Genomic DNA, 118,264 nt, shown 5'->3' on the forward strand with positions numbered 1-118,264 from the left:
TCGGAATAGAGATATAAGATCCTTCCTGGAGAAAACGACGTTGTATCAAAACCTCACTTGCCCAAGTAGCACAGTGCAACGGTAATATTGAAATTAAATTGCAATTTGGTTTTAATACAGTTGTAGTTTTTTAACCGTTAAATTGTAATAATTTTACATCATTTAGTCGATTTATGCTGATTTTAAAAAGTCGCCAAAATGAGCTCCATGTGTCAGAAAGGTAGGCAATATACAATGCAATGAAAAATTGCAACTTAACTTATTTCGATTTTATTGCAATGAATGGGGGCCTCTTCAAATAGGAGCTAGGCAACATACACAACACTCGGTTGAATTGAATCAGTGAGAACGAAAACACACAGACTCGAAAAAATGAAAATAATCAAGACACACACAAAACTGCACATTAGGTGAGGAAGTTAGTATAAGAAAAAGATTTTTGGTGCCTAAAAGCAAGTACTTAAGGAAACTTTAAACGTCCAAGTTAATTGGAACAAATACGGTAACTTCACTGACCTTAATAGTCTGTCTTTAGTGAAAAGTGAGCATTTTCGAGGTACCGAGTCGGTGTGTTTTCGTTCTCACTGATTCAATTGCTGTAATTGCTACTTATTGCAATCTATGCTACATAGGTGCAAGTAAAAGAGTTTTGAATACAACGTTCATGCATTACACTGTTTTCTTTCATGTAATTTTTTTTTTAATGTCTTCTTCTCCATGTTGTGCATGAGTTAGTTTTCGTAAGTTTAGGTATTTGTGAGTGCGATGCAAAATTTTTTCCTCTTTGCAAAGAACGGTCACAATTGGATAACATCTTGAAATAAGGAGCTACTATTCCCGGCTCACTTTAGAAAGAACTTATACTCAATTTGCTTCCTTGAGCAAATGGGTGTTTTTATGGAAGAGCCTGAAATACTGGTACTTTCTTGAAAAATGTTGTCCAATTATTATACGACTAGGTCTGAGTCTGAAAAAATTGTCACATGTTCTACGTGAATGTTTGCTGTATCAGAAAAAGTTTGTCGCCTTTTCAAAAGCTTAGGTACACTGAAAACGAATCACACAACGGGAGGCTCATAAATCAACCCCTGAACGAGATATCAGCAAGTATTTTCAACTTGATCAAATGAAGGTAAGTGTGCACAAAAGACGTCATTAGGGCGGTTTCACGATAACTGGAATAGTTCTGTCGCCGTAACAGACAACACATTTTTCGGTCATATTTTTAGTAGAAATGATAATCACTCAAATTTTTTTCGCATTGATTTTCAAAGGGTTACGTATTATATAGCTTTCTGATGATTTATTGCTCTACTTCTCAATCGATATTATGTAAATTCCGAAAATGTGATGTTCGTTACACGGTAAAAAGTCAGCGTAAAAGACAGCACATTTTCGGCCGTTTATAAATTGAAATTGAAAATTAGAACAATAAATCTTTGTAAAGTGTTACAACACGTAACCCTGTGTAAATTAATGCAAAAAAATTCGAGCGATTATCATTATTACTAAAAATATGACCACAAAATGTGTTGTCTGTTACAGCGACAAAACTATTCCAGTTGACGTGAAATCACCCATTAGTATTCCTGCCATCAAAGAAATCTTGCTTGAGAACAGTTGAATTTTATTTGAAGTGGATTTCGAGACTTCCCTTGCGAAATTCCATTGCCGAATCCTGGACTCTGAGAACACTGTTATTCCTCCATTTAAGTGCATGTTAAAAATCGATTCTTGGTAAGGCAGCTTACTTCACCTTAAATCGATATTTTTCACGGACTTAAATGGAGAAAAATCAGTGCTGCTGACTGACAAAATCACCATTATGTGATTCATATTCCTCATGAAGTTTTTGAGAAAAATGAATGCTGCGTGGTACTCAGTAGAGTGGCGTGCTTTGCGATATATCGATATTTTCCCATCAAAAGCTACGGTAAAGAATCGATTGTTAGGGTGTCCGTTGCAAACACTTGGTTTATCGATCCTTCTCTATAGGTTTAAAAGGCCGATCAATCAATGTATTGCAAAGTACGCCACGGCCACACCACTGGTGATACTTTAATTCATACCTTGACTAGAAGCTCATCCAGAAAAACTAAACTGAGCCATTAATTTAATAAAAAAAATTGATTCAAGTTTTTAGCATTCCGCTTTGTGCAGTATTGAAAAGCTAGTGTGAGATAGATTTGGCTGTAAAAAACTAAAAAATCATATGGAAATAAAAACTACTTTATTCCAAAAGGGTTCAATAATTTAACAATTTTCTTGTAAAGTGATAATAAGGACAATTTCATACGGTGCGGTTCCAAATGCAAGAGGGAACCTCTAGGACTTGTGTCCTTTTTTAAATAGTCCAACCATATTATGGTTAAGAATTCTGATTGAGAGATTCAAGAAAAAATGGTAGCAACTTCAATTATCTTTAAACGGGCAAGAAGTGGATGAAAAGTACAATTACACAACTCGATATACAAGGTGATCCATAAATTCCGCATTGTTTTCAATCCATTAAAAATATCGATTTAAGGTGAGGCAAGCTACCTCATTGTCGATTGTTTACATAGATTGTTCGGATTGTTTTGCACACGTTTAAATGAAGGAAAAATAGTGTTGCCAGCTTTCAAAAATCGCCACTGAGCAATTGGCATCACCCCAGTAATTTTTCAAACAAATTGATATAGTCTTGAAATTACGCCAGTGCTCCTCAGTCAACAGAAGCTCCAAACTTTGAAGGGGATCACCCCATAAAGGGGCAAAAGCCCTTGGGTTCCGAGAGTGACGCGGGACTTTTTAATGGATCACCCTGTATATTCGCCGAGCTTGTGGCTTCGGCTCGTAAACAGAGCAAACGAAGTAATTCCATAAATTAAATAAATGAAACATTATCTAAACACAAATCATTTTAAAATTATAAAACATCATATGAAATGTGCATCAAAGGCACGATCGAAAGTGGCTAGAAGAGAACTGAATTTGGAAAAAAATTGAGCGTGTTGTTTATAAAAATCAAATTGACTTAATTTTGTTGTCGTCTTAATAGAGAGATAAATTGTAATGTTCCACTTATACTCAAGGCTGTGAGGTACAAAAAACAAGAAAGATGAGTAAAAGTAACTCTGGTTAAAATTACTGGCTATATTTTCATTCATTTTTTTAATTTTTTATTTTTTTCTTGAACCATTCTGCAATTCTTTAAAACTAATTTTAATAACATTCTTCAATTCTCTCTAAAAACTTTTAATCACATCCATTAATTTTTTTAATAAGATTTATGAGCTTTCTTAGATCAACTCAAGTATCTAAAAATTACATTTTTTTTTTTACTCAGCTTCATTAGTCAGAACAGCGTTTTCTGTATCCAGATTTCTTGGTTTAATGAGGTGGCGATGATAAAATAGAATACTTTCAGTCATATTAAAAACAAACAACAATAATAAATACATAAAATGATAAATACACCCTTTATCTTGAAAAGAGAGCAGGACATATTTATGTGAATTTCATTTGATGCAACATTGATAAACAAAAAAAGTAGTTCCTCAGTAGCGATGTAGGTATCCACTCATCTTTTACTCGAAAATCGAAAATAAGGATCGATCATCAGGGTGTCCACAATGAATGCCTTCATGATCAATTCTTTACTACATATTCAATTGCGGGAATACATCGATCACTCACACTTTGCCATTGTGGTTCCTTTTAACATAGTTACTTTCTTCAGTTCCCAAGGACATCAACTCGTCTTAATTTTATGATAAACCGGCAATATTTCTCGCTTATTCATAGAAGCACCTATCTAAATAGGGAAACCAGTGAAAAATGTTGATTTTAGAATGGGCCAGAAAAATTGATTCCTCGGTGCAAAATGCGGTTCAAATTTAATTATACACTCATTGGGTGAAAATATTAAAAAACATGTGTTTTCATGACAGCGATTCACAGACGACCACCATAATCCTTATGATACAAGATTAGTCTGTGCTAAACAAGGAAATATAAAGATGTAATTACCAAAATATAGTTAAAGTAATACAGAAATACAAAACAGGTAAAACAAAAAGGTCTGATTTCTAAGCCGAAAATGTACATGATTTTCCAAGATGATGCTTAGTGGACAGTTTCCATAAAACATTGAAAATACGTTCAGAGTACATTTGACATGATAAAAAATGGTGAAATCTTAAACCATCTTGAAAGACATTGTGAGTTTAACACTTAAGTACCACTTCAAGAATTAGAGGAGAAACGTGCCAGAGAGATCCTATGGCACTCATGCAGTCATGCCATACGTTTATTAAAAGAAACTGTTCAATCAAACATGTTTATGCTAAAAGGAACTATGTTGCGGGCAAACCCTATGCATGTAGTACCATTTAACATAAATACATCCAACGAAGAGGTAGGCATATGACTTATTAGGAAGGAGTAGTCTTTTGATAAAGAAAAAGAAAAAAAAAGAGTACCGACTGGGTGAATTTCAAGGGTCCAATTGAACGTACGTATGTTGGATGCTGACCCAAGATTTGAAACTAATTTTGAGGGTAACAGTAACAAAATAACAAATAAAAATTGAAAAAAATTGACTTTGATTTCTACCCAAAACTAATCAAACGGCATGTTTCATGATAACTGAATGGTATTGGTGCATTCTAGCAGTAAACAAGTCGACCCCAAATTTCAATGCATTCTGCAAATGAATTCCTACAGTTTTGCGACCAAAAAGTAAGTCTGAGAAATAATTGCGATCAAAGCAGCTTCAGAGTCAGAGAAGCTCTTCTCTACCAACATTCTGTTGGGTCTATGCAAACTCTGGAAAAGAAGGAAAAGGGTGTCTACTGGGGTCCTTCGAAGGATTTGGAGTACTTCTCAGGGACTTTTTCCGAACCATTGAGAAAAATTGAGTATCGCCTTTGATTTTGGAAGTAAGTATACTTTTTTGATATCCCAAATGGGTACGAAGATACATTGAAAAACAGCAGAAAAACGCTATTTTTCGCGTTTAATGAGATTCTCCCTGCTCTAGCGGCGGTTTTCTCGGGCCCACAATAAAACTTTGCGAGTCAGTACCAAAGGAAATTTTATCAGCTTAAGTTTTGGAAATGCCTATTTTTGCAACATCTTGCGCTGGAACGGAGGTATTGAGAAAAAACCGCGGAGAAGCGGGATTTTTTTCGATTATCCGTAGTTAGCATGAGGAAAATTTTTCGGGAAACCAAAAAATCGGATTCAGCAACCAAAATTGCATAAAAATTCGTCATAACCTGATTGAGCCTAAAACTTTTTTTCAAAAATTCTACATTGACCGGATCAAGTGTACTGGAGTTCTGTCTCTGTACTGCTCGGGCGGACAGTGGTCTGTATAAGTATATTATTCATTGGTCTATTCACAAAAAAATTCCTGGTGTCATGTCAAGCGATTCAAACTGAACTCCATTCGAATGCTCCATGCAGATTTTTTTTGTATTGTTTTGAGTGGATTTATACATGTATCACTATATTATTTTCTATATAAGAGATTGCCGTCGTGATTGACGGAATTAATTGCTTTTCTCTAAGGAGCCATTAGAAATATCTATCTACTACCAAGATTGTAATGATCAAATTAGCTGTTTACAGAAGCTTACCTCACAGATTGATGTCTGTCTGTCTGAACTTTAGAATCTACAGTCAGGCCTCACACCTCCATCTTCTATTTCATTGCAATTGTCGTTAGCATTTTGACTGTTTCTATTTTCTATGTAAATGCTAATTGACCGAATTTTTTTTACAAAATATGAATCTCCCCTAAGGGAAGAAGCACCCTCCGCCCGCTTAAACAAAGGCTCTGTTATTCGGGAAGCACTGGGCTACCCGCAGGCGGATGGAACCCTTCACTTTGAAAACTTTCTCACAGAAGCGTCTATAGAAAACATTTTCCAAAAAACAACTCGTAAAGTATGGGGCGTATTTTATGACCTAGGAACAGAGGTTTCTGGATTTATTCGAATTATTTTCGTATTTAAGTTAATTAAACTGGTCTTAGACACAATTATTTTTCGGATATTACTTCATTCAGTGTTTGGTTTTTCATGGAAATTCTTTGCAGCCTTATTTACATCCCTAGCAAATTATCTCAGTTATTCTCACCATGTAAACAAAAATGAGCAAACATATATCCGTAACCCAGAAGACCCCCTCCCTCTTGCAACCCCATCTGTGCCATCCTTAAAAGATTCGCTCCCATCATACGTTTCCCGCTAAAACTAGCTGCTCACCAACCATTCGCGCGACTTATCCCTGTTATTTTTTCTGTACAGCATCCATTCGGCATTCACCAAGCAAATCAACACAGAGAAAGAAATCATTTTCCATGAGTTCCTGATGCGTTGGGCAACTAACGACGGCATAGTATCCGCCTTTTACCTATTTGGGCCTGAGAACTTACTGACACAGCTCCGAGAGGAGCTGTTTCATATGTTTGACTCTGAGTGTACCCTCCTTTGTCTAATGATAGACCATCAGCCAACAATCTTCGCGAAATGAAGAAGCTCGAAAGGGATTCCTGGTGGTAGCACGCCGACTGGCAGGCTTCAATAGTTTTACCCAATGCATTGGATCAGAGGGCGATGTTTGTGCAGGAGACTAACGAAAAGGCTTTCGAGGAGATTTGCAAAATCCCAGGTGCTCAGAAAAACTCTCAAAAGGCCAAAAACTAGAGGTATTTCTGAAATCATTGTTGGTAACTCCTATGAGTCGTATTTTTAAAACAGAAAGTTGGCTAGAATCTGAGTGACGCCATTACGATCCAAAGAACTTCTTCGTTCAAGTAAATATTGAATCTTTTTTATTAAGAATAAATGGAATGAGTGTTAAAGAATTATTTCAATTTCAAGTAGATATTTCATTTAAAAATTTATTTTATGATTCATATTCCATTAGAATAAATCATAATAATACCAGAATGTTTTCAGTAGATTTTACATTAGCAGACGATCCATCCTTGGAAATGATCCAATTAAACTAAGCACCGTTAAATGAGATTAGATTTTATGTTAACTTTTAGTCGCTAAAAAAGCCCGCAAAGTCCCCCCCCCCTTTGTCACTCCAAATTTTCATGTTACTATCCTTTTTTTCCAGCATGGCAACATACCATTCACTCATGGACCAATACCCCATCGTCCGTAATTTAACGATGTCGTTCGCACGAACACTCATTTTTTTTTTTCAAATATTTCTCCGCGGGTGTCTTCCAGGTTTTGTTTTTTCTTCTTTCAGCGTGCATATTCTGGCGACATGCATCCTTTTTTAACTACTTCGCCTCGCCCTTCTTAAAAAAAGTCCATTCACGCCCATTCTATTTGAGAAAATTCCTGAGCTTCAGTCTTGTTGCGACTCCCGATGTGTCTTTAATTGTATAATTATCGAATAAACCCTGTCAAGTTTATTCTTTGTCGATCATTGTGTCCGACTCTACCTGTGGTGGACTCCATCTACCTTAAGTTCTATACTTCTTATTTACTTAATTGTTCATATATCACTGTATTTTATTCTATTTCATCATCTTTTAATCTATTTATTTTATTATTTATTACAAATATTCGTCTTGGGAGCAACCATGACATGTATTTCTTGTGTCGATTAAATCTAGACCATATATATTATGTGACAAAGTGTCCATATGATATCTTCAAATAAAATTTGCACAAAAACTTTAAAAAAACACCTCTCTAAAAAATGCGTATACCGTGTTGCTCTTGGTCACTTAGACTTACAACTGCTTGACTTTTTTTCCAGCATGGCAACATACCATTCACTCAGGACTCACTAGGACCATGTGGTATTTTGCGTTATGCTTCCCGGTTGTCGCCGGACTCACAGCATTCGATTGTGCACGACCTGGGGAGGTTCATACTTTCTCCTACGAACCATTGGGAGACTGTGATCTTCCTACCAATGACTCCTGGACTGCTACACCCTGGACTGGGACAGTATTACAATTCCCCGAATTTGTGGACCGTCCCCATAGAACCTGCAGGCTAGAGCTGAGACAGTACACTATGTACTGCACTTACTCAAATAATCCCACACAGCTTGAGGTACTAACCGATGACTTCACACCCGTCACTTATCAATTAACGGAGCGAGAGTGTCTAGATGCATGGCAGTATAGTAAGACAAAGCTGCAAGGAGCTGAAGTCTCGGTTACAGCACCTGGGGTGACCAAGATATTGATCGGGCCGAACTTAGACGATGCTGGCTTTTGCACAAGTTCAAGGTCGACTAGTAAAATTCTGAAAGGAGTTTTGGAACTCGAAATGTCAGCTGTCCGTGAATTTGCGATCACTCACATGGGAGAGGGTCACCGAACGCTAGATGGCTCCACTTTAAATTGGAGCCCTACAGGACTCTCCAGCCATACCCTAGACGGCATCATCGTGCTGACCAATAATCCGCCCAAAACAGAATGCAATTGGAAAGTCGTACAGCCAGGAGAGGGAACCATTGTTATTGCGTCAACTCATAAACGGGACCTGGTTATTCAGAGGAAAACAGCTGCATTTACGTTGCTTGATCCCATCACTTTGTGCGGATTGGAAGTGCATCCAACGACAGACCCCTTGGTGTTTGTTAGTAATACTTCCGGGCTTGCTATTCCTAAGATAGATCACCAATTTCAAGGATCCTTGAACACACTGCTACGAGCCGGATTGGCCGGCCAAGAGTTCTTGACGAAGCTGGCCTTGGGGTCAACCACTCAGACAATTTTGAGAAATCAATGTTTATTAGAACAGATGGTCCGAACCTCAATAGTGCAAGCGGCCAGAAAACATCCCGAATTAGCAGCACTCACTATCACTGGCTCTCCTGGATGGATCTTATACCCCGCTGGACACGGTGTCCGTCTAAAAGCATGCTCAGAGTTCCCAGTGGCGATAATTGAACAACCAACATGTCACGCAGATATTCCCGTTCAATTGGAGAATACAACCCAAATTATGTATATGGACGCCTTGAATAGAACCCTATTGCCATCTAGTTACGAAATCTCCTGCGCAGATCCAACATTGCCCATAGTCAAAATACGCTCTACACTGTGTACCATTTACCATAAATACATCCAACGAAGAGGACCTGGGGAGGTTCATACTTTCTCCTACGAACCATTGGGAGACTGTGATCTTCCTACCAATGACTCCTGGACTGCTACACCCTGGACTGGGACAGTATTACAATTCCCCGAATTCCGTTATTTCTTATGGAGTTCATATACTTCGTCGTTCCCTTCACACAAGGGCGCCTCTGGACCACCTCATGAGCTCTAGGAAGAATGGTTTCCTATTTGAATTATGGCTCTTGTGGGGGTCGAGACGCGCCCTTGTGTGGGTGGAGCAACGGAATTCTACCGGATAAAATGTAATTGAAATTATTCAGATTTGGAATTGGACTTTTCGTGTAAAAATTTGTGTTAAAGTTTGCTTCAACGACGTGGCGAGAGGCCCTCCATTGCAGTGTAGCTCTTTCACTTAAAAGTGATTACTGATCGACTTATCTGGACGAAAGAATGAAATTTGTCAAACTCTGCGGGAAGTGACTGTCAGTTTGCTGTTAAGAAATTACGTTTTGCGAGCAATTATTCATCACTGCAACAGGGGGCCCGCGCCGTGAAGGAAAACAGAGTCTCAAACATCGGTGGAGAATCACGAGTGTGAGAGTTTTGCTGATGTAGCTATTCGTGTTCGTATCGATCGTCGGACCATGCTTCGTTTCTAGTCTCTCACCGTTTTTCTCGGACTCCGTATCGGACCCATGCAAGATGGACCCAAGCAGGAAGTGCGTCATCTGTCCCAGCTGCAGGCATCTCGTTGTTGTTGCTCCCAGTGGAGCGGAGCCTATTGGCTATCACCTCCTGGTCCCACTGCGGAAACCGACCACTGCATGGCCTCCGGCACCATCCAATCCAGCCGTCCAGGCCAGGCCAGGGGGGTCCAGCGCGAATCCGCCGCCCCCCTTTGTCGCTTCCGCCTCTAGCCGGGACCCCCGGGTTTTGGCCCGTGCCCACGGAACGTTCCAGCCGCCGTTTCGGCCCACCAGACGCGGGCTGTCACGAGGCTGCCCACCTGCTTTTGCGTGGGAGCCCTGATCTTCGACTCGGATCTTCGCCTCTGATCTGATTTCGATCTTTCGACTTATAACGTGCTCCTGTTTATATTTTTCGTTTTATTTTCTTTCTCTTTTATGTAGTCTAATTAAAGTGCGGTTCATCTGTTTATCCCGAGTGTTTATTTTTATTTGCTAATAACTATTTGCTACTTGTTTATGCATATTTTAGTTTCAAAAAGGAAGGATACTAGAATAGGATACTGAAGGATACTACTGATGCCTAAATGATACAATTATTGATTAATTACAAAATAAGGGGAGGAAAGAATGAAGGAGATATTTTTCCCTCAAATCGTAAGAAGGTTTTTTTTTTACGTTCTGTTTATAATTTGAAAGATCAACCTTGAGCCTATTTCGTATGGAACATAGTAGCTTTTATGCAAAATCAGTGTTGGAGTTTTTCTCAGTGACACGGCGCGCAGTGGTTCGAATCAACGGGGGAGATCGGACACAACTTGGCACTTCTAAACATTTTTGGCTTCATAATCGGAAAAGTTACTTACAGCGGAGTTATAGCGGAGTATTCCATGTCCAAAGGCTCTGTTATTCGGGAAGCACTGGGCTACCCGCAGGCGGATGGAACCCTTCACTTTGAAAACTTTCTCACAGAAGCGTCTATAGAAAACATTTTCCAAAAAACAACTCGTAAAGTATGGGGCGTATTTTATGACCTAGGAACAGAGGTTTCTGGATTTATTCGAATTATTTTCGTATTTAAGTTAATTAAACTGGTCTTAGACACAATTATTTTTCGGATATTACTTCATTCAGTGTTTGGTTTTTCATGGAAATTCTTTGCAGCCTTATTTACATCCCTAGCAAATTACCTCATTCACTCTCACCATGTAAACAAACATGAGCAAACATATAGTCGTAACCCGGAAGAGCCTTTCCCTCTTGCAACCCCGTCTATGCCTTCCTTGAAAGATTCGCTCCCATCATACGTTTCCCACTAAAACTAGTTCATCACCACCCATTAGCGCAACTTATCCCCATTATTTTTCTTTATAGTGCCATGCAAATCAACACTGTGAACCAGATAATATTCCATGAATTCCTCACTAGATGGGCCACTAACGACAGGATTGTATCCCACTTTTACCTGTTCGGACCACAAAACTTATTAACACAGCTCCGAGAGGAGCTGTTCCACATGTTCGACTCCGAATGTAGGCTGCTGTGCCTAGTAGTAAACCATGAGCAGACTTATATACGAATACTTCGCAACAATGCTAAAATGTTTTCAGTTGACTTTACTGTTACAGACGATCCATCCCTAGAGATGATCCAACTGTATTAATAAGTACTCTTAGATTTTAGAAAATAAATTTTATGTTACCTTTTAGTTGATAGAAAAGCCTGCAACCCCCCCCCCCCCTCTTGTCACTCCAAAATTTCAATTACCTAAATTTTTTTCCAGCATGGCAACGTACGAGTCACTTATGGACCAATACCCCTTCGTCCGAGCCTTACTGAGGAAATGTGATGATGAAACAAGAATAAATCTAGGTTATGCATATGCATTGCCGTTAGATGTGACCAAATTCTATTTTAAAACTCTATATTTTTCCATTATCCCACAGTCCTTCTTAAAAGACTACAATGACGAATTGCCATGGGACATCCTGTCCATTAGATACATATAAATTCTCCTTTAATCAACTGAAGTGTTTTGGTCACAAAATCAATTGTTGTCTGTACAGTAGAACAGATTTCCTGACGGAGCATGGAATTGAGATTTTTCATGAAAGTCTCTGTTGGTATTACGTCAGTGCCAGCAGATTCTTAACGCCCGATTCTATTTCTAAATTTGCCTGGCTTTGCAAACCAGACCGGCTACATCCTCAGGTTAAAAAGTAATTGAATTCACGGCATTTTTATGCCATGGATAGATATAACGCCTATGGCCCACCAGTTAGACACTGAGAAACAGTCATACGCCCACCCCACATTGCCAATGCAATCCGCATTTACCCTACACTGCTAATAAGCAGGAACTTTTAAAGCACCTCTACTAATGCTACACAGCGTCCTATTATCTAACTTCTAGTGCTCTCCATTCATTAAACGTTTTGCAAGGGATGTGCTGTACGTCAAGTCTCTCGTCCTCTCGGCACTAGAGTCAGGGCAAACCCCTGGTGCTTAAACATAGACTTCAGATGCGTTAATTAGCTATTACTGCTCTGGCTATATGTCCAAAAATCGCTTTCACCTTTGCTTATGGGATGGGAGGATGGGAGAGGAGCCACAGATGTCATGCTCATATTTTACACTTTTTTTTAATTGTATAATTATCGAATAAAGCCTGTCAAGTTTATTCTATGTCGATCATTGTGTCCAACTCTACCTCTGGTGGACTCCATCTAGGTTAAGTTCTATCCTTCTTATTTACTTAATTGTTAATATATCACTGTATTTTATTCTATTTCATCATATTTCAATCTATTTATTTTATTATTTATTACAAATATTCGTCTTGGCAGCAACCATGACACGTATTTTTTGTGTCGATTAAATCTAGACCATATACATTATGTGACAAAGTCTCCATATGATATCTTCAAATAAAATTTACACAAATAACTTTAAAAAAACACCTCTCTAAAAAATGCTTATACCGTGTTGCTCTTGGTCACTTAGACTTACAACTGCTGGAGTCTGAACCGCAAGATTTGAGATTTAATGAACACGTGCAGCCCGACCAACCACAGATCTCACCCAAGATGACAGCTGCCGTCCGAACATGTACACACAATCTATTAGGGGTTAGCGAAACAATCAACCAATTTGGTCAACTTATACACGCTGGTAAACAGTTTCGTACCATCGTAAACGCACCACTACCAAGTGACGTCGTTCGTCAAGCAAAACAACTCCGATTGAGGGACTTTGTTCCTGACCCTTTTAAGGTTACTCTTGTTAACCTTCCGGCTACCGTTGAGTACTTATCCAACGAAACAACATCCGACGCTGTGCGTGGGCATTTCATTAGGAATAATCCTCTGATACCGGGTGTTGAATTTGTTCATGGTGTTCTTCGGAACCCTGACAACATAATAAAAGAGAGCTACGTCTATACAGACATGCTAAACGACATCAGCAAGTTTAAGCGGTTTTCTGCTTGCCTGAAGGACGAGGCAAGATTCGCCACTGTTAAGCTAGACGGGATTGGAAGCCCTGCCGCCCTTATGACTGCGTATAATTTAGATTTACGCATTAATGGTACTGATATTGAATGTCCCTCTGATGACGACTTTTACACATCCGAACATCTTGTACACGGCTTTGTCGTTTTGGGCATCATCGGACTATGCGGTGAGACAAATTCATCCAGCTATGTTGGCCCTCAAGCCCCAGAAGCGTGTTATTCGAGTTATAACGCGTCATGGTACACTGTGCATGGTGCACAGGCTGAATTGATCCAATTGATCCATTTCAATCCCGCATAAATTTCAATCCATTAAAAATATTGATTTAAGGTGAGGCAAGCTGCCTCATTGTCGATTGTTTACATAGATTGTTTCGATTGTTTTGCACACAAGTTTTGTTTTGCAGGGAAAAATAGTGTTGCTAGCTTCCAAGAATTGCCACTGAGCAATTGGCATCACCCCAGTAATTTTTTAAACAAATTGATATAGTCTTGAAATTACGCCAGTGCTCCTCAGTCAACAGAAGCTCCAAACTTTGAAGGGGATCACCCCATAGAGGGGCAAAAGCCCTTGGGTCCCAAGAGTGATGCAGGACTTTTTAATGGATCACCCTGTATATTTGCCGAGCTTGTATCCAAACATATGCCAGGGAAAGGCCACTCTTAGGCATACTAATATTCAACGCTTAATACCACTTGGACACACCGCGGTCCAACTTCAATTATTTTTTGGCAAGGAAAGTAGAGATAGCCTTAAAGTGGATTCATCGTTGGAAAAGTCATATCCGAGTTCGAGAAACATTGAGAAATATACCATCATTCGCCCTAACGCGTTGCCTTAGCCTAATTCAATGACGTATAAACACTAAGTATGTAAAGCCATTTTTTTTCTTCAAAGGTTTCTCAAATTTTTTACTTGGCATTTGACGAACATCAAATGAAAATGATGAGTTTAAATCCAGAAAGTGACAGTATTAAAAACAAAGATTTAAATACCCAAAATTTTTCCATTTAAGGAAAAGTGTGGCTGTAATTGGGGCTGTAGAATTGGACACATACCAAAAGATGGCAGACAAGAGAAAATATGAAGCTAAAGTTATTAGCCCGAAAGCACATACTATGGTCTGCCTCTTTGAATTGTTCAGAGAAAGGATAAAAGAACTAAGGGTAGGTCCAGACGTTTTTATTGTTGGTAAGAACAAAGAGACTAACCAGATCCGACAGAGGAATCACACGACTCTCGGAGTTCCATCAAATCTGCGACACTTTCTTACAGGCTTAGGATGGGATGTCCAAGTAAGAGGCACTCTCTCAAAGTACAGTTTCACACTTTGCCGAACAGCGATACTCACAAGTAACTCCAAACATAAATTTTCAGAAAAGATTTGGGTGAAGAACCCACCAGGCGCAACTGGGAACGCAACAAACCATGAAGTATCTGACAGTGTGAGAGCATTATGTTTTAAACTTTTATGTCTCCTTTACAAAGATAAGGGATATTAGGTACCACAGTCCTTCAACACCTCTAATCACACCCAATAAAATGATAAATGCTGATGAAATATGGCTGATGACTGGACGATATACAAAGATGATGAGGACGATCCACAGTCAAATGCACGACATCCCTATTGTCCAGATGTGCATTTGAAAACAGCAATACAAATTCACGCAAGAAGATTGCTAATAGATCAAGTGATAGACCCTGATTCTGTTTCTAATATGGTTGCTAGGGTAAGTGCAGTCAATTTAAAAGAGAATTGGACAGTGTTTATCCATTCCAATAGCTGGTCTATCAGTTCTGAATGGATGTACTTCTCAATCCCATGAAGATTAATAAGAGAGACGTTAACCAGTTTCATAAAAAGTTTGATCTAAACTTCAATTTGGCCCATTCTTTTACAAGGAACGAAATGAAAATGCTACTAAAAGACTTTTCATCTTCAATTAAGAAGAATATCATGAAAAAAGACACACTTCAGAAACGACCACTTAGTATTTAGAAATGGCATAATACTAAACATTTGTGGGAGTCTATACGGTATACCATGAAAGACCGACAGATTGCAAACGACCACACTTGTGATTATTTGATGAGTATGTAACTGATATGAAATTTATAGTAAAGTCGAAATATTGCATCATCATTTACCAGAATACATGTTGGATACTAGATTACATGCAAATTGTGGCAATAACTGATACTATAAACTCCCGGTATCTTCCTCTACTGTCCTGCCATCTTGCTCTCGTAGACCAATTCCTTGGTCAGCTTTCATTTTTCTTTGTTAACTTTTAATTCAGACACAAACTCTACGCCCAAATTGTAATTAGTCCATACATAAGTACTTTTAAGGGAGGTGTAATGTGCAACGCACGGTTCCCCCTTCTGTGAAAATGTATATTTTTTACAATAAAGTAGTTCAAATAAAAAAAAGGGGGAAAAAAGAAACGACTTGGGTGGCAGCAGAATGAGGCTTTGGATTTGTACCAAATATTAAGAAGATCATTGTGACAAATCATGCCAAAGATGCCAAAAGTATGCTAAAGATATCAAAATTGTAATCTCTTCTACATATACTATTCAGAATGGATTTCCCAATCCATGGACACGGAAACAGAACAATCTGTGATCTCAATTATATTTTTACCATGTAGGTCACAAATAACGCATGACACACTTCAGATTACCCATGGGACTTTAAGTCTTTCACTGAGACATTTAATATAACATTCCAAAGTTTTGCCTAAAACAGCTTGAATCGCAATACTTCTCAGACTTGAAGCAGACTGAAAAATGAAAACCAAACGCACGGCAGATACTTTGAAAAATCTCTGAAACGGCAAACTTTTCAGTATTCCCCTCCTTAGAACTAAAACTGATTCATAAATTAAACTTAACGATTTAAAAATTGGTTAAGATTCTTGTATGAGATTACTTCGCAGTGAGAACTTTTCAGTTCCCACAAAATAACAAAAAATAAAATAAAATAAAAATTAGTACATAAAAAATAAAGAAATATGAATGGAATGATCCGTAAAAATATGACTAAGTGGAAAGACTTTGAAAGTATCAACGCAGCAGAAAAATTTGACACCATAAAGTTTTTTGATTTGGATGGTTTCGTCTAGGATGACCACAAAAATATGGAAAACAAACGGATTTTCATTTTTCACCACCGATTGTTGGAAAATTTTCAACATTTGGTGAGGACTAAGGCTGAGGTAGGGAATCTCATGAATAGTATGGTGACAGATTATTTAATCACACCAAAATACCTACGAGAAGAAATCTTGATGAAGGAAAAATTTGCTGGAACAGTATACCTTGATGATATAGGTTTATTTTATACCTCATCAGCCGCCCTACTCATTCAGTCAAACCCAACAGGTAGACTGCTTGCAGGTACACTGCATACTAAGCTGTACCTAACCCATCTCCTGGACCAGGATGTAAAGAAGAAGCAGGAAAAATTATTACCTACTGTCATGTAATGTATGAAAAAAAAAATTGGCAATGTCCGACCACAATGAGTTTTTCCTCGAAGAAGATGCAAACAATTGCCTGATTACTTCTTAACGATTCAAGAGTCCTTAATCGTGGCCATCCTGTTTTCATCATTACACTGTTAAGTAAAAATCTTCCACTGGGTCACTGAAAATTTGCCCCTTAAACGAGGAAGTATGGAATTTACCTCCAAGAACGCCAAATGTTACAATAACGACGATTCAATGACACAAAGATTGAAAATAAATACCTTAAATAGGTTGATACAATTGGAGATATAGAAGAGTAGAAAAAAAACAAATCACAAGCAAAATTTCCTAGCTGTTTGCTGAAACGCTGAGGAGTTTCAAGCAAGCGGAGATTACATCACAGTCACGTTTTTTGTGCTTCTCGATGCACGAGACCGGCTTCGGGTCCAGGTCCGAGACGCCAACGTTGAACACGTGCGGCTCGTTGTCGAGATCCCGCAGCAGATGACAACTCGGAATTCTTTCCCTATAAGAAAAAAAAAAAATATCTTAGAGACATAGACATTAACATGGATACATAAAAGCATTAAAACAGAAGATGTTTGCCTGCATCAAGGTTGCCAGGTAATGCCATTGAAAAAAAGGGATATTTTACATGTGTTTCACCTCTTAAGACCCAGAGATTTCACAATTTTCATAATCCTTCAGTCTTGAGCCAATTTCAACTTCACTTCCCGCATTTTTACTTTCCACACTGTCAAAAATTGCAACAAAATTAATCTCCCTTTTGCAGCGTAAATTAGAACATAAGAGCTTGCATTTAAATTATTCAATGGTGTCAGTGCAGCACTCTGGCAACTCAAATTAGAGCTTGAAATGGAACGTCGTTTTGTCACTGGGTCTCTAGCACTAATGAAATGAATGGCTAGACTTCTTGTATTGAGGACTTAAGAGGTTAGTCGTCGTCATGGGCTCCTATCTTCACAATATATATAAAATTTACTGATGCTGAGGTACACTTTACTCCGGTTCTACTGAATGGGTTTTCAAAACTGTTTTACTGTTTGATTTCTAAGACTTTCCTCTGAATTTAGATGCAAGAATTTTTCGAAGATTCACAAAATGGAAATTGAGGCACTGGATGCAAAAAGGGCACTTCTTGATTGCAAAGTTTCAGAATCTCTGTTGCTAATTAATCCCTCGGAGAAGAATTTAATGGGTGATTTTGCCAGAATTCTTTCCACAGAAAATTGTAGCTTCATAGGAATATTCAGTGAAATTCAGTGAAATGGATCCGCATTCACTTCCCTTACAATGAATGAAATATTAGAGGAGACTCTGAAACACTGCAACCGAGAGGTGCCCTTTTCGCAGTGCCTCAATTCCAGCGAAAGATCTAATTGAAAAAAACCTTTTGTCTGTAATTTGAGGGAAAGGTTCAGAGAGAAAAAAAGAAAGTTTTAGAAAAACCATCCGGTAGATCCTAAGCAAAGTGTACCTAGAGATCAAAAAAAGTTGGTTTTAGAAAAACCTACTTAGAGGTTTGGACACATATAAAAAAATTGCATTATCAAGATGCTGGATTTCATTACTCCAAGCCTTACAAAACTTTGAATAACGGATGACAAAATAATAAGATCTTAAAGCTCACGGTCCTTGTTTACAGATGAGGATATGTAGAATTCGATCAGGCAATAAATAGAAAACAAAGTTTTACCAAAAATTTGAGATTTTTCAGCACTATCTCGTAACAATGTACATTGGTATTTTTGAAAAAAGGCATATGAATGGCTAAAGTGCAAAACCACTTATCTCTATTGCAGTGTTTTAAAATATCTGTTCCTACTTTGAGCGTTCACCATGTTAGTAGTGTACACTCTTTCCTGTCGTTTTGCATCGGGTATGTTACTAATGTATCCATTGGTAAAGGCCCGCACTGCTCCATGGGAATCAGCGCCATTTTTCGTGACAGGAAGCAATACCTATTTCCTCAATTTTTTTAAGTACCATATCTACCTTTTTTTCTCCTATTTTGTCCACTTTATGTAATGCCTGTAGGCTTGTCTTTGAGAAATTAATATTTTTACGTTTTAAAACTCTGCAACGTACATTTATTTAATGACTCTTTCAAGGATCGTTCAAATTTTTAGTCGTCAGAGATCTAAAAAAATTGTTGGGTACAGAGTACCCCTTCACTAATGACCCTTATATTTTACTTTATGAAGACAAGTCATTTCTTATATAGATGTATGTTTCCAAGGTTACCCTCCACGTATAGTTCAACAGCGTCTTGCAGCGCTCTCTTCCGTCCGCGCAAAACCACTTTTACATATTGACGAGGTGCTACGGTGAACGCTCTCCAACGTTGTAACGTTGGAACTGTCATCTTATTTTATTTTGTCAAGGAGAAACAAGCCAACTTTATAACTTGAAATTTGGATAGAATATTCTGCTAACGAGGAAGAAATATCAAGAAAGTTTTCAAGAATTAAACTGACTAGTTTATCAAGGAAATGATAAAGTATGACAGGATGTCTGAAACGTCGCAATCGGATCACCATCAATATAGATGACCAAAGTGCGAGACCTGTTGTAAGACTGTTACAAAAAAGCAAATACAAGCGTTACAAAATCTGTTCTTTGTTGTTTTGTTTACTGACAGAATGGAATTTGCATGCCAGGCATCTTAATTTTTCAGCATAATATTTGGATGAATTTTTGGAGTATTCATAAATAATTGAAGTTTCATTCAAGATTTTAGCCAAATTAGACAAAGAAGCTAGGTGCTTGAAATATTCTTGGAGTATTACCCTATTCAGAAGAATCATTCACTCAATTTTGAGCTTTTGAGGACCAAGATCTGTCGACAATTACTATTTTGAGAAATTTAATTCATTCAAAAGTTTTGTTGTTATTTATTGCGTTTTCTTAAAGCACATTTCAGTATGTTTTATCGATTTCTTTAAAGATTTAAGAACATAATTTTCGAGTAGAAAATAGAGTTCAGAAAAGCTTAAGAAGATTCAAGTCCTTTGAAACAACTGAACAAACCATGAGAACGATACTTACTTCGACGGTTCGTGCAATCTTTGGAAAGAGATCAGGATTGAGCAGTCCTTGGCAGTTGTAGCAAGTAGATACCGCTGGACTGGATTAAACGAGAAACTTTTCGAACTGCTCCGAGATTCTGTTGGGGCAGGAATTGATCGAACGTATGCGTAATCGTCCGATTCATTTTCATAACTCCGCCTGGAAAATGAACACATTAGGTTACAGAAATTTAAAATGAAACGAATGTTGATATGTACAAAAATACACTGAGGCATTTTTTGGAAGATTATTTTACGTATAAATTTGTTTTATTTTTCATTAGGAAGCGGACGAGCCCATTACCTGCACTAACAAAAATAGTACAAGCTTTGGCAATTAGCAAACAAAAACAGATATAAAGTTGAAGTAAATGTTCTAATTTTCTTCCTTAATTCTGTTTCAATTTTTCTATTCTGAGCAAATTTAGGGCCTCTCAATTTTTGAAACCAACCTTTCCAAATGATGAAACTGTGGAACAGAAAAAGTTTAATTTTAGGCTATGGTATGATGTGTAATATTAGAAATAATTAAATCTAGGGTGTCTCCTAGGGCATGATCATCTAAAATCTTTGCTTTTTCATCACCTTTACATCTCTTTTTCCATGCTTTTCATAACAACCCTCTCCTCAAGAGTTTCCTGAAATCATTGCTTTCTCATTGTCTTTTCCTCACTTTTTCCTTACCTGAACCGCATTTTGAACACTGACAAGGACATATTTGTGCAGAATATTAAGAAATGCGGTTTTGGAGGGTGGAATGAAGGCAATATGAAGGAATAATTCAAAATTCGCAAAATCTAACTGAGATTTTGCAGGAATATCATATCATATGTCAAGTATAAAAATTGCATACCTCCAAAACTCTTCCTTCAAGTTTATCTCGAAAGTCCAAAAGTGCCTTGACATAAGAAACCCGTGCGTTTTCCGTACTTCTATACTGATCTTTCAAAATTCGTACTTTTTCTGTGTTTCCGTACTTTTTCCTTCCAATAGACACCCTGATTATCCATAACTGAGAAAAAAGACAGAACTTCTTTCTCGAGATTCACACATGATGTCCAGAATTCTCGATCATGCTCATTCCCTGATTTTACCCTGATTTTCAGGAGCTCATTCTCTGATGAGACACTTACATTTTTCCCCACTTCCCCAGAATTTTCTTAAGAAAAACTATGTATTCCTTCAGCATACTAGATGAAAATATCGAATTCTTTCATCTTTCAGCAGATACTATGTCGTGTAGTCAGGTTCTTAATTCCAAGAACGTTCTTGATGTTTATATTATTCGGTCAATAAAAGCTTCTCTATTATAATGATTTTTTGAAGATTCAAATACATCGCTCAAGACGTCAATAATGGTGGCTAAGGTGCAAGAACATAGGCAAACCGTAATAACTGGGTACTTGAAATTTCCAAAAAATTTGATACTGAAATGGTCTCTATGCAAAAGAAAAAGAGATTTCCAATTCCTGGATCAAATTCCCTTATTTTCCCTGAAAATTTTCATTAGAAGTTCGGTTACCTGTAAATATCGTAGATAGCATCAGCTCCATACTTCTCCAGCTTTTGTACGTCTAGAATTCGCTTGAGGATACAGTTGGACGGTAAGTCTTTTGCAGACCAATCGCAAGCCTCTTTGGGTAACAGCTCTTTAACTGCCGCTATGAGGTTTGGCGGGATCCTCTCAGGAATGTTCTCTTTCGATTCCGTGGGATCCTCATCTTCAATGACTTTTGGGCAGTTTTCGTTCATTGTTAAATCTCTCGTCAGCGCATCAATGATGAGACAACTGAATTTCTCCTTCAACCTGATGTGCAGATAATTGAAAACCGTGAATTTAACAAAACTTCTTTTTGAAAAAACATTGCGGTTTCGATGTTACAGGGAGCCATGTGTCATTTCTTATACAAAAAAATTTTGTTCAGGTTTTTCCCCGATCAAATTCTACGTAACTTTAGCTGCGGTTAAAGACCAAGTTTTTAAAAATCTGGTCATTATGGAATGAGCTATGCGACGTTTTGTAACACAATAAGTGATGCAGTCCTTCTGCAGACTTCAAAACTTCAAATGGGTGTTTCTCAAAACGATGTTTTATTATCTTGAGGTATACTTTTCTCATTGAGGAAAAAGAGGGTGGTCGCATGAGGATGTGTTTACCCCAGAACGTTGGTAGGTACAACATGGCGTTGGTAATCCGGCAAAATCCGAAATTCTAAGAATGAAAAACAGACCATAACATCCGTTTTTTGCTTAATTCAATTCAAAATATAATTTCAAACACTTCAGATAAAATTACTTTTTTCCAGAATCTGCACCATTTTCAAGAAAACCGATGACAAAAAGCGTCTGTACCTACTTACGTCATCGAAGAAATCCAAGATGTCTGAAATGTGACCACCTCCTTTTTTTTATCTATCCAATTTCTTTAGGAATAAATGGATGATTTACCAGAGTTGCCGCAGAATTTGGAAAATTAAATTCCCTGACACATTTTGATGAAATTCCCTGACAATTAAACAAATGCCAGATTTTCAAAATGACGGAGTTAGAAGTAGTTTCAGGCAAAATTTGTTGTTCAAAGCATCAAACCCACTCAAGAAAGCAAATGAAGGTGATTTGATTATTTTTCCCTGACATTTTCACCATTTTCCTTCACAATTCCGGATTTTCCCTGACATTTCCTGGCTTTCCTTGTATTTTCTGACAGTGGCAACCCTGGATTTACTGAAAAGAAGAGAAAAGAAAAAAAAGGAATCCTATTGGTGAAAGCAGGTGGTTACAATGAACAAAGAAGGCAAGTAATAGACTAAATAACGCAACCCGAGAGTTACCCTATCATTATTCCATCTTTTTCCCTCTCAGTCTTTAAGAGCCATCGATTTCAACCAATAAGATCACTCTATTTTCTATTATCTTCTTTGACTATTACTTTGTTTATCAATTGCAATAATCAGCCCACGGACCTGCTCGGCTTTCTTTCTGACCTATGGCAGTTTGAAAAATTCACGACAGATAAATTAACTTTTAGAAATGAGGAACTACTTTTTAAATATCATTCATGAAATCACCTGTTTGCATAGGGACATTAATGGTACATATGATGCTTCTTTAATGAGCCAGAAAATGCAGTTCCTTATTGTAAAATATATTACCTGTGAGAATCAACATCCTGCTCAATGAAGTCCACTGGTGAGTCGAGCCAAGATTTCAAAATCTCAATGATGTCTGTTTTGGTTTCGTCTCCGTAGATAAGCTGCCCATCCTGAAGAAAAATAAAAATTGATTTGTAAGGAGTTGCTTGAGATGCTTCAGCACACACTACCTTTTTAAGGTAGAACACTGTATCAATCTTTGGAGGCTGCCAAATTTCCTTGGATAAAAAACGCTTTTCAGGGAAACATGCGAATAGGTCTCATTCAATTTTTCAGAGATTTTTGCTCGCAATTCAATCTGAAACATCTTAATATTTCAAGCGAAAATGTTCGTAACTTCTCTCAGAAATAATTAGTATATCAACGGAAATCTGGCAATGTATGAATGCTCGCAGAATGAATGTTTCTTTTTTTTCTTTTGTTACTGCGTTTTTCCTTGGCATGGTGGATCAAGGATGCTTAAAAAACCATGTTTCCCTACTTATCAAAAAAAAATTTCCTTTCCGCACCCTTCTTTTTACAGGGCTTCTGTAATTTCTTCATTTTCTGATGAGTGGGTTGTTCTGGTCACAGAATCGTATTTTGATAGTAGGTAGATACTTGTAGACCAGCTAAAAATAATAAGATTTGTTCAAACATCAACTCTCTTAATTAATATTTACAGAGATATCTTGCTTTGGAGAATTCGGTTTATGACTTCATCTACTGCCGAAGTGACAACCTTGGTTTCTTCCATCTTGCTTTCATCCAAGCTTCATGTTGAGGATCCAGTGCATTACTGACTGATGAGAGCACGATGGAAGAAACCAAGGATGTCTCTACTGCAGTGGATGACGTCATAAACCGAATTTTTCAAAGTGCGCTATCCTGGTCAAAATTGAACAAAGAAAGTTACTGTTTGGACGGATCTTATTATTTTCGGCTAACTTTTAAGAATCAAGCATCAAAACACGATTCTGTGACCAGCACAACTGACCCATTCCCCAACTCTGAAAGTTCCAAATTCTCTGACTTTTGATCGAACCTCCTCTTAGAATTTATTTCATTAAATCAAGCAGACTTGGTTAAACTATGGACAAGATCTCTGTTTCTAGAGATTCAAAAGATTTATCGTAAAGATTTGTTTATGAAATATGGGATAGTGAATGTTTATTCTTTTCAAATTTGTAAAACATTGAAGATTGCAGTGAAGCAAGAGGAAGTAAACCAGGAAAAAAAAAATCCTTCCCAGGGATATGAAACTTGACCCTGTTTGTCGTTTTCTTTCCGAAAGAACATAATTACATTTCAGAGTTGCCTAAGTTCCCCTTGCAAATTGCATTTTTACTAAAAGAATCTTGGGCATTTATGACTGAAATTTTCACAGATTTTGGTTCTGATCTTATGTAACAATCAGAAAAATTTTGGACAGTAATTTCAAAGGTACATTTTTGTAAAAAATATTATCGTTTAAATCAATTTTGCAACCTTCGGATGGAGTTTTGTTCCTTCATCTGGGAAACAACATAGTTAGCAGACAGGGACAGTCTGAAGGAGACTCAAAAAAACCCGCTAACATTTCATTGGGCAAAGTGTCTTTTTAAAAAACTACGACAAGGGTTTAACTTAATCATTAATGATGGAAACCCCGCAACGCAATTTTTGATGAAATTAAAAAACATACCTCAAAGAAAGCCTTACTACTGGATTGATTAATTTTCAGAAGATCAAAAATAATCAGTTTTAGTTTGAATACTTTGTACCCAATTTGCAATTATATTATTTTTTTACGTAGATTAAGTTGTTGATAAATAAACCGGACATTTATCATTGGCCTGCAAAAGCAGTGCTTGTATAAACCGGAAGTTTATCGTTAGACTGCAAAAACAGTGCTTGTAATTAACTAAAGAGTTATAAATAATAAAGAAAATGTAAAAATGCAAATTATGCAAAGAGGAGCTCAGGAGTTATTTACGCTCTCTCAAATGGCACTGACTGGAGATGCTAACTTCTAACTCGTCCATAAAAGCACCTATATGACTGATGACACCAGTTGTTTCTGATATATTGGAACTTAGTATATACTACACTAGAACTAGAACTATACCAGAACTCTAGTAAATACTATATCTTATTATAATAAATGGCATTTCCTTCATGCAACATGTGGTCTAAATATTGACGAAAAAGGACTGATGTGATGTCATCTTTCAGTCATACTGACTACAGGACCCTGAAATATTAGATGAGTGTATTGGTAGTGTGACCAGGGCTAAAAGTATTGATGAAAGAAAACACTTTGTATTGGACTACTTGAATATAAATGGTATCTCCACCTCAAAGGGTGCTAAGTATTTCAGATGAGACTTACTTTGAAGATTTTTAAATTATTTTGCGGGGTTATGAGTAGAGCTTTCACAGCCGATTTCATCCTAGATCGATTCCTGAAAAAAAGAGTTTGAATTTGATTATTGAATGAATTTATACCCCTTTCTTCCTGATTTATTTTATCGATAAGGAAAAAAAAGAAGAAAAAAATACAAAAACAAAACAACAATAGAGGACAGGCACCTGCAACGGCAAAGCCTCTTGGCAGGTGGTGGAGTCTTGAAATTAATTGCTATTATTTAACACTAGGGATAATTTAATTGAAACAATTATAAAATTAAAAAAGGACTTAATAGAAAAGAGTCAGGGGATGGAGAGATAAGGAGGCGGAAGGGAATCAGGAGGAACTTATACAGTATTTTAATACAAAAAGTTATGCTTCCCTTTCTCGTAAGCTGCTGTGCTACGGAAAAACGCTGGATCTAGGAGGAGGGTTGTGGGATGAACAGAATTAAAATAACACAATGTTGCCTATTGAGGTATCTTGAAGGAAAGGGCACTGAGTCCCAAGGACCTAATATCTCAGAGGAAACGGCAAAGAATTGTCTCATTGATGTGAGCACATTTTTCTTTCATAAAATGCAGATATGGATAACGCTTTAACTGAGTAAAAAAATAATAAGGTCGTGATGAATTTTTTAATCACATCAAAAGTTTTTTTCAGAGACCGTCTGCAAAAATCATTCACAATATTTTTTCAAGAATAGTTTCGAGGCGTTATTTTGAAAAGAAGAACAAAATTTTGAGAATATTTATAAAATTTGACTCTTATTTGAAAGGGAATGGATTCGAATTTGATACACTGTATAACTTACCCAGAAAACAAATCCAACGGACAGTAGTTGCTATGCATTTTGACGGATCCATTGAAAACCTGAAATAGTCAAACAGAACCATTAAACTACTAAATGGCGAGTGTGTGATCGAGGGTAAGCTACCACTTCTGAGAACCATTAAACTTATTCCATTTATCATGACTGATTTCTTATAGCTCATGTTCATTTCAAATAATGCAGCTGACAGTGAAAAAATCCAACGAATAGCCTCTTTTTGCTGATATCTTATCATCGGTGATATTGTTATCAAAGACCTTTGACATTTGATTTGAGTCAAGTAAACGGTTACATCTTAATTGGATTGTTTCAAAATCTCATCTCTAATTTTGATTTTTTGAAAGGAAACTGACCAATATCTTCACTCGAAAATTGTTTCCGATTTTTTTGCCCACACAAAGGAGATTCCCAAAAACTTTTTAAGAGTAAATGTTGCTTGGTTTGCTTCAAAAAAATCAAAACAGGAGATGAAATTTTGGAACACCACAATTCAGATTTGACTGTTTTGCTTGCTTCCATTCATTTGATTTAACATGGTAGTTAAATCTAATGATTAATAAGGAAAATCTGAAAAAAGTTCATAAGTTCACCATGGATTAGCATTTTTTGGAAACACTAACCCGAAAAAATCGGGTCTCCCTGCATTGAACATTGCCAAACTTCCTCTATAAGTTAATTTTTTTTAACAACAGAAAAAAATCTGGTTTTTTATTTTTTATCATATTTTTTCATAAATAACCAAGCGACTTAAAGCTTCAAGCTCAAATAAATAGACTACTAATGGACACACACAGCAAAAATTTGATCAGCCCACTGCGAGATATGTTTCCTATAGAAGTTTTGAACTTACTTAGCGTACTCACAGCAAGATTGCTAACTGCTGAATTAATTTGTGAAACTAGTTTTATGAATATCAAGTTTAAGTGATAGCGTTGAGAGAAGACTACGCTCACAATCCAGCGCCGGCGAAATTTCGAGATTTTTGTATTTAATGCCCCACCGATCTCCTGAGTAAGGTGAGTTTTTAAGGTGATTCAATGGTTGCCATTTTTCGTGTCAGAACGACGTGCGATATTTCGCATCAATTCATTCCATTATTTCAGCTACTTGTCATTTTTTCGAATTTTGAGATCGCACTTCTGTTGCCATGAGACTAAAGAATTCATGTTCCAAATTTGACAAACAAGTTATATATATATATAAAGTCGCTTTATAACGCACTCTGGCGTTCTACGACACCCAAGCGCCACATATGCCTGTCTTCCCAGAGGTTATCGGGCAACTGACACCGCAACATCTCTTTGTCAACGCCCTGCCGCCAACCCTTTACGGGACACAAACAAGCACCGGATATATGACGCCATCGTTAAAAGTATCGTGCTCTATGGTAGTGAAGTGTGGCCTTTGACGAAAAGAACGCAAGAAATGTTGAGGGCAACTGAAATGGATTTTTGGCGGCGATCTGCCGGCATTTCGAGACGGGACCGTGTCCGTAATGAGAGAATTCGCCAGGTGATGAAGGTTGAGAAAGATATCGTGCACGACGTCATGTCCAGGCAGTTATGCTGGTATGGACATGTGCAAAGAATGTCGGAGGAGAGGTTGCCCAAACAAGTTTTGGATTGGGTACCACCTGGGAAGAGGCGACGGGGACGTCCCGTGACAAACAAGTTCCAAGTAATAATAAAAGCAGGGTTTTTTTGAAGGAAAAATATAGCATTCCATACTGATATCGAAACTGCACTCAAATGCGATATTTTTCCTCTAAAAAAACCTTGCCTTAATTACGTTGAATTTGATTGTCAAAATTGGGAAGTGAATTCTTCAGCCTCCTGACGACAGAACTGCGATCTCAAAATTTGAGACTAATGACGGGTAGCTGAAAAAATGGAACTAATCGATGCAATATATCGCATGCCGTTCTGACACAAAATATAGCATCCATCAAATCACCTTAACAGCAAACTTGCTATGTGCCTATCTCGAGAAAATTAGGTCTAAAAAATGCATTTTTCAAGAGTTTAACACGTGTCATCAGACAAGGAAGTGGCATTGTCCTTGAGTCGAAGACGTTGAGCCTTTGGTTTTAAACTGACTTAGACTGGCTTAAACAGACCTAGACCAAATTTTCTTGAAATTGGAACAAAGGAGATTCGATTTTAAAAGCTCATCTTACTCAGGCGATTGCAAGGAACATCAAGCAACAGTGAACTTACTTTGAGGTATTGATTAAGGCAGAAGGCACATTTGGTGAATCTTCGATCGATCATTGGAATCCATCCTTGCTTTGGTTTCACCTCAACGCAGTACGTCGAAAAGTCCATGCTCCTTTTGGACGAGAACTGTGAGCAGTAAATCCTCCGCGAACCTTGCTTCACAAACGTTGAGAGGGGTGAGGGATAATCCAGAGATGACGAGTAATCCTGAAACAATTCAGATTTATTGACCAATGTCTAAAAATAGATTTAAAACTAAAAACAGCTAAAAACAGATGTCAGAATTCGCTGAAGCTCATTAATCTCCTAAAGAATTGTTTACATTGAGCATATAACAATAAAGTTATGGTAATAAAAGTGGATGAGACCCATTACATGTAGGTTTTCAGGAGATAGTATTGTCCCTTACTTTAGAAGACTGATAATATTATTTGTTTATTTTTTTTATTTTTTTATAAGTTAAAAAATATTTATTTTTTTCGAAAAAGTAACAAAAAATTCAACAGTAATCATAATGTGATTCATATCAATCGCTCTACCTCAATTACATTAGCTATGTAGTTGATTTTATGCCTAAAAGTAAGTTCTCCGGGATAACAACAGATGTGTTGTTTCTTTAAAATCACTATACCCCAATTGACAATAGTTTCAAATGTAAACTTCTAAGCTAATTTTTTAGAGGAGGACTTGATCTAAAGTTAAATTCTTGACCGAGCCCTTTTGGCTTTGCAAACATGGAAATGCTCAGCTTCTAGAACTTTTAACATGATTGTCTCCAAACTTAAAAACTCAGAATCCGCTTTTTACCAATGGGTACATCCAGCCGTCAATTACATATTTTACAACTTTAAGCTCAATCACTTTTTACAAAAAGGACAATTGTTTCGGAATTGCACATTCCATCTCCACCTTTATCAAAACAATTGTTCTGAAATTTGTAAAAAACGAAAGAGTTTAGAGCTTATGTAATTGACAACTGGATGCACCCATTGTTTTGAAAGCTCACCGTGTAGAAAGATCTTTCATCATCCATAATCCGCTTTTTATATGTATATGAGGACTTTTATGTAACAATAGCAGTTGCTGACATCAACTATTTTTAGGAAAAACGCTTTTTTCGAATTCTGGCGCCCTCAAGAATGCATGTGCAAAGTTTAAGACTTCCAGCGCAATTTGTCAGTGAGATGAAAACCATGTTTTTTGTAAAAACAGCGGATATGAGAATCCACTGTTCTCCCTGGCCGGTGCGGCAGGACACCTTGAAGATTCAAACACACTTGCGATAACTGCCCACGCACTGGCCATTGACTGCAGCTGACACTCAAATTATACGTATCGGGACCATCTCGCCAGAATTGTTGATTTTTTAACTGATTTTATAATTTGTTCCTTATTTTTGTTGTGGAAGTTACAAACGGTTTAGTTTTTTGTTTTTATTAAATGACTCAGTATTGACTTATTTTGGTTCATTTCAATTGTTTCACCAGCTTTACCCTTTCTGAAGACTTTGTTTCATGCATAATAAAATGTTCTCAATAAAAATAGTAGCGGATGTCACATTTTTTTCAAATCCCAGTTACTTCTCCAATTTTTCACTTACATAAATCGTAAAACGTGTGTTTTTTACAGGAAGAGTTGCTCTTCATTAAAATCTTTATAAGAATCCTCTCAGTTCTGCAGGCGGCAAAAGGCAAAGCTTCAAAAACTTCAAACATGATTTTCTCACAATAAGAAAACTCGACATCCGCTATTATTACATACAAGTCCTCATATGGCTTCATGGGCCATTCTTTCTAATCCTTCAACCACCATAACGGTAAGGAATGTTCATACCTGCTTCATGGTGTTGTGAATAATACTGCTAGCGTTACTGCCACCGCCGCGACTATTGATACTGATAGATCTACTACTAATTTGACTAGAATCGTTCGTGTTTTCCACGAAATCTAAGTTATCACAATTTGGACTATCGAAGTGGAGGGTGTAGAGGGAGGAGATTTTGAGGAGCGTTTTGACGGCCTCTTTGTTCTCGTCGAAAACGGGGTCATGGAAAGATGTGCTGCGGGAGTATTCCGACCGGGGCTTGGCCATGTTGTCGTGGAGATTCTCGGATATGAGTTTAGGGTACGTCACAGCCTGGTTCCGTTCCGAGAGGAAAATCGGCAGAAAGGCGTAGTCTGGATAAATTGTCACATGACTGAATTTGATTCCTTTGTGGTGTCTTGATGCTGTCAACAGAGATTTACAATTTAATTAAATTATTTCTTGCGAAACTTCCATGTTGGATCACTAGACATAATTAGAAATTGAGCATTACTTACACTACTTTTTTTCTCGTTAAAACACGTTTAACACATGAAAATCTGGCAAAATTAATTCATATACTAGAAATAAAAGTATGAATTGTATTCATTTGTGGTGCCTTGATGCTATCAACAGGAATTTAGAATTTTGTTAAGTTAATTCTTGGGAAATGTCCACAAAATTTCCATATTGGACTACTAGACCGTGCTGTCTAGAATTCTCAACCATGCTAATTCCCCGAGTTCTCACCGATTTTTTCTAATTTTCCTTGATTTTGAAGAGCTCATTCCTTGTAGAGAAACAAAAGTTTTCTCCCACGTCCCCAAGATATCCTTGGAGAAATCTACATAGTTCTCCGAAGTTCCAGATATGAAAATCGAATATTTTCATCTTTCAGCCAATTTTGGATACACATTTGAACTCTAATTCCAAAAGTGCTCCTGAATTTAATATTTATCTGGTCAATGAAAGCTTCTCTACAATTATGATTTTCAATTATCCGCAGTACTTTCAGTCCCAATTACGGCGCACAGTGGAATGAGTCAATGAGAGAGATCGGATATGAAATTTTTGACTAAAATTGCAAATTTTTATGTTCATTTCGTCACATTTTAAATTTTAAGGGGTGCTCCAAGAAAATTTCACGAGGAAACCAGTAGACCCACTTTCAGAACCTAAAACTTTTGTATGAACGGAGCTTTAAGCTTTTAAAGTTTCCAAATTTCGTCCGACCTCTCCTATTGACTCCATCCACTAGTCGAAATTCTACTATACATATGTTACGCCTGCGATGGGATGATTACTGGTCCTGCTCAAACTGGCTTTGTTTTGGATTATCCATGATGGCTCCGCTTCAAATTACCGCGGTTAATCAAAACTCTACTGCAGTGGCGGATCCAGGGGGCATAATGCCATGCCCCCTCCCCCCTCGGACCGAAAAATGCTAGCCCGGCAGGTGCAGGGTTGAGATGTCCCTTGGAATTTCACATAACTTTTCACTTGAAATTTCACATGAAATTTCAATGAAATTAATGAGATTGAATAAAATTAATGAAATTTCAATAAAATTAACATTTCAATAAAATTAATGAAATTTCAAGAGGCCTCATATCTTTCAAAAAATTTGAGAGGATAAAACATTGAAAAAACATGATTTTCCAACCTATTTAGGGACGTAAAAAACGTGATTTTCCAACCTATTTCGGCACATTTAAGAGAAGCTTAAACTCTGTACATAGTACTACATAGGCCAATTCTACAGGAGTGAGGGAATAAGTCCCCTTTGGGTTGGCTGCATTGCAGAGATACTGAACGGGCAGGTGCGGGGATACTGACCAGGGCGTTGGGATACGAGAGCCTCTTCCAATTCCTTGATCTCGCTTTTATCCATGTACGCAGGGACGGGCGGTTGGATGTAAGCCCGCCCCAGGAGCGGAATCATCATCTTGCAGCAGAAAACCACTTCTCGCCACATTTTCTTCAGCTCGGCCAGCTCCTCTTCCGCCGTCACAGGCGCTCCCTTCTCACGTTTCCGCATTCTGATGATCAGCCGATCCTGATGAACAGAAAACACGAATTGGATATAGAGTCCCTTTATGCTGAGAGGTAAGACGATGCGAATCCATTTCTGACTGGTTCCCATTTTTTTAGCTTTCTCAGTGTCACAAACGGGAATAAAGATTACATTTTCACCAATTGCAAAGATTATAAACTGGAATGGACCAGAGAATAGGCAGGGTGTCTACTAAAACAGGCTGGCCAAAAATCAGTACTTTTACAGTACTTTTTCAGTACATTCCCAAGAAATTCAGTACCTCCTCAACAGAAAAATTCAGTACTTTTTCAATACCTTCAACTGACGAAATTCGAAAAATTTCACAAATTTGAATTCCCCGCTCAAATTGCGACAAAAATGGAAAGAATTCTGGACTTCCTTGCAAAATTTCCGCACTTTTTCAGTACTTCCGGATCGCTCTTAAAAAATTAGTACGATTTCCGGAAATTCGAGACTTGTAGACACCCTGATACGGGGTGCGGCAAGGAACAAATGGACGTGTTTCTGCCAAACAGAACTATGTGCATTAAGACATTAGCCCTGAGACCCATAAGAATATATGCATAACAGGGCTCACGTCATAATGTACATAGTTCCGTTTAGTAGAAATACGTCCAAATGGAATCAGAGAGGGAACTGAGCAGAGACAAAAGACCCTCCACTGGCCTTTTAGCGACAGGTGAAAGCATTTTCCTTTGGGGATTCATAATTTCTTGGCTGAGCAACTATGTCGCAAGTGCGATGTCAACATATTGCCTATTCTCTCAGTTGAAGGCAAATCATAAATCCAGAATTTATCCATTGAACCAGGTCCTGCACAAGACAAGAGCTGTTATAGTTCTTCTCACGACTGAGCAACTATTTCAACTCCAGTGTGGACATATTGTTCATCCTCTCAATTGAAGGAAAGACATAAATGCAGGCATTATCAATTGAACCAAGTGCTGCACAGGAGCTGTAATAGTTCATTTCACGACTGAGAAATTATATGAACACTGGTGTAGACATATTGTCTATCCCCTAAATTGAAGGCAAATCGAAAATTCATGAATCATGATCGTTCGACTATCGAATCGTTCTTCAGTTCTTCCCTGTTTTCCAGACCACTACACAGAGGGTTGAGTCAATGTCAGAGGTCGGACATGATTTAAAAACTTTAAAAGCGAATATCTTCGTGAATATGAAGTAGGTATTGACGTTTTCAGAGTAGTTTCATCGGTTTTCTCGTAAAATTTTCTTATAAAATCACCTCTTCAATGGGTCAGTTGCGCTGCAGTTGCGTTCCAGAATCGTGTTTTGATGCTTGATCCTTGTAGATTAACTAAAAATTATAAGATATGTCCAAACAGCAACTTTCACCGTTTAATATTAACAGAGATATCGCCGTTTGAAAAGTGGGGTTTTTGACGTCATCCATCGCGGTAGTGACACCCTTGGTTTCTTCCACCTTCCTTTCATCCGAGTTTCACGATGAATAACAAGTGCAAATAGGTGTTTTCCTGATTGATGAAAGCAAGGTGGAAGAGGCCAAGGGTGTCACTGCCGCGGTGCATGACGTCGAAACCTCGACTTTTCAAAGGCCGGTATGTCGGTAAATATTGAACGTAAAAAGTCGCCATTTGAACCGATCTTATTATTTTTAGCCAATCTACAAGAGTCAAGAGTCAAGCGTGAAAAAACGATTCTGCGACCAGCGCAACCGACCCATTAGAATTGTGACGAGATAAAGAAAAATTTTACAATTTTTGTCAAATATGTAATGTCTGATTCCAAAGACTCGTCCCACTATGCGCCGCGTCGCGGCATGCAACCCTACCCGGAGAAAAAAACCTCGTACGTGGGACCCGAAGTTTGGGTCATACGGATCTCTGAAGTTTTCAGGTTGAGCATCTGAACACTTAAAGTCTAGCTGTCAAGGTTCGGATCACACACCTGAAACTTCAGTTCTAACATCTGAAGTACTTCGGTTTTTACATCCGAAAAACTTCGATTCTCACATCTGAAGTACTTCAGATGTAAGAACTGAAGTACTACAGATGTTAGAACTGAAGTACTACAGATGTAAGAACTGAAGTTTCAGATGTCTGGCCTGAACTTCGGCAGCTAGACCTTAAGTGTTCAGATGCTCAATCCGAAAACTTCAGAGATCCATATGACCTAAACTTCGGGTCCCACGCACGAAGTTTTTTACTCCGTGTATTGATTACTGAATTTTCGATTAGTGAATTTTATTTCGATGATGAAAAATTCGATGAGTCGATGGACTGCTGGATCTGTGGAGGGTGACTGACCGAGGGTAGTGCGATGACGAGGTTGGCGTTGCCCTCTCCGCGGTATTTCCACTTCTTCCCGCGCAGCGTGAGACGGTGAAGAGTGACGGAGTCGCTCGACCCCACCACCGCGTCCAGCATCCTCCCGGTCCGATCTCACACCTGCCAACAGAAAAAAAACCACAAAATTATTGCGGGGAGAGCGAGGAGAGCGGTAAGTATCAAATTTTCGAAATCCAGTTTCACTGAAAAAAAAAAAAAAAAAAAAAAAAAAAAAAAAAAAAAAAAAAACCACATTGGATCTAGAGTCCAGACTTTTGAAAACATTGACAAGAAAAAGGACTCTTCATTCAATCAGATTTAAGCTTAAATCAAAAGGAAATCCGCTCAAATTAAGAGGCTTGGTTCTTGATTTAAGCTTAAATCTGATTGAATCAAGAGTATTTTTTCTTGTCGATGTTTTTAAGAGTCTGGACTCTAGATCCAATGTGCTTTTTTCCAGTGTTCCTTCAAAATTCGTCTAAACCTCTTTACATGAAATCACTGAAATCGCTAAAAAAGCTAAATTGATCTTGATGGAGAATTTGCGCACAAAAATGTTATTGCTTCAGCTGAGAGTGTGTTAAGAGCTGAGTTCGCAGAATTTTTCATAATGTTTTTCTGACATGGGGAATTGTATCTCATAAAACCTCATTATTATCCCTGTATCTCCTACAAAATACTAACATAAATCCCTAGCTTTGAATACCGTTAGGGGCCCACACAAGTTAAAGTTCCTTAAAAACACAAAGACAATTTTTGGTGAAACCACACTCACTTGCGCTCACAGAGTCACGGCTGATGATGGGAGCTAAGGTTCCGAAACGCGTCCCGTTCTTTTAAAAACAATTTTTTACGCAAATGAGTGTGGTTTTACCAAAAATTGTCTTTGTGTTTTTAAGGATAAATCCCTAAACCTGATATGATACCTCTACCCGATCACCTAACTAAACCCCTATAACTAGAACTAAGGTAAAATGCCCACAGTTGGTGTCGCAAGCGACGAGGAGCAGACAAATTCCATTACAACGCCTGGATGCAACTATTCGGGCTCAACGGATGTCCGTGTTGCATACGCACGAGGGTGAAGGCGTTTTAACTTCCCAAGCAACAGTAATTGATCAGTCCGAGGTGAAAGAAACCATGGTATGTAAATAGTTAAATACTAACTCGGGGGATGACGTCACATTTATTGCTCATCTAAGAGCAGTGTTCGAAACTCATCTTTGAATTTCACGAGCCATGTGGCCCATCAAGCTCGAGTTTTAGGGGCATTGAAGATTTTTTAGTAGCCAAATTGACTTTTAGCCTAAATATCAAGGCGCATTTAGTGAAAAGATAGACGCAAAATTTTTTAGTTACCTACAGAACTGGCAGCTGCAAGTAGTAACTTTCAATAAATCATCAAACAGAAACAGTAAGGATTTTTTTTTTTTTTTTTTTTTGGGGGGGGGGGGCAATTTTTAGGGGCCACGTTGGCGCAGAGCCTTCATTTTTTGGGCGCGTTGGAGAGCCTGTAAGTTTCTAACACTGTCTAAGAGCAAGATCTACATTAATTTTGCACGCAGAAACTATGCGGTTGGACGGATCATTTAGTGTTTTACGAATCTAAAATTTTAAACCATTAAAATGCGAATCTGTAACTATAACTAGCGCAACGATGACCCATTTAGGACTTTTCGATGCGATCACAGAGTTAGTTCTATGAGAAAGTTTGTTGTCAAAATACACTATATTTTGCAATCGGGAGCTACAATATCTGTCTCAGTTTAGAAACAACGTAAGTAACACTAGCTTGCCTATACTCATGTAACCGATGTAAGTGCTTCTCCGGATCAACGAGATATTGTGGTTCCTAATTTATTGCAAAATAAAGTCCAAATAAGTGCAGAAATGCTGAATTTTTTACCCTGTCAGGTCGCAGTGATGATTTTACCAGACACAGTGATACGAGTATCAGAGTTGCCTCAAAATTTAGAAAATGAAATTCCCTGACACATATTTTTGGTGAAATTTCCTGACATTTCCCGGTTTTCCCTAACTTTTTAAAATTCCCTGACATTTCCCGGTTTTCCCTGACTGTGGCAACCCTAGAATATGGTACCTAATAGACACCACTCTATGGTAGCATTTACCATATTATGGTAAGTATCATCAGATTTCTAGTGAATACTGCTATAATTCTGGTTATTTTCACTAAATAGTATCACTATGTAAAAAATCAAGTAGACTTATAGCAGATGTTCCCATAATTTTTTTCACGGTTGAAAATTGGCAACAATGTTATTCCTCCATTTAAATGTATGTAGATATCAATCGATTGGAGGCAAGACAGCTTGTCTCACCTAAAATCGATATTTTCAATGGATTTAAATAGAGGAAAAATATTGCTGCCAACCTGCAAAATCGCCGCTGTCTAGTGGTTGTCCCGTTGGATGAGCGACGTTGACTGCACGACGAACACACCAGTGGCGTGGAGTGCTTTGCGATAAATCGATTGATCGGCCCCTTAAACCTATGGAAAGGATCGATAAACAGGGTGTTCGAAACGAACAACTTAATAATCAATTATTTATGACAGCTTCATATGGGGAAATATCGATAGATCGCTAAGCACGCCACGCCAATGGAACAGATGAGCTTGAACGATTGTCAACGTCAAGGCCCGTCCGAGCACGGTCTGCCAACACAATATTCCGTCGTGTTAAGGGAAAACGCCGTATGTGCCTTCAGGCGTTGCCAAATTTCCTTCGATAAAATGAAAATTCGCTGGAAAACTCGTGGATATTTTTCTCCCAATTTTTCATGGAGTTTCGTTCGAAATTTAACCTCAAAAATTTGAAAATATAAAGGAAAAATATTAAAAAATAACCTTAAAAATTGACATTTTATCGGAGGAAATTTGGCAACTCTCGAATGTTCATACGGCGTTTTTCCTTGGCAAGGCAGCACTGGGCCTCGCGCCAAAGCGGAGGCGATGCCGAATCCCGCCGTGCTAAAGAAGAGCGTCGTATGAGCATTCGAATGATGCCAAATTTCCCTCAAAAGTATTGATTTAAAGGAAATGTATGCATATTAATCCTTGGAATATTCAGATATTTCGATTAAATGATGAACAAAATCGTCGGAAAAATTAGAGGAAAAACGTTTTGAATTTTACCGATGGATTCGTTTTATAACCGAACACCGGAAAAAAATTGGATCTAGAGTCCAGACTCTTGAAAACATTGACAAGAAAAAATACTCTTGATTCAATCAGATTTAAGCTTAAATCAAAAGGAAATCCGCTCAAATTACGAGGCATGGTTCTTGATTTAAGCTTAAATCTGATTGAATCAAGAGTATTTTTTCTTGTCGATGTTTTTAAGAGTCTGGACTCTAGATCCGATGTATTTTTTTTTTCCAGTGAAGGAAATGTGGCAGATGTGATTGGTCTTCTCTGTGTAAAACTTCAGAGAATGATATCTATTCGTTATCCTTGAAATCAAAGAAAATGGAAACCGAGATCTTTAAACACTGCAAACGAGATACGTGGTCTGGTAATTTCAACGTCGATATCCTGATACAGAATGAAAAATTGGAAGTACTCGCAGTACATGTAGCCCGTCATGCGGTGCGCCGCGCGTCACTGATGAAGCGCTGCGTCCCTGTTCGACAGAGCATTGGGGAGAATTTGATGAGCCGTCCTGCGCCGTCCGCAGCGCGCATGGACCAGTGTGTAATTTTAAAATCGAAAATTAAAAATAAAAAAAAATACACAAAAAAAAACCCACACGAGACACGAGTTTCTCCGCCAGGGAGATCTCCCCGCAAGAAATCGGTCACCACCCGCCCGCCTGAAGAGCCGCGGCCGGCGCGGCGCGCGTGCTGCCAGTGCGAAACGCGCACCGACGCCTACAAACCTAAGGGGATACTTCACGCATAGCGCAATGCTTGAAGTATCCTCTTAGGTTTGTAGGCGTCAGCGGGCGATCTTTACCACAGCTTCACATGGGGAAATATTGACACTCGACCGTTCACGCCTCACTGATGGTCGCCAGGATGGATCACTGCAGGGCATCTACTATTTAATTTCGGATCTTCCTGATAATTTAGACACGGTTTCCTGCTTTTTGCGCGAATACATTGGCACTTGTTTGATTTAATAAATCTACATTTTTGATGAAATGAATTAAATGTTTGAAAAACGCTTGAAACACTCGAAATTTCCAGATCATGACTGGTTTTCTTGATATTATCCTGTTTCTACTGACGGTACTGTTCAGAACCGGTGGCGACTTTCGAAATTTGCCAAAACTGCTTTTCTCACATTTAAATGTATGTGAAACAATCGATTCTTAGTGTGGCAGCTTGCCGTGCGTAGTATCGCTTCTTAATGGATTCGAATGGAAGAAGAACAATCTTGCCAACTTGCCAAATCGCCGCTGCTCACAAGGAACATCATAATAATCGGTTCTTCGTTTTGGCTTCAAATGAAAAAAATATCGACAGCCATCTATTCACGCTTAACCACTAACTTAACACTGTGAGGGTAATCTAGCGACTCTACTCGTGCTTCACAAAAACGTCGTATGAGCCTTTAGAATTTGCCAAATGTCCCTTTAAAAATCACAAATTTTCGGGGTAATTTGATAACAAATTTCTTTCGAATTTTCAAAGAATTTTGTTCGTGATTCGATCTAAAGTGTCTGAAAATTTCAAGGGAAAACATTCATAACTGGACCACGTTAAACAGAAGGGAACCAAGCCACATGAGCGATTGCCAAATTTGATCGGGAAATTTAATTTTTTACACCTACCTAACTCGAGGTTGTGCGGAACTTTGTGCAAATTTCAGTGAGTTTTCTCCATTATACAAAGCAAATTCCTTAAAATTTTCTAAGTATTCTGCACGAACGTTCTCACGTAAAAAATAACATTTCCCTGTTAAATTTGGCAATAGCTGATGTGGCTTGGTTCCTTTCTGTTTAACGCCGTCCAACTTTCTTCAGAAATAATTTTCTAAGAGGAAATTTGGCAACATTCGAATGCTCATACGGTGTTTTCCCCAGCACGGTCGAACGGTCGTGTTCTACGCTTCATCTCCGCGTGAAGTGACAACTTTCGCCGACGAGTTAGCGTGGGCGCGGAGTCAAAGTCACTAACGAGGCGTGAACGATCGACTATCGATATTTTCCCAATTGAAGCCGTCGTAAAGAATCGATTATTAATGTACACCCTGACGATCGATCATTTACCATAGGTTTAAATGACATTCGCATCGATCCATCGCAAAGCACGGCACAGACAATGAGTCGAAGCGAAGAAAGCCTCCTACACACCAACTTTCAGCCTCCCCGAGTTCGCCGAGGCGCGGCATCCCCCCCCCCCCCCCCCACCGAATCCACACAATTTGGCAGACCGATCGTCCGTCGAGATTGCTACCGTGCTAAGGAAGAACGCCGTATGTACATTCGAGAGTTGCCAAATTTCCTTCGATAAAATGTTTATTTTTGAAGAAAATTATGAATATTTTTCCTTGAAATTTTTAGAAACTTCGGGTGATATTGTGAACAAAATTATGTGAAAAATTGGAAGAAAAATATTGACGAGTTTTCTAGAGAACTCGCGATTTACCAAAGGAAATTTGGCAACGCCTGAAGGCTCATACGGCGTTCTTCCTTAGCACGGCAGAATAGATCTGTGACCGCGCTTGCCAAATTTCCTTCGATAAAATGATTATTTTTAAGGAAAGTTATGAATATTTTTCCTTTATATTCTCAGAATCTTTAGGTAAAATTGCGAACTAAATTATAATAAAAATTGAGGGGAAATCATTCAAAATTTACCAGGAATTTGCATTTTATCAAAGGAAATGTGGCAACGCTTGAAGGTTCACATGGCGTTGTTCTTCAGCACGGCAGATTGAGTGTCCACTCCGTTCTTCGCACTGAAAAAAAATTCTCGGCGTTTTTACCAAGGTCCGTTGGTACCTTTACCATCTCACTCTTTTTACCAATTATTGGTAATTTTACCAAGACAGGCTGGTAAGCTTACCTAAAAACCGGTATTTTTACTGTTTTTTCAGGTAGGAATACCACTTTTATTGGTAATCAATTCCCGGTAACTTTGCCATTTCATCTCGGTAATTCTACCACAATCCATAAAAAATATTGGCGTTTTTACCAAGGTCCAGTATAATTACCGAGAAAGCTCAATAATTTTACCGAGATCTCTCGGTAGAATTACCAATTCCATAAATGGTAATTTTACCAAGAAAAAACTGGGATCAAATAGAACCCTGAATTCTTGGTAATTTTACCCTTTTCTTAGTAAATACACCGAGATTTTTTTTCAGTGTAGCCTTGTCTCTGGGACCTGGTTACAGATCACCCCCAATTTCTGAATATGCTACTTGGAGCAAGTAGCATCTTCAGAACTTGAGTTTCCGAAACAGAGACTGACAAGCTGCTCTGACAAAAAAAAAAAGTTTTCCCGCAACTTGCTAAGGTCGAGCACCCTAGCCTTGTCTCTGGGACCTGGTTACACTTAAAAAACTTTAAAACATGTTGCACCTTTGGGACCTCGAAATGTTTTGAAAAATGAGCACCATCAAGACCTCGACATTTTTTTCCTTTTTTTTTAAGAAAAAGAAAAAGAAAAGCACCGAGATAACCAGATAAGAAATATAACTCGTTAGCATAATTAACGATCCATTTCTCATTCTTAGTGACAGTTTGATAAAGCTTCAAGACGCTTACTCCTTTTTTTATCTCACGCTCGTTTTTTAATCTGGCCGGGAGCCTCGGCTCGGCCACAGCTCAATTGGACGTATTTCTGTCAAACGGAACTACGTGCATTAAGACGTGAGCCCTGTTATGCACATATTCTAATGGGCTTCAGGGCTCATGTCCTAATGTACATAGTTCCGTTTGACAGAAATAAGTCCAATTGCTTTTCTAGTCTCTGTCTCTTGGCCTCGCCACCCCTCCTCTCTCTCGATTTGGACTTTGGATATTTTTTTTGGATTCTCTGGACTTTGGGCGACGTTTGGGTGAACCGTCGCAAGACTGACTTTCTATTTGGATCTTTTCTTATTAGACCAACTTACTTTGAAATTTTTAATTTTTCTTTCAATTCTTCAAATATGAATTTCGATCCATTACATGGAAATCCTTAATTTCTGAATAAATTGTAAAACGCCGATTCTCTTTCGTTTCTTGTCTTTATTAACTTGATAACCCTGGTAAAAATTGGCAGTGGAATCTGTGTTCCAAAATACCATAAACCTAAAGCCGGCTGTAAGATTTCCAATAGCTTCTATAGCCGGCTACACAATTTCTTATAGCCTTTTATAGCCGACGGCGATTAAGCAACAACCAGGCGATAAAGTGTATGCTAAACGTTACTACTTACGGATGCTAGGACTTAGTGAATTTTTGGAATACTCTTTTTGGGCCGTAGTATCTTGATTTATTTTGCGAGGAAAGCTCCGTACTTTTGATAGCCATGCCTGCCATTACTAATATATTAGAGCGCCTTCAGTTTCGTATGATACTGTGCAATACCTCTGGTGTGAAATAGTTGCTTCAAGAGCCGTGGCAGCCAGCGCGAAACACGCATTGGCGCCTACAAACCTAACAGGGATACTTCACGCGTTGCGTAATGCTTGAAGTATCCCTGTTAGGTTTGTAGGCGCCAGTGCGTCGCCGCTCCGCTTTGTGTTAGGCTCTAATATTTAATCCGGCGGAGTCAGCGTTATTCAACTCATGATTTTGAAATTTTCGCACATCCTGTATGGATTATTCTCATTTTAATTGATGAAAAAAAATATGTATTAAAGGAAAATATAATGTGTAAATATTAAGGTGGTTCCGTATCAAACTCAATGATTTCCAAAGCACACGAATTTCTACCTAATTTTTTATAGCCTTTTATAATCGATGGCGAAAAAGCAACAACCAGGCGATAAAGTGTAAAGCCCGGCTATATAGTAGGGCGGATAAGGGGAAAAAGTTCCCGGAATCGTGCATTTCTGGAAGAAAGCATGAAACTTTCAGGATGTCATCTTTACCTATAGAAGGTTCAATTTCGTAAGTGAGCCCAAAATTCTGAGGCCATGGGGGCCGGGGGGGCAGGGGGCCCTGATTTCGCTATGTTTTGCCGAATTTTCGCGTTGGATCATCGTGAGAACGCCGTTAACAATGTAAAATGTGATCAAAACCTGTGTAAACGTCATTCATAGGTTCTCTCAAACAGTATCCTAAAATTCTAGCACTGTCCGATCCCGGAGCACCCCTCAAAATGCCTAAAATTCAAAATGGCGCCCATAATAAGGCCTCCGGAATATCGGTATTTTCACTTGTGCATATCCTGTCATGTGAGGGATCGTTTTCCATGTAATTTTGGTCGCAAATTTCATATTTGAAGTCAAAACAGTCCTCCGGTCAAAATTGGTGCCTCAAATCCAAGATGGTGGCCAAATTAAAGGCAGGAGGGTGCATTTTTTCAAATTTTTACGTGATAAGGCAAGTGATATGTCATTTCCTATGTAATTTTGGTTATACATTTCATTATTGAAGTCAAAATTGGTGCCCGAAGTCTAAGATGTCGGCCAAATTTGAAAGGCAGGAGTGTGAATTTTTATGAGAAAAATAATCACGTGAGATGACAAGAGAGGTAGGTATCAATTCATACGCATTTTTGGTCAACAAAACGAATCTAAATGAAATGTAAAAAAAATCTTTTACACAAAAATGATACGAGATAATTAAGAGGGTGATCAGTTTCGCCGTCCACGGTAGGAATGATGTTACCAGGAGCATCTATAATGTGCTATTTTATTCATTTTTAAGCCCACATAATTTCTCAATAAAGATAAGGACATTTCACGCGACGCACCTGCCGTACCCTCTCCAGTCAGTATAGGAGAAAATCCTAATCAACACATGCTGATTCACATTCCCAGTGAGGCTCTTCAGGATCTTCCTCCTACGGTTCTGTTAGTTTTTACAGTTGGAGTCTTCAGAACTTCTGCATGAGTCTAAGAACGAAAATATTATTTTCTTGGTGGTACAGCATGGTGTCACTCCCTTTCTTACAATTACACCGAATAATTTTAAGCGGGGATTCCGGAAGCTGGAGGCAAGTCACTTAAAATAGAATGAAGCTCCTTGTTTTTATTCATCCATCCCCAAAGACAAGCATCCAGATCACTTCATCCCATCCACAGTTGAGTATAAAAGTAGCTCCTAAATTAATGTTACCTACTTCATTGCTGATGATATCGAGGGTAATTTCTCTAATTGAATGAAGACTTTGAAAGCTGGAAATTTTTCCTTCGATATATGATGACGGAGGTCTTCGAAAGTCACATTTTTTTGGCTACCATTGAGGAGTAATATTTCGACGGTGAAACAGCAAAAGTGCGCATCCTGGTTGCAGAATTTCAAAATATTCGCTCCTATTTTATTTTTTGAAAGGGGACCAAACCAACATCATGGCTTGACATTTTTACAGAATATTCCTCACATAGAGAGTGAAAACAAGCAAAGTTTTCAAGAAATGACTCCAGTATTTTTTAATGAAGGAACGGAAGTATGACAAGAAGTCTGCAACACCGCAAACCGAAATAGTATTTAAGCAGTTTCACCATCGATTTACTCTTTTCCAGCTCTTTATATCCGTTCATGGTTTTGATTAGGTTCCAAGAACCTTTCTTTAGATTCTTGCAGGTAAGGATCACATAAAAGCGTACAGAATAAAGTTGCTGTTCCTATTTTATGGATGTGAGGGGTTGAATGGCAACCAGTAAACGCATGCAAGAACAGCTATCATCTCGGATTTTGCGCGTTTAACATAACTTTGAAAACGCAAAGAAACATTGGTGTCTGCTCATCAATGTGATGGATTCGTAAGGATGCCTATGCTTCGATCGCAAGATTTTTTTTACATTTCATTTAGATTCGTTTTGTTGACTAAAAATGCGTATGAATTGATACCTACCTCTCTTGTCATCTCGCGTGATTATTTTTCTCATAAAAATTCACACTCCTGCCTTTCAAATTTGGCCGACATCTTAGACTTCGGGCACCAATTTTGACTTCAATAATGAAATGTATAACCAAAATTACATAGGAAATGACATATCACTTGCCTCATCACGTAAAAATTTGAAAAAATGCACCCTCCTGCCTTTAAAATTTGGCCACCATCTTGGATTTGAGGCACCAATTTTGACCGGAGGACTGTTTTGACTTCAGTAATGAAATCTACGACCAAAATTACATAGGAAATGACATATCACTTGCCTTATCGCGTAAAAGTTTAAAAATTCACCCTCCTGCCTTTCAAATCTGGACGCCATCTTGGATTGGGGGCACCAATTTTGACCGAGGGGTTGTTTTGACTTCAAATATGAAATTTGCGACCAAAATTACATGGAAAACGATCCCTCACATGACAGGACATGCACAAGTGAAAATACCGATATTCCGGAGGCCTTATTATGGGCGCCATTTTGAATTTTAGGCATTTTGAGGGGTGCTCCGGGATCGGACAGTGCTAGAATTTTAGGATACTGTTTGAGAGAACCTATGAATGACGTTTACACAGGTTTTGATCACATTTTACATTGTTAACGGCGTTCTCACGATGATCCAACGCGAAAAATCGGCAAAACATAGCGAAATCAGGGCCCCCTGCCCCCCCGGCCCCCATGGCCTCAGAATTTTGGGCTCACTTGCGAAATTGAACCTTCTATAGGTAAAGATGATATCCTGAAAGTTTCATGCTTTCTTCCAGAAATGCACGATTGTCATGCTTATCCGCCCTACTATATAGGAACTATAGTCCGGCTGCATAATTTTTTATCGCTTCGAATAGCCCGGCCGTATGATTTTCTCCGCATTCTACAGCCAGCTATATGATTATCTGCAGCCTTCTTTAGCCGGCTATAAGAAATCCTATGGTATTTTGAAACGCAGCTCTTATTGCCAATTTTTACCCTTGAAATTAATCCCTCAGATCCGAATGCATGAATGTGTAAGAAATTAACAACAGTTTACTAATCTTGCTCTCCCACTGCATTTCAGCAGGTATAATTGTCCAAATACTTGGATCTTCACTTTAAGGGTGAAGTTCAGAGTATTTAGTCAATTATATCTCACCAACCGCTCCTCCAGTGATAAGACTTGATTCCGTGTAAGTGTAAGTCGTAAAGTTATAAAATTACGTCTTATACGGAATCGGTTCTATCCCTGAAGGAAGGGTGACCATTCCAGTCAGCCTTCAGCTCAAATTTTTATCAATAAGGGTGGTCATCACAGCACTAAGCACCTTTGAGACCTCGATTTTTTTTTCAAATTCCAACACTTCCCGAGGCCGCGCGAACCACTATCACCGACGCATAGATACTTGCACGGCTCGAACTTTGAAGCTTTGGGAGGCGTGACGCGCGTAACAAGGAATGTTGTGGTTTACGACGAAATTCCGACATCGTCGATTAGCAACACCCGCCGACGATCACTGATACGTGAAACGCGATGATAAACCCACAGTCTTTCCTTGTTTTTAGGCACCATTGCATTGTCTTGTCTCAATCGAACCGTCGAACAATACTGCCGTGCTAGGGAGGAACAACGCATGAACATTCGAGAGTTGCTAAATTTCCTATAGAACGTTTAGTTTTTTAGGAAAGTTATGAATATTTTTCCTTTATATTTTCAGAATCTTCAGGTAAAATTGCGAACTAAATTATCTGAAAAATTGGAATGAAAATATTCATAAATATACCAAGAAATTTGCATTTTATCAAAGAAAATTTGGCAACGCTTGAAGGCTCATACGACTTTCCCGACTAATCTTCTGACAATGAGTCAATAAAGGCTTTTCTAATGAAGATGAAGCCTCGCATGTATTGTGGAACATACACGGGATAAAATAGTAATAATATCTTATTAGATTAATTCATGGCACATAAATTTAATAAAGGCTTGTGAAAGAGGGACAAACATGAAATTCAAGTTCAATCGAAAATATGATGCGCATAAACAGCGCAAAAAGAGGAAGGTTCGATTTCCCGCTTAAGTCGGGTCACAGCGCTCGCATAAACCCAATGGAGGAAACTCGCATTACAAACTCGGGTTTCGTGAAAATCTCGGTCTCGAGCCTCGCATAAACATTTTCCTCCTTTTTTTCCGAGTGTCATCAATTTTCCGACGGAGGGGAAAATGAGTGCAATTTCTGCAGAGTCGTCGTATTGCACATGCAAGGTTGCCAGGTTTTGGTTATGCGATAGAATGCTTATACTGCCATGCTAAGGAAGAACGCCGTATGAACATTCGAGACTTGCCAAATTTCCCGAGACAAAGCGAGTGTTTTTGACAACATTCATGCATACTTTTCCTTGAAATTTTCAGATATTTTAGATTAAATTGCGTGCAAAATTGTCTGAAATTTTTGGGGAAAATATTCCAGATTCTTCCGGTAGATTCGGTTTTTATCGAGGGAAACTTGGCAACGTCTAAAGTCTTATACGGCGTTCTTCCTTAGCACGGCAGTATTGTTATTAGGGGTTTAAATGAGGGAAAAGAGCTAATCTTTCAGCACGATCTGGCAACTATGCTGCCGTGCTAAGGAAGAACACCGTGTGAGTCTTTAGACGTTGCCATATTCGCCTCAATAAAAAACGAACTTACTATTAAAATTAGGAATATTTTCCTACTTTTTCAGACAATTTTGTTTGCAATTTAATCTAATATATCTGAAAATTTTGGGGGAAAATATGCATGAATTCTCTCAAAAATAGTACGTGTATTATCCGGAGAAATTTGGCAACTCTTGAATGTGCATACGGCGTTCTTTCTGAGCACGGCAGTATGCACACGTGTTGACCTTGGCATTGGTACACAATGCAGCATTATCAATTTCTTGGACGTTAAAAAAATGAGAACAGGCGGAAGTATTGAAACCTACTCTTGACAGAATTACTGACACACGATGAGACGTTTATTAACCGAGCATTCAATTACAAAAAATTCCACCGACCTATCATGGTCAATGACTATATGGAATACTCGCCATCCGGCTTTTATTAAAGTGATCCGTCATTGTTTCTAGCGAGCAATATAACGCGACGGTGAGGTGAAAAATCTCCGTCAGATTTTTATTTCTTTGCTAAAAAACTAGTGATAGCCCCTGTGTGCGAGTCCGAAGAACCATTGTAACAAAAAAATGAGCAAAATTCAGAGAAGTGAAAGCAAAATTACTTTTGGAAAAAACCTCGCACTCGGTTAAGAAATTACTAAGTGTGTTGAATGCAATGTTTTTTTTCCAAAAAGGATCCTGCTATCACTTCCCTGAATTTTGCCAATTTATTGATTTAGAATGATCCTTCAGGCTCATACATAGAGGCTACCATTCTTGTTTCGGCTAAGAATTTTAAATCTGCTGAGATTATTTTTTTAATTAGTGCGATTGATGTATCACATGCCAGTTTGACCACAACTAGGACACATCACCGAGATTATAACAGGTATCTCACTTCTTGGCAGTTCACTCAAGGCCGCAAAATACAACGCCAAAGGTGCTGAGCTGACGCATTAAGCCATCAAGACAGTCGCCAAGTAAGTAGATGAGGGAAAGGAAAGATGAGACAAATGTCACATTGGAAAGTGGCGCTATTCAACATACTTATATGGTAACCAATTGGCCAACCGATGATGATAGATCAGGTTGATTGAAAATTTGTCTCATATTTTCTTTCCGCAGGTCATCAGTAACATAGTATTGATAGAGATAAAGAACTCATGTCAAACTCTGAACACGACTAGACTAAAAATCATACTAGTGCATGCAAGCTGGTTGAGGAGAATTTGTGTTCATTAACAGGATAAGATAAGACTGAGATAGAATGGGGATACATAGGTGATCCATTCAGTCAGTTATCCTCCTCACTATGATAATAATGGGCAGAACTGACGATAAGCCATCCGCAACTCAAGAGGTGCTGGTCGGTCATCTAATTCACCTGCTAGGAACCCAGTTATAAAACCAATCGATAAAACTGACCAAATACATAGCTCTATTTCACATGCGTCTTGTCTGGCACAGTCAACAAACACAAAATTCCATTAATTGGCCAGATGTCACTGATGTCAACCTTCAAGAATGCATATTCCTGATTGAAGGAAACCTAACCTATATCACCAGACGTCAACGCTGATCAATGTGATAGATTCTGAAGTACCAACAGAATACTCTGGAAATATCCAAACAATTGCGCTGAATCTACAGTGATGACAACGACCTAATCATTCATCGTATTAAAACAATACGACATAACTTTCGAATGCAACACCTGACGGGCAAAATCTGACCTGAGTGCGAACGACATGGAGTCACATCTTGACTTGCATGAGTACAGGTCACTGAAAACGTCAAAGACTGTGAAGGCAGAGAAGTGTTGAGTAGAATAAGAAATTTGAGGGTAAAAAGGTGACTCTCTAACCTGAGGTTTGGATCTATGTCAACAGCAGCATGGAACACCCCACGATTAGTTCGCGATCAACTCACCATTGTAGGACAATTTTAAAACGATTTCACTCAGAAAACGCACTAGAATTTGTGACGAGCTGTCGTCATGGCGTACACTAAAAGTCGCACGGTAATTTTGATAACTGATCTAGGGCTCTGATTCGGAGAATCATGGCCTTACATTCACACACCGCAGTTCGCAGAGTTACGAGATTTACGTTGACGTAGCTTACGTGTTTTGATTGACGAAATGACGAATCACACGGCCAGTGGAGAATTTCCGAAGTTGGCCGCTATTTCCGTCCGGCGCCACTAGGCGCCACCGTCAAGGGTGAAGGTGAGCGTTGCCAAATCGATGGCTAAACTCCGTAATCCAGAGGTTGCAATTTTTTCTCCTCTTCTCAAGTCAACACTCCCCTCTCGGCTCTCCCCTCCCCGAGAGGAAAGTCCTAAATTTCATATTTGATGCAATCTCAACGATTTTTCAGGGGTTGTGTACGTGACTAATTGAAATGAACAATACGTAATAATTATCCGAAACTTCGAAATTTGACTCATATGTTTTGTCAGATAAAGTAATCAACTGTTTTTGCGCGTTTCATGGCATACTGACTAACGCTGAAAGCACTGCGGAAGTTTTAAATAAATTCATGAAATTTCATGATGCCTTTAATGAAGTAACATGGAATTTTTCATCAACGCCAATGAGGTGTCGCTCAGATTCGGGATAAAAGTTAAAAAAGAGGCCCGAACACATCTCTCCTACCTTCGGCTGTGTTATTCATGTAGTGCTTGAAGCACCATCACGAATAAGACAAACGCAAACAAACACAATCTGGAAATAAAGCGAGGGAAAGGATGCGCGTTAACGACGGCGCAGAGATACAACTATTCGTACTCGATGGACGTCCGTGCTGCGTCTGAAAAATTGAAGGCGCGATGACGCGAAGCGTGAGTTCTCAATGCTCTGCTATATGCTGCCAATGAAGTGTCGCTCAGATTCGGGAGAAAAGTTTAAAAGAGAGGCCCGAATACGTCTTTCTTGTCGTCGGCTGTGTTGATACTCGTTCTTTCTTCTTTTTTCAGGTTCTTGCCTGATTCTTTTTTAGGATGGATTATTAGACCCACGTCTTAAGCTCGTGTAAACCGGAAATAATGGTGCTTGGATGCGTCTAGTGGCTTTAATTTTTTTGTTTTCTTTAATTTCAGAAGTCTGTCGGTCACTTCAATACGTTCAATTTTACAATTTTTACTCTGTACGATTAATAAACTTTGAACCTGAAAATAGCGTAAACTTGTGCTGCTTTGCCAAAATTTTCTGAACCCCTCTCCACGAAGGGGATGCCCCATCAGGAAATATCTCATTACGCCCCTTTAACCAGCCAAGGGTCTACGCCCTCAGATTTGAGCCAGTCCGACCCTGGCATACTGACTAATACTGAAAGCACTGCGGAAGTTTTAAATAAATTCATGAAATTTCATAATGAAATTTCATGAATTACGAAAGTTAACGTGTCGAAGTCGTTTTTAACGAAGTCTCATTTAACGAAGTCTCATGAAATTTTTCATCAACGCCCCCCCCCCCCCATCCGAAAAAAAAGAAAATTCTGAACGCTTCACGATTTTACCCAACTATCTACCCCTTTTTCCGTTTTGTGTTAAATGTTTGATGAATATTTGCCACCTCGAGTCGATTTTTCATTCTCGCAAATACCTATTGACTAAATTTACGCTACCCTCTAATTTCGGCATTACACAACTCAACGCTTAACACACCCCCCTCCCCCACACTATCGTACCCTTGTGACGCACCCATAACGTAAGCTCAGACCCCGCTCCCCCTAGATAGTTAGGCCCACTAGGAACACAAGGAAGATTTGAAAAAAAAGAGAGAGAAAAGTGGAAGAATCCGAGAAAAAAAATACGAAAAGTAGGAAAACAAGAGGGAGAAGGAAAATGAAAAAAGAACGGAAAGGTTGAGGGGGGGAGAAGGAAAATCGTGTAATAGCTGAAGAGGAAAAGTAAGGGAAATAAGTAGAACCGGACGTCCAAATACACGGCGAGGAACATCATGAGAGGTTGCCTTGCCTTAAATTCATGATTTATGATGAATCTAAAAGAGGAAAAATGGGTCTGCCTCGGAAAAGAGTCGATCGCCACTGGATGAAGTCCTTCAGGAATGAGAAAAATCTCATCGAAAATTCCTGCAAAAACTTGAATTTTCGGTCCAGCGATTCGCGACGCCCTGCGATCAATCGTTTCCAATGCGCGCAAGATCTGCGGTGCGCGTAGAGCAAGCTCCAGACCAGAAGCCACGGCTTGCCGTTCAAATCGCCTTCAAATAAGGAGGATGCAATTACGGCTACACATAAGAGAGCCGTAATAGTTGCGTTGCCGAGGTTTATGAAACCTTGGGTATGTTGGACAGAGGAAAAAGACTTCCTGGAATGCGAGGTGTGAGGACAATGTGATTTTTTCCTTCTTCAGCTGTTTTTTTAGTGTGTGACCGTTTTCAACACTTAACGTTGATAATTTGTTCATTTCGTACGGAACACGACAAGCGGCTTTTCAAGTTTTCCTTCCAGGCAAGTGAGGAAAACCCCTAATGATAGAAGAAATATTCAGCTCTTTTGAAAGAATTTCCAATTGATTTTAAAGGAATATTTTGTCTCCGGGTAATTTTAAAAATAATATTTTTCTCAGTGTGTGAGTCTGAGTAGAAGCAAAGAACTTTTCCACGAAAGTGACGACCTGTCTGTGAATTTATCGCGTGTACGTGGGCGATTGGGCATGTCATGGTTCTCTGTGTGAAATTGTGACTCCAGCGAGTTAGCAATCAATGAGCTTCCTCTATTTAAACGCACGTAAAATGTAGTGGCGTGGCGTGAATTGCGATACATCGATTGTTATACCATTTAAACCTATGGAAAAGGATCGATAAACAGGGTGTTCGCAGTGAGCACCTTAATAAACGATTCTTTACCATAGGTTTAAATGGCATAACAATCAATACATCGCAATGCATGCCACGCCACTGGTAAAATAGTCGACGCATATCGAAGCAGGCCGCCTCGCTTAATATATATTTTTATTTATTTATTTAAATGGAGGAAAACGGATACCACTAACGTGGAAATATCCCTGCTACTGATAAAGACGGCGACCCAGTGGCGAAACGAGAATGGTCGATTATCGATATTTCCTCATATCAAGCTTCGGTAAAGAATCGATTATTAAGGTGATTCGTCAAGCTCAAGTGACGTGGTGGAACTGGCAAACGATATATCGCATCGATTAGGTAAAAAATCTCGGCAGATTTTGAATTTTTAGCAAAAACGTGGACGATAGCCCCTGCACATGAGCCTCAAGAATCATTCTAAACCCAAAAACCGGCAAAATTCAGAGAAATGAAAGTAGGATAGTGTTTGAAAAAAACCTCGAATTCGATACAGAAATCGATAGCTGAATCGAATGCAAGGTTTTTTCCCAAATACTATTCTGCTTTCATTTCTCTGAATTTCGCCGGTTATTGGGTTTATAATGATTCTTTAGACTCATGTGCAGGGGCTATCGTCCATTTTTTTGCTAAAAATTCAAAATCTGCCGAGATTTTTTACTTAATCGATGCGATATATCGTTTGCCAGTTCCACCACGTCACTTGAGCTTGACGAATCACCTTAAGGTGTTTGTTGCGAAAACCCTGTTTACGGATCCCTTGGCATAAGTTTAAATGGCAGATCAATCCCTACATCGCAAAGCACCAGTGGTGTGGCGTGGATTGCGATGTATCGATTGTCCTGCCATTTAAACCTATGGTAAAGAATCGATTATTAAGGTGTTCGCTGCGAACACCCTATTTATCGATCCTTTTCCATAGGTTTAAATGGCAGAACAATCTATAGATCGCAACGCACGCCACGCCACTGCAAAGCACGCCGGCAAACCCGGTTAGAAATGTTAGACTCGACTGGAAGAATGAAGTAAACATCTTTCTACGCATATTTGACACGAATTACATCATCTACACATAGCGATTCGTTCAACCATTAGTCAGCTCCACAGCTGGATTAAAGATTTTGTAAAATGACGACATTCTGTGGCGCCAGTACAGGCCGGATAAAGGCGGTGGAAAATAAATCGCCCGGTCGTCTTAGGATTTTGCTCTCTCTAGTTTGATGGCAATAACAAGCCTAACCAGGCCTCCGATATCCTTTTGTGGGCCCTAGTTTTGCGGATCTCTTAAGGAAGGCCACGAGCGCCCCCCCCCCCCCCCTCCCCCAGTGGCGTAGAGTGCTTTGCGATACGCATCGATTGATCTGTCATTTAAGGGTGGTTTCACGATAACTGGAATAGTTTCGTCACCGTAATAGACAACACATTTTGCGGTCATATTTTTAGTAGAAATGATAATCGCTCGAATTTTCTCGCATTAATCTTCAAAGGGTTACGCATTATGACACTTTTCAAAGATTTATCGCTCTACTTTTCAATTTTAATTTATGACCGAAAATGTGCTGTCTTTTACGCGGTAAAAAGTCAGCGTAACAGACAGCACATTTTCGGCTATTCATATATTAAAATTGAAAAGTAGAGCGATAAATCTTTGAAAAGCGCTATAACACGTACCAATGGAAAAAAATTCGAGTGATTATCATTACTACTGAAAATATGACCGAAAAATGTTTTGTCTGTCACGGCGACGAAACCATTCCAGTTTTCGTGAAACCACCCTTAAACCTATGGAAAGGATCGATAGACAGGGTGTTCGAAACTTAATAATCAATCTTTTGCCATGGCAGTTTATTTTTATTTACAAATATTTTTCTTTGCTATACTACTATTTAGTAGATGAGTAAAATGACATACTGTCAATTTTATTAGATTTGGCCCATTAAGATTTTTATTTTTGATATCTTATTTTATTGTATTTATTTTTTATTAAAATTTTAAGCTAAGTTAAACTAATAATCTTCAAAATTATAATTGAATCTGCTAGTTTGAATTTTAATAAAGAAGAACAAACTTATAATTAAATTTACAATTGAACCTTTTTATCAGGCAAATTTTACCCTTTTTCAAATGGGGAAATATCAATAATCGATCATTCACGCCTCGCCACTGGCCGTCTCCAAAAAGACAGTTAATTTTACCCAGAATTCGGACATACGGTTGGAGAACGGGGTGAGTGAGGGGAAATCCGCCCCCTCCCGGAAATCTTCAATTTTTGAAGTATCCATTACGCAGTTTGAGCCGATTTCCGAAATACGGATACTAGGATTTAGTTAGTTATTGGACTACCGCTCTCTTTTTGTGCCGTAGTATCTTGATTTATTTTGCCAGGAAAGCTCCGCACTTTTGAAGGATGCCTGTCATTCTTAATATGTTGGAGCGCCTTCAATTTCTTATGATACTGTGCAATACCTCTGGTGTGAAATAGTTGCTTCAGACGCCGTGGCACGGTTCGGCGCGGCGGGCGAGCAGAGAACGCGTAACGCGCATTGGCGCCTACAAACCTAACAGGGATACTTCACGCATTGCGCAATGCGTGAAGTATCCCTGTTAGGTTTGTAGGCGCTAGTGCGCGCTTAACTCTGGCAGCACGCAGCGTCGCTCCGCTTTGTGTTAGGCTCCAATATATAATCTCGCGGAGTCAGCGTTTTTCAACCCATGATTTTAAAATGTTTGCACACTCTGTATGGACTATTCTCATTTTAATTGATGAAAAAAAAATATGTTTTAAAGGAAAATATAATGTGCGTTTTGTAAATATAAAGGTAGTTCCGTATCAAACTTAATGATTTCCGAAGCACAAGAATTTCTACACAATTTCTTATAGCCTTTTATAGGCAATAGCGATAAAGTGTAAAGCCCGGCGATAGGAGCTATAGCCCGACTGTATATACTTTTTTATAGCTTCGTATAGCCCGGCCATATGATTTCACGGAAAAAAAATTGCTGATTCAGCAATTCAATTGCTAAAAACAGTGAGTGCAATGTTTCAACGCAGATTTTACAATAAAAAAAATGCTACTTTAACCGTCCCCGTGGTTAAATTAGTTTACAATGTGGTTAAAGTAGCATTTTTTTGTTGTAAAATCTGCGTTGAAACATTGCACTCACTGTTTTTAGCATTGGATTGCTGAATCAGCAATTCTTTTTTTTCCGTGTTGCTCCGCTTTCTACAGCCAGCTATATGATTTTCAATAGCCTTCTTTAGTCGGCTATAAGAACTCCTATGGTATTTTGAAACGCAGCTCCTATCGCCAATTTTTACCAGGGAGGACACGCGCGCGTTGCGCTATACGGCGCGCCCGATTTGCTCCTGGTGTCTCTTATTGTTGCGCGCTCCACTCTCAGGTGTTCTGCGGGTTTTGTATCGCAGATACGACCTAACGGACGAAATTTGCTCTCTGCAACTCCGTAGCTCAACGTTCTCCATGGGGAGACAGTATTATTTATCTGAAACCCCAAATTTCAACCTGTGTCACTAAAGTGGTTTGAGCGCCGGGTAAATTGTTTTTAAACGGACCGCGTTTAACAGAAAGGAACCAAGCCACATCAGTCATTGCCAAATTAAACAGGGAAATTACATTTTTCACGAGAGAACGTCTGTGTAGATTCCTTTGAAAATTTTAAGGAATTTGCCTTGTATAATGAAGAAAATTCACTGTTTGCACAAAAATCCGTACAACCGTTTTCACGTAAAAAATTAAATTGCCCGATTAAATTTGGCAATAGATGATGTGGCTTGGTTCCTTTCTGTTTAACGCGGTCCAAATGTATTTCCTAGCACGGGGCTTCTAACCTATCCACACATCAACTTTGAAGACCCCGGATCTCCTTCGAATTCGAAATTTAAGTAATAAGAAACACCAGGGGGGGGGGGGGGGCGGTACGCCCCCTATGGAGTAAAATCCAAAAAATCAGTGATAGAGGAAGATGAAGATGACGATGAATTTCCATAGTGTTTTTCGCGTGGGATGGATGGTCGGCTGCCCTTTTGGGCCCTGAGATCTCCATATTTCGACATGTTCGAACCCTCCCCATATGGACACTCCACGCGAGTCTATATCCGAATATTGAAGGAATAATGACGCAGCCACTAATCTCAAGTGGCAGAGATCGCGAAAATTGCGATTTCATCGGAGAATGGACCGCGATTTTATCAACGTAGGTTTAGTGCAATATTATCGGGCAAAAAAGTGCGATTTCATCACGTGAATTTGCAATAAAAGAGCGAATTATCGCAATATTATCGAACAAAAATCAGAGGCGGACCCGGCAACTTGGCAACACCGGATTCCCTGCATCCAAACCTGCGGTAAATAATCGATTCTTGTCGGAGCACTCGGCCCCTCGAGGAATCGATACATTTCAAAAGACAGTGTTGCCAATTTGCTAGATCCGCCGATGACGTCAAAAAGTCGTGAAAAATTGAGGTGAAATCCTAATTTCATCGAACGCGAAATTGTAGCGATAAAATCGTGCCAAGATCGATTAATTAATGATTACGTTGAGTGAATCGCAAATCAACTTCAAAATCTCGCGTTTTTTTCCGCAGAAAAATACTACGTGGGATTGAGTCTGTTGGAGTTGGTAAAGGCCCTACCTGATGGCCGATGAACGGTGTCCGATGACTGTTGCGTCGCCGAAAGCACAACGAACTGGACGAGCGCGGAGACGAACGACGCAGACTCAGCAACGGACTGAGGTCGACGTCGAGACGCGACGTTGCCAAACCGTGCTCGAATCGACGGATTCAATCGAGTTATGAGCGATGATTGACGGCCCATCCGGCAGGAGGAATTTTTCAAGGCCCGATCACTTTTTAATACTAACTAGCGGCTGATACCGATCGCAAAGCGAGACGCGCTGACACTCGCGCTTTCCGCTAGCCGCTGCGCCGTCGCCAGATAGTGCTGACAAACAGCGGTTTTCCCAGCTTGAATCCTTGCGAGGATTCTACATTTTATCGCACAACATGACAACCTTGTCTGCGCGGACGCACACCGGGCGCGAACGGATGAGAGGGTGTTGATTCGATCGACATGACTCGATCCAAAACTGAAACCGTGAATCGATCGACATCGATCTGATCGACACACATAAAAAAAAAGAACCGGCATCGATTCAATCGAAAAATAAAAATGGTAACAGCAGGCTGATTCTTGAAATTGACGGACAAAGCGATAGACAAAGAGGACATAGGGAGTATGGAGCGATCCCATCGGTTGAAACTGGTGGTTCTTACAGACTAAGGGTGAAAATGATGGACTAACTAAAGGGTCTTTTGGACTACATTTTGCAATTTGGAACTTATTTGGACGTATTTCCATCAAACGGAACTACGTGCATTATGACGTGAGCCCTGCTTTGCATCTATTCTTATAGGTGTCAGGGCTCATGTCTTAATGCACGTAATTCCGTTTGGCAGAAATATTTCCAATTATTGAAATTGATGGACAAAGCTGGCAGGAAACATAGAGAGCACCCTGCTTAATCTTGGATTGATGGTGTAAGACAGAGATGCGATTTGCCGGAGGAGCTATTGCCGCAATCACACGCTGAATATAGCAGCTGAATGTGGAAGTCAACAGTCATCGCCCAACGGCTGAAATTTCGCAAATTCGAGTTATTTTCATCCAGATGTGTGTCAAATCTATTCGAATAGCTCAGACAAATCCAACATTAGTTCTATGGTTGCTGAGAATCGTTGCTGAATTTTGCGCGTCACGCGCAAAATTCAGGCATCGGGCCGATGACTTCCACATTCAAGCCACATTCAGCTCCCATATTCAGCGTGTGATTGGGCATATCGCAGAAACTCTACTTGGATGTCGTACAGCGCAAGGAAGCGCTATAAAAGCGGCATGATAGTAGTAGTAGACAAAGCTCTAAGACAAAAAAGGCGATGAGGAAATAGAATGGTTCTAGTGCTTGAAACAGGTGGTTTTTATAGACAGAGGGGGAAAATGATGGACAAACTTCAGTATCCCTCGTGGGTTACCGTTAATTATAGTCGATAGCTTCTCAGAATGCCCTTAAATGAAATCGGTCTGCACTAGGGATGACCTGGACCATATTTTGCAAAAAGGAACCATTATTTTTGGCTCATTTTAGGAAGAACACATGTGCCATCGGCTTCTATATGCAGGAAGGTGCTTTCATGGAAGAGCCAGAGATGGTGGCTCCTCATTGCAAAATGTGACCCACCTAATTTTCGCAAATGACGTTGCAACTAATGCTGCTAATTATTGGAGCTCCCGAATCTATTTTTTATATAATTTTAAACAAATTGTATCACTGATTATGTTTTATGTCTGTTACTCCGGACGCGGAAGAAGAAGAACTGACCTGTGTCCATTGCAATCACCCGCTCCCTCCGTTAGGATCGCTCTATTATCCCATTGTCTTCTTTGTCTAAAGTTTTTTCTATCAAACTCCATACTCAGTTCGCTGATGTGGCTCATTCGACCGCCGTATAAAACTACGAAGTGGGCACCAGTGATGCCGTTCATGTGGGTGCACAGTTTGTGACTTCAAAACGCCTTCAAATACTGAGATACTTCACCACATCACATAAGAGTCGAAATAGTTGCTTCCTCAGCGCCTGCTGTTTTGCGCAGATCCGAACCGCGGTCACAGATCTATTCTGCCGTGCTAAGGAAGAACGCCGTATGAGCCCTCAGGCGTTGCCAAATTTCCTTTGGTAAATCACAAATTCTCTAGAAAATTTGTAAATATTGTTCTTCCAATTTTTCACATAATTTTGTTCACAATATCTCCCGTAGTTTCTAAAAATTTCAAGGAAATATATCAGTGGCGTGGCATGCTTTGCGATATATTGATTGATCTGCCATTTAAACCTATGGAAGAAGATCTATACACAGGGTGTTCGCAACGAACACCTTAATAATCGATTCTTCACCGTATCTTCAAATGAGGAAATATCGATAATCGATCATTCACGCCACGCCACTGAAAAATATTCATAATTTTTCTCAAAAAAACATTTTATCGAAGGAAATTTGACAACTCTCGAATGTTCATACGGCGTTTTTCCTTGGCACGGCAGTATTGGTCTAGCATCACTCGTTCATGAGGGCTTCCCTTCGTCTCTGGTTTTTCTCTTCCGGTTTTGTGGGTCTTTCTTAAGTCACTGAAGAACTTGAAAATTAGGAAATAAATTTACGTTGATTCAAAGACTGTGCAAGCCAACACAACCCCTATCAAGTTCAGAACCGGAACCAGTGGCGTGGCGTGCTTTGCGATAAATCGATTGTTATACCATTTAAACCTATGGAAAAAGATCGATAAACAGGGTTTTCGCAGCGAACACCTTAATAATCGATTCTTTACCATAGGTTTAAATAGCAGAACAATCGATACATCGCAATTCACGCCACGCCACTGACCGGAACTCGTCTTCTGCATCCCCTTCGTCTCCTATGGCCATTGCTCTGTCTCAGTGCCGTGGCGTGAATGATCGATTATTTATCCATTTGAAGCTGCAGTAAAGAATCGATTAAAGGTATTCGTTGCGAACACCTTAATATTCGATCCTTTTTCATAGATTTAAATGGCAGGTTAATCGATACATCGCAGAGCACGCCACGCCACTGCTCTGTCTATCAATTCCAACCGTCAGCCCGCAGCAGCGGCGAAGCGTGAATGATCGATTATCGATGTTCTCCCATATGAAACTACGGTAAAGAATCGATTATTAAGGTGTTCGTTGCGAACAACCTGTTTATCGATCCTTTCCCTTAGATTAAATGGCATACCAATCGGAATATCGCAAAGCACGCGACAAAGAAACGCGACTCATAAAATTCCCCAACTTTTATATAGGTCGCCTTTACTGTGTTTCTTCAGGTTTCTCGGACTGCCGGCGGCCTGATTATTGAAAACAACAAAGCTATGGACAAAGAAGACGAGGGGGAGATGAGGCGATCCCAGTGGCGTGGCTTGAATTGCGATATATCGATTGTTATGCTATTCAAACGTATGGTTAAGAATCGATTATTAAGGTGTTCGCTGCGAACACCCTGTTAATCGATCCTTTTCCATAGGTTTAAATGACAGAGAAATCGATATATCGCAAAGCACGCTACGCCACTAGGCGATCCTATCGGTGACAGAAAATTTTCTTAACTTTAGGCCTAACTAATATTCCTGCTAAAAATGACGAGTAGGCTATTCAGAATTCGCCAACTCACATAAGTAGAACTTCCTACTTATACGGGTAGAATTCCTACTCATATGAGCAGAAATTCTACTCACATCATTAGAATATTCTACTCATAAGAGTAGAAATGTTCAACTCATATTAATTCAATTTTTTTCATTTTTCAGAAGTGCTGTTTCTGACCAGGAGACACCGACCTAGTTTGTAAATTTGAAAAATAAAAACATTTTGTTCTTATGATTTTTTGGTGCGGTGACTAGTTTCTGAGATATCGGACACGGTAGATTCAACGCTGAACTAGTGTGAGTTGAAATCTCTAGTCATAGAAGTTGGCGTAAACTGGATAGAGAAATTCTGCTCATATGAGTGAAATTCTATTCATATAAGTTGAAATTCTGTTCATATGAGTTGAAAAATTCGATTCATATGACTTTGATTTTCTACTCATTTGTATTCACCATTTTTAGCAGGGTTAGATTTCTGTTTATAAAAAATTGTTTTTGAGTGTTGCCGATTTTTGGTGCTTAAATTCTTTCGTCACTCGTTCATATGTTCATTTATTGATGTGGTAGTTGCCATGGACAAAGGAGGTAAGTAATTGACTGACTAACGGCAACCCACGAGGGACTCTGTAGTTCGTTGTTGAATGTCTTCCTTTTGGAAGAAGGTACCACATAGCGGAAATCTCTTCCAGAGACTTAGATGCAGAATAGGAAAAACAACCTGACTCAAGGATTACAAGGAATTGGTTGTGATTCTAACAAGTTGGCAACGTTGAGGGTCGATTATTGAAGTTGGTAGACGAACGATTGAAAAAGAAACCAAGGGTAAATGGAGCGATCCTATCTGTGGAAGCGCGTGGTTGCGATAGACAAAGGAGGTATAAGTAATAGACTAACTAACGACAACCCGCGATCGACCCTACCCTACAGTTGGTTGTTGGATGTCGCTACGGCCGTGATCGCGTGTTCGGTGGAGGGTATGGATTTGATCCACACGAATCGATGGAAAATAACTACGTGAATTGATAGACGTGATTCGATCGATACCGATTCAATCGACAACCGTGAATCGGCAGACAAACCCATGAATTGATCGTCAAACCCGTGAATCGATCGACAAACCCGTCAGTCGATCGACAAACTAGTGAGTCGATCGACAAACTAGTGAGTCAATCGACAAACTAGTGAGTCGATCGACAAGCTATTGAGTCGATCTGCAAACTAGTGAGTCGATCTGCAAACTAGTGAGTCAATCTACAAACTAGTGAGTCGATCGACAAATTTGTGTGTCTTTCGACAAACTAGTGAGTCGATCGACAAACTAGTGAGTCAATCGACAAACTAGTGAGTCGATCGACAAATTTGTGTGTCTTTCGACAAACTATTGAGTCGATCGACAAACTAGTATGAGTCGATCGACAAATTTGTGTGTCTTTCGACAAACTAGTGAGTCGATCGACAAATTTGTGTGTCTTTCGACAAACTAGTGAGTCGATCTACAAACTCGCGGATCGATCGAATCGGTGTCGATAGATTCACGTTTTTATTTTTACCCTCCGTGTTTGGTTCCTTCCGGTTGAACTGATACAACGATTGGAATCCACTGGGAATGGATTCCGCGCTCGACGAATTCGCCGGGAGAGGGAAGCGGCAGGGAAGCAGGATCTGTGATCGACGGCGCACAGTGGATCGAGTGAATCAGAGAGGTCGTACATCAAATTTTACTACAACAGTAAATTTTGAAATTTATTTCGTTATATTTTAAACTATGAGGGGTGTGTCATAAATAAAATTTTACGAGGAAACCAACGGAGCCACTTTTAGAGCCCCAGATATTGGTATAAACGGAGTTATAAGTCTTTAAAGTTTCCAAATTTTGTCCGACCTCTCGTATTGACTCGATCCACCGTGCGGCGCTTGCTGCTCGCTGGCACGCAGCGCGCGTGGCGTGTTCCCTTTGTCGGCTTGCTCGTGCGACTCCCGGCACTTCCTTCAATACGAGCGCACAATAAGCCATTTTTAATTGCCCGCAGATCCGCACCACGGAATTTGACATCTGCACATTGTTTTGCAAAAAAAAAAAAAAAAAAAACAAAAACACACAAAAAACCTGGAGACATCTCCGGCACGCGTGTGCCGGATGAGGAAGCGATTTAATGTTTCATTGGATATTTTTAGCGTCAATTTTATTATCTCAGCGGAAAAATGCATTTTTTACCTCTTGTTGATTTTTTCACTCGTTATAAATTATTACTTTTCATCTACGGCCGTTTCGGGCTCTTTAAAAGATAAACGTGAAATATGTCAGCTCGCTATAAAACGGAATTGTTCAAATTATCAATACTTGAGGTGGAACCCTACCACCGTATTCCAGAAAAACCGCCATCACACGTGCCGCTTTGCAGAAATCCGTCGTTTTTTCCATGTTTCCCTGGTAAAAATTGGCGATAGGAGCTGCGTTTCAAAATACCACAGAAGTTCTTATAGCCGACTAAAGAAGGCTATTGAAAATCATATAGCTGGCTGTAGAAAGCTATAAAAAAGTATACTACAGTCGGACTATAGCTCCTATCGCCGGGCTTTACACTTTATCGCCATTGGCCTTTTATGAAAGGCTATAAGTAATTGTGTAGAAATTCGTGTGCTTTGTAAATCCTTAAGTTTGTGCGGAATCACCTTAGTATTTACAGAACGCACATTATATTTTCCCTAACTACATATTTTTTTTTTTTTTCATCAATTAAAAATCCATACAGAGTGTGCAAACATTTCAAAATCATGAGTTGAAAAACGCTGACTCCGCGAGATTAAATATTAGAGCCTAACACAAAGCGGAGCGGCGACGCACTGGCGCCTACAAACCTAACAGGGATACTTCACGCATTGCGCAATGCGTGAAGTATCCCTGTTAGGTTTGTAGGCGCGCGTTTGTAGGCCCGCCGAATCGTGCCACGGTGTCTGAAGCAACTATTTCACTCCAGAGGTATTGCACAGTATCATAAGAAATTGAAGGCGCTCCAACATATTAAGATTTACAGGCATCCTTCAAAAGTGCGATGCTTTCCTCGCAAAATAAATCAAGATACTACGGCACAAAAAGAGAGCGGTAGTCCAATACCTAACTAAGTCCTAGTATCCGTATTTAGTAACGCTTAGCATAAACTTCATCGTCTGGCTGTTGCTTAATCGCCATCGGCTATAAAAGGCTATAAGAAATTGTACAGCCGGCTACAGAAGCTATTGGACATCTTACAGCCGGCTTTAGGTCTATAGTATTTTGGAACACACATTCTACTGCCAATTTTTACCAGGGTTTTCGATGCATCTGGGCAATTTTCTCAGACAAAAGCCATACTTGCGAAATTTTCTTAACGTCACTACAAGTACTATAGTATGCTGAGTAGTCACGTACAATCAGTTTCTTTCTGCGATCATTATTTGCGGAGGCACTATGCACGCGCCGATGAAAGTTCCGATTTCAGCGCATTTCAAAATTCCCGCGCGTGCCTTCACTAATTCGGCCGGTTTTCAAAGAGAGTGGGGGTCCGAATCTTCATGCCTGGCAATTCTCCCCGGTGCCTGCCCTTTCTTCTCTCCCGTTCCATTTCTTTCTCTCACACGTCATAGGAACTTCAGAGACTCTCAAACGTCATAGGAATTTAAGAGATGGTAATGGAAGCAGAGAATAATCTGTGTAATATTTGCCTAAAATAGGTAATCTTAAATCCATCATTAACGATTTTTTCAGGGCAAATGATGAAAACCAGACATTAAGCGAATCAATATTCCAATTAAAAAAATTCTAGTTTATTTTTTCTTTCAATAATTTAGGTGCGAAGAAAAGTTTCCTGGTTAGAAATGAGAATAGTTTCACAAAAATGTACAACACCATGCAAAACATGGCGGAATATATTACAATAACGTCGATTAAGAATAACTGATACCACGGTATGTAAACTGCTAGGGGTTTCAGGTGATGGGCACCGTTATGCCGTATAACGTATTCTATCCAATACATAGCCGTGTCTAAAGATGACACGGGTTTGTCTGTAAAGATTCTTGAGGCCCTGCTTATGTTTTTCTTGAACCTGGAAAAGAATTGATGACTGATCAGTAAACATCGGAGATTTTGTGAAGTTTTAAAGAATAAGTTATAGTTTTTAGTACAGGTCAGAATCACACGTCCAAAGACTCGGAAAATCTATCTATTATTTTTATTTTTATTTTTAACTAAATCGAAAGTTTGATCCTACGAATCGAAATTTCTCTTCGACAAACCGAAAATTTCGATCGAACGAAAGTTCGATCGAAATTTTATAAGTTTGGCGATTACTAATTATTGATTAATACATACAACCATAGGCAAAGTGAAAATTGAGGGATCCTACTGGTGAAAGCGGGTGATTCCAATATAGTCTAAATAGGTAAGTAATAGACCAACCGTATCCATGTGGGACCCTTTAGCTACTCCATCGTTTTGGGCATTCGTCCTTAGCGACCACCCGCTCAACCAATACGATCGCTCCCTTTTCTCGTTGTCATCTTTGTCTATCGATGTATCTATCAAATTCATTAATCAGCCTTCAATAGAGGCGCCTCGCCTCGCCGAGCCGGGTCGCACATACAACAACGCAACGTATGGGAAACAAAAGCGCCTTCAATAATGCGAGTATGCAATGAGGTTACGCGCAGAGCACGATTAGTGGTATCCTGAATTCTGCGGTGATTTTACACGGCGCAAAGCTACGACGGCGCCAACGCATGATCTCGGACATTTGGGCAAGTGTGATTCAGACCAGTGCGCCCTCTATATTTTGCTATGCAGTACGGATACTCCTCTAAAACGCATTGTTGCATCCCAAGGTTTATCGCAATTTAGCACGGCGCCAAAAGTTTGGATTGAGCATGGCTAAGAATTTACCTGGGATCTCTTAGAACTGTTTGAATCGCCCAACGCAAAGATTCCTCTGTTACATTTGAGTATGGCAGATGCAGACCGTATCCAAAATGCTGCGCATTGGCTACATTATTGTCTTGATCTGAGAAAAAGGGGACTCCTACAATTGGAATGGCGTAGAGTATTGCCTCCATCATGCTCGACACCCCTCCGTGGGTTATGAACAGAACGCAATTTGGATGTGCTAAACACAGAGAGAAATTAAAGATGGATCACTGAACTGGATTGGACGATTGAACGAGTTTAATCAGAATCTACTTAGCTATATCATGCATTGTAAAACTTCGTATAATGTTTTATTTTTGTATCAGTAAACGGAACAACGTCCTAAAATTTTGTAAGTACATAATCTGTGGAGAATTCAGAGAGATTTTCAAAGAATTTCGTTGTCCAGTCTTCTGTTGAAAAAATGAGACATAAAAGCAGGGCAGCAATTTGGCAACACTAGCTTTCCTCCATTTGAACCTTAGTTGAATAAGCGATTCTGTGTCGGTTTAAATGTAGTTAAAAGTACGAAAAAATGTTTTAATAACTTACCAAGGATGCTTATCTGGTCGAAGTGATCCCTAATATAAACATTCTTTGGTATATCAAAGTCTGTGTAGTTTATATCTGATTTCCATAGTATTATCTGGTCCAACTCTTTAAATACCGTTAAAAATGCCTGGACTGTCCTGTTACAAAGTAAACTCGCTTTCACTACTGATCCAAAAGCAAAGTAAACAACTCCTTTTTCAGCTGTGTCCATGAGATGTTTCAATTCCTGAAAATATGAATAAATATTTTTACAAATCCCTATGCACGAAGTAGGTAAAATCGTTGCTTTTCCAATGCTTTTAGAGAAGTAGAAATCCCAGCTACTTTTCCAGTTGTATACAGGGTGATTCAAGGATATACCGGCCGATGCAGGATGGATTTCAGTGACGTAGTTTATGGTAAAAATTGGACTTTTCCTTATGAACTTTTTTCCAAACGTTCCTCCTAAGGTGCCACAGTACCTCCTTAAACTTCTGGGAAGTAAATGGTTTCTCCTGCTACTACTTTTCTTGTTGGCATTTTTCTACGGATGTCAGTAAAATACTCTAGTGATATGAGTAGAATCTCCATCGATGAATAATGACCTAAAACGAATGGGTTAGCTCACCATTTTTGTGGGGTTTCTAATCGTTCTATATTTTCAGTTTCACTTATCTTCTTTGTACGTATTCATGAGGTGGTGTTAAATAGCAAAAGCATCGGTAAAAATAAAGGTAGCTAATACAGTATGCTTTATTGTCGTACATAATAAAATAATGTGTGATGCAGCAAAGCTTCATTTGCCTTAAAGTAGGGGATAGAAGAAAAACATGGTAACTATACTAAAGCTCAGGCCTTGCCTACGAGCGCATGGTTCTCGGAATTTTGGTGGAATATGTTAAAACTGAGACATTACTTATTCCTTCAGCGCACAGGAAAAAGGAGTAAAACGATGCGTAGTTGAAATTTTTGCGAACCTTTGCTCGCACGGACTGTAGACAAGATCTAAGAGGGGTTGATTCTGCGCCATTCATGGCGCAAAAAAACATCCATAAAATTCCACGATGACTTTTTGGAAGCAGTTTTAGGATCAAGGGCAAAAACAGACCATTTGCAAAAATCTATGTTACTCCTCATAATCATTATCATTTAAATTTTTACCTTGTCTAAGGGCGCAGGATCCTTGAAGTGTGCGCCCGATAGCTCAACAACATGCGGAGGATACAATTTAGCCCCGTCCAAAGCTGTGTTGCCGGTCAGAAAAAATAGCGAGATATTCCGGAGCATATCCGTGATGCGAGGAATAGGACCTGGAATATGCTTAGCCAGCAGGGCATCATGCTGTGGGTAGTACCAATATTCATCGTAAAGCATCTGTGCATAAATGGTCAATGCATTCTCCATTCTCTGGAGAAAGCTCATTTGGCCAACATACGGAAAATGCCTTAGTGGCAAATACGCAACAGAATTCGTCAGGCCAGTATACCGAAGTATTGCCGGTGCATAACCGTAGCTACAATGCGTCACCACGGGGGCTTTGAAGAGGTGTCCTAGGATGACCAGAGCCTCCTGCCACATGAACGCCTCCGTGAAGATCAAATCGAATTTGTTATCGCCATGAACTAGATCTTGGAAAACTTGAGACTCGAGAACCTGCGGTATAATAATGTCACCCATCGTTTTGCCCAAATTGATTTCCCTTAATTCATAAAGGAATGGTGTATTGAGGCGCCTCTGTTCTAAGAACTCGCGGAGAAGATCGTCTGAGAAAAAAAAATGGAAAAATTATATGAATTTATAAATGTATTTTTGAGGAAACTTATTTTGTTAGAAATACCTTCCACACTTTTATACTAATATGTATATCAACTGTGAATCTATAGGAGCGCTTGTCTCGTTCGGAGCGTTTCAAAATTTCCGATCCTAATTAATTTTTTGAAGAGGAATAAGTCGACTTTGCCCCTTAAAATTTTCGCAGAATTTTCTTCGCTCAGAGAAGAAATTTTTCCAGAATTACACGCATTCATACTAATAGGAACTAGAGACTTGTGTAAAAGATGGAGTAGCCGTCACAGAAGCCTCAAAATACGTCTAAATAGGCTTAAAATTTCAAAAAATTTTAGGAGGAGGCCCCCCGCCCCCCCTTGGACTGAGGGGTATTCCATACCCCCCAGACCTCCCGGTGATAGAGGGGCCAGGCCTCCCTAGCTATAGATCGAATGGATCCATTCGATCTATGTTAAAAATACTTGCATATCTCGTTAGAAGTTGATCACCGAACCATCCGTTGTGTAAATAGTTTCTTACGTAAGATTTTTAAGAGGAGACATTACATGTTTTTTCCAGTTCAGACCCTGTCGAGTTGCCCGTTGAACATAATGAAAGCACCAGAACTTATGTTCTTAAAAAATGTAAAATCAATTGAATTAAAATCAAAGCTATCATAGAGGCATCTAAGCAGCATTATTTCGAGAAGAACCGAGTCCAAGCTTGAGAACTTCCATCGCGCTTCTCATAACTGAAAGCTTGAAAATTGTGCGAATAAGAAATATCCCAACCGGAAAAACAACTTGTAATCTCAATGCAAAATGAAACATTTGATTTAGTGCAATGTAAAATTTTGGGGGAAAACAGACTGGGGCTGATAAACTTTTACGGCGTCAAAGATGGTTTTATGAAAAAGTATTATACTGATGACAGTGGCGTGGCGTGCTTTGCGATACATCGATTGATCTGCCATTAAAACCTATGGGAAAGTATCGATAAACAGAGTGTTCGCAGCGAACACCTTAATAATCGATTATTTAACACAGCTTTAAATGGGGAAATATCGATAGATCGAAAAGCACGCCACGCCACTGACTCATAACCACGTTAAAATATAATTCAGACCCTTGAGCTTATTTTGAATTGAACTTGGTATCCTTACCTTTATCACCCTGTAGAAATATCTCTGCCAAAAGGAAGTAATGTCGAAGATTGTCCGTCTGATTCTTCGGTGGAAATGGGCTAACAACGGTAACATTGTGGCCACGGTTTGCCAAGGCATGAAATATGGGCTCCACTTGGATGTAATGACTCCAGAATCGGGTAGGCAAGAACACGAGAATGTTGTCGGCATGGCTGCCACAACTTAAACCGATTGCGACCACTGTAGTTAAGAGTTTCATTATATCGTCTTGTGAGAATTAATTTGTATTATAACTGTTCCGTAGGTATTAAAAATAATAAACTCGAACAAAATTTCGGATCGTTCACCTTGTATTGCTTGTTAAAGCTTTCCGTGGGCAGTAGAGTTTACAGAGATACCTTCTCTCATATTCGTGGAATACTAGAGGCTCGCAATGTTTACTTCACTTCAAATCAATTCCGAATTTAATTTTTGAAACTTTATGGTAGGCTTAATATATTAGAAAGTAATTCCTTGGAATAGCTTTTATGTAAGATATCTGGATGGGATAAGTTATTCACCAATACTTAATTGTGATTACAGTAGCACAGAAAGGTATGAATTTTATGAGGTGATGTTACGTGTAGCGGATGATGTGTAGATCTATCACTAAATTTCTTGAGCTACAAAAGACATGAAGCTTTTGAGAAGAGTGGAGAAATAATGACACTTGACCGACCAAAATTTGTGAGGAAAGTTGGATGCCAAACTGGGCAGAGAATTTCTGGCTGTTACCGAAGAATAATTTCTGATTATTAGATTATCACAGAAAGTAACAGGTATTACACATAAGGTTACAAAAAAATTATCAGGCGAAAAGCTGATATCCGCCTTCAAGCAACTATGCAACACACCTCTAAGGTAGGTGAACTCCTTTGATAAATCTTTAGAGCATCGTTCAAAAAACTCACAAGCTTAAAGATAAAAGTAATTTTATTGATCTACAAACTGATTGAGGTGTTCGAGAGGGTGGGAATTCTCATGGTGATGATGGATATCGAATGATAATAACTGCATGCAGACAAACCAACTGTTTCCTGACACGCAAGAGCAATATATTTATTCCCATTATAGGTGCCTCTTATGAATTTCTGTGGAAAAACTGAAACAATGCAACCATGCAAAAAAAAAATGATGTTTCAATAATGAAAAGTGGATAAGTCTCTGAGAAGACACTCAAGATTATGCGTTGTATAACCTACCCCGAATTAAATTAGGCTCTCATAAGATACCGACTAAGTGGCCATTGAGGAGAATTAGGCAGGTTTTATAATTGATTTGTCGCATTAATGTACAGACCTTGCTGTTGGCTTGAAACATGATAAAGAAAGGAATCTGGAAAGCTACAAACAAAAACTATTGAATTCAGAAGAAAACAAATAATAAATTAAGTAACGTGTATCAAGTTTCATATACCTGGTATGTGCCTGTTACGAATTTCATCGAGAAATAACACACGTCGATTACCTACTTAAAAATTTTGATTTTTTTTTTCACTACTTCAAATAGCTCACAAAGACTAATCCTGCGCTAGTTGATGCAGTTTATAAACCAATCGAATAAAATGACCACAAGTAGGGAGCGCCCAAAGACAGAGCAGAAGATTCAGCGCATAAGAAGAGTCAGAGTACACGCTTTAATGAAAATAAAAAAAAAATGATTATTTAATCATCGAAAAATCCCTTATCTCATCAAAACATCAGTCTAGAAGTAATTTAATGCTCAAAAGGACCCAAAGAAGGACCCCTAAATGTTTTCATAATTCAGTCTCCTATGACATGTTTCATGCATAAAGCACCTGGTTTGGCATCGAAAATTTCGCGCTGCGTCAAACGTCGATGTCAACACCTAGATGCAACTATTCGCACTCAGTGGATGTCCATGTTGCGTGCGCCAGAAATGAAGGCGCTCTGGCCAACTTCACTTGACACGCCTTACGGCGCGATCGTAACTTGTGCTTTGTTTCATTATTCCAATACGATTTTGTTTCTTCCGTCCGTGTTTTTGTGAATCTAACGTCCTAGTAATTTAAGGGATGGAAATTGAAGCAGAGAATAATCTGGGTAATATTTGTCTAAGGTAATCTTATTTCCATTATTAACGATTTTTTCAGGGCAAATGATGAAAACCAGACATTCAGCGAATCAATACTCCAATAAAAAAATATTCTAGTTTATTTTCTCTTTCAATAATTTAGGTGCTAGGAAAAGTTTCCTGAATATTAATGAGAATAGTTTCACAAAAATGTACAACACCATGCAAAACATGGCGGAATATATTACAATAACGTCGATTAAGAATAACTGATACCACGGTATGTAAACTGCCAGGGGTTTAAGGTGATGGGCACCGTTATGCCGTATAACGTATTCTATCCAATAGATAGCGGTGTCTAAAGATGACATTGGTTTGTCTGTAAAGATTCTTGAGGCCCTGCTTATGTTTTTCTTGAACCTGGAAAAAATTGATGACTGATCAGTAAACATCGGAGAATTTGTGAATTTTTCCAGAATAAGTTATAGATTTTAGCACAGGTTCCTCACGCCACCAAAAGTTAACTCAGAAAATTAACACATGGACTCTGCCCAACAGTGCGTGGCAGGAAAATATGAAGAATTTAATTTTATCTTTCGTAATAATCACGCTTTTTGTTTTTTTTTTCGATAATATTTTTAACCAAATCGAAAGTTTAATCCTATGGACAAAGATGGCAAAGAGATAATGTAGGGATTCTGGTGGAATCGAGTGGTTAAAAGAGACGAATAAAGTCAGTAGTACACTAACTAGCGGCAACCTATGAGGAGCCTTATACCTAGTCCATCATTTTGCCTCTTAGCCTATGACAACCACCTGCCTCGACCAATAGGATCGCTCCATTTTCCCTTCGTCCTCTTTGCCTATAGATTGTCTATGCATTTCACGTATCAGCCTGCAATGGAAGCGAATCTACGCGCACGATCGTTCCATACACCTTGCGTCTTCTTTGTCTATTATTTTGTCTATCAATGTCAACAATCAGCCCGTAGGGAAAGCTTAAAACTGTGGACACGGAGGAAAAATTCCCAAAGTGCTTGTCGGGATATCCAGTTAATAATTTCGTCGTCGGAATTCATCATTGAGACAACCGGTAATTCCACCGTACCAATGAAATTCTGGTCGCGCGCCGCGCCGGCTGGGTGTCGCATGTAGAACAACGTAAAGGAAACCAACGCGCCTTCAATAATTTGTGTATGCAATGAGGACACGCGCAGAGTACGAATAGTGGTATCCTGAATTCTATGGTAATTTCACACAACGCAAAGCTACGACGGCGCCAACGCATGATCTCGCACATACGTGGGCAAGTGTGATAGAATAGATAGCGCCTTCAATATTTTGCTATACACCTCGGACATTCTTCGAAAACGAATTGTTGCATTCAACGATTTATCACAATTCAGCGGGCGCTGCCAAATTGTATTGATCATGGCTAAAAATTTACCTGGGATCCCTCAAAACTGTCTGAATCGCCCAATGCAGTGATTCTTCTGTTATATTTGAGTACGACAGATGCAGGCCGTATCCAAAATGCTGTGCGTTAGCTATATTATTGTCTTGATCTGCGAAAAAGGGCACCCCTATAATTGGAATAGCGTAGCGTATTGCCTCCATCGTGCTCGACACCCCTCCGTGGGTTATGAAAAGAACGCAATTTGGATGCGCTAAAAACAAAGAGAAAGTAAAGATGGATTACTCTGCTGTGCTGAGGAAAAACGTCGTATGAACATTCGAGAGTTGCCAACTTTCCCCCGATAAAACATATCTTTTTAAGGAGACTTAGCGTTTTTTTTTTGCTTGACATTTTCAGATATTCTAGATTGAATTACAAACAAAATAGTCTGAAAATTTTGAAAAGAATTATGCAACATTTTTCGAGAAAAATTAGGTTTCATTGAGGGAAATATGGCGATGTCTGAAGGTTCAGACGGCGTTCTTCCTTAGCATGGCAGTACTAGACTGGATCGGACGATCGGACGAATTTAACAGTGGCGTGGCGTGAATTGCGATATATCGATTTTTGCCATTTAAAGCTATGGTAAAGAATCGATTATTAAGGTGTTCGCTGCGAACACCTTGTTTATCGATCCTTTTCCATAGGTTTATATGGCATAACGATCGATATATCGCAATTCACGCCACGCCACTGGAATTTAACCGGTTTCTGCATGACTATATCAGACGTTGTCTACTTGTTTCTCAAGATTCATTTTTAGTGTATTTTCCAAAGGAAAAATACACTATTTTATCAGGAAACTGACCTCATAGTTTGTAAATATGTCTATGGCCAAAGTGCGAAACCAAGTATCTCCATTTACGACGTTGCAGATTTCATGTCATATACTTCATGGTTTTCTTGAATAACTATTCAACGTAATTCATCGAAAACTTCCTCGATTATTCTTCTCCATTAGCATTATATCCTAGACAAATTCAAGGTATGTTGGCTTGTTTCTCCTCGAAAAATAAAATAAAATGCAGGCACTTTGAAACACCGTAATAGAGAAACGTGGTTTCGCATTAAGCCATTCATATCTTTCACAATCCGAGGAAAATTCAGAGAGACTTTTCGAGAAATTTTGTTGTGTATAGTTTTCTATTGAAAAAATGAGACATGACAGCGGGATCCAGCGTTCGCAAAATTGGATTTCCTCCATTTGAACCTGTGTTGAATAATCGATTATTGTCGGAGAACCCGCAGTCTGATTGTTGAAATTTTGTGTTTGTCGGGTAGACATAGATGACATAAGTTAAAAGGCGGAGCGTGATCGGTCGGCTATGTCTTATCGCTGTTTTGTCGTGCCTTTGTCAGGTGAAATGGACGACTTACTGTCGGAAACTTAGGAGGTGCAGTTAGCTTGTCGAGCGTTCCACCCGACACAGGCACGACAAAGACATAAGCCGATAAGACATAGCCGACCAATCACGCTCCGCCTTTAAACCTATGTCATCTATGTCTACCCGATGAACACAAAATTTCAAAAATCAGGCTGCGCCTCTCCAAGAATTGACACATTTCCACGGGCTTAAACTGAGTTAAACGTACGAAAACAACTTCTATAAACTTACCCAGGATGTTTATCTGGTCGAACCGATCCCTTATATGAACATTATTTGGTATGTCAGAATCAGTGTAATTGGTATCTGCTTTCCATAGTACTATCTGGTCCAACTCTTTGAATACGGATAAAAATGCCTGGACGGTCCTCTTACGAAGGCCACTCGCTTTCAAGACCGATCCAAAAGAAAAGTAAACCACTCCCTTTGCCGCTTTGTCCATCATACTTTTCAATTCCTAGGATCATGAATAAGTATTGTTACAAAGAGGCCTATGTACAAAGTAGGTAGAGTCGTTCCTCTCCCAGTGTTTTTGATGAATTTCAGGTCCTAACCACTTTTCTTGTTGGACCCTCTACTGATATCAGTATTGTACTCTAGTGATATCCTAAAATATAATTTCTGCTGATACAAATTGCCCAAAGACAACTGGTCCAGGTCACAATTATTTATAGTAGGGTCTATAGTGGTTGTATTTTTAGTTTCACTAATATTCCATTTTACGTATACACATATACTAGCCGTTCTGGACGCGCTTTGCGCGTCCAGAACGGCCAGCCAAGGGGCTGCGCCCCCTGGACCCCCGATCACTCGCTACGCGAGTGACATTCGACTCGCTCTGCGAGCCATTTTTTTCATTGGCTGTGCACTGTTTTCATTGGCTCTCATGAGGAAAAATGTCACTTTCTGCTGTCTTGCCTGAAACTACGTCATTTTTTACGCACTTACGGCTTTCTCATGTGTCTAGTTTTTATACAGTTAAGATGATTTGTGCTGTTTTAGCTATATCATTGATTTCATCTAAAAAAGATTATACGAATTTTCAAGGAAACTCGATTTCGAAAATTTGACACTTACTTCTCTCTTTGATAGGTATCAAGGCAGTAATGTTAATACCAGTGGCGTGGCGTGCTTTGCGATATATCGATTGATCGGCCTTTTGAACTTACGGAAAAGGATCGACAAACAGGGTGTTCGCAGCGAACACCTTAATAATCGATTCTTTATCATAGGTTTAAATGGCAGAACAATCGATACATCGCAATTCACGCCACGCCACTGGTTAATACCTTGTCTAAGGGCGTAGGTTCTTTGAGGTGTACGCCTGATAGCTCAACAACATGCGGAGGATACAATTTAGCCCCGTCCAAAGCTGTGTTGCCGGTCAGAAAAAACAGCGAGATATTCCGGAGCATATCCGTAATGCGAGGAAGAGGACCTGGAATATACCTGGCCAGCAGGGCATCATGCTGCGGGTAGTACCAATATTCGTCGTAAAGCATCTTTGCATAAATATACAGCGCATTTTCCATTCTCTGTAAAGTGCTCATTTGACCTGCATATGGAAGATCTTTTAGTGGCAAATATGCAACGGAATTCGTCAAGCCGATATACCGAAGAATTTCCTGTGAATAACCGAAGGGACAGTACGTCACTACGGGGGCTTTGAAGAGGTGTCCTAGAATGACCAGAGCCTCCTGCCACATGAACGCCTCCGTGAAGATCAAATCGAATTTGTTATCGCCATGAACTAGATCTTGAAAAACTGGAGATTCGAGAACCTGCGGTATTATTTTGTCACCCAACGTCTTTGCGATGTTGACTCCACCCAAAATTCGCAGGGGTTGTTTTTGTTTATTGATGGCTTCCTCCATTAGCCATTTGAAGAAGTCTGTTGAGGAAAAACGAAAAAAAAGCATGGAATCATAATGTATTTAAAGCCTGGAGGAAATGAGGATGATAGGAACTAAACCTTTAACACCTTTCAAAAAATTATGTTCCGCAAAATAGGCTTTTCTTTGTTCGAAATTCGATCGGAGAGATCAAATTCTGAGAAATTTCCCAAGAAGAAAAAAAAGTTTTGCCACTTATCAGTATTATTCAGACCTCTGAATTTATTTTGAATTGATTCCTGAAATATGTGTACTTAATTTTGAACTGTGTGCTGCATGCGTGCTTAGTGTTCATACCGTGGCCGGATTAGCCACGGTGCTGTAGCTCTACAGGCCCCTCTGAGCAATTTGTTGTTCTACCACCACTGTGCTTTCTTTATTAGTGGGCTTTCCTGTGTTCGAAATTTGATCGGAGTGATGCAATTCCGAGAAGAAGCTGTCCAAGAAAAAAAAAATAAAACTTTTTGCCACTTATAAGTATTATTTAGACCTCTGAACTTGTTTTGAATTGGTTCCAGATTTTTCTGAGGTGTCAGTCATGGATTTTTATCTATGGATCTACGCAACTTTCTTCAAATGAGTTATCCACTCGTACGGGAAAATCGGATTAGAAATCCGACCAGATCCTTTAAGGGCACTTGAACTTTAAAAGAAAGAATTAGAAAGCTCCTAAGACTAGAATTTTTGGTGTCATAAGGCCCATAAATAATAGGCTTTTGGGCCCCTGATGACAAGTGGGGTCTGAGAGCCTGATGGTACAGAAGAGGGCCAGACCCCCTGGACTCCCCCTTCGTTTGTCTATGGCAATTGAGTTGAGCCATGAGCCATGAGCCATTGAAGTCGAGGATGCCCAGACTGGAGACTCTTAGCATCTGACGACGGAAGAAAATGAAACGCAGTTACTAAAACTATCCCTCTGTACTGAAAATCTTGAAAATAGATAGAAATTTTCCAAGAAGTATACTTCTTTGAAAATTTAAAAAGAATTCTACAGTGTCCCAGCGTGTTTCTGAAAATCTATTCATCTTTTGCGAAATTTTTAGGGTGAATTTTTCACTTTTTCTTACGAAACAAGGGTTGCATGTGAATTCGTAGTGGTTTATAACGGGTTACACGGGCCCCCTCCGGGGCCCGGGCCCCGGTACCAGGGACCCAGTATCCCCCCCTTGTGGCGGGCCTGCCTTCATGCACGCTGGGCTTGTCGATTTCCTTTGACATTTCTGCAGTGGTGAATGCATAGCTGAAGTGCGCTACAGCTAGAATTGTATATAGCAAATGGGTAATTTTTATAGGAGGATTATAAACAAACAAGTGGTTAGAAATGAAAACAAAATACTATGAACTATGCAAAACGATAATCCGGGTATCGGAACTTGGCTGATTTGAAAACGCCTTCAAATGCGGCGTGATACCTCACGCATTCCGGAGAGTTCAAATAGTTGTATCATTGCGCCTTAGAAATGCGACGGAAGATTACAATTGAAATAGCCTTCATGCACGCTGGGCTTGTCGATTTCCTTTGACATTTTTGCAGTGGTGAATGCATAGCTGAAGTGCGCTTCAGCTAGAATTGTATTTACAAGTGGGTGGTTTTTCTACGAGGATTAAAAATAAACAAGTGGTTGGAAATGAAAACAAAATACTATGAGCTATGCAAAACGATAATCCGGGTATCGGAAGTTGTACCCGCAAGCACTCTCGGTCCCTGATCGCTATCTGGCCCTGGTTCTTACCTTCGGGTCCCGCAAAAGGGTCAGTCGAGAGATAGTAATGTCGCAAATGATCCATTTGAATCTTCGGAGGAAATGGGCTGACAACCGTAACATCGTGGCCGCGCACAGCCAGGGCCTCAAAAATGGGCTCTACTTGCATGTAATGACTCCAGAGTCGGGCAGGCAAAAACACGAGAATGTTGTGCGCATGACAACCACATCTAAAACTGATCATAACTACCATCACTAGGAACTTCAAAATCATAGTGGGGATTTATTAAAATTGCTCTGTGGCGATTAAAATATTTAACCGGAGTAAAATTAGGAATTGTTCATTAGCTGGACAAGCTGTTCTTGTGTGATAGAGTTTACAGAATATTCCTTTGAAATTGGTAGAATTTGCTGCCTATCAGGTTTTAACACGCACGTCAATAAGTAATAACACGGGTCGTTTGTTGCAGAAATTGTTCTTCGTTGGCATACGCACAAATTTAGACACAACTAAATGCTCACAATGTTGACTTAAATTTCATGCAATATCAGGAACGTTGTGGTAAGCTAAGTAAACTAGGAAGCTATTCTTTAAGACAATCCCGATGTAACCAATCTTAATATTGGATAAATTAATCTCTGTATTTAATAGCATTCACAGTAGCACAAGAGAGGAATGATTTAGATTTTCATGAGGTTATATTGTGTGAATGATTTCGGGAGCTACGATTTAGAAGTCTGAAAAATATATTATATAAGGGCACTCGACCTACCGAAATATGCAGAGAAACTTGGGTGCCAAACCGTGCAGAAAATATCCCTGCGTTAATGAAAACTGATTTCTAAGCAATAGGTAACACGAAAAGTCGCCGGCAAAAAATTGGCCCTGAGACAAATATGCAGCAAACTTCAGGGATCCTTTTAAAAATTTAGAGCACGATACAAAAAACTCGCTTGCGTAAGAACTAAGAGCAACTAAATTGATTTTGGAACTAGGGACATGCATTCAGGATACCTACTAATAATTTAGGGTATCCAGACGGATAAGAGATACCACATTCAAAATAGGAATCAAATGATAGGAACGACGGACGAATCAATTTTTTCTTCCTGATTCCTGATTCACGAGAAGAATCAAAATATTTTAATCTGGTATCCCTAATTTGATATTCTGCGAAAAAAAGCTGAAACACTGCAACATTGCAAATAATTCAATGTTTCATTGGGAAAAGCTTGATAAGCTCAAGAGCCACTTAAGATTGTACGGTATGTAATCCTCGAATCAAATTAGGTTCTCACATGATACCAGCCGACCACGTTATCGCTACAGCGAAATATACAGGTTTTAATATTAATGAATTGCATCAATGTATAAAGGCTGTGCTGTATACAGGGTGATCCATAAGTCGGGCACCATGCGTCTAACCACTAGGGCTCTTGCTACTTTTCAGGATGATCTGTGGCGTGGCGTGCTTTGCGATCTATCGATTGTTATGCCATTTAAAACCATGGTAAAGAATCGATTATTAAGGTGTTCATTGCGAACACCCTGTTTATCGATCATTTTCCATAGGTTTAAATGGCCGATCAATCGATATATCGCAAAGCACGCCACGCCACTGAGGATGATACTGTTAAACTTTTCGGAAGTCTTAAAAACCAGTTTCATTGACCTCGAAGTACCCACAAAATTTAAAGTCTCTATCTCAATTGGTTCAAAAGTTACAGGGGTGTTGCCTGATGGTATAGTGGTACGGGACTTTTGGATCAGTCGCGTGGCGTACTTAGCGATAACTCGATTGATCTACCACTTAAACCCATAAAAAAGGATCTGTACACAGGGTGTTCTTCACGAACACCTTAATAATCAATTCTTTACAATAACTTCAAATAGGGAAATATCGAAAATCGACATTCACTCCTCTCTACCGTTATGGATCACTCTCTAGATCAGATCGTTTCAGCCGATGAGAAAAGGAATAAGGGGACATGCTGAAACTTTAATTTTCTTAGCTAAAAAAAGTTATTCATGTTTTCAGAAGATGAATGCTAAACGAAATAAATTGTACTGAGTTTACCACGTTTTGTGCCCTTCCACCCCAGAAACAACCGCAGCCGTTTACCTCAAAATTGTTGACATTGGAAGCTGTAGCTTTAAAGCCAATGATAGCTTAATAGTCAATGATGTGTTAATAAATAGGGCGCGAGCGTAGTAGGTTTCATTCATTTAATAGGCGATAGCTTAACTAATACGCTCACAACTCTGTGTATCGCTTATGGATCGATAGAACTGTGTGTTCCTCGGATAGATAACTGTTCGCGCTCCTTGATATGTTTGTTGCCTACACGACAGAATTGAAGGCGACTTTAAAGGAGGCGATACCTGCCAATACTGCCGTACTAAGGAAAAACGCCGTATGAACATTCGAGAGTTGCCAAATTTCCTACGATGAAATGTTAATTTTTGAGGAAAATCGTGAATAATTTTCCTTGAAATTTTCAGACTATTTAGATCAAATTACAAGCAAAATTATCTTAGAAATTGGAGGAAAAATATTTAAAAAAATTCCTGAAAATTAGTGATTAACCGGAGGGAATTTGTCAACACCTGAAGGCTCATGCGGCGTTTTTGCTTAGCACGACAGAATAGCTCTATTTTTTCTATATATTTCCAGCAAAACTGGAGCAAGATGAATGTGTATTATTCGGATAGATACATTCGATCGCGCTTCGTGGTACGTTTTTTGCCTGCGCCGCGGAATTGAAGGCGAATTGGACTGCATTTTGCAATTCGGACCTATAAATTCTGGCTCATCTGAAAAAACACTTATGTGCATAGGAAAACTAATGGCACATACGTTGTTTTTAAACCGGGCCGGAATTTATAGCTCCTAATTGCAAAATGTGGTCCAATTTCAAGTGGACGACATTTATCCATACGTTTACGCACCTTTTTCGGAGCTGGATCTATGTCAGACTTTTATTGCTTAATAAGGACTGGCGAGGGAAGTTGGGGGAGGGGGGGTGATCTGAGAGGGAGCGTTGTGTCGACTTTTTTTGGGGGGGGGGAATTTGCGTGTTGTAAAAAATTTCGGAGCCCTAGGACAATTTGCGACCCTGAAATATTTCCTTTCCTGAGTTATTTTTATACATAATATTCTCCTGATAGAGGAGAAAAATCGCAATGAGGTTTTTAAGGAATTATGCTGACCAGTATTCCAAAGAAAAAATGAAGCTTTCAGGAAGTCTCCAACGTCACAAACAGAGACTCGTAGTTTCGTCTTTCGTCCATTTAAATACCAGATTACGTTGTTTTTTACCGTTTAAAACCTCTTGAAATAGATCCCTCCTACATTCGGACTGCAGTTAAATGACTGAGCTCAAAAAAACCGCCACCGTTGTCACTTGGGTCTTGAGACCCACGAGAATACATGCATGACGAGGACCATGTTAAAACGTAGACAATTCCTTTTGCTTCAAATGAATCCAATTGTTTTGATGCTGGGAATTAGGAATAAATTGACTTGTTAAAAAGGTGCCGGTCTTTCGTGCGTCCACATAACGTATCAACCTCATGGAGTTCAAGGCCTCTTCAGATTTGTGACGTCGGTACAGCGGGAAGTGGACTCAATTGGCAGTGTGCTCGGATCTCGTGTTTCGTCGTTTTGTTTCCACCGATCGTTTAGATCTTTGGTTTAAATAATACAATATTACATTAGAAATTTACATTTAAAATTTGTACGAATTTGTTCAATTTTACTATCGTCTGGTTTCCTCCGCATTTTTTGAATGTTCCCTGTTCTTAATATAGCAGATCGTTCTTTGGGATGATTCACATCATCTCGAGTGCTGTTTATTGTGAGGGGATATTGGTTTATTGGTGACCTCTACGCACTCGATGTACAAATCGCGCACTTTCCGTCCACTTTTTTTTTTTTTTCCAGTGTCAATGAATCTCGCCAGACCATAAAATGAAAGTGAATTTCAATTGGAATGGTTTTCGAATACGTATTGAATTGCGTTGAATTTAATGGCCGGAAAATGATAAAACCCTGATCATTTATCATTATTATTTATTTTTTGTTTTACTTGAGATTCCCGGAAGTGCGGAGTTTAATAGAACGCGAGTGATTGTAACCTTGGAGATAAGTGACCGATTCTTGATTTTTTTCTTTTTTTGTGTGTATGTCGCACTGGGTGGTTTTAAAATTTCCAAGGAATCACCCAGATCTGTAGTAACGTTTTGCCATACAAAACTGCACAAGAAAAATTTGGGGAAAAAATTTGGAAGATCTTATGTGAAACTAAAACAAGCAGTTCCAACGCCAAAGCGTTGGAGGGCGCTTCTTTAACAATGCGCATGCGAAGAACGTTTTCATACGGCCAAGCGAGAGTATTGCGGACGGACGATGTATAACAAATTGCCTACGTGAAGGTGGTCCGGCAGCAACATACCCGCCGCTAGTCTCTGGAAAACAATAGAAAATAATAGTTGCGTACGTTGCCAGCGAGCGCGCTGCGAGCGCATCTGTTTCAATTACCTAGCATCGAGTCGGGCCTCTAACTTTCTATTCTCTCTGACATAACCTTAAACCTTCAACCCAGAGCCGCAAACAGCTGACCAGAGACAAGAGACCCTCCACTGGCCTCCTAGCGACAGGTGGAAGCTTTTACTTTCGGGGTTTCAACAATTCCTTATGGACAATTATGAGCGAGCAACAGTCATCACCATATTTTCGGTAGAGTCCCTTTATACCCAGAGTTAAGACAACTCGATTATCAGCTGACTGGCAGCCGGCCTTGGCTGGCCATGGAGGCCGAAACGAGTGCACCCAAACGAACGATAATGAGGGATAAGGATCAGGAATCCTGAGATGTCTGTCACACAAAAACAACAACATCAACAAATTGATCAATTAAAAAGAAAATGAGATTGGTTTGTGAATAATTTCTTAATCTCTTTTCATTTTGGACCGATGGAAATGACAATTTACTCTTGATAAACCACAATTAGGTGATATTTTCATTATTCTTGTTCACATTCGAGGTACCGCCATCTTGGTGCACTCGTTTCGGCTTCCATGAGCGAGAACCAATCAGAATTGGATTTTTTTTTAGGCCACTTTCAGCCGAACCAAAAGTGAGTTGTCTTAACTCTGGGTATAAAGGGACTCTAATTTTCGGCTGTTGACTTACCTACATGGTCGATGATGAGCTTCGGATGACGTCATAAGCCAAACAACTTTCCCAAACGTCGGCCATTTTCGGCTTGTTTGCAAAACGAAACTGCCAACACGTTGTTGAACATCAACCATGTAGGTAAGTCAACAGAAGAATGCTGAAGTCCCGAAAGTAAAAGCTTCCACCATAGCCAAGTTACTAGTGGAGGGTCTCATGTCTCTGCAGCTGACGCTTGACGATGCTGCGCCGAGAAAATGAACCAATCACAAAATAGCACAGTAGCACGTCACTAAAATGAAGAGATCACGTGACTGCTCGTGATTTTTTCGAATCAATCTGAAACTACAACCTCGAATATGAGGCATTTAAGCATAACGAAGCCCCAAAATAGTTTAACCAGGTAATACGTCCGTGCGAGATTGTTATGCTTAAAAGCAAAACATTTCACGAAAACTTTTACGAATACCAGATGCAGAAGAAAATCAAATTTTCCCGGGTGTACCAGAATGGCGTCATTACCCATAAGGCAAAACGGTATGTAGTATAGTACATGTTACATCGGGGGAGTCGAACGGCTGGAAAGGGCGCATCTGGTACCCAGAAGCGCCCAAAATTATTATTGAATGACATATTTCCTGTGTTGTTTTGCTGATCTAGGTGATGATATTTGTCCTCGTGCAATGCTTAATGGAATGTTATACGTCAGTATAACAGTAATTGATAAGTGTTGAATAATCTATACGATTCATTCTTGCTAAATCGATTAATTTATGAAAAAAGTCCTCTCAATCCGATAAACCAAAATGAGAACGTGGGCATTGTTGACATGTGCTATATTCCTGTGCGGTTTTGAGGCAGTACTGTCGGCCAAAATTCTGTTTCTATTTCCGCTCCCGTTTGCGAGCCATTATCGGATTTTCACTCCCCTCATCGACGAACTCGCCTCCAGAGGTCATAACATCACCGCTTACACATCCGAATATTTCAAGCGGAAAGATCCAACGCCGAACTTCAGAGAGATAGTGGTTCATCTTGGTCCTGACACCCCTAATATTGATGGTACGTTCTCGTGTGATCTTCTACCTGCGGGCCGATCACTGAAATTGATAAACAAAGACAAAGAGGGAAAAAAAGGGAAATAGAGTGATCCTATTGGTGGAAGCGGCTGGTTGCAATGGCCAAAGGAGGTAGGTAATAGACTACACTGAAAAAAAATATCGGTGTATTTACCAAGAAAAGGGTAAAATTACCAAGAATTCAGGGTTCTATTTGATCCCAGTTTTTTATTGGTAAAATTACCATTTATGGAATTGGTAATTTTACCGAGAAATCTCGGTAAAATTATTGACTTTCTCGGTAATTTTACTGATCCCGGTAAAAACGCCAATATTTTTTATCGACTGTGGTCGAATTACCGAGATAAAATGGCAAAGTTGCCGGGAATTGATTACCCATAGAAGTGGTATTCTTACCTGAAAAAAACAGTAAAAATACCGGTTTTTAGGTAAGCTTACCAGTCTATTTTGGTAAAATTACCAATAATTGGTAAAAAAAAGTGAGATGGTAAAATTACCAACGGACCTTAGTAAAAGCGCCGAGAATTTTTTTTCAGAGTAAGTAACGGCAACCCACGAAAGACCCGATAGTTCTTCCATCATTTTCTCCCTCAGTCTATAGGAACCACCCATTTCAATCAATAGGATCACCATGTACTCCTTATTTTGTCTATTGCTTTGTCTATCAATTTTAACAATCAGCTCGTATATACTGCCGTGGTAAGGAAAAACGTCGTTTGAGCCATCAGGCGTTGCCAGATTCCCTTCAGTAAAAACTGAATTAACTGAACATTTTTCTAATGTTTTGCTTCAAATTTCTCAGACGATTTTGTTCGCAATTTGATCTGAAATACCCGAAAATTTCAATGAAAAATATGTGTAACTTTCCTAAAAAATACATTATTAATCTAGGGAAATTTGGCAACTCTCGAATGTTCATACGGAGTTTTTCCGTAGCACGGCAGTGTAGTACTTACATTTGGACTACATTTTGCAATTTGGACCTATAAATTCCGGCCCGGTTTAAAAACAACGTATGTGCTATTAGTTTCCCCATGCACATAAGTGTTTTTTCAGATGAGCCAGAATTTATAGGTCCAAATTGCAAAATGCAGTCCATTCTGCCTTTTTGTAGATGACGTCTTAGGTCCCGAGTAACACAATGTCATGAAATTATTGAAATTATCTTGAAATTGAATGTAATACACTTGAGATTGTTCTGCCATGAAATTTCAGTATTTATACATCGTTTGGTCATTGAAACCCCACTGTAACCATCGATAGAATGCAAGTTCTATCCGCGACAGAGGCAGATAAAATGTATTGCAATAAATGGAGCTCATTCGAATATTATTGTGATAAATTTCAATAAGAGTAGCTCCTTCAATTTGAAAATAGACGACAAGCACAACTTCCCTATGCAGTAGCAATAATTTCAGAATGTGATTGTAATGTATCTGCACTACTCGAGGTGAAAGCCTTTTCGGGTGAAGCGCGATAATGTTGACAGAATTTTTGTAGCATGAATACACGCGCGGTGGGCTTGAAGCAAAAAAAAAAAAACCAAAAAAATCCGACAAAAATGTACCCAAAACGGGTTTTAGGGGGTCTTAGTCTATGGGGTACGGGTCAGGGTACGTGTGGACTTAAAATCGCGAAAAATCAAAATCTTGGCTGATCCGAATTTCGAGATACCGCAATTTGAAATTTTCATAGTGAATGCAAGTTTTCTACCGATTTTCATCGGCTTTTTTATTCATTTGTCCTTGGAGTCTGTGTCGATCGGTTCACGTTTTTATTCTTCGTTCGATTCATTTCGATCCAATACATACCCTTTCGTTACATGCAGACTTCCTGTCATACTCTTTTTTTCAACTGAACAATTCGCCTTCTTCTGCGTCTGCAGCAATTGTTGTTACGAATATGTTGTGCGTGCTTATTATAACTCATTACATACTCGACTCTCTGAAGGCGTTTTTTGTGCACAAGTAGCGCAATCTGTCGGAGAACGAACCAAGTAGGATCGATCGCTTCGTTTTATCTCACTTCTATTGTTCTCCAACAGGGTGCTCTACTTTCGCACATTAAACGCCTTCGAAAAGTCAAGTATGTAATGAACTGGGATCAGCACGCACAACATATTCGTAACAACAATTGCTGCGGACGCAGCTGAAGGCGAATTGAAAACAATCGAATAAAACAAGTTGAAAACCATGGTCTCGCGTTGATCTCTTTCATTAATATTGTTACCAATAGAAAGTGTCTTAAAATTATGCTAACTAACTAAACTAGATGTAATGGTTATTTTATGGGGGATTCTGAAAAATATTTTCAACATAAACTAAAATATATGAGATATGATTGATGCTCCGCAGCCCGTGACAAGTTATAGAATACTCGTAATAAAACAAATTACACAGCGTGTATAAACGCTAATTTTCACGTAAATATCACCAAAACGTTTCGGCTGAAAAGACAGCCATCATCAGTTGGATGAAACAATACGAAATTGTGAAAATCTAAAAAAGTAGAACTTGGCTGTACCTTTCAAAGCGAGAACAATACTGTCATGCGATATTGTCTAGGGAGAGAAAGCTATTTTTTAGGAGAGAAAAATATTCCCCAGGGAGAAAAAACTATTCCCCGGGGAGGGGAAACTATACCCTGGGGAGGGAAAACAATTCCCTGCGGAGGGAAATTATACCCTGGGGAGAAAAAATGTTTCTTTCAAGAGAGAAAACTGTTTTCTCGGGAGGGAAAATTATTTTTTGGAAGGGAAAACTATTTTCTCGGGAAAGGCAATTATTCTCTCGGGAGAGACAACTATTCCCTCGGGAGAGAAAACTATCCTCTCGGTATGGAAAACTATTCTCTCGGAAGAGAAAACTACTCTCTTGGGACAGAAACCTGTTCTCTCGGGAGAGAAAACTGTCCTCTCGGGAGGGAAATCTATTTTCTCGGGGGGAATACTATACCCTAGGAAGAGGAAACTATTTTTTCGGGAAAGAAAATTTTTTTCTCGGGAGAGATTACTGAAGCATAAACTGAGTTTAAATGCAATATAAAATATACCGCGTCACAAATTTTCGGTCCTAAAAAGTCTTCCTACAAATTTGTTGTTTCGAGGTCGTTTTCGATTCGCCTTCAGCTTCGTCCGCAGCAATTGTTGTTACGAATATGTTGTGCGCGCTGATCTCAGTTCATTACATACTTGACTCTTCGAAGGCGTTTAATGTGCGAAAGTAGAGCACCCTGTTGGAGAACAATCGAAGTGAGATAAAACGAAGCGATCGATCCCTACTTGGTTCGTTCTCCGACAGACTGCGCTACTTGTGCACAAAAAACGCCTTCAGAGAGTCGAGTATGTAATGAGTTATAATAAGCACGCACAACATATTCGTAACAACAATTGCTGCAGACGCAGAAGAAGGCGAATTGTTCAGTTGAAGAAAAGTGTGTGACAGGAAGTCTGCATGTAACGAAATAGTATGTCTTGGATCGAAATGAATCGAACGAAGAATAAAAACGTGAACCGATCAACACAGAATCCAAAGACAAATAAATAAAAAGCCGATGAAAATCTGTAGAAAACTTGCATTCACTATGTAAATTTTTAATTGCGGTATCTCGAAATTAGGATCAGCCAAGATTTTGATTTTTCGCGATTTTAAGTCCACGCGTACCATAGACTCACCCCCTGCAAACAATTTTTGGGTACATTTTTGTCAGATTTTTTTTTTTTTTTGCTTCAAGACCACTGTGAATAATAGGACGTTCCAACTTAGTTGAAGTCGGATGTTTGCCGCTTCCATTATTGAAATGGAATCTTAATATCTAAAGTGAAAAATAGAATGAAATTGTGAATCAACCACTGTACTAATTGCGAGGGGCGTTGGTTCATTTGAAAGGTGTTGTTCTCAATGCTTCGGGAAAACTATAAATTATTTTCTGGGGTTCGTCCCCGATTTTTAAATCCCTAAAAACTCATAAATTGGATGAGGGGAAGTAGGGGTTTTTTGTTTTTTGTTTTTCGGAAAAGTTTTGTTGCTACGCATCTTACTTTACTATTTGCTGTCTTTTTATCAGCTGTTTTCATTCAACAATCATCATTAAATGATGTTACCTCCAACACTCAACTGCCATCAACTTACATGTTTCTTTTCCCGCGTTTTTTTTACTCTTTGTCATATTATCTCAATAACCTCCAATTTTTTTTCTCATTTCCAATCAGAACGTTTCACGCTGTTAGTTATATTTCCTTTTCAATGTGTATTAATATGTTTATTGTTTCACGCTATTAGTTATTTTCTTTTCAATGTGTATTAATATGTTTATAACTAATTTCCATTTTCTTTTCATCCTTTTTCTTCTGATTTTTTTTTTCTTTAAATTAGTATATGAACTTCGTCAGTTATGATTTTTTTAAAAGAATAATAATTTTTAAACGTCTAATTTTAAACTGGAAAAAGGAAAAAAACTTCTGAAACAGAAAATACGGAAAACGGAAAGAAGAAAGAACAGGAACAAGGAGAAGAAGAATAAAAAGCGGAAGAATTGGATGAAGATAAAGATAGAACAGAAAATAAAGAAGAAAAAAAGGGAGCAGACAATGAAGAAGAAAAAGAAGAAAAAAAAGAAAAGAAAAAAAGGAGGAACGAAAAAGAGAAGAGTTGAAGGAAAAATTGGAAAATAGCAGGGCAGAAATCGAAAAAGAAGAAGCAACAATTAAAAGGAAAACAAAGTAAGGTATTTAGAAGATAAAAAAACCGATACTTAAAACTTAGTTTGAAAACAAAGGTAAAAGCTTAAAAAGAAGTTTGCATGAAGGTTTAAAAATAATTTTAATTTAAAGTTTACAAAATAAACTTACAATTTTTGAAAAAAAATGTTATATTTATTACTTCAAAGAAAAAATTAGGACCAATTCAAAGACAGACCAGAAAATTAAATGAAAGTAAATAAATAAAAAAAAAAAAGACATGTGAAAGGGAAAGGTGTACATGAAAAATAAGGGGCTGCGAAGCAGCCCAATAAGCCCCTAGTAGTATTTCAAAAGCAGCTATTTCCATTTCGACATGGACCCTGACACAATTAAATACATGCGTGACGGAGCCGATGTCACAATTTTTGAAATAGGTATTGGGTACTAAAGATTTCATGTACCAAATTTGGCAAGGAAATTCAACGTAATAGAGGCAGGCTTTTTTCAGAGGAAAAATATCGTATTCGATACTGATATCAAACTGCCACGAATAATATATTTTTCCTCTAAAAAAACCCTGCCTTTGATACTTTGAATTTCTTTGTCAAATTTGGTACATGAATTCTTAAGTCTCATGACAACAGAAGTACGATCTCAAAATTCGAAAAAAATGGCAAGTAGCTGAAATTATGGAACGAGTTGATGCGATATATCGCACGTCGCTCTGATACAGCAATGGCAACCGTCGAATCACCTTAACTTCTAACCTTGTCTCATGAGTTACGTATTAGTCATAGAGAAAAAAAGGAGGTGTTTGCATTTCGGGCATCTTGGAATTTTTTGATGCATTGATGACGTAGGTGGGTACAGCGACGTTTAGCTAAATATGAAAAACGGATCATAATGTCCGATTTCTTTACTTAAATCAACTCATTATATAATTTCAAGCAATTTTTATAGAATGACTTTTTACTTAAATTACACCATTTCCAAGGAAATCGACAGGATAAAAACGTCGATGTACCCACCTACGTCATCAAATCATCAAAAAATTCCAAGATGCCCGAAATGCAAACACCTCCTTTTTTTTCTCTATGCGTATCAGTTATGTATTCCTACCTCGGTCAGTTGCATGCTCATTTTCTCGTTTTAATTTTTACATGTTTTAGCTTCTGTTCCAGTTGAGAATGGGCATGTAATTGGCCCGAAACGTCCTGGTTGTTTTATGTCTCCTCTAGCCTTGTATACCCATTTGTTTTTTGTATTTTAGTGTGTTTTTATTGTTATCTATTAATTGTTTCTCAAACTCAATGTTGAACAGATATCGACGTGATGGAACTGGGAAGGATGTCCATCGTCCGGTCCACGATTCAAGAAGTGGCCACTTTCTCGGCCGTGACCGAATCGGCCCTCAAAAGCGCCGAACTGCAAGATCTGATGATGTCCGAGGCCAAATTCGATCTGATCATAATGGAGGCGACATCCGTACAAGAGGCCCTCCTGGCTTTCGGTCATAAATTCGGAGCTCCAGTCGTGAATTTGCACCCTTTCTATCTCTCAGTGGGGATGGGGTTGATGACCGGAACTCCGAACCCCTTGTCCTGTGTCCCGGATTTTCGGGTGCCTTACACGGATCATATGAGTTTCTTGGAGAGGACGCACAACGCCCTCATAGGGCTCTTCGATGTGGTTTATGGGAGTCTTTGGCATGTCCCGCGACAAGAGAGTATAATGCGGAGGAACTTCAAGTACCCGGGCTCGAATATGCTGCCCCCGCTCGAAGAATTGTTGGCGAATATTTCCTTGCACCTCGTCGACGCACACCCCATGATGTACGTGCGGCCGTACAGCTTCAATGTCATCGATGTGGCGGGAATGAATATCAAACCGGCGCAACGGCTGCCTCCAGTAAGTTTCTTTACGGAAATGGGTCATCACTGAACACAGAATCCTGTTTTGTGTTTTTACTCGAGTACTCTGTGGGTACCGGGTTACTCGTGATCACGTCATTGAAAAAAAATCTCGGTGTATTTACTAAGAAAAGGGTAAAATTACCAAGAATTCAGGGTTCTATTTGATCCACGTTTTTTTGGTAAAATTACCATTTAGGAATTGGTAATTTACCGAGAAATCTCGGTAAAATTATTGACTTTCTCGATAATTTTACTGACCCCGGTAAAAACGCCAATATTTTTTATCGACTGTCGGTAGAATTACCGAGATAAAATGGCAAAGTTACCGGGAATTGATTACCAATAAAAGTGGTATTCTTACCTGAAAAAAAACAGTAAAAATACCGGTTTTTAGGTAAGCTTACCAGTCTGTCTTGGTAAAATTACCAATAATTGGTAAAAAAAGTGAGATGGTAAAGGTACCAACGGACCTTGGTAAAAACGCCGAGAATTTTTTTTCAGTGCAGTTGCGCTGATCACAGAATCCTGTTTTGTGTTTTTATCGAGTAATCTGTGGGAACGGGTTATTTGTGATCAGTGGCATGGCGTGTTTTGCAACAAATCGATTGATCTGCCATTTAAACCTATGGTAAAGGATCAATAGACAGGGTGTTTCCAACGAACACCTTAATAATCGATTCTTTACCATAACTTCAAATGAGGAGATATCGATAATCGATCATTTACGCCTCACCACTGTTTGTGATTGATTTTTTACTCTTATGAGTACTATATCGCAGTGTAAACCCTGGTAAAAATTGGCAGTAGAATCTGTGTTCCAAAATACCATAGACTTAAAGCCGGCTGTAAGATTTCCAATAGCTTCTATAGCCGGCAACACAATTTCTTATAGCCTTTTATAGCCGATGGCGATTAAGCAACAGCCTGGCGATAAAGTGTATGCTAAACGTTACTAATTACGGATGCTAGGACTTAGTGAGTTTTTGGACTACCGCTCTCTTTTTGGGCCGTAGTATCTTGATTTATTTTGCGAGGAAAGCTCCGTACTTTTGAAGGATGCCTGCCATTCCTAATATGTTGGAGCGCCTTCAATTTCGTATGATACTGTGCAATACCTCTGGTGTGAAATAGTTGCTTCAAGCGTCGTGGTACGCTGCGGCGTGGCGCGGCTGGCGGGCAGCCAGCGCGAAACGCGCACTGGCGCCTACAAACCTAACAGGGATACTTCACGCATTGCGCAATGCGTGAAGTATCCCTGTTAGGTTTGTAGGCGCCAGTGCGCCGCCGCTGCACTTTGTGTTAAGCTCTAATATTTAATCTCGTGGATTCAGCGTTTTTCAACTCATGACTTTGAAATGTTTGCACACTCTGTATGGATTTTTAATTGATGAAAAAAAAATATGTAGTAAAGGAAAATATAATGTGCGTTCTGTAAATATTAAGGTGACTCCGTACAAACTTAAGGATTTACAAAGCACACGAATTTCTACACAATTTCTTATAGCCTTTTATAGCCGATGGCGAAAAAGCAACAGCCAGGCGATAAAGTGTAAAGCCCGGCGATAGGAACTATAGCCCGGCTGTATAATTTTTTATCGCTTCGTGTAGCCCGGCCGTATGATTTTTTCCACTTTCTACAGCCCGCTATATGTATGATTTTCTATCGCCTTCTTCAGTCGGCTATAGGAACTCCTATGGTATTTTGAAACGCAGCTCCTATCGCCAATTTTTACCAAGGAAGTGAGATTAGTCAGTCGCACTGGTCACAGAATCGTTTTTTGGAGCTTGATTCTTGTAGATTAGCTAAAAATAATAAGATTTGTCTAAACAGCAATTTTCTACGTTCATATATAAACCGAGCTATTGCCCTTAGAAAAGTTAGGGTTTGACGCCATCCATCACGGTAGTGACACCCTTAATTGGTTTCTTCCACCTTGCGTTCATCAGTCGGTGTGACGCAAATTTGCGCTGGTTGTTCAACGTTAAACTCGGATGAAAGCAAGGTAGAAGAAACCAGGGGTATCACTACCGCGGTGGAGGACGTCAAAAACCCGACTTTTCTAAGGGCGATATTTCGGTTAATATTGACGGGAAAGGGAATGCTCTCTAACGCATGAGCCCTGGCCACAACGTTCTAGGCATATGCCCATGGCTCATGAGTGCCGCATTCAGTTGGCACATAGTTCTGTTTGACAGAATTTAGAATCCTGCTTTGCCATTTTTCCAAAGGGAATCACACCCCTTTTAACATTGTTTTTTATCCAGCTTTCTAGAGCACACCCCATCTTTTCCACTCGTCTATAGTTCCGTTCGGCAGAAATGCGTCTAATTAAAGTAAATATATGGAATGCGTTTGGACTGAATTTTCTTTAAGACTTTACAACGCTGAAAGCGAAAAATTCCAGAAAATTCACCCAATGGTTTCCTCTCTAAAATATTTGGAAATGGTAATTCTGAAACACACCAAGAAATGCCCTCTCTGCGCCCAACGCCTGAATTGGACGTATTTCTGCCAAACGGAACTATGTGCATTGAGACATGAGCTCTGAGACCCATAAGAATACATGCATAACAGGGCTCACGTCATAACGCACATAGTTCCTTTTGCAGAGGTGAAACTGCAAAAATACATATCTCGGTTGCGTTGTTTTAAAATCTCCTGTCCTATCTTGCTTCTCAAAGGCAGACCGAACCAGAATCTGACTTGAAATTTTCACAGAATATTCTTCACATATAATAAACAAAAAAATCACCAAAGATTTCAAGAAATGACGCTTAGTAGTTTTCCGAGTAGAAAATAAAATATGATTAGAAGTCTGCAACGCCGCAAATCGAGATACGCATTTCTGCACTTGCACCATCAATCAATTGAATTTTATATTTTTGTAACAGAACTAGGAAAAATGGCATTTTGAATCGCACAGAAAAAAAAAACGATCGACTTGAAGTTTTTGTCCGAAATTTTTGGCGTGGTCAAACTGGGCGCCCGACCTATCGTATCGATTACCCCAAGAATCCTTTAAAAAATTTTACTTTTATTTTAATTAACATACATTACATATCAACATACAAATAAATCAAACATAGGAGAAAGTGCCAATGTGCTTGGTGTTTAAAACGAAATAGCTGTACATAGGCTTTCAATATTTATTATTTCTCTTCATTTTCAGGACTTACAAAAGTTCATGGATGAAGCCCCAGAGGGCGTTATATACTTCAGCCTTGGATCGTATATACAACCGAATATGCTCAAAGAGCATGTTAGGCGTGCTTTTGAGGAAACATTCAAGAAAGTCAAATATCGAGTCATTTGGAAGCAATCAGAGCCAGTTGAAGGTGCAACCGAGAATATTCTACAGAAGTCCTGGTTACCTCAAAATGAAATCCTTGGTATGAACCATATCAAACCTATAATTATTCATAGGGTACATTTTTATCGAATGGCCCAGGTAGCACAAATAACGAAAACTGAAATAAAGTTGCAATTAAATAAGATGAAATTGCAATATTTTTACATCATTTTTTCAATAAATCCCGAATTGAAAAATTCATCAATTCAGTTCATGTCTTGGACAGATAGGCAACTTGCAATGCCATAAAAGGTTGCAACTACTGTAATTTCAATTTCTTAGCATTAATTTTGAATAAAAAGAGCCCCTTAAATTAGTAGATAGGCAACATACATGACACTCGTATAAAGTAGACTAAATAATGTAATCCTACAATCGTAATTAATAGCAGCCTCTAGTGGGTGTACTTATGCAGTCGCAGTTCAAATGTTGCTTTTGTGGTACCGATGATTTTGGTACCGAAAGCATTGTTACTGGTACGTAGCACGTAGCTACATTATCACAGGGGTTGGGATAATGGAGATGTTGCATGTGTGAGGGATTTGCGATTTGACTGTTAATTCTTATGTAATAGTTCGCGAGAAACACGATGGTGCCACTGGTTCTCTCTGAAATCATCTCCCAAGCTCAAAAAAAGCTCTCAAAGTGAGGCCAAAATGGAGAGGATATCCCACGCTATCCTGAGAGTCCACCTCTACATCAAGACAAACTCTCCATGCAAAGATAGGGAGCAAATGCATTAGCAGTGATTGCCGTGTTTTCAGTTTTAGAGTCTCCAAATGAAGTGGCAGCCCTGTCAATGTATTTGCTCCCTATCTTTGCATGGAGAGTTTGTTTTGATGTAGAGGTGGACTCTCAGAGTAGGGTGGGATATCCCCTCCATTTTGGCCTCACTTTGAGAGCTTTTTTTGAGCATGGGAGATGATTTCAGAGAAAACCAGTGGCACCATCGTGTTTCTCGCGAACTTTTACATAAGAATCAACAGTCAAATCGCAAATCCCTCACACATGCAACACCTCCATTGGTATCACAAAAGTTTTTATAATATTGCAACGAGAGTGTGAAAGTAGATTGGACCAAGAATCCACCATAAGCATTTTGAGAGTACCAATTATTTTCATTCTGTGAATGGCACTTGCGATACTTTTCCCGGAAAATTACCATGAGTGGAAATCGGAGGATGAGGGCCTGCCTCCTCCAGAAGTTTTATACTTAACCTCTCAAGAAATGTGAGGGATTTTGCTATGTACGAGGGGCGTTCGTAAAGTAAGTATATATCTTTATTTTCTCCGGAACTAATGAAGATAAATTAAAACGGTAAAAAGTGTTTTAACCGTCATACTCTCAGCTTTTCAAAAAGCCTTCGTTTTTTAAATTTGGTCCACCCGTTCGCGAGTGACGTCATTTTTCCCGCGCCCATCTCTCGTCACCGCGTGTCCAAAATATTCGAGCGCGGCGGAGCTCCTCAGACGAGTACATGTTTTGGCTCCGGGATTTTGGGTCGCTCAAGGAATATTGCTGATCGATTTCTTAGGAAGAGGAAAAACGATCGATGCCGCAAGATATTGTGAAGTTTTGAAAAAACTTAATTCAGCGATCAAGCGAAAACGGCCCGATCTTTTGTCTCGTCAAGTTTTGTTCCTTCAAGACAACGCTAGGCCTCATGTGGCTCATGTGACTAGAGACTTGTTCGCCTCATTCAAATGGGACCTTTTTCCTCATCCATCGTACTCACCGAACCTTGCTCCATGCGATTTTCATCTTTTTCCTGCGTTAAAGAAGAGCTTGGGTAGCCGAAAGTTCTCCACCGACGCAGAGTTGCAAGAAGCTGTAAAAAAAATGGTTCCAACGACAGGATATGCGCAATTTTTTGAAGATTGAATCCACAAACTGCTAACATATAATCAGAAATGTGTTCAACTGGGTGGAGATCATGTCGAAAAGCAAGGTAAGACAATTCAAAGCCTGAAAGTTTCACATATTTATCCAATTAATGGTGTTACAACCTTTTTTAAAGTGAAAACGTGCGTACTCACTCGTCTGAGGAACTCCGCCGCGTTCGAATATTTTGGACACGCGGTGACGAGAGATGGGCGCGGGAAAAATGACGTCACTCGCGAACGGGTGGACCAAATTTAAAAAACGAAGGCTTTTTGAAAAGCTGAGAGTATGACGGTTAAAACACTTTTTACCGTTTTAATTTATCTTCATTAGTTCCGGAGAAAATATAGATATATACTTACTTTACGAACGCCCCTCGTAACTACGTGACATATCTTTCATCTTTGAAATTTTATCGATCGATATTTCGGTGAAAGCAGTTAAAAATTGCTCTTGAGACGACTAAATTTGGCTTTATTCTCGGGGGGAGGCCCCCTGGACCACAAATTGGTGCTAGGAAACTCCCTCTTACCCTCACCAAAGTAGCATGTCTCAACGGAAAAATCGCTATATATTGCGATTTTATCGGCGATAAAATCGCCAGGATCATCAACATCTGAGTGATTATCCTTGATCGATAAAATTGCGTTTCTATCGCCCGACAATTTATCGCAATATTTTCGAGATAAAAATCGCGATGAATGGCGATTTAATCCGATTTTATCGAGAAGGATTGATCAGGATTTTATCGAACCAAAAGTTGCCATGTGTAGCCATTTAATTCCCATATGTCGCAATTTTTAATGCGATACTATCTCGACATATTGCCACCTATATAATCGCGGTAATCAATCGATAAAATCGCTATTTATCGCGATCACCGCCACTTGGGTCCTTTGAAACACTCCTCAGACCTTCCCTCGATGAGCCCCGTCTGTTCGCCCCTCCTCTCACAAAAAGTTCCTAGTTCTACCCTTGAGGACATTAACTCCGTGCTGTGATTTGTTCCTTTTGGTTCCAGCCCACCCTAATTGTAAACTTTTCGTCACTCACGGCGGGTACAATAGCCTAGTTGAAGCTATGACTGCTGGCGTTCCAGTGTTGGGACTACCAGTATTTGTCGATCAACATCATAATGTGGCCTACTATGAGCACATGGGAGTTGGATTAGGTGCTGATGTCGAGAGTCTTACCGCTGAGGAATTTTCCGAAAAAATTGAAAGAATCATCAACACACCATCGTAAGTAACTAAACACACTGAGAAAAAAAGCTCAGTTTTATGAAGCGTCATAAGAGAGCAAATCCGAGTTCAAATGAACAAGAATGATGAATGAGTCAAGATGAAAGACAAAATAATTTGTCAACACAACAAAGACAAGTTACATAGATTAACAGATAAGATAAATCGTCTGAGCTCGGGACGGAGAGAATAGAATTCTAAGAATACTTTCTTACACGGAGAAAAAAAGTGAGGGGTTATCCCCTAAAATTGTGGGACTACCCCAATTTTTTGGATGATATGATGATATGGACATTTCTAATTAATTGTATTATTGGAACCGCAACATTTGGGTTAGTTACCTAATTTATTGGGGTACTACCATAATTAATTGGGGTACTACCAAAATTAATTGGAAATGTCCTCATCATCCAACAACCTCGTGCTTTTTTCCCGTGCAGATTCGAATGCAGAACATCCATCTTTAATTTAGGGGCTTGGAGGACAAGGCGCAAAAGTGCAGTTCATGAAAATTTTGAGATATTAATGATTTCAAGTAGGTAAAATTAGTCTTAATGCATATTCTATGAGGATTCGATCCCAAATTCCAATTTTGAAGTATCAAGAAGTCAATTTTAACTTTCTTCCCGCCAAAGGATCCATGTAACTTCGAAACTTCAAACATGTGTTCTCGAAATAGCAAAAACAGCACTTTTGCGCCTTGCCCTCCAAGCCCCTCAATTTACCCTCTCATAAAACGTGATTTTTTTTATTCAATTTCTCTTTTTTTGACAGGTTTGAAGAAAACGCGAAGCATGTGGCCAGAATTTATCGAGATATGCCCGAAACCAGTTTGGAGAGAGCAGTGTGGTGGGTCGAATACGTTCTGAGACATAATGGGGCTCACCACCTGAAACCGGTGTCCGTATCGATGTCTGTCTTTAAGTATTTTCTCCTGGATGTGATTGCATTTTGGTTATTTGTCGTAGTGATTGTTATCTACATCACATACAAACTTCCAGTTGTAGCCTTTAAGAAAATCAAGAGCAGAGCTGCCCGAAAAAAAATAAACAAATGAACAAGCCTCAAACATGGTTTTCGTTTCTCGTGTAGAGTTAGTATAGCTGTCATTTTGTGACCAATGTAATCAGGACATTGGAATAGCACGGAAAAATCGAAATTTTTTACTTGTGAATTTTACCAAAATTTATGGGGACCGTCAGCGTCCATAAATCAAGTCAGCAGAACTGCCGTGCTACGGAAAAACGCCTATGAACCTTCAGACGTTGCAAAATTTCCTATGGTAAATCATGAATTTTCGGGAAAATTTTTCCTCCAATTCTTCAGATGATTTTGTTCGCAATTCCATCGAAAGTTCCTGAAAATTTCAAGGAAAGATATTCATAGCTTTCCTCAAACATGAACATTTTATCAGAGGAAATCTGGCAACTCTCATATGTTAATACGGCGCTCTTCCTTAGCACGGTAGTATGGAGCACCCTTACAAATAAGACGAAGGGAAACAAACACAATACATATGGAAATTAAGCCAGGGACAGGACGCGCATTGATTACGGCGCAGAGATACAACTATTCGTACTTGATGGATGTCCGTGTGGCATCTGCAAAATTGAAGGCGCGATGGTGTGAGATGTAAACTCTCAATGCTCCGCTTTACGCAGCCAATGGGGTGGCGTTTTGATTCAGGAGAAAAGTTAAAACACGAGGCCCAATGGGTCTCAACTATCTTTGGCAGTGTTGCTTACGTACCTAGCCTATGAAGCAGCCTTACATAGAATCAAAACGGAAACAAACACAATTTGGAAATAGAGCCAGGGATAAGGCAACTCTCGAATGTTCATACGGCGTTTTTCCTTAGCACGGCAGAGAAGAGGATGATGGAGTGTCTGACAACTTAAGCCGCTGTAATGGATAGACCAAATTGCAAATCGAACCGAAAAATTACAAAAAGAGCGAGGTTTCTTCTCCATCCTTCAAAATCGTCAGTTTGCAGACAGGCGGCATTGTTTCTTAGCTATCGATATTCAATGGAGAATATTTTTCTTCTCTTTAAAGGTTAAATTCTTTTCTCCACTGTTGTTTCTTAGCATTCCTCATTTTTGCCAAAAATCTGGAGAAGGGGTGGACCAGCTCAATCTGAGGTCATTTTTAAGGGGATCTGCAGATGCACTGGAAAAAAACCACATTGGATCTAGAGTCCAGACTCTTGAAAACATTGATAAGAAAAAATATTCTTGATTCGATCGGATTTTAGCTTGAATCAAAACGAAATCCGCTTAAATTAAGAGGCTTGGTTCTTGATTTAAGCTAGATTCTGATTGAATCAAGAGTACTTTTTTTTGTCGATGTTTTTAAGAGTCTGGACTCTGTAGATCCAATGTGTTTTTTTCCAGTGTGCATAACGGGTACCGAAATGATGGAGAGGAAGGCCGGAGGGGGGGGGGGGGGTTCAAAACGTTTAAAATAGTACCTGGCGTCACCAATGGATGACCTGATAAAATTCAGCTATCCTCTCTCTCACTGATGAGGAAGACTTAATTTATAAGCACCATTAGTACGAGCAGCTCGATGAAGTAAGATGAAAGAATAAAGAAATCATTTTCTAAAAGGCCGGAAAAAGAACATCAGTTTACTTTTGCTTTCGATGATTTGGTGACGAATAAAAGTCTCAAAAATAAAAGTGAGATGACCTGTTTGAAAATGTATAAGATCAGGCAAAAAGCGACGAAATATACGACAATAACGTCCAAAAAGAATAACTGGTACCACGGCATATGAACTGTCGGAGGTTTCAAATGATGCGCACCACTGTGACGTATCACGTATTCTATCCAATAGACAGAAGAGTCCAACGATGACATCGGTTTGTCCGTGAAAACTTCAGACGCTCTTTCAACACTCGCTTTGAACCTGGACAAATTATAACAGATAAAAGTGAGATTACTACACTGAATTTGCAATTTAATGAGATAAAATTGCAAGTTTTACCATAATATTGCTCCATATCTTTACATCATCTAGTAAGTAAATACGGTTCGCAAATGATTAATGAAACATGTTTAATTTCTCAAAGACTTAGGCGAATTGCAATTCAAAAAAAAATTGCGACTCATTTCCATTATTACGGTGAGATGAGTTCCAACATGCGGAGCCCCTTCAATTACTGAATAGGCAAATCACACAACACGTCGATATAGAATCAACATTCCGATGTAGAATCAACACTCCTTTACCGTGTAGTCGCAATTTAACCTACCTTAACCAGCCTGTGCTACTTGGGTTGTTCCATTTTTTACCCTCTTTACTTATTTTTTTTTTGGCATTTTACCTTAAAATCTCGATTATTTTTAGTATCAAAGAGGTTCGTCTTTATCGTGTAGTCGCAATTTAATGCAATCTGTGCTACACTAAAAAAATAGCTCTGTTCACAGGGCTCCTGCACTTCTTTTGTTCCAGTCACAGAGGCTTCCTTTGTGAGGACAGAGTACTCTGTTCCCACGACCGAAGTTCTGTTCTCTTAACGGAAAAAGTCTGTAAACGTAACAAAGAAACTGCAGGATCCCTGTGTGAACGGAAGGTTCTGTCGTCAGCGTCATCACTTGTTTTCTGTGTACTTGAGTTGTTCTTTTTTACCCCTCTTTACTTTTTTTGGCATTTTACCCTGACATCTCGAAAATGTTTAGTATCAAAAAACCTGAAAACCTGAATGGTCGGAGCTGCGAACTCACCTAGAATCCCTCAAAACGGCTGTAATCGCCCAACGAAGTGACTGTTGTGTTAAATTCCTGTACGATAGGTGCAGTCCATAACCCAAATACTGAGCATTCGCGGCGTTAATGTTTTGATCTGCGAAAAAGGGCACCACTATAACTGGAATGGCATTTTTTATTGCCTCCATCATGCTTGATACGCCTCCATGAGTTAGGAACAGAACGCAATTTGGATGAGCTGATAACAAAGAATCTTATTGTTATAACAGGATTGTACGGTGGCGTGGCGTGAATTATAGATTATCGATATTTCCAAATTTGAAGCTATGGTGAAGAATCGATTATTAAGGTGTTCGTGGCGAACACCTCGTTTATCGATCCTTTTCTCTAGGTTTAATGGCATATCAATCGATGTATCGCTGCTATCGCAACATAGATAGAAATTTTTACGAAGCAGCCCGAGACAATGGTAACAGGACAGAAACAAGGTGGAAAACGGGGAACGAGGCTAAAATACATATACAACTATAATAAAACCCGAGATATTTTGACTCAAAACTACGATCTCCGATCTCGGCCACCAACATGTCGGTTTCAGGTTTTCCTCCGATATTTTTTAATTTTCTCTTTATTTTCTGACTGAAAGGAACTCAGTTTTGAGTCGAAACGTGTTGGGTTTTTTATTGCTGCATTTTGGCTTTGTTTCCCGTTTTACCCCTTCGTTTTTCTCCTAGTCAAACTAACCCGACTCTTGCTAAAAACACGTGGCCCGCGGCACAGTGGATCGAGTCGATAGGAGAAGTTAGAGTACCTGTATAGCGAGAGTATGGACAGATCGCTTCATGGAGGGCTTAGGGCCCAAAAGTGCAGCCACCCTTCTAACCAACTTCTAACGCACAAAATTTCACTGCCAGTCTGTAGATTCCAATCCTAACGAAGATGGCTAAGAAGGTACATAAATGAGCGTTCTTCCACAAAAATGAGTAAATTTATGCAAAAGCTAAGTCAAATACGTGCTTTATAAACGACGGTTCTCAACAATAGTATCAGTAAATCGTTCTGGGTAATTGAAATTCATAGGTTGGCTGCATTTCTGGGCCCTAACTTTATTCGCGGAGGCATCGGTGAAGGCCTGATGGATTTTCGGAGTTTCACATCTGTATATACTCTCGCTATACAGGTACTCTAGGAGAAGTCAGACATGATTTGGAAACTTTAAAAGCTTGCATTTTCAAAAATATGAAACAAAAACGTTTAAAAGTGGTTCCATTGGGTTTTTTTTGTGAAATTATCCTTCAGGAGGACCCCATGAAATTGAATTCGTAACGTGATAGACATGAAATTTTGAAATTTTAGCCACAAATTCCATGTCCGACTTCTTTGATAAGCTCGTTCCACTGTGCGCGGGTTGTATGTGGCTGGCGCATACGAGCTTTAGATGTACGATTACATCGAAATAAAAGTCAGACATCAAGTTGAAAATAAAAAAAAAATCCAGTGTCAAGGAATTTTTTGACAACTACCCCTAGAAATCCCAACTTGGGATCGGATTGAGCCGGGTATTATGTCAGAGTTTTGGATAGAGAAAGTTCTTCACCATGGCTATCATGGCCAACCGGACGGTGACATCTCATTTGCAGCTTAGAGCAAAGCGTTGCGAGTTCACGCCTCGCGCCTTGGCGCCTTCAATTTTTCAGATGCAACACGGACATCTACCAAGCACGAATAGTTGTATCTCTACGCTGTGATCAACTCGTTTAGGTGTCTCTTACGTTTGAAATAGAAAAGTCAAGGTTGACCTTTCTCAAATGGACGTATTTCTATCAAACGGACCTATGAGCGCCATAGGGTGAGGAAGGTAGAGGGGGGTTTGGATTGGCGGCGGAATCGGGCGTCCGGCTTATTCCGTCCTATACTCGCAATGCTTTTCCATGGCGCTTAGGTCCGTTTGACAGAACGCGCTATCCGGGATTCTAAATTCCTCAAAAGGTACTCAAATTGGCGCTTAGTTCCGTTTGATAGAAATACGTCCAAATATACTGTGATGCGTCGAAATAAATTATCATTCTGAAAAAAAAGAAGGAAAAAATTGGAAAATTCATGTTCAGAGGTCTCTCAAGCGCATATTTTGGCAAGAGGTGTGTAGTGTTAAGGGATTTTTTGACCACTCCTAGAAATTCCAAGTTGGGTTGAAGTGACCATACTATCTCTTCCGGATGAGTCACACGAGGAGGTAAAATAATGGGAAACTTTTAAAAGAGGGTATTACTTACCCCCAAAAAAAGAAAAAAAAAACAGAGGTAACATGGATAATGCATACACCAAAAACTATCAAAAGTAATGTATCTCAACGCGAGTCAATTTCACGCGAACTGAGATTTGGCGTATAAAAACGTATTGGTATCTAAGGGCTAAACATTTTTAGGCCATATTGCAAATAATGGAGAACATATGTGGCTGTGCATTTCTAGTTTGCGGCCGACAAAAATATGTACGCGCGTGATTGTATGTGCTGCGTCTGTCTCGGAAAATAATTACATTTTTGGGATAATTTTTGCACAAACTCATTGACGATTGAAACAATGTGAATAAAATTATAAGCACACCTGCCGGATGCAAATCCCTCTTTCTCGTGCCGCAAAGAGGTAAAAAAATATAAGACAATCAAGAAGAGAAGGAAGAAATCATCGTTTTCAATCTACCGAGAACTGCTTGTAAACTATAGAAAATGGCGGTAGATCTTTAACATGAACAGCTACTGTTCTGATTGTAATGTTTCTTGAATGTTTCGAAACATCCACGACTGGACTCAGCTGGAAAAAACACTTCTGTAAACAGCAATGGAAGTTTCAAAACAGAAACCTAACTTACCCAAGATGCTTATTTGGTCAAACCGATCCCTCATATAAACATTTTTTGGGATATCCCAATCGGTGTATTTTAAATCTGCTTTCCATAGTATTGTCTGATCCAACTGTCCAAAAACAGTTAAGAATGTTTGCGCGATTTCCTTACGGATATTACTTGCTTTCAGCAGTGTTCCAAAAGAAAAGTAAATCACGCCTTTTTTCGCTTTGTCCATGATATCATTCAATTCCTAGGAATAAAAATTAAAATTATTATAAAGTGAATTTTTTTTTCAAAATATTTTGACTGGTGAAAAAATATCCCAGGCGAAAAATCACATTTCGCAAGTTGGATGCAAGATAACAGTATATGCTACCAGGAAGGTATGTTGCATATGCGGCAAAATTGAAGGCAACTTGAAGTCGGCTAGGTATATCTGCCGGTAGATGTATTGGTTCCACGTTCCTATCAACAATGCAGTAAGATAAATAAGTCTTCATTACAGAAATTCACGATCTACGGTGAGTTTGTTGCCTAAGCGGCAAAATTGAGGGAGACTCTCATAAGTGGACGATTTTCTGTCAATAGGTCTATCGGTTCTATCAAAGTTTATAGAGAGAGATAAAACTGGTTTTTTTTCTAGAGCGAGAATATTCTCGCTCTCATATGTAATGTAACGTGATTATTAAGTTCAAAAAATAATTTTTTTGGATCGTACATTGCGACTCTATATTACTCTATAGTTGGATTGTATTTTGAAAAGAGGAACCAAGAGCATTCAAATGTCGCTAAGATTGTGCAACTTTTTCTACCTCACAAATAAAAATCGACAATCTAAATAGGTTGTATCTTTACTCTCATTAAACTATAAAGTCAAGAAGAATATTACCTTCGTAAATATAATAATTTGTAAGATTTCGGTGATCTTATTGCAAGACTGTAAGTTGCTCATTTCTCAATCCTAGCAATATTGGTGCTATTGGTTCCTTTTTGCAACATGCAATCCAGTTTACCTCGTCTAAAGGCGCTGGATCCTTGAAGTGTATCCCAGATATCTCAATTACATTCGGAGGATATAGCTTAGCGCCTCTCAGTGCGGGGTTGGAAGTGAGGAGAAACAGCGACGTATTCCGTAGCATATCCGTAATGCGCGGAAGAGGCCCTGGAATATACTCAGCAAGCACAGCGTCATGCCGCGGTAATACCAATACTCATTGTAAAGCATGACCGAAAACTGGATCAGCGCATTCTCCAGCCTTTGCAAAAGGCTCATCGGACCCGCATAGTCGAGTTCGAAATGCGGGAGGTATGCGACCCCATTTGCAGCACCGATGTATCGAAGGATATCAGGGTTGTAACCGTATGAGGCGTAAGTCACGACCGGGGCTTGGAAGATGTGCCCGAGAACCGCCAAGGGCTCGAAACCGAAGAACAGCTCCGTGAAGATCAAGTCGAATTTATTGTCGTTTCGGGTCAGGTCCCGGTAGACTGAGGATTCGAGGACTTGCGGGATGTTGAGGTCGGCACGGATTTTCCAAAAGTTGAGATTGAAAAGCCGGTTGGTTAGAGTCCATTCCATCCAGTTCGGTGGTGCTGAAATATTAGACGGGCTCATAAAATCGTCGTTTCCATCACGAGGGAACGTCACTACATTTGGACGTATTCCCATCAAAGAGAACTATGCGCAGAGGGAAAGATGGGGTGTGCTCGTTGGTGCGCTCGGGCCATAAGAATGAATGGGAAATATAAAGCGCCAGTGACGTCAGCGGCAACGACGAGAGAAACGACGATCGGGGCGGTCTTTGACTCATGAGCCCTGTCCACAAGGCTCTAGATACATGCTCACTTTTATGTTATATTTTTTATAAATGGCTTTAAAAAGCTACACACAGTTTATGTGAAAAGTTTCCCCGAATTTACTTGAATGATCTCAAATAAACGTATCGAAAATTTCGACGCGATATTTTCGTTCGTTCTATTTTCTTTTGATGAAGCCAAAATAACTTGACTATCATCCGAGTTTCTAAATCGTTACAATCAAGATACATATTTTCCCTTTAATTGTGGTAAAATCTGGAGCAGAACGTCAAGAATGATGACACGTAGTCCTACAGCATTCCTACAGTCTAGTAGGCGCTTACAAACGTTTCACGCCAAAACTGACCGACTGCACTGCGTTTAGCGCAATGCGAGGAGTATTCATGCAGTCTTGTAGGCGCTAATATGGGCGTTGCGCCGACCGCACTGTTTGGCGCAATGCGTGAAGTATTCCTATAGTCCTGCAGGCGCTAATATAAGTTTAACGCCTGCTGCACTGTGTTCGGCGTGATTATTCGAACTCCTGTTAGAATAATTGCGGCATCGAATAATAGAGCTTAAAAGTCCCATGATATGTTTCGACGCCGTGTGAGCATTCCGACGTTGCCTCGTTTCTCCCAGTTAAATATTTTTTTTCCGAGAAAAGTCAGGAAAGCTCTTCATACCCACGACCATTATTCAATCTTTTTTATTCATTTATCATCAGAGGGTAAGACATCGATGATTTGTCAACACACTAACTAGTGTTAACATAAAACTGCGTTTATCACCCAACTGTTTCCTGCTGTATACCAAACTTCTACCTTAGATTAACTTCATTTTAAATTCATTAAATATTAAAATCTCTTCGTACAGAGAAGAAAAATCACAGTAGTTTTAAAGAATTGCCGTGGAGTAGTTTTCCGTTTAAAAAATAAAGTATGACAGGAAGTCTGCGACGTCGCAAGCCGAGTTATGTGATTGCCGACTTACACCGTCGTTATGCACTGTAATAAAATTTACACAATTACTCTCCTTTAAAATTAACAATTTTTCGGTCGGAAGCAAATACTATTTGCCATTCTGGTAGATTTTTTGATAATGAAGAAGCAACATTATTACAGCACTGTAGTGGAGATGTTACATCTGTGAGGAATGTGCGATTTGACTATTGATTCTTTTGTAAAAGTTCGCGAAAAACACGATGGTGCCACTGGTTTTTTCTGAAATCAACCCCCAAGCTCCAAAAAAGCTCTCAAGTTGAGGCCAAAATGGAGGGGATATGCCAAGCTATTCTGAGAGTCCACCTCTACATCAAGACAAACTCTCCATGCAAAGACAGGGAATAAATACATTGACAGGGCTGCCACTTTATTTGGGGACTCCAAAACAGAAAACACGGCATCATTGCTAATTTATTTGCTCCCTATCTTTGCATGGAGAGTTTGTCTTGATGGAGAAGTGGACTCTCAGGATAGCGTGGGATATCCCCTCCATTTTGGCCACAACTTGAGAGCTTTTTTTGAGCTTGGGAGTTGATTTCAGAGAAAACCAGAGGCACCATCGTGTTCCTCGCGAACTTTGACAAAAGAATCAGTAGTCAAATCGCAAATTTCTCACATATGCAACATCTCGATTGCGCTGGTTTCTTTTTAATGCGATCTGTTTAAACTGTTGGATGAATACTTACGAATCAGCTCCTCTGCACGGTCTGCCTTCAAAGAGATGTGTCGGAGATTTGAAATTTCTTCCTTCGGTGGAAACGGGCTCACAACGGTCACATTGTGGCCGCGATGAGCTAGAGACAGGAATATTGGCTCAACTTGAACGTAATGGCTTCGGATTGGGTTTGGCAGGAACACCAGGATGTTGTGCGCGGCAACGGAGCAGTCATAAGTCAAGCGGAGGGATAGAAATAGAATCAGGAACATCATATTTGCGGTTATTCGAATGCCGCATACTGTATATGCACGGAGCGATAAAAGCGCATTAATTTCGTGAAATTCTAAAAACGAGTGATTACTTTTCTGTTTTCAAAATGGAACGCATGCGAATTATGTAGCATCGCGTCCAAGATCTTGGACTCCATGCTCATCGCTAAACTTCTCATTTCTTTGCTTGAGCATGGAGTCCAAAAGCAAGTAGACCTTTCTTAGTTTTAAAGTTCGTCATGATAGAAAATCGTATACTTCTCACTGGAAAAAAAGCACATTGGATCTCGAGTCCAGACTCTTGAAAACATTGACAAGAAAAAATACTCTTGATTCAATCGGATTTTTGCTTGAATCAAAACGAAATCCGCTTAAATTAAAAAGCTTGGTTCTTGATTTAAGCTAGATTCTGATTGAATCAAGAGTACTTTTTCTTGTCGATGTTTTTAAGAGTCTGGACTTTAGATCCAATGTGTTTTTTTTCCAGTGCTCCTATCTACTTTAACTGGAACTAACCAAACCTAACATAACCTAACCAATTTTTTCCGAAAACACATTTTTTCGTCTTTATTTCACACAAATTGTCTTAATAAATTTTTGGACCGTATGCTCGTGTGTTGTCAGAGAATACTTGCATCCCACAATTTTGGACGCTATGCTCACTTCGATTTTTCTAAAAAAAAATTATCCCTCATTAAAGTGAGCATGCAGGAGTCAAAGATCTTGGACGTGATGAGCAACCGAACATTATTTAGGTGATCTTGGAGTCCAATATCATGGACGCGATGCTACATTACCCGCGTGCGTCTAGGAGAGAGGAACCAAGCCACATTCGCTATTGCCTTTAAATGAGCGATTTAATTTTCTATACAAGAGAACTCATGCGCAGATTTCTTTGAAAATTTAAGACATTCGTTTCGCTCTATGAAAAAGTTCACTAATATTTGCACAAAAATCTGCACAACCGTTCTCATATATACAAATTCATTTGCCCAATTAAATTTGGCAGTAGCTGATGTGATTTGGTTCCTTTCTGCTGAACGCGGTCCAAATAGTATTAATGTCTTGGGGGGGGGGGGGGAACGGGGGTGTTCATATGTTTTGACTTCTTAAAATCTTCATTTAGACCTAATTTATTTGCATGTGTGTCCACTGTCCAGGGACTTGAGTTCAGCTTGCAGTATGCAAATCAACTGACATTTTGGAAAAATTAAAATATTGATGATTGACATGACAGCTGTAATCTATTAAATTAAGTATGACTTGTAAAAAGTAGTATCAGAGCTCAATTTTTCGTCCGACATCACTGATTTGAAAGATGCTCAGAGCTATAACGCCTCCGATCACTTAATCTAATCTAAACCTGTTTTCCTCAAAATTACAAACACTTCACTCAGCGCAATTATTACGTTTTATTTTATTAATCTATCTTAAAGATAAAGAAAGAATTGAAAATCATTGTCTTACGTTTTAATTAAATGATAAATGAAGTCAGTCGTAGCTTTGAATTTAATATAATAGAATAAAATATATTCTCACGAGGGAACAGAGGAAACAGAGAACTACATCTTAGGGGGAGGGGTATAATTTTCCATCATTCGGTGCAAAGTATACCCAAAAATTGACTCTTCGACAGCAATTGAAAGCTTGAAAACCAGAAACGGAATAGTCGGAAAAAAAGCTGTGCAGTGTTGCCAGCTTTGAAAACAGCAGTTTACACACAGTTCTGTAACATAATTAAAAGTTTGAACTATAGCTTGATACTTTGAACCTATGTTTTTGAAAGCATTAGAAAGTGTTGGGCATCGAAAATTCAAAATCGATAGTCTTGACAAATCGGGTTAGAATTTTTATACCTTTAAGCACATTCTTTTCGACTCTGTCACAAGAGCCTTTCTCAATTTCTACTTATTTCGAAAACAAAAAATCACCAGATCTCAAACTGAAAATGAAACTTTGATTATCCAAACCGATTGACATTCACATGGATCACTTCACACTTTATTAACCGAATAACTGAAACTCGCCATATACCCACTAGCATTAAATATTTATCTTTAATTATTACAAATCAAACACTACTGCTCGCACTATCGGTGACACAATGTACGTTGCTTGATTTATAAGAGCGTTGGAGCAATTAGAGAGCAAATTTTGGCACACCAGTCCGATCAGAAATGTAAGTTCATCGTACTATCATATCATGTGTTTATCAAACATTTTATTGACGGGCTTAAGTACCCAAACGTGCGGGGGAGGGGGGGGGACAACCTCCCAATTAAGCAGTTATGGCAACTACATATCGTCTTACGGTTAGTATTGTGTTGAGCCTGCTCTCGATAATTTTTACTTAGGTACGGAAAAGGAGAAAACTTCTCAACCAAATAGTAGCAAAATATAAATTTTATTTTTGAGACTCCAACGACGCACTTATAATTGCCAAAACTATTCACCGCTGTAGCGGTGGAGAGGGTGAACTGATAACACTTATCTTGGCACACGTGCAAAAATTACCGTTATCGGCCAATATTACCTTCGGGGGCATAAAGCTAGTAACCGCCTCCCCCCCCATCTCCACCTCCGCAACAGAAAAGTTGTGACCGTATGTACTCAGCCACTCAATATCATTAGACTCATTTGCATAGCAAATCTCGCCGTGCTAAGGAAAAACACCGTATGAGCCTTTAGGCGTTGCCAAATTTCCTCTGGAAAATCACCAATTTTCATGAAATTTTTTCAATCTTTGTCTACCAATTTCGCAGATAATTTTTTTTGTAATTTGATCTAAAACGTCTGAAAATTTCAAGGAAGAATATTCATAATTTTCCTAAAAAATAAACATTTTATCGAAGGAAATTTGGCAACTCCCGAATGTTCATACGGCGTTTCTTCCGTAGCGCGGCAGAAATGGACTATACATTTGGCAAAAATGACTCGCTATTTCTGGGTCATCCGTTGAAAGCGCCTATCTGATCTGCATACGGCAACTGATGGCACAGGTGGATGGCATAATGCAAAAAGAAAGCTGATGGAAGAATGCCTAGTTTCGACCTTGAACTGTTTTTTGGAAACTACGCGTAAGTGTCCATAAGAACTTGTCGGCAGATACGCGGTGATTGAGTAATTCAAGGAATACGAACTTACGCTGTTTATGCTAATATTTAGTTCTCGTATGAAGGATATGATCGATTCAACTTCGACACTTCTATCGAGTCACTTCAACTATTAGTCCATACATGGTATAAAATACTCAAAAACATTGGATCTAGAGTCCAGACTCTTGAAAACATTGACAAGAAAAGGACTCTTGATTCATGCAGATTTAACGCTTATATCAAAAGGATATCGCTCAATTAAGAGGCTTGGTTCTTGATTAAGCTAAATCTGATTGAATCAAGAGTATTTTAATTGCCGATGTTTTAAGAGTCTGGACTCTAGATCCAATGTGTTTTTTTTTCCAGTGTATGGGTCTAAATACTCTAAATTACTTTAATTGTCCCAAACGGATCGTTCATAAAATACGTAACGCTCTAGCGGAGTGGGGAAGGAGAGCGTTACGCAAATTGGTTTTTTCAATGTAAAGGATAGGAACCTGCGTTAACAAAAGCGTTACAAGGGGAGGAGGGGCGCAAAATCCGAAATTCAGCGTTACGCGCACATGAACGGCCTGCGTAAACGTCTCATTCGATTCGATCTACAAGTCACTTGACTGAACTTGTTTTCGATATGGGAACAAAATATCGGCGGTTAAAGTTTTCGCAGAGTTTTCTTCGGACAGGGAAGGAAAATCACGGAAGTTTTCAAGAATTGAAGTTGAGTAGTTTTCCGTTTAAAAAATAAAATATGACAGGAAGTCTGCAACGTCACAAACCGACATACTTAGTTTGGTATTTTCGCCGTTGAAATAGTTATTTCCAACTAGGAAAAAACACTGAAAATGTGGCCCGAACTATATGTAACAACAGCGTGGTGAAGGAGTGTACAATTTTGCGAGGAAAGCAAGGCCAAATTTTTCACTCTGATTGACATTTTCGGAATTTTTTGGCCTTGCTTTCCCCGCGAAAAAGTGTGGACCCAGCAGTGTTTTACCACCTTGTTAGTTTTAACAGTGCATCAAGCAACTGAAACCACACGTCTTTTGTTTGCGGCGTGTCAAAATTTATCCGCTCTTACGTCACAAGTTGTTTTAAAGCACGTGGATATTTTAGCACGAGATTTTTAGAAAATACTCTCACGCAAGTAGCGGTGATCGCAATAAATAGCGATTTTACCGGTTGGTTATCGCGATCATACCGGCGGCAATATATCGAGATCTTATCCCATTAAAAATTGCGATACATGGCGATTAAATCGCTACACATCGCAATCTTCAGTTTGATAAAATCGTGATCAATTTTTGTCGATAAAATCGAGATTAATTTGCCATTTATCACGATTTTTATTTAGAAAATATCGCGATAAATTGTCGAGCTATAAAAGCGCTACTTTATCGCGATAAGATCGAGGATAATCGCTCAGATGTTGATGTTGGTAAAATTGCAATGTATAGAGAGTTTTCCGTTCAGAAATGCCACTTGGGTAACGAAGGATTTACACGTGGACACATACTATTCGTCGAAACCGTTGGTCCGTTTGCCAACTTTTATCTCGTATTTCTGAAAACATCGAAGTGGGATGCATGACTTGAGGGCGAAACGAGAACGTAAGTACGCAGTTTTTTCTAAATTTAAACTGGAGACAAATTAATTTTTAATGACTTTTTCTGGCAGGAATTCGAACGCAATATTCCACTCACGTCATCATGAGGTGTGCTGAAATTGTTTCCGTCCGTTTAGTGCACAATGACGTCAGGCACCGACAGGATTGTCATAATTTCTTTATCTTTAAATTCCCTGACTGATTTTGCTTTTCCCTGACTCCGAAATTTTTGGATTCCCTGACATTCGAATAAAACTTCCACTTCGTTTTTTCGCTTTGTTCTTTTGTTTCGTTTTAATTACACTTGCTTCTGCTGAACGCTAAATGAAGTGAGTTCCCAGATTTTCTCTGAATTTTCTCAGTCGCCGCAACTTCCCTGACTTTCTCGCTTTTCCAGATCGTCGGTAACCCTGCACACGCGCGGAAAGTACACAAGTTTTTTTCCTCTTTAACTTTCCTACTTCGTATGTCATACACATAGAAAAGAACAGCTTCATAATATTCATGCTTTTTATCTCAGTTTTTGGAACTTGGGAGCTGTGCTAATGTGATATGTACAATTTTTTTCACTTTTTTAAGTATTCTTTCTCATCGTGTTAAAAGGCTCCCCGACCCCCAATCTTAATTTTTTGTCACAACTCGGATTACATTTCGCAATAAGGAACCGATATTTATGGTCCATTTTAGAAACAACATACATGGCTTTGGTTTCCCTATGCAGATATGTGCTTTTATGGGAGAGCCAGAGATGCGGTTCCTTATTGCGAAGTGTAATCCAGTTCGTGCTTTAGTTCTTTGGAGCCGATTTTCCTAATTCTTGAGGCTATGGGTCCATAGCCTACATCTAGATAAGCTAACTTTCTTCAGATTTTTAAAGAATTGATCTCGTGAGTTCACAGTGTCTTTTGTGTGTTAGGCCGGACGGAGCGCTAGAAGAAGAAAATGAAGCCAGCTCTCCTAATGGTTAGAGAACTGAGAAAAACTTACTTTTCCGAGATTCCTGTAAGATTCCTTCTTGTTACCAGGCCGAAATAGGATCATTATAAAAATTCACAATCCCAACTTTATTTATTTGTTCGTTTTAGGCGAATAAAACGAGATAAGAAGAAGAAATGTGGAAAAATCAAGAGGACAAATTTGAATCAAATTCGTTTCCCGCGCATTGATTCACAGCAACCTCATCTGAGATTCCTGTAGGGTTCCTGCTTGTTACCAAGCCAAAATAGGTTTTTTTATAAAAATTCACAATCCCAACTGTATATTTATCTGTTCGTTTTAGGCATTTAAAATGAGATTCGAAGAAGAAATATGGAAAAATGAAGAGGACAAGTTCAAATCAAATCGTTTCCCGCGCATGGATTCATAGCGCCAGAATGGCTTCACTTCTCGCCCGTGCTTTTAGATACGAGCACTCCATCTTTATGTCTTTGGTTAGGCCGCGTAGTAATCTTTAGGTTAGGAGCCCATCTCCTTGTTTTCTCTAATAGCATCTTGGCGCCTATTTGCAGTGAGTTCAGGCGACTGCCCCCCCCCCCCCCACCCAAAATTCGACAGGGATTTTCTTTTTTATAGTGGTGCTCTTTCACCACGAAAGCAACCGCGTCAAAAAGGCTCAAACACCGCAACAGAGATACGCATTTTTGCAGTTCAACCGTCGTCTGATTGGATTAGAAGCAGAAAAAAATTACCACGAACCGATCACGGTTCGACGCAAGAGACGTTCAGACGGAGTGTCGTTGATTTTACTGAGCCGTACTTCTCATCCTGATAGGGTTGCAGTAAAAATCATGTTTTCCAGGGAAAGCTGTCCTCGGATGAGCTATTTCCTTCGGTAATAAAAATTTCTGGCCTCTACTAAAGCAAGACAAGTTGGCAAAATCACCAACACTCCACTCCGTCTGGAAAAAAATTAATTGCATTTTCCACCGAAAACCGAGGTTATCACTACGAATATTCGTTTTATATGATAGGGAATGTTGTCGCGATCATGTGCACTTGGTGGCAACTCGGTATACTCATCAGCACTTGTAAATTATTTTAAAATTGAACGTGTGTCTATTTCACGCATCTCTTTCCTCAATGAAGTAAAACTATCGTAATCACTGCGTTTGCCTCTCATCCTTAAAAAAAATAAAAAAACCAAAATGACATCGCACTTGTCTGAAAACATGTCTATCGTGGGTTGACGTCCAGTAGTATGGAATATCATGCCGAATCTAGTGTCTCGAACGATATTACTTCTCACGGTGAGTGTGTAAAAACTCTTACTTTTCGAAATCCAGCTTGAAAAACCCGAGTTATTTTTGCCGTATCACACGTGATAGAGCCAGAGGAAAGACCCGCTGATCGAAAACACTTTTTTTTTTCTTTTCTTTTTTTTAACTTTTATTATGATAACAAGACTACTAAGTAAAATGTGTTTTTACAATAATTTAAAAAGTAGATTCAAAATTTAGGTGAATGAGTCGCTGGACTCTAGCATAATTAGATTTAATAAATAGGTACTATTTACAATTTTTAAAATATATATTGTCTCTACTTTACAGCATCCACCAGACACCATGTGATGGATGTAAAGGTCGACATCAGGAGAACTAATACTTATTGGATACTGTTCAGCAGAGGCAAAATTAAAATATATGACTGATAGCAGTCAAATTATTTTAGATTACGAAAACACTAGGAAGTGAGATAATTATGCTATAGCTAGTAGGATAGTTAATTTTGTATGATTTGGCGCAAAGAACATCCTTAGGAAGTAATCACACTGGGAAAAAAAAATACATTGGATTTAGAGTACAGACTCTTAAAATCGACAAGAAAAGGTACTCTTGATTCAATCAGAATCTAGCTTAAATCAAGAACCAAGCTTCTGAATTTAAGCGGATTTCATTCTGATTCAAGCAAAAATCCGATTGAATCAAGAGTATTTTTTCTTGTCAATGTTTTCAAGAGTCTGGACTCTAGATCCAATGAGTGTTTTTTTTTTCCAGTGCATTTGCACGTGTCCCGAAGTTAGAAAATAATAAATGGCAAGGTACCAAGTTAAGCATTCTGATACATAGTGCATAATCAAAACTTAACGTAGAACACTAGTCGTGCAACGGAAATTACTGAAATTGACTCCTGACCAAGATATTTAATGTTTCTTGACGCGTGAACTCAAACTTCCCGCTCCTGAAAACACAATGATCTACGTACGTCAGATCGCAAAGTAAACGTTGCCGTCCCAGTCTCGGCGTTACAAAAATATGACAATCTCAATCTTAATGCTTTGGCTCAGATGTAGCAAATTATTTACACTTTGAACAATAAAGGGTGGAAAATGAACAATGCTCGATTGAGAAGTCTGCCGAAACCGGTGTAGTACGAGATTGCACCCACGTAGAGTATCGAGTTTCTTGTGACCGGGTAATTTTATTTTTCGTAATGAGTGTGGGATAAAAACGTTAATATCATAATTAGGAGTCGATTTCTGTAATTTTCGATGCAAGAATCATGTTTTACGTAAAATTTTAGTCAAAAACATGGATCAGAATGCTTAAATTTGTACCTCGTCTTGTCTAGTGGTCCTTTTAGGAGCTAAAATTTCTGTTCCAATTTAGAAACAATGCACGTACCATTAAAATTCCTTATGCACATAAGTGTTTGTACCGATGAACCAGAAACTGTAGCTTCTAATCGCAAAATGTAGTCCGTCTATCGATAGCAGCAAAGATCATGGAACTCGGCCCAAAGGAACGCTAGATACACTAAAAAAAAATTCTCGGCGTTTTTACCAGGGTCCGTTGGTACCTTTACCATCTCATTTTTTTTTACCAATTATTGATAATTTTACCGAGACAGACTGGTAAGCCTACCTAACAATCGGTATTTTTACTGTTTTTTCAGGTAAGAATACCACTTTTATTGGTGAATGGTAATTCTACCACAGTCGATAACAAATATTGGCGTTTTTACCGAGATCCAGTAAAATCACCGAGAAAGTTCAATTATTTTACCAAGATTTCTCGGTAAAATTACCAATTCCATGCATAAATGGCAATTTTACCAAGAAAAAACCGGGATCAAATAGAACCCTGAATTCTTGGTAATTTTACCCTTTTCTTAGTAAATACACCGAGATTTTTTATTTCAGTGCGATCTGCAACACCCGCCAATCCAAGCCCCCCTTTCCCTTCCTCACCCGATGGCGCTTAGTTCCGTTTGATAGGAATACGTCCATTTAACACCCCCTCTTTAATTTACCAACCACATTTTCATAGGTTATCACAGTCGTGAGTGTCTCGAGCAGAACTCCTACCAGACTTGACGACAATGGGCTGAAGATGGAACCAGAAGGGCTGGTCCGGTCGGTCTCCACGGATAAGGGTCAGAGCGTGGAATCGTCCCAAATGGCAACGACCCAACGGACGGACAGCAACCGAAGCTCACGGAGGAGTCGCAGAGGAAGTTACGTGTCGAGGACATCCTCCAAAGATTCAGCGACCAATTCACCGACTGGTTCACCGAAAGCAACACTTAGCGGCCGTATAATAAACGCCAGCCGTAAACTCGTCCCAACCTTGTCCAGGTCGGGAAAATTCAGATCTCGGAAGAACTTCGGTGAAAGTTTGGATGAAGCAAAGCTTGAGGGACTGGCGAAAACTCCCTCGGATTTAAGCAGGTCGAGGTCTGGGTCTAGTTCTTCCGATATGTACGAGAGGAACGGGTCTATCGGAGGCCGATTCGGCGGGATGAGCTTGGGCAAGTGGATAAAAAAAGCGAGGGGTCGGAACGAAGAATCATCCGACACTGAATCATCCGCGAAGAATGACCAAAAGAAATCCGATCGGAAAAAATCACCCAGGCGCCGCTCATCGTCTTTCAGAGGGGATTTGTATCCTCCCCAAAACGGATCGTCCTCGCATCCTCCCCAAAATGGATCGTCCTCGCACCCTCCCCAAAATGGATTGTCTGCGTGTCCCACCCAAAATGGATCGTACCCGTCATCAAACACAAATTCATGGCGCGATTATGAAGCGAAATCCGGCGATGGTTTAACGAGATCCAAAAGGGGCGACATATCGTACCCCCCGCGTCAAAATTCGTTTCCGACTGAAAAGGACGACTGGTCAGAGTAAGAGGCTGGGAAAAGGAACTGGAGAAGCCATGATCTCATATTGTGAACGCTCTCCCTATCAGTATAGGGCGCTTTAAAAAAGAAACCGATAATGTACATGAAATACATTTTTTTTTTAAATAAACGCATTTCTGTATTAAAGATTTTTGAAGTGAAATATTCAAGAATGTTTTCATAAAACGCCTTTACTTTATACGGAAATCGCCGCTGGAAAAAAGACTCTTGGATCTAGAGTCCAGATTATCAAACAATTTGGCAAGAAAAAATACTCTTGATTCAATTGGATCTTTGCTTGAATCAAAATGAAATCCGCTTTAATTAAGAGGTTTGGCTCTCGATTCAAACAAAAATTCGATTAAATCAAGAGTTTCAGTAAGTAGTGCCTTATCAATTATCCAAATCCAACACCTTTGCTGAATCCAAAAATCTATAATTGGTAATGGTGTTGCTAAGAAATCTACTAAATATTATTTTTCCTCTGCTATGGACAAGCTTTGTTTTTCTTTATTCCAAGGCACACTCCAAGTCTTGCAGCGCTCTCTTCCGTCCAAGCAAAACCACTTTTACATATTGACGAGGTGCTACGGTGAACACTCTCCAACGTCTTAACGTTGGAACCGTCGTCTTGTTTTTTCCTTTCGTCTTCTTCTTTTCCCCTTATTCGTGAATAGTTAGTTCTCTTAAACTTTTTATACTTCTTCAGAGAGTAACGAAATAATAAGCAAATGTTAACTAGGTTGTACACGTGACTTAACCGCCGCGCCGCACAGAGGATCAAGTCGGTTAGAGAGGTCGGACAATCCCGAATTCCGTCCGTGCTAAAAGTGCGTAGCGCGCACTGGCGCCTACAAACCTAGAGGGATACTTCACGCATTGCGTAATGCTTGAAGTATCCCCTTAGGTTTGTAGGCGCCAATGCGCGTTCTGTGCTGGCCGGCCGCCCCACAGTGGATCGAGTCAATTAGCGAGGTCGGACATGAAATTGTTTACTAAAACTGCAAATTTTGATGTTTAATTCGCCAAATTTTGACGTTGTATGGATGCCTGTTAAAAGAAATTTCACCAGGAAACCAATGGAGCCACTTTTAAAACCTCAAAATTTTGTGTGAACAGAATTATGAGCTTTTAAATTTTCCAAGTTTTGTCCGACCTCCCTCATTGACTCGATCCAGTGTGCGGCGGGCTCCCAAGGGCAAGGCTGCCGTGCTAAGGAAAAATGCCGTAAGAGCTTTCAAGCATTGCAAACTTTAATCAGGTAAAATACGAATTTTCATGGAGACTTTTGTGTATTTTCCCCCTAAATTTTTGGAGAGTTTCATCCGCAATTGAATCTACAGAACCTGAAGATTTCATAACAACGGAGATGTTGCATGTGAGAGGGATTTGCGATTTGACCATTGATTCTTATGTAAAAGTTTGCGAGAAACACGGTGATGCTACTGGTTTTTTCTGAAATCAACTCCCAAGCTCAAAAAAAGCTCTCAAGTTAAGGCCAAAATGGAGGGATATCCCACCCTACCCTGAGAGCCCACCTCTACATCAAAACAAACTCTCCATGCAAAGATAGGGAGCAAATACATTAGCAGTGATGCCTGTTTTCAGTTTTGGAGTCCCCAAATAAAGTGGCAGCCCTGTCAATCTATTTGC

The 118,264-nt window shown here is 39.3% G+C and overlaps 5 protein-coding genes across 7 annotated transcripts; 1 reads left to right on the forward strand and 4 right to left on the reverse strand.

Annotated features, from left to right (window-relative positions):
* Positions 1–2,213: 2,213 nt before the first annotated feature.
* Ipk1 (Inositol phosphate kinase 1) lies at positions 2,214–56,845 on the reverse strand. Of its 2 annotated transcripts, none has more exons than XM_019040551.2 (11): positions 56,715–56,845; positions 34,573–34,713; positions 32,062–32,281; positions 30,256–30,650; positions 28,423–28,629; positions 26,189–26,247; positions 25,357–25,429; positions 23,007–23,116; positions 21,377–21,661; positions 19,835–20,014; positions 2,214–17,291 (listed from the first exon to the last, which is right to left on the reverse strand). In XM_019040551.2, the coding sequence occupies exons 2-11, from the start codon at positions 34,690–34,692 to the stop codon at positions 17,114–17,116; spliced, it is 1,827 nt and encodes a 608-aa protein (XP_018896096.1). In that variant the 5' UTR covers positions 34,693–34,713; positions 56,715–56,845; the 3' UTR covers positions 2,214–17,113. The 2 variants fall into 2 exon arrangements, with proteins under 2 accessions (XP_018896096.1, XP_018896087.1); XM_019040542.2 differs by lacking the exon at positions 56,715–56,845 and adding an exon at positions 49,079–49,362.
* Positions 56,846–63,057: 6,212 nt separating this feature from the next.
* LOC109044573 (UDP-glucosyltransferase 2-like) lies at positions 63,058–70,167 on the reverse strand. Its single transcript, XM_019062383.2, has 5 exons — positions 68,698–70,167; positions 66,930–67,531; positions 65,790–66,015; positions 65,217–65,436; positions 63,058–64,383 (listed from the first exon to the last, which is right to left on the reverse strand). Exons 1-5 carry the CDS (start codon positions 68,936–68,938, stop codon positions 64,098–64,100), a joined length of 1,575 nt encoding a protein of 524 aa, XP_018917928.2. The 5' UTR covers positions 68,939–70,167; the 3' UTR covers positions 63,058–64,097.
* A 590-nt stretch (positions 70,168–70,757) lies between these two features.
* LOC109044583 (UDP-glucosyltransferase 2) lies at positions 70,758–96,590 on the reverse strand. 2 transcript variants are annotated; one of them, XM_072304853.1, is made up of 5 exons: positions 96,465–96,590; positions 74,883–75,484; positions 73,825–74,050; positions 72,200–72,419; positions 70,758–71,172 (listed from the first exon to the last, which is right to left on the reverse strand). In XM_072304853.1, the coding sequence occupies exons 2-5, from the start codon at positions 75,465–75,467 to the stop codon at positions 70,887–70,889; spliced, it is 1,317 nt and encodes a 438-aa protein (XP_072160954.1). In that variant the 5' UTR covers positions 75,468–75,484; positions 96,465–96,590; the 3' UTR covers positions 70,758–70,886. The 2 variants fall into 2 exon arrangements, with proteins under 2 accessions (XP_072160954.1, XP_018917940.1); XM_019062395.2 differs by lacking the exon at positions 96,465–96,590 and adding an exon at positions 77,219–78,675.
* On the forward strand, positions 80,827–97,581 carry LOC109030053 (UDP-glycosyltransferase UGT4). Its single transcript, XM_072304854.1, has 6 exons — positions 80,827–81,046; positions 83,027–83,428; positions 89,448–90,034; positions 93,210–93,429; positions 96,293–96,512; positions 97,287–97,581. Exons 2-6 carry the CDS (start codon positions 83,173–83,175, stop codon positions 97,567–97,569), a joined length of 1,566 nt encoding a protein of 521 aa, XP_072160955.1. The 5' UTR covers positions 80,827–81,046; positions 83,027–83,172; the 3' UTR covers positions 97,570–97,581.
* Positions 97,582–97,596: 15 nt separating this feature from the next.
* LOC109044625 (UDP-glycosyltransferase UGT4) lies at positions 97,597–108,942 on the reverse strand. The gene is made up of 6 exons (XM_072304819.1): positions 108,654–108,942; positions 106,557–106,871; positions 104,163–104,662; positions 103,094–103,319; positions 100,241–100,460; positions 97,597–99,422 (listed from the first exon to the last, which is right to left on the reverse strand). Exons 2-6 carry the CDS (start codon positions 106,798–106,800, stop codon positions 99,137–99,139), a joined length of 1,476 nt encoding a protein of 491 aa, XP_072160920.1. The 5' UTR covers positions 106,801–106,871; positions 108,654–108,942; the 3' UTR covers positions 97,597–99,136.
* Between the last annotated feature and the right edge of the window lie 9,322 nt (positions 108,943–118,264).

Source organism: Bemisia tabaci, chromosome 10 (genome assembly GCF_918797505.1).
Source record: "Bemisia tabaci chromosome 10, PGI_BMITA_v3".
Taxonomy (NCBI): Eukaryota; Metazoa; Arthropoda; class Insecta; order Hemiptera; family Aleyrodidae; genus Bemisia; species Bemisia tabaci.

Coding starts and splice junctions, on each gene's coding strand:
- LOC109044583 (XM_019062395.2), bottom strand. CDS start 77,462: ATGATTTTGAAGTTCCTAGTGATGGTAGTTATGATCAGTTTTAGATGT. Junction 75,485..77,218: donor CCCTTTTGCGGGACCCGAAG/GTAAGAACCAGG, acceptor TTTCCTCAACAG/ACTTCTTCAAATGGCTAATG. Junction 71,173..72,199: donor ACAGTTTTGAGGGATCCCAG/GTAAATTTTTAG, acceptor AATTTTTTCCAG/GTTCAAGAAAAACATAAGCA.
- Ipk1 (XM_019040551.2), bottom strand. CDS start 34,692: ATGCTGGACGCGGTGGTGGGGTCGAGCGACTCCGTCACTCTTCACCGT. Junction 28,630..30,255: donor TTCACAACACCATGAAGCAG/GTATGAACATTC, acceptor GAATTGTTTCAG/GATTACTCGTCATCTCTGGA. Junction 17,292..19,834: donor AGATTGCACGAACCGTCGAA/GTAAGTATCGTT, acceptor TTTTTCTTATAG/GGAAAGAATTCCGAGTTGTC.
- LOC109044625 (XM_072304819.1), bottom strand. CDS start 106,800: ATGATGTTCCTGATTCTATTTCTATCCCTCCGCTTGACTTATGACTGC. Junction 104,663..106,556: donor CCGTGCAGAGGAGCTGATTC/GTAAGTATTCAT, acceptor CTAATATTTCAG/CACCACCGAACTGGATGGAA. Junction 103,320..104,162: donor CCTCACTTCCAACCCCGCAC/TGAGAGGCGCTA, acceptor TTTTATTCCTAG/GAATTGAATGATATCATGGA.
- LOC109030053 (XM_072304854.1), top strand. CDS start 83,173: ATGAGAACGTGGGCATTGTTGACATGTGCTATATTCCTGTGCGGTTTT. Junction 90,035..93,209: donor CGGCGCAACGGCTGCCTCCA/GTAAGTTTCTTT, acceptor CTTCATTTTCAG/GACTTACAAAAGTTCATGGA. Junction 96,513..97,286: donor AGAATCATCAACACACCATC/GTAAGTAACTAA, acceptor TTTTTTTGACAG/GTTTGAAGAAAACGCGAAGC.
- LOC109044573 (XM_019062383.2), bottom strand. CDS start 68,938: ATGAAACTCTTAACTACAGTGGTCGCAATCGGTTTAAGTTGTGGCAGC. Junction 67,532..68,697: donor ATTTCTACAGGGTGATAAAG/GTAAGGATACCA, acceptor TTTTTTTCTCAG/ACGATCTTCTCCGCGAGTTC. Junction 64,384..65,216: donor ACAGTTCTAAGAGATCCCAG/GTAAATTCTTAG, acceptor ATTCTTTTCCAG/GTTCAAGAAAAACATAAGCA.